Raw genomic sequence first — 124,101 nt, 5'->3', positions numbered from 1 at the left:
ACCGATCTTAGAGTAACTATCTAGGCTTAATCTCCTAGTTTGTTTATGAAAAGGTCATGTGAGAAAAGCCTACACTACAGCTTAGGTCAGCAAAATTTATGTTGCTCAGGGGTGTAGATATTCCACCCCCCCTCAGAGACATAAGTTATACTGAGAAGTGTTTATGTGCACAGCGCTATGTTGGTAAAAGAGCTTCTCCCACTGACAAAACTTACTCCACTCACAGAGGTCAGTTTTTATGCTCCCAGAACAACTCTTGCCTGTTGGTGTAGAGCATCTTCATCAAATATGGTGCAGCTGCACACCTGTGTCGCTAGAGCTGCACTGCTGAAGCCCTGTATGTATAGTCATAGCCTTGTCACGATATACCACATCTACCACTTCTCCCCATCCACAGAGCTTATTACACTATTAAAAAAGCTACTAAATTGATCTGACATGATTTGTTCTTGACAAATCCATGTTGACTGCTTCTTACACCCTCATTATTTTCTAGCTGTTTTCAAACTTATTGCATGATTATTTGCTCCATTATCTTTCTGGGTACTGAAGTGTATAATGAATGGTCTTGTAAATTCTCTGGGTTGACCTTATTCCCCTTTTTATAGATTGACACTGTATTTGGCCTCTTCCTGTTCTCTGGAAATCTCTCTCATCTTCCGTGATTTTTCAAAGACAATGCTGAAATGTTTGTGTTGGACATATTTTATTTAAGAATGAAGCCTGGCCAACAAGCCCCCATCTGGCCGCAGCATCATAACACCCCTTCATCCCTACACCCCCCCCAAACCTGAGCCTATCAATAACACCCCCTCTCATGAGCCTCTCACATCCTGTCTTCAGCCACAACACTACTACACAATCCACACACTGAAAATCTGTGTTCTGTGCCCATCATACTCCCTACCCCCCTGCTCTGAGCCACTCATATACCTCAACCTGAACTCCTGTATCCTCACAACCACAAGCCTGTGGTTTGCTCAGCACCCCAACCCTCCACCTGACCCCGACACTCTTCAGCATAGATCCCCCTCCCTGAGCCAGCAGCCCCTTCTCCACCTCCTCCTGCACCCAAATTCCTTCCCAGAGCTTGCACCACTCACCCCTTCCCACACCCAAATCCCTCATTCCTTCATTTCAAACCTAGGATTTCCCAACTCGTGAAGAAAATGCAGCATCATCCTTCATATTAAATGCATTTTGTTTCTGCTATTTTTTATGTTAAATTACATTTTTATTAAATTTGTGTGCTTATTTTTAATTTTAAATAAATTATATACCAAGGTTTTTGTGTTTATTTTTAATTTTAAATTACAAATTAAATTTTTTGTTAAAAGGGGGGTTTGGATGACGGTAAAGAAGAGGTGGGGAAGTGTGAGGGTTTCTCAAAAATCAAAAAGGGGCGTGATGCTGAAAAGTTTGGAACCACTGCTTTAGCTAGTATAATCTTGTTATATGCCTTTGCCTTTTTAATTTTGTCCCTATATGCTTGTCTTGTTCATTTATATTCATCTTTTGTAATTTGTCCTAGTTTCTACTTCATGTAGGACTCTTCTTTGAGTTACAGATCATTGATGATCTCCTGGTTAAGCCAGTGATCTCTTGCCATACTTCCTGTCTTTCCTATGCAGTAGGATAGTTTGCTCTTGTGCCTGTAATAATGTCTATTTGAAAAACTACCAACCCACAACCAAAATTCCTTATTGCTTGACTGAAAACAGTAACCCATCAAGAAATATCTCACTATTTGACTTCTGCATTTTTTCCACCTCTCTTCTCTGACTCCCAAAATCTTAAAATTAAAAATAGAAAATACAGTGAAGGTTGATATTTTAAAGGTCAACAATGAGAATTACTCCACTGCTGATCAAGCACTGCAAGAAAAAGGGATGGTCATATTGTGAATAGTTGCACAACTTGCTGAGTGGCATCCTATTTTGGTGTACCAAAAAGGTGAAACTTTGGAGATTTTCACAATTTGATCCTGGCTTAATTCCACTCCCTTTCTACCTCTTTCCAGGTACTGGTCTACACTAGATAGTTATTTTGAAAGAACGTCCCTATTTCAAAATAATAAGTGGAGTGTCCTCATTACCAAGCCCATTCAAAATAATGGGCTGGTTATGTCGTAATCCATACTCTTGCTTTCTTTGGGGAATAATACATAAATGTTTCATCATCAACAACTGCAATAGATATCTCTAGAATTAGCAAAAAGTGTCATGAAAAATTATTAGTAAAATTATGAGCACAAAATTTTACCCAGCTCCAAGATCATTGGTAAATAGACTGTATTGTATGAAATGAGGATAAAAATGCTTAATTCAGCAAAGTACTTAACCATATGCCTCACTTTAAAACATTCCCAGAAGGGAAGCAATAGAGAAAGAAGTCAAGTATCACAAGGAGCTTTTATGTATTCTCTAAAATAATTTTACATCATTTTAAAGAATTACATAAATTAACTAGTGTGATATAAATGGAGTTTTCTATGGACAAACTGAAGATAAGCTTTGCTCAGTTTTTGATATTTACTATCTTGCAAAATCTTCTCTATAAGTGTGTCTAAGAAAGAATATAGAGCCTAATAAAATGTAGATTAAGTTCAAACATTTTTGAGCAATTCACAGAACACACTTCAATGCAAGAGTTACACTAGATTAGACTCAGTGTGCATGGTGCTTCACAATCAAATAGAATGCCCCTCCCTTAAAGTGTTTAACATTCCTGCCTAAGCAAAATGTAGGTCCTTTCAGAGTGGGTTTTTTATCTACATGTTGATCAGAAGTAGGAACCTATACAGATAAATTAGACATAATGGCACGTGCACAGCAAGAACAGTTCACTTTTGATAAAATACAAATTAAAATAATTTGAGAGATTTTAAAAAATATTTATTTCATAAAATTATACAGAAGAAAGTTATTGCAACAGACTTACGAGTGTGTGAGCTGTAGTCACTCTCTCCTCCAAGTGTATAAATGTATTGGAAGGAACACATTTATATATGTTAAAGACTTTCCCTTTAATTTTCTCAGCTTTTATATATTAACATACCCAATATATAAACGTAAAATCTTACACCACTTGGAAAAATGATAAATTTTCTTTTACCAGAAAGCCATATATGCACAACATTAAAAAAAACACCACTAAATTTTAGAATAAAACATTTATAATACATTTATTTAAAACTTGGGCAAATACCAATATAAAAGAAAACAGTGTGTAAGAAATAAAAATAAAGTACAAAACATTTTCAATCTTCAACATCCATAATTTAAGAAGCGGCAAACTCTTTTTATTTTTATTTTTACATACAAATTTTCCTTTAGTTTGGAGTACCATAGTTAAAATGTTTAAAAACTAGCAAACTAATTATATCTAAAATGGGCTTTTTAAAAACAGTAGCATAATATAAAACATAGTAAATTATGTTTCCTCATAATAAAATTACACATCCTAAAAAAGATGCAGTTTATTTTTGCTTTCCTGCTTTGAACTGCTCATCACCCCAAGGAACACAGTTGGAAAACAGCACCCACAGGAAGTATCAGTTACTTTGCACGGCAGCTGGAACAACTAAATGTAATGCTCCAAGGACTCTGAAGCAATAAGGCATTTTACTATCCATCAAGTAAATTTATATGTACGTTTGTTAAGGGAAAACAACTTTGAGAAATCAGTGCAGAATAAACAAACACAAAACATTAACTCAAAGAAATAAAATACTTGCTTTTCTTAAGTGAGTACTAGTGCTATAATACGAATATTAGTTCTATCTTACAGGGTTTACACCAATCTGAACTAAAGAGCTATTTGCCACTGAAAGAAAACAGAAACAGATAGCATTTACATTTTTGCTTAAAATGTTGCTATTGTTACATTCAGAGTAAATCTTTTCTATACTTCAAACAAACCACAAATATTTAGGGTTTCCCTGCATAATCAATTACATCATATTTATGTAGTGCCTTCTTTATTCATCTTTGATACATGATTTCAATTTAGATGTGTAGTTTCAATAATCAGGATAAAATCTAATATTTTAAAATTATTCATTCAGATCACTCCCCAACTCAACTCCTCCAGGGTATGTCTACACTACCACCATAGTTCGAACTAGGGTGGTTAATGTAGGCAACCGAAGTTGCAAATGAAACCCAGGATTTGAATTTCCCGGGCTTCATTTGCATCTTGCCGGGTGCCGCCATTTTTAAATCCCCGCTAGTTCGGACTCCGTAACGGTAGGAAGCCTAATCCGAACTACCTACTCCGTGCTGCGTGTAGCCGCAGGCACGGAGTCCGAACTAGCGGGGATTTAAAAATGGCGGCGCCCGGCAAGATGCAAATGAAGCCCAGGAAATTCAAATCCCAGGTTTCATTTGCAACTTCGGTTGCCTACATTAACCACCCTAGTTCGAACTAGGGTGGTAGTGTAGACATACCCCCACTGGGTTCTCTGCCTCAGGGCAATCCAAATTAATTTGTCAAGTGATGGGAAAAAAGAACGGTTACTTACCTGTAACTGTTCTTCGAGATGTGTTGCTCATGTCCAGTCGAAGTAGGTGTGCACGCCGCGTGCACCACGTCTTCCGGAGCGTTTTCCCTAGCGGTACCTGTAGCGCCGACGGGGCGCCCCCTGGGGTGGCGCCGCCACGGCGGGGCATAAGTACCCCTGCCGGCGCTGCCCCACCTCAGTTCCTTCTTGCCGGACACTCCGACGAAGGGGAGGTAGGGTGGGAGTCGAATGGACATGAGCAACACATCTCAAAGAACAACAGTTACAGGTAAGTAACCATTCTTTTCTTCTTCGAGTGGTTGCTCATGTCCATTCAAAGTAGGTGACTACCAAGCTAACCCCACGGAGGAGGGGTCGGAGCAGTCATACCACCAGAGTCATGAAGAAAGGTGAACAATAAACAGATTTATTTGAACAATCCAACACTGACAAGGCACCAATCAAGAACAAAGACAACCCAATATATAAATTTACATCACAGATTCGAGGACTGCAGAGCCCACCCTTGCATCCTCCCTGGCCTGCTGAGGTAGTGCATAGTGTGTTAAAACGTGTGAAAGGAAGACCAGGTGGCTGCCCTGCAAATTTCTGTGATTGGTACCTGGGCACCAAAGGCTACCGAGGACGCCTGCGCCCTGGTAGAGTGTGCCTTCACCCTGGGTGGTGTTTCACCAGCCAGTTGATAACACTCTGCTATACATTGTACCACCCATCTTGATAACCTTTGCATAGAAATAGGTGAACCTTTCCCCTTATCTCCAAACGCAACGAACAATTGTTGGGATTTACGGAAGGGCTTGGTTTGGTGAATATAGAACGCCAGCGCTCGCTTGGCATCCAGGGAGTGTAGTACGCGCTCCTTAGGGGAGGCATGGGATTTAGGAAAGAACACCGGTAAATAAATCTCCTGGGACAGGTGAAAAGGTGAAACCACCTTCGGGAGGAAGGCCGGGTGAGGCCGTAGCCTTACGTTATCGTGCGAAAAAACAAGGTAGGGCGATTCTATAGTTAGCGCCCTTAGCTCTGATACCCTTCTACCAGACGTAATGGCTACTATGAAAGCAACCTTCAATGAAAGGTGCTTCAATGAACATGTAGCCAATGGCTCGAAAGGAGGGGACATAAGCCTGTGTAGGACCAGGTTGAGGTTCCAGACAGGGTGCGGAGCCCTCACCAAGGGGTACAATTTCTCCAAACCAGTAAGAAACCTTTTAACCACCTGGTTAGAAAAAAGAGAGGCTCCTGCCGTACCAACATGGAAGGCGGAGAGAGATGCCACATGGACTTTGATAGAAGAAAAGGACAGGCCACTAGATCGGAGATGAAAGAGATAGTCGAGAATAGTTGGAATAGGGGCCGAGGACGGGTGTACTCCTCTCCGGGACGCCCAAGACGAGAAGCGCCGCCACTTGGCAGCGTACGACCGTCTAGAAGAGGGCTTCCTGCTGCTAAGGAGCACCATCTTTACTTGTTGGGAACATTCCCTTTCTGGTTGGTTCAACCACGGATAAACCCGGCCATTAGGTGAAGAGACCAGAGATCCGGGTGAACCATTACCCCCCGTCCCAGGGTTGAGTTAGCAGGTCCCGAACTGGAGGGAGTGCTATAGGGTCTTGGGTCAGCATGTCCACCAGGATGGGGAACCAGAACTATCTGGGCCACCTGGGGGCTATGAGGATGATCGAGGACCGAAAAGTTCTCGCTCTGGTCAATACCCTGGAAATTAGGGGAAACGGGGAAAAAGCACAGAGAACGCCCTTTGGCCACGTGGTCGTTAGGGCGTCTCCCCTGGAGAATTTCCCCAGCCCCAGCAGGGAACAGTAGTTGCGTGCCGAGGCGAACAGGTCTACGAGGGGATAGCCCCACCTGTGGAAAACCTGCCTGAGGACAGAGTCCTTGAGTGACCACTCGTGGGCTCCAAAGGATCTGCTCAGTGTGCCTGCTAGCAGGTTTTTGCACCCGGGGAGGTACTCCGCCTGAGGCGTGATATTGTGCGTGACACACAGGTGCCAGAGATGCAGGGCCTCCTTGCAGAGGGGCGGCGAACGTGCCCCACCCTGCTTGTTGAGGTAGAAAACCGCTGCAGTGTTGTCCATAGGTACCAGGATCGAGCGGTGGGAGAGCCTTGGCAGAAAGGCTTCGCAGGCTCTCCTCACCGCCCGTAATTCCCGGATGTTGATGTGCAGGGTCTGTTCGGAAAGGGACCAGAGGCCCCGAGTTCTGTGGCACCCAAGGTGTGCTCCCCATCCCAGGTCGGACGCATCGGTGACCAGCGTCAGTGAGGGGGGATGGGCGTTGAAGGGAACCCCGTTGCGCACCACGGTTTCCTGGGTCCACCAGAGTAGGGAGTTCAGAATGTCCAGGGGCACTGTAATTATGGAGTCCCATAGACCCTTGGATTGGCAGAAGACCTTCGCCAACCACGCCTGCAGAGGTCTCATTCTCATCCTGGCATGGCGCACCGTGTATGTGCATGCTGCCATATGGCCCAGGAGCCTGGAGCAGACCCGAGGTGTCGTGATGGGGGACTGATTTAGCCCTGAGATCAACTCCACTATGGAGAGGAACCTGCTGTGGGGAAGGAACGCTCTTGCCACCTGTGCATCGTGGAGGGCTCCCACAAATTCTATCCTCTGCGAGGGGGTCAGGGATGACTTCTCGACATTTATCATTAGTCCTAACCTTAAGAAGAGAGCTCTTATGAGTGTTTCGTGAGCTTGTACCTGCTTGTACGAGCGACCTCGGATTAGCCAATCGTCGACGTACGGGAACACATGTACTCCTCGATTGCGCAGAAAGGCGGCAACCACAGCCATACATTTTGTAAATACCCCTGGTGCCGTACATAACCCAAAAGGGAGTACTGTAAACTGAAAATGGCAACGGCCCACCATAAACCGGAGGAACCTCCTGTGACTGGGCCTGATTGCCACATGGAAGTAGGCATCCTTTAGGTAGAGAGTCGCGTACCAGTCGCCCAGTTGTAGCACTGGGATGACCGAGGCCAAAGTCACCATTCTGAACTTGTGTTTTACAACCGCCTTGTTTAAGTATTGCAGGTCCAGGATAGGACGAACTTCCCCTTTTGGTTTCGGAACAACAAAGTAACGGGAGTAAAACCCTCTGCCCCGCAAATGCGGAGGCACCCCCTCTATTGCTCCTTTTTCGAGGATCACCGCCACTTCCTGAGACAGGATGTGTTCGTGAGGGGTGTCCCTTACTAAGGACGGAGTAGGGGGTTTTGAAGGCGGTGGGCCCAGGAATGGGATAGAATAGCCCGTATTTACAATGTTCAGGACCCAGACATCTGATGTTATCAGGGCCCATGCCTGGGCAAAACGGGATAGCCGAGCCCCAAACGGGGGGCCAGGGTGGCAGACTGGTACGGGGCTCTCGAACACTGTCAAAACTGGGGCTTGCTCTGATGGGGAGGGCCGTGGGGACCTGCCCGCTGAGGGATCTGACCTAGGGCGACGACGTCGGCCCCTAGCCCCTGAGGGTGTGCAGCCGCCCCGGAACCTCCACCGGAGGCCCAGAAGCGGCGCCTCCAGAAATCCCTATGGGGGACTTGGGGCTGCACTCTACCCTGCTGCCTCTAAGGCAGTTGTCGCCGCTGCGTGGCCGGCATATGTATGCCCAAGGACTTCAGAGTTGACCTAGTGTCCTTTAGGGTATGGAGCCTGGAATCGGTGTGCTCCGAGAACAGAGTCTTCCCTTCAAAGGGCAAATCCTGGATAGTGTGCTGCACATCCGAGGGAATCCCAGAGACGTGGAGCCACGCCCCGCGATGCATAACGACACCACAGTGCCGAGTCCACAGTGTCCAATGCCGCTTGGAGGGCAGTTCGTGTAATGACTTTACCCTCGGAAGCCATAGCCGCAAACTCTTGGCAGTCCTCCAATCGGTCTCTAAATTTTTCGACCGCCTGCCAGGTGTTAAAAGCATACCTGCTCAGCATCGCCTGCTGGTTAGCAATGCGGAGCTGTAGAGCACCTGTAGCGTAGACCTTACGGCCCAACAGGTCCAGCTTCTTAGGCTCCCTTGCCTTTGGGGAAGGCCCGGGCTGGGGAAGCCTTTCTTTCTGGGCCGCAGCCTGCACGACCAAGGATCCCGGGACGAAATAACGCCTCTCTACCCGCTTTTGGGTAGGGGTTAAGGTTGCTGGCATTTGCCACAGGGCATTAGTAATTTTGGAAACAGTTTTATTGAGCGGTAAGGCGAACCGCGTAGGGGCGTCCTCCGTGAGGATGGCCGCCATCGGATCGGTGTCCTCAATTATGGGCTCCACCGGAACACCCAGGTTGGAAGCCATGCGCCGCAGGAGATCCTGGTGTGCCCTGGCATCCATTGATGGCAGACCAGGTGCTGGGTCCGCTAGTGCCTCGCCGGGGGAGGACGACGACGACGACTCCTGAAGCAACACAGGAGCGGTCGTGGTCAACTGCAGGGCTAATTGGACGGCCTGAGCCTCCGGGGGGCCTGTCTCCGGTGCCGGTGGTTGCGGTGCCGCAGGATCATGTTGTGGCACCCGAAGGGGGGAGGAAGGCGCCCTGGACAGGGACACCAACGGATGGGAACGGTGCCCTGAAGCCTCCGACCCCATAGGTGGTGGCGGCTGACCCTGCCACTGATGATAGGCCAGGGGGTCCAAAAAGGCCACTGTGGGTGCAGGGGCCACATCTGCTGGTTGTGGTCCCTCCTGTGTCTGGATCTGGACCTGTGAGTCGAGAATGCTCCCGATGACCCTGACCGTACTGACACCGGGTCCGAATCCAAAGAGTAATCAGACTCTGGCCAAGGCGGAGCTGACGAGGAGTGTGGTGCAAACCTGGCCATCAACTCAGGTTTGCCCGCACGAGCACGGCGAGGATGTGCCGTCTGCGGCACCGGGGAACCCATGCCTGGTGCCGTTGGTAATTGCGGCACCGGGGGACCCAGACCCAGTGCGGCGAATTCTGCCGAGTGCGAAGCAGCCAGCTGTGGCACCGGGGTGCCGAGGCCCGGTGCCGGTTGCGTCGTCAATGGCTGCGGCACCAGGGTACCCAGGCCCGGTGCCGTTTGCGACGCCACTAGCTGCGGCACCGAGGTGCTCAGGCTCGGTGCCGGTTGCAACGCCAGTATTTGTGGCGCCGGCGTGCCTAGGCCCGGTGCCGAGTGCGTCGTGTGGAGATGCGGCACTGGGGTGCCCAGGCCTGGTGCCGGCTGCATTGCCAGTAGCTGTGGCACCGAGGCGCTAATGCTCGGTGTCGGTTGCGATGCCAGGAGTTGCGGCCATATCCGCGGCACCGGGGTGGTCCAGGCCCGGTGCCGTTTGAGACGCCGGCAGATACAGTGCCGGGGTGCCCAGGCCCGGCGCCGATTGCGTTGTCTGGAGTTGCGGTACCGGGGTGCTCAGGCCCGGTGCCGGTTGAGTGGCCAGCAGCTGTGGCACCGAGGTGCTCAGGCTCGGTGCCGGCTGAGTCGTGCCCGACTGAGGCGGCACAGGGGTACCCAGGCCCAGTGCCGGGGTAGACCACAAGGTCGATGCCGGTGCCAGCATGGAGACGGATGCCGACTCCTGGGAGTGACTGGATGCCACATGGCCATGGAGGTACGGCACCGGTACCGCCAAACAGGGCTCTGGCACAGCGGTAAGCAGTGATCTGCCATGACTTGAAGCTCCCTGAGACTGACGACTCGGCGTCGTGAAGAGTGCCGCAGTAGCAGTGGGAACTGACCCCACCGGGGGTGGTCCTGACGCATAAGCCACCTTAGCATGCCAACCTGGGTCATGCAGGGGCGACGACGGTGCCCTCCGAGTCTCCGACGAGGGCGACCTCGACCCGTCCGAGTCGACTGACGACGGCGGGGAGGTCGTGAGACTAATTAGGTCAAATGTGTCCGGCATGGATGGACGATGAGAGGGCAGGCGACCGGGACTAACCAGGCCCCCTCGGTGCCGACGGTGCACCGGAGCGGAAACACGCAACAGTGAACTGCCGCTGCGGTGTCCGGCAGAAACTGGTTTCTTTGATGGAGACCTGCCCCGGGACTTCTTCACCCTCTTAGATGGCAGAGAGTGAGACCGGTGCCGGGACCTCGACATAGATGCCCGAGGCCGGCGTGCTGTGCACCGCGGGCTGGTCCGGCGGCACCGGTTGAAGCGCCGTCTTCATAAGGAGAAGCTTCAAGCAGGAAACCCTTTCTTTTCTCGTACGGGGCTTGAAAGACTTGCAGATTTTGCAGGCAATCGCCAGATGAGCCTCACCCAGACACTTAAGGCAGCTGTCGTGTGGGTCGCCCGTGGGCATAAACTTCCCGCAGTCAGCGCACGCCTTGAAGCCTTGCGGACCTGGCATTCCTTACCCCCAAGGGGGAAGGAGCAAAACCAAAGAACCTAACTACCTAACTACACAAACTATTTACAATGTGAGAAACGGGAACCATTAACTATCTAAGCCTAAGCAGATAGAGAAAGAGACGCTCCAACGACCGTCACGGCGGTAAGAAGGAACTGAGGTGGGGCAGCGCCGGCAGGGGTACTTATGCCCCGCCATGGCGGCGCCACTCCAGGGCGCGCCCCGCCGGCGCTATGAGTACCGCTAGGGAAAACGCTCCGGAAGACGTGGTACACGCGGCGCACACACCTACTTCGAATGGACACGAGCAACCACTCGAAGAAGAACTGCAAGTGTATTTTCTGCAAATCCACCCAAGTCTTTAGACAGGTCCAACTGTACAAATACGGAGGAGAATAGTTATGACAGAGGAGACTACACATATGAGTGTAATGGTGGTGCCTACTTTGACTAGAAAAAAGTCACCGAAGTCATTCCATTTTAAACGGAACCCACATCTCCATAAACCATAGACTAGTCTAGTAACTTCCATTGTCTCCTAGTACATAAATACATTTAGCAAAACTATAGAACTTTCCCAACAATCATTGAAGCACTTCTTGCTTTTCATATAAAAAGGATATGATTCGTAATCCAGTGTTTGAGTAAGTACTCCAGTCAGAACAAATTCCGCGTTATGGACATCTAGAAATATTAAATATATATATAAGTTTAATATGCTTCAAAGGAGCCTTCCTCACTACATCACAAGGAGTAAGGGGGATCAACAGACTTGGAAATGAACACTGAAGCTCTGGAAGAAGGGTATTCTCTGTAGACTGTTTTACTGGGAACATATTTTCTTGACCAGTGTGACACAGCTCAAGTAAACTGACTTGACCTATTTGTTTGGCCACTTGCCTAAAATGGGCCCTAATCCTGCACAAAGTTCTGTTTGAGAAGGACCCCATAAACCACTGAAGTACCAGTGTTCTGTCCACGTAGAGTTCAGTGCAAGATCAACATTTTGGTTAGGAAGAAGTTGTGGGTTTCTCACCCTAAGTAGTAACATTGGTTCTTTGGAAGTACTCTAGGCGTTCCTGCACCCTCTACATCTTGATGGGAGATTTCACAGAGTAGTGTCTCTTCGGTCTGTGCAGGTGCTATTCAGTTTCATGCTCCACACCTGCATACATAGCATACAACTCCAAAGCAGAGGGGAAGGAAGGTGGATAGTGAAGCACCGATAGGGAAACACCTCTCAAAGAACCAGTTACTGCCCTGAATAACCATTTCTTTTTCTTCTTTGAGCAGAGACCCTGTCTGTGCTCCATTCCAAGTGACTTCTTAGCAGCTCCCCTTAAGGAGGAGAGGGCTTCAGTCAAGTCCATATTGAATAAAGTATAACAGAGCCAAACACAGCAGAGATGACATGTAACTGTGGATGAGGGGAACAACATGTGGTGGAGTTGACTGCCCCACATGTTGCCTCTGACCCCAATCAGCAGGTGGTCTACAAAGCTGGCAGTGGGAAGTGCTTGGTCTGCAGCAGCATGGATGGAGAAGTAGCCCCAGGAGGCAAGGGAGAAGGGAGGGAAGGAGTTCAACCTGCAGAGTCACCATGCTGCTTCCTCCCTCCCTGCGCTGCATGGAAGACTGTGAGTGCAGCCACTAGGGGGAGCTGTTGCATCTTTGCTCCTGGGCATTGTGATAATTGGGAGGGGGGGATCACATCACCCTGTTTGACCCCCCTCTCCCCAGTCACCTCTGAAACACAGCTCCAGAAGCAGAGTCAAGAGTTATTGCAGACTGCTCAGAAAGGCATGGCCAGAGGTCAAAGTCACACTGCTACATATTTCAGTAAAGGGAACCTTTTTCAAAAAGGCTGCTGAAATAGAAATAGACCATGCAAAATGAGCATGTATGTTAAGGACAGAGTACAGTGAATTGGGGGCAATGGCTGTGGGCCCCTGCGCTTCCCTCTGTATGTCGTGCAGGGCTCGGTCTCTGGCAATCATAAGGGTCAATCCCATGGGTGTTCTGGGGCTGGTGCACCCCTGGAAAGAAATGGCTGTCCATTGGGTGCTGAGCACCCACCCCCTATCAATGCCTGTCTATCACCCCAGACCTCCTGCTTGCTGGTGGGCCCCATTGATCAGCATCTCCTCCGCCCTTCCCATGCCTACTGCCTGCCCTGGATCAGCTGTTCTGCAATGTCAGGAGGCGCTGAGCGGGGGAGGAGCAAGGGAGCAGAATGTTCACGGGAGGGAGTGGAACTGGGATGGAAGAGATGGAGTGCAGGTGAGGCCTGGGTGGATCCACCCCCAGGCAGATTAGAAAAACAGGCTGATTTGCTCTGGGCCCTGCACTCCCCTAGGGATGGCCCTGTCCAAAGGTGCTTGGAAATTGTGAGACTGATAGTAACAACTAAAACAGCCAGACATCCATTTGAAAAGTCTTTGTTTAGAGGCTGCAGACCTTTCTGATCAGTCTGCAATCAACACAATTTGGGAGGATTTCTGAAAGATCTAGTCCCATCAAGACGAAGGTCAGGGATCTTCTGATTGGTAGAAATTTGGGGAGCAGCTATGTGATTTTATATTTGAAAAATACAGTGAAAGGGGGGTATGTCAGAAGGGCTTCTATTTTTACCAGCCTGGTGGCCTGATGGGATAGCTACCAAGAATGTCATATTCATCAATAAATGGAGGACTGTACATAAGTTATTTAAGAGCCAAGCTGAGGTCACAAATGGAAGAAGGGTTTTTGACTTGTGTTAAGAGATTCTGGACTCTCCTGAGGAATCTCATTGTAATTGGGTAAGCAAGCATGGAATGATCCTCTATTGGGAAGTCAAAGGCTGTGATGGCTGTTAAGTGAACCATAACAGAGCACAGCAACAAGCCCAAGTGTTTTTTTAAAGTTCTAGAATTTATTACAGTATATTTGACAGCAATGAGGTTGCTAGTGGAAAGGTCATGCCAGCAGTGAAATCTTGTCCATTTCTGCAAGCTGCAGCATGCTGACTGCTTCCTGCTGTGTAACCATTTTCTTTTTACTCCCTGTGAACAGGTTGTCTCCAAACATGCGAGCAATCAACTAGCCATGCTTTGAGGAAAAGGACTTAAGAGATTGGGGCAAAGCATCTGCTCACATTCTAAGGATACAAGATAAGGAAAGGTATGGAGAATGATTGATTGGGCCAGCTGTGTAAGATAAGGAAACCATCTCTCTGAGCCAGATCGGAACAATTAGAATGACTCTGCCTTTGTCCTTTTCATCTTGAGCAGAACTTTGGATATTACAGGAGCCAAAGGGAATACATACAACGGACCTAATGACCAGGGAAGGTGAAAGGATTGATAGCTCTGCCTGCCTCTGGAGAGGAACCGAGCACATTTCTTGTTTCATGGCATGGCAAACAGGTTTATCCGAATGGTGTCCCTTGCTAAAATATTTGGTGAAATGCAATGCAATCTATTTCTTACTCATGATCCTGAGGGTACGTCTACACTGCACACTAATTTTGGAATAAGCTATTCTGGAAGAAATACTCCAAAATAGTTTATTTCAAAATAGCACGTTTATACTACAGGTAAGCCTCAAAATTAGTCCAAGGCAGGCTCCCCTAACATGGACGTGCTATCTCAATTTAGAGCCCCAGGAGGCATTGGGAAGCAATTAATTTGAATGGCCCCAAGGAGGAGCTATTTAGAAAAAGCAGCAGTGGAGTATCCACATTACTGCTAATCCAAAATAGCTATTTCAGAATAAGTGTTATTCCTCATGCAATGAGGTTTACAGAAGTCGGAATAAGCCGTCCGTTATTTCAAATTTATTTTGAAATAACAGAATTGCTATGTAGATGCTCACATTGTTATTTTGGAATAACGGCTGTTCTTCTGAAATAACGCTGCAGAGTAGATGCACCCTGAGAGTATTTGCAGTCACAGTCTGAGTACCTGGAAAGAAAATTGCTATGATGGCTAAAACAGAACATGAATGACATGTTGTCCACTGTGACCTCTGTGTTTGACTCAATCAACGGTAGAAATTTGAGACAGGCATATTTGATGCCCTTAGCTCTAGGAAGTTGATGTGAATAGAGCCCTCCCGAGGTGTCCATCTGTCCTGGGCAGGTTGGGTGTCCAGATGTGCTCCTCAACCAAACGGGGATGCATTGATCATAACAACAATTATTGAGGTAAAAGGGACTCCTGTACAGACATTGTGAGTTTCCCTCAAGAAAGGTGAATGTGGAAAATAAAGTGGTTAGCCTGTGTCTACTTGGTGAATAAACAAGTCTTGAGCCACTCTTGAAGGCAATGTATTCTCACACAATGTATTTATGGTCGATAATGGAAGTGCCAGCTCCTATATGTCTCAATATCTGCAGACAGTTCTTGATTGGGGTCTGTGGTCTGATCAGGACGGTGACATGAATTTGTGCACTGGGAGACAGGTTCTTGCTACTATTGAATCAAAATATGCTGCTATGAATTCTAATGCTTGTACAGAGTAGAGATTTTTAAATTTTAATTGTAAGCCCAGCTTGAGGAAGAGATCCAAGGTCTTGCAAAAGCAGTAAGGCATCCAGGGCACTTTAAAGATTAACAAATTTGTTAAGGTGTAAGCTTTCGTGAGATATCATTCACCTCAAGGGAATAACCTTTGAGAAGCCAATCACCTCAGAAAAGAACTCAAGGATTCCATTGCTAGGGAGGTGTGCAGCTATTACTGACGTAACATCTCAAAAAACCCTTCGTCCAGATAAGACACCAAAAGGAAACCCTGTTTCAGAAGTAACCCAGACCAACAGTAAACACAAGAATCTTTTGTGAGACAAGTGAATCACTATATAGAAGTTTAGGGAGGGAGATAGGGGGAAGGAAGAGATGAAGAGATGTTCAATTAAAAGGAGTCCCATGCTCTAATAAATCTGTTTGTCTCTAAGGTGCCATAGGAGTTCTCATTTTTTTATATGGACATATATGTCCTGAAAGTTGAGGATTCAGGCTCAATCCCCTTGGTTTCAGAGATGGAATTATGCAGCAAGTGTCACTATTTTGAAATTTTATGCCTTTACAAACGTGTTGAGTAGCTTTACATCTAGAATGGGTTTCCAACTGTTGTTCTGTTTTGGAACCAGGAAGAATCGGCTTTGCATAAGAACAGGTTTTATAGCATCCAAGAACAGGAAAGAATCTTTCTTCTCTTAGAAGGGACTCACGAGACGTTTCCCTCAAGAGGGATGGGGATGAGGGATTGGCAGGAGGAAGACAAGGGACATGGATGAAGTACTCAGTAGAGATGTTTTTCAAAACCTTCTTACCATTGTTCTAGACTCCCAAGCTTGCTGAAAGTGGTAAAGGCAATCGCTGAAGAAAGGAACACAAATTAATCGTTGCAGTTGGTATGAATGGTGATGGTAGCTGAGAAGCTTGATCACCTGTCAAAAATCGGTGTTTCAAGGTGGAAGGGTGAGAGGTCAAAAGGTTGGGAAGAGGATAGGTCCATCAATGGCTATAGGCCAGGATGCTTGGGATAGTGCTCCTAGCCTCTGCTTACCAGAAGCTGGGAATGGGTGACAGCTTGATTATCTATTGTGTTCATTCCCTCTCAGACACCTGGCATTGGCCACTGTCAGAAGATAGGATACCAGGCTAGATGGACCTTCGATCTGACCCAGTATGGACGTTCTTTTGTAATTTTCTCTTCTGGAACCTCTGTCTTTTTTGTTAATGTTCATATGCTCTCTGGGAGTTTGAGAATTTGGCAGAGCGGGATCTTTGCACTGTGTGGGACTTAACTTAACTTTCTCTTGTGGGTAGGTGTATAAATCCAAAGAGAACACAAAAGAGCCCTAGAGTCATTTGACATGTGCAGAGATTTGTCTGTGTTGTCAGCGACAAAAGGGAGGTCTTTGACCATATTCTGGAAATCCTGACAGCTGCAGTCAGGAGGCCTCCTCTAAACTATCACTGTAGAAACTGAATAAGCATCACTGACAGAAATGTGCAGAAACGTTATGTGAAAAGCTGGACTTCTGCAATAATTGCTTAGAACTGCTCTCTGATAGAGGCTTAATAAAGGAATTCAGCTTAGTATAATTTATGTGGTTGTACTTCACCATAAATTGTTGGCAATTCTGAAATATGAAGTAGATGAACAAACAAGATTCTCTACTGCACAAGTTGAGATGCTTATGATCTCTATCGTACAGTATATATTTAGCGTGTTACTGCTTTCCATGTATGTTGACCACTAGGAAGTTAGGAGAGGGATAAAAAAAAATCTGAATCCACATAGGGAACATAGTATTTCTTGTCTGTTCTCTTGCACATGGGTGGAATTCTACCTGGGGTGTGCCAGATAACCAATGCAGAGTTCAAAAGGGCCTCCTTAACAGGCAAGGCGATGAAGGTAAGGTGATGCAGGCAGATAAAGTCATATGAAGAATATCAAGCAGCTTACGATATGATTCTTTATCTCTTGAAGAGGGATTCTCCAAGAATCCACAATTCCCTTGATAAGGTCCTGGAACTGCTCAAACCTGTCAGCTAGGAATGATGGAGGTTGCGTAACAGCTTCTTCTGGGAATTAGGAAAAAAATCTGGTTGGTGGAAAGACCTCTTCATCAGCCCTAGCTTCCTGTTCCTCAAAGGTTTATTCCTGAGGTTCGGGTCTTTCAGAGAGAAGGTGATGAAGGCTGCCTGGCTCTAAGAAAAGTACTTAAGGCCTTAGATTATTGCTGATAGTAGGTGCTGCGGGTGGGGCCAATGCCGTGAGCCAGAGCAATGTCTTGCCTCTGCTGGTAATGAATGATGCCATGGAGACCTCTGAGGGTGAAGAATCATTGGTTCACCTCAAGACAATGTGCACATTGTGGCTCTGGAGGCTTATCGTGGAAGACTGTGCGCTGTGGTACCATCTTGGTGATTAATTCCCTCATGGCCTCAAAAATGGCTGAGGTGCACAGCATCTCCTCAACAATCTGGATGAGGTATTCCAATGACAATGGACTCAATGGTCTGCTTTTTTAGGCCAAACTCGATGGTGCTGGCTCCCGAGATTTTGATGATGACGCCACTCTGTCGTCCCACAGGAAAAAAAACTGTTAATATATATAGAGAGATAAGAGCTATGGGGTCACAGTTGAGATAAGAATCAAATGACTGCTAAGGCTCTGTCCAAAGACTGCTTGCCTACAGAATGCTATATAACCACAGTGTGAAGCATGAGACTAAGTAACTTGCATGCACAGGCCTAATGGACATTTATGTGAAATCTCCAATTAAAAGCACAAACGGAGTAAGCACACCTAGAAAAAAGCACCCATAAGGATACTACTTGAAGAAATATTGTTGATTATTCTGCTATGGAGACAGAGACAAGGTCAAAATCACATTTCCATCTGAAAATGCTGTACTTATTATTTAAATTAAAATGATTTTAGTAGATACACAAAGGTCAGAAAATAAACCTAAAACTTAGAAAGATATGTAGTTTGTGTATTTATTACTTCCTGTCCTATGAATTCGTATGGTGACATCACTCATGCACAAATGAATGGAAAAAGACTAATATGCAGTCTTGTTGGTCCTGGAAGAACATACTACAACAGCAGAGCTGAAACTGAAAGGCAGCAGAAAATTTGCACATAGGTATGGCAGGAAGGATACGGTAAGGGCCTGATCTACATGTTTAGAGTAATGCATCTGCTCAAAGCACCATTCTGAACATCCGAAAGTGATCAAAAAAGCACTATATATGTCATTTTAAAACTAAGAACATACTTAAAAAAGGTGCTTCGCCACATTTGATTTTGTTAAAAATAAGTAGACAGTATTATTTTAATTTATCAGGTTTGTTCATTTATACAATGAAAAATAAATACAGTAAACATATTATGAATTAGAATTCTATTAGCAGTTTAAACGTACCTATGCCTCTGGCAAAATATTCTCGACATAAGTGAAGATCGTTTTCACAGGATATCAAGATTATCGCTGACAAATTCTAAGTAAAATAAAACTAAATATGAGTTCAAATAAGAGAACAGTATATTTTATACAGAATGTTTAGAAAGCCAAGTGATGCTGTACTCACTTTGTTTTGTTTGTGTTCCATAAGTTTTCGAAAAGAAGGTTGTTTGGATAATACTTTTCCTCCTGCACATTCCACAATTGCCTTCATAGTAGAAAGACTAGGACAAATTCCAGGAGTAATGTAAAAATATTTACCCTAAAAACAAACAATTATTAAAAAAAAATATTACATTTTATTTTCATATGTATATGTAAGAGGAAAGTGTAGACTAAACCTTTTGATCTTTCTGCATCTAAATGTGTATAGAGCTCACATCCAGTATATCACAAGGGTCATTTAATAGATTACGAAGGAGATCTTCAATTGGAGTAAATTGTCATAACTCCACTTAAAGCTATGACTTTACATTAGCTGAAGATCTGCTATTTACCTCAAATCTTTGTGACACTCACAAGAACAACCATAAAGTCTTCAAATGATTACTATTTTCTTAATGAACATTAAACAGTAATTAGGTAAGACTGCAAAAAGAATCAACCTTATTTCAAATGTGCAGTTGTCCAATGGCTTGAAAAAGACTTCTGCAAAGAAAAGGGGAGTCTCATTGTCTGATTAATAACTACTAAATAATATCTGTCTTCCAACAAAACTACAACTAGCGTTCTGGGCCTGCTTGAGACTCGTAATACAGGTGATTATATAACGTGTCTTTTTATCTGTTTTACTAGTTAAAGGGAAAATGTATTCTTGCCACCTGAACTGGTAAAAAGATTCTATTTTAACTTCTTTGATCTTCCAACCAACTTTACTTCTGAATTTCTGACTGAAGTATGCCAGGTGCAAAAGTTTTTATGCTTGATTCCCAATGAGTTATTTTGACATGCCTAAAGTTACAGATTAAAAAAAAAACCTAAGTAAATTGGTCTCTGTTAAAACACTTCCATGCCAAATCTAAAATTATTTTTATAGTGCACAATCCTGGGGCAAAAAGTCATTTTTTAAACGAGATATGTCTATGTCTCATTATGTATTGCTCTCAGGCCAAAGGTGAATAGTTGTCTTATTCAGTGTGAAAACAGAGCACAGAAGACCAAAGGAAATAATTTTTCTTTACATATAAGAGGAGGTTACTCACCTTTAGCAGTAACTGACATTCTTTGGGATAAGCGTCCCTTGGGGTGCTCCCCAGGAGGAAGTGCTTCCTGGTTGGTGTTGGCGTATGCCAGTGCCACAGACCAGATTTTTCATAGCAGTGGACAAGAAGGAACTGATGGTAAGAAGGAACTGAGGGGAAGGTAGCTGAGCATAAGTGGTTATGCCCAGTGATGCCTGTACACCTCCGACACCATACGTGTGGACCCCATGCACTGCTGTGAAGAATCCGGTCTGCGGCACGGGGACGCACCGACACCTCTAGGGACATCTCTCTCTTGAAGCAAACCAAAAGTGATGTAGATGTATTGTATTCCAATAGCAATATTATTTGACATAGGATTTTAGTAATTTCCAAGTTATTTCACTGTAAGTTTTGCATGAACTATTTAGAAATCTACACATACACATATTGTTAGAAGAATCATATTGTGCTCTTAAGAGGAGTCTGAAAGTGAAGAGATTGAGAAATTGAAATTAGGGATGTAAAATATCGGTTAATTGAATAGTCGAGTAACCTCATGAAATTTTATTGGTTAGTCGACTATTCTATAGTCCCCGGGGGCGGGACTAGCAGCCAGTGTATCAGAGGCAGCAGCGTGGGGTGTCAGGTGAGACCTGGTCCGTGAGGGGAGACATTTAAAAAACCAGCTCCCCTCATGGACCAGATGCCTGTCGACCTTTACTGCTGCTTCTGAGAAAGAGGCAGCAGCACGGGGTGGCAGCAGTCCCTGTTTAGGGGGAGTGTGAGCTCCCGGACCCGGTGCAAGCCAGAACTGAGCTGGGCTGCCTGCTCGCTTGGCTCTTAATACATTTGAAATGCAGAGCCACAGCAGGGGTAGGTCCTGGACCCCTTACAAGCTAGGAGTGAGAAATTTACTGGCAGGGAGAGTGGGAGAGGGAAATGCATGTAGTCTATAGCATTAACCTATAAGCTTTTGCTTATAGGTTAATGCCCTATACTATTACATCCCTAATTGAAATTAGCTTGCATGTTTTCTATTGAGAAGCCAAACTGCTTTAAAATATTCAGAAATTTCATTAAAACCTTGACTCTAAGTGTATATCTAGTCTACATGCCTCTGCTGACCGAGGCATGTCAATTAGACATACTGACAGAGTCAATGAAGCGAGGATTTAAATATCCCCGCTTTGTTAGAATAAAAATGGCCGCCACGTTGTGCCGGCTCAGCTGTTTGTCGGCACGAAGCGGCAGTCAAGACAGGGATCGGTCGGCAAGGAAAGCCTTTGTCAACTGATCCTTTATGCCTCATGCAACGAGGTTTACAGGATCAGTCGGCAAAGGCTTTCCTTGCCAACCGATCCCCATCTTAACTGCCGCTTTGTGCCAACAAACAGCTAAGCTGGCTCAACGCAGTGGCCATTTTTATTCTAACGAAGCGGGGGATATTTAAATCCCCGCTTCATTGACTATGTCAGTATGTCTAATGTACATGCTTCGGTCGGCAGAGGCATGTAGTCTAGATATACCCCAAGTGAAACTAAGCGAACAACCAAAATGTCACATTTCTATTAACATTGTGCTGAAAGCATATATGTAAGATTGTTTCTCATAAAAATGTGTGTATAAATTTCAGCTAATAGCAATAAAGCACTCTAAATCATTCTTTCATTTGGGTTTCATCACCCTAACTTTTTAGCCTTTTGCGTTTCTCTGCTTTCTTACATATGTGTATGCCTATAAGAAAAGCAGTCTTATTACATAAACGGTTGGGAAAAGCATTGATAATTGTCATAAACATACACTTGAAATTGATTAAATAAGTGACAAAGCATATTTTGTCTTTTATTGTAACAATTAGAGAAAAAACTTTATTTTTACACGTTATTAAAAAGTGCATACCTTAAAAAGTGGAGCCACTTGTGCTCGCTTTAGAGACTCCTCTAAACTAAAGCAGAAAAGCACCTCAGCTTCTGCATCTCGGAGCATGAAGTTCTGCTCATCTAGAAAAGAAAATACACCTATTACAAATGTGACAAAGGAAGAACAGATGTCAACATAACCCTTTACCCAGATTCAAACCTTATTTCAAACTATTATAAAAAACAAATGAAAAAAATTATTAAACTTCCTTTGATATGATATGAGTATAATCCCACTGTTTTTTATTTAAGTCAAGCTACTAAAAGTGTTGTTGGTTTATTCCCTTCAGTGCCTCTCACATTGGCCACTATCACTAAGTAGACCTTTGGATTGACCCAATATAGCCATTCTTACTTTTTTTTTTTAATGTGTTATATATAAATATATAAATACATTTAATAGGTTCCAATACAGTGACAGTCCTACATTTGTACAGCCATGACTTGAATGCACTTTTATCCACAAATGCATTGGACTCAAACTTTCATCTTTACTTCAGAAAAATTCCTGTCAAGAACACCTTGTAATTTACTTAAATTAAAAGGGGTGGATCAACATTAGTTATTTTTTCTTTGACTACATTACAGTCATGCTTACCAATATAATGCATAAAAATGTGCATTTTTGGTTTTGATCACTCCCCTCCCGCAAAATCCTTCCAAAATAAACGTGGACACCTAAAAAGCAGCACACATGGTTGACGCACTAGTTAAAATTCCTGTTGACTATCCCGAGAACAGAAATAAAGAAAAGAGATGGTGGCTTACAAAAACTTTAAGCAATCAATGTTAGTGCCTGCTGTGCTATTTGATAATTCAGAAAGTTTTTAAAAAAATGGAATAATGTTAAAAGTTAAGAAAAAAGGAACAACTTTTCTTTCCTTTGGGTGAAGTAATTGGTATTCAATCAAGTGGAGAGTTAGATGCAGAGGGCTTTAATTGAAAGAGAAAAAGGTAATAGAAAACCAAAGTGAATTTTGCTACTATTATAGTTTTACACTGATAGCAGAATCTTATTTAACTATAAAATATTTTAAAATATTTAAACATTTTGTCAGTTCTAAAATGCAGAAAAGACTGCTAAAGCTTAGCTGCCAACTTTATGGAGCAGCGACTGGCAACTTAGGCCAATGAATGGGGCCGCATGAATGGCCCTCAATCTCAGTGGGCTGCAAAATTGTTGTAAACAAGATAGTCTCCCAGGATCGGGTAGTTTTGCTAACTGAGCTTCCATACCTAGAATTTGAGGTGTGCTGATGGAAACATAGCAGTACTTTGATTGGATGCAGAGGGAGCACGTGGTTCTCACAGCCAATGCTGTGTGCAATCAGGATGCACCTCACATGGCACTTTAGTAATATCGTCAGGATAAAAACTATGCAGATGGAAATCAGCAGAATCTGACAACCCTGAATGTGGGCAATGGTAAACAAAATGTCTCATGGGTCACACGTTTCCCACCACTGATGTGAATTGTGTGAAGTTTTACCTACAATTTATTTAGACAATAACTGAGTACTTATATCACATCCCAAAATAGCGGTCTAGAAAAAGTCACCCGCCACCAAAGGTTTTGTTCAAATATAATTATCGTTTTGTCATTTTATCTATACTGAATGAGTGATTCTAGCATTCACTTACCAACAAATTTCTGGCATTTGAAACACTCTTCTAACCATTCTGGAGTTACTATGTGTTTGACTACTGAAATTGCTGTCAGGAACTTTACAGTCCGGGTCACTTTGCTGGCAATCAGATGTGTGCACTTCTGTGCAGATTCTGCTACTTCGCCCCCAAGTATGTACAGTTTCTGAAAATTAGAATAATAGAAATGTAGGGCTCAAAGGGATCTTCAGAAGTCATCTAGTCCAGTCCTCTGTGCTGAGGCAGGGCCAAGTAAAGCTAGATCATCCCTTACAGGTATTTATCTAACCCAGGGTTTCCCAACCTATGGGTCGCCATTACTTGGCGACCCTTTTGAAATGTGTCTCCCCAAGTGGCTCTGTCCCCTCTCCCCCCATTTTTGAATTGCCTTGGATCACCAAGTTTTCCTGAATTATCAAAATGGGTCCCCATCCGGAAAAGGCTGGGAACCACTTAACCTGTTCTTAAAAACCTCCAATGAGGGGGATTTCACAGCCACTCTCAGAAGACTATTCCAGGGCTTAACTATCCTTAGACTTTGAAAATGCTTCCTACTATCTAACTTATATCTCCTTTGCTGCAGATTAAGCCCATTAGTTCTTGTCCTAACTTCAGTGTAGATGCAGAACAACTGACCTCTTTGGAACATCTCTTAATATATTTGAAGAAAATTAGGACCACTCCCTCTTTTCCCAGCCAAGCCTTCTTTTCTTAAGACTAAACACACCAATTGCTTTTTAGTGATAGTCTGGTGTAGCTGAAACAAAAAACAGGACTATGTAGCACTTTAAAGACTAACAAGATGGTTTATTAGGTGATGAGCTTTCGTGGGCCAGACCCACTTCCTCAGATCAAATAGTGGAAGAAAATTGTCACAACCATATATACCAAAGGATACAATTAAAAAAATTAACACACATGAAAAGGACAAATCAAATTTCAGAACAGAAGGGGAATGGGGGGGGGGAGGTAAATGTCTGTGAGCTAATGATATTAGAGGTGATAATTGGGGAAGCTATCTTTGTAATGGGCTGGCCCACGAAAGCTCATCGCCTAATAAACCATATTGTTAGTCTTTAAAGTGCTACATAGTCCTGTTTTTTGTTTCAATTGCTTTTTAACTTTGTTCATGTCAGATGTTCTACTCTTTTTATCATTTCCACAGTTGGCCTCAATTAAAAAAGCAAATTCAGAACTGAATACTCATTTGAGATTCATCAAACATATTCCTATATCTATTAGAACTGATTGGAAATCTAAATTTCCATCAAACAGCAAATTACATATTTTAAAATTGAAATTTCTTGCGGAAGAAAATTTTTTAAAAACTGATTTGGAATATAAAAATATAACTAGCAAATAAAACTCAATTCACCAAATTAAACTTGATGTATTAGGGAAAATAATCGAATGTTGCTAAATGTTCCAACATACTTTGCCTAAGTGACAAATATGAAAGTCACCTTGATATACTGCTGGACTTGTGTAGGCTCAAATCCCGTGAAGAGCACCAATGGGGTCAATTCTGGCGAAAGCTTCTTAGTAGGTGGTGGTATGTCCTCAATTCTACAAAATAAAAACATATTGGACATCATGAAGACTGGGACCAACCAGTGATTATTTTAAAATCACTGAAGCACAATCTTGCAAACTTTTACTCATACAAGTAAAGATTTGCAGGATTGGTGGCTTTTTGATAAGAGGTTGCCAACATGAGAACAAGACGTATTTAAGTTGGTACAAGGCACAGAGGGTATGTCTACACTACAGCACTAATTCGAACTAACTTAATTCGAATTAGTTAATTTGAACTAAGCTAATTCGAACTAGTGCATCTAGAACTTAAAACTAGTTCGAATTAGCATTTTGCTAATTCGAATTAGCATGTCCACACTGAGTGGACCCTGAACCGGGGTTAAGGATGGCCAGAAGCAGTGCCGGCAGGGCATCAGATTAGGACTTAGAGCGTGGAGCTGCTGTCTCAGGCTAGCCGAGGGCTGTGCTTAAAGGGACCCAACACCCACCCCGGACAGACAGTTCTCAGGGGTTCCCCGCTCGCTTGTCTAATTCGATGAGGGACAACAAAGCATCCTGGCTTGGAGTGCCCTGAATGCCCACACTCGGCACATCACAGCACTCGGCCATCAGCCCGGCTGCACTTGCTGCAGGCTGCCATCCGGGGGGAGGGGTCAATCGTGGGGCTGTCAGGAGAGCTTCCACCCCGAGGAGCCCGCAGAGCCAGCCCATTCCTCCCTCACCTCCTTCCACTTACCCCTCTCTAGCCCCCCTACCTGATGTACAAAATAAAGGACACGTGTATTCAAAAATAGAAACTCTCTTTATTGAACAAAACTCAGGGAGACTGGGAAAAGGAGGTGGGAGAGGGGAAGAGAAAGGGTAGGAGAAGGGAGGGCAACTAAAATGATCAGGGGTTTGGAACAGGTCCCATATGAAGAGAGGCTAAAGAGACTGGGACTTCTCAGCTTAGAAAAGAAGAGACGGAGGGGGGATATGATAGAGGTCTATAAAAGCATGAGTGGTGTGGAGAGGGTGCATAATGAAAAGTTCTTCATTAGTTCCCATAATAGAAGGACTAGAGGACACCAAATGAAATGAATGGGTAGCAGGCTTCAAACTAACAACAGAAAGTTCTTCTTCACAAAGCAAATAATCAACCTGTGGAACTCCTTGCTGCAGGAGGCTACAACTAGAACAGAGTTTAAAGAGAAGTGAGATAAAGTCATGGGTCCATGGAGTGGTATTAGCCAGGGGGTAGAAATGGTGTCCCTGGCCTCTGTTTGTGGAAGGCTGGAGATGGATGGCACGAGACAAATGGCTTGGTCATTGTCTTTGGTCCATCCCCTCCAGGATACCTAGTGTTGGCCGCTGTCGGCAGACAGGCTACTGGGCTAGATGGACCTTTGGTCTGACCCAGTACAGCCATTCTAAGCTCAGGGCTCAGGGGTCTCAGTGGACCACCCTGATTTTCATGCAAACCTGCTCCTGGGTGACCAGGCTGGCAGCTATCCTGCCCTAGACGGCCACTTTTCTGTGCCTAGTGTGGAGGTCGTGGATGAGGTCCACGATGCCTGCACTAGACCAGGCGGGCGCCCGCCTCTTGCAGACCTGGGCAGGCTCCCGGGAGCCGCCAGCCTGGTCCTGGGAAGAGGCGCAGGGCTGGGTGGCAGTGGGTGGCTGGCTCGAGCCGTGCCAGGTGCAGGGTCTGCTGGCTGGGTGCTAGCAGGCTTGCACCTGGCACGGGCACTGTAGCCAGACCATGCCCCTTTAAGGGCTCCGGGGCCGGGAAGGGGGCAGAAGAGTTTCCCTGGTGGTGCCCAGAGTGGCCACCAGGGAAAGCTGGGGAGGGCTAGCCTCCCACTAGTTCGAATTAAGTGGCTACACAGCCCTTAATTCGAACTAGTTAATTCGAACTAGGCGTTAGTCCTCGTGGAATGAGGTTTACCTAGTTCGAATTAAGCACTCCACTAGTTCGAATTAAGTTCGAACTAGCAGTTCGCGTGTGTAGCGCCTATCAAAGTTAATTCGAACCAACGGCTGTTAGTTCGAATTAACTTTGTAGTGTAGACATACCCAGACTGAGCATGGTCTTGACAAAGTGGAGGTCAAACTTTCTCCAAAAAAACTTAAGCTGAAGTGCTTTTCCAAAATCCCTGGCTGCTTTATTTATTTATACTTTTAAAGTTAAAACATTTCGCCACTATAAATTAACATAAACTACACAATGAATGGGAGAATGATTTCCTAAAGAATAATCATCAATGTCCAAACAAGCATCCAGCATGATTTTAATCTTAAGAGTCAAGCATTTATATTACATGGGAACTTATTGTTTGTGCCATAAATGCTACTAAACCTTTAGAAGTCTCTGCTCAATTCCTGCAGTTTAAGTGAAGAAATCTCTCACAAAACGATGTAGACTCTGATTCATGAAAGGCTCATGAATTCACTTACTAGTTTATTTAAAAGAGGTCTTTGCAACTATTAAGTTTTATGTGAAGAGGAGGCTACTCACCTGTGCAGTAGCTGACATTCTTCGAGATGAATGTCCCTGTGGGTGTTCCATATCAGGTCAGTTAGCTACTGCCATGCCAAAGATCGGAGTCTTCAGAGCAGTGTCCCCGGGGACGCACACACTTGAGTCTCGAGCCGTGCGCTCCTACTGTGCAGGCTCTACTCACTCCGCTAGTTCCTTCTCTACCTCAAAGAAACACCAGTTGAAGAGGCCGAAGTAGAGGGGAGGAAGAGAAGGTAGTGGAGCACCCACGGGGACAGTCATCTCGGAGAACGTCTATTTCTGCACAGGTGAATAACCTCCTCCTCTTTGAGAACGATATCCCTGTGAGTGCTCCACATCAGGTGACTATAAAGCTGTATGATTCAAGGAAGCAGGGACTTTGGATCTGACATGAAGGCGGTGGAGAGGACTACCTAGGGACTTCTCTCTGAACTTAAATTTCCCAGAGTAAGTGCACAGTGTTTTGCGAATGTCTAGTCCAATGCCCACATAGCAGCTCGGGAAATATCCACTTTGGAACCCTTGTGTAGGAATGCTACTGAGGTAGACATGGCTCTAGTGGAATGTGCCTGGATATTTGTCGGAGGATTGGTATTGGACAGTATAAACAGAATCTGATACAGTCCAAAATTCAATTGGAAAGTTTCTGTGATTAGATGGTTTGACCTTTATTATAGTTTGTTATGGAAACGAACTGCCAAGGAGAAGACCTGAATGGCTTAGTGCGGTACAAATAGAAAGTGCTCTGTGTAAATCAAATGTGTGCATCTTTGATTCAAATGAGTTAGCATGGGACTTGGGAAAGAACTTGGGTAAGTTTATCAGCTGGTTGAGATGATCGTATTTTAGGTAGGAATTTGGGATGGGTGCATAATGTCACTTTATCCTTGTAAAAGGTTGTGTATGGAGGATCTGCCATAAATGCTGCAATTGTAACTACTTGTCTCGCTGACGTGATAGATATGAGGAATACTGTTTTCACAGGTAAGTACAGTAAAGAGCTGGTAGCCATGGGGTGGAAAGGAGGGTGTGTAAGTGCATTCAACACCAGACGCAGGTCCCAAGGCACTGATGATGGAACCACCTCTGGATAAAGTGTTTGTAAGTCTTTCAGGAATCTTTTGGTGACAGGATGTGAAAAAATTGAAAAGTTGTCTATCTTGAGGTGAAAGGTTATTATAGCAGCCAGGTAGACCTTGACAGAGCTTACAGAAAGCTCTGATTGTTTAAGGTGCAGCAAGTCACCAGGTCCTGATGAAATGCATCCCAGGATACTCAAGGAGCTGATAGAGGAGGTATCTGAGCCTTTAGCTATGATTTTTGAAAAATCATGGCAGACAGGGGAGATTCCAGAAGACTGGAAAGGGGCAAATATTGTGCCCATCTATAAAAAGGGGAATAAGAACAACCCAGGAAACTACAGACCGGTCAGTTTAACGTCTGTCCCAGGGAAGATAATGGAGCAGGTAATTAAGGAAATCATATGCAAACACTTGGAAGGTAATAAAGTGATAGGGAATAGCCAGCATGGGTTTGTGAAGAACAAGTCATGCCAAACTAATCTGATAGCTTTCTTTGATAGGATAACGAGCCTTGTGGATAAGGGAGAAGCGGTGGATGTCATATACCTAGACTTTAGTAAGGCATTTGATACGGTCTCGAATGATATTCTTATTGACAAACTAGGCAAATATAACTCAGATAGGGCCACGATAAGGTGGGTGCATAATTGGCTGGATAACCGTAGTCAGAGAGTTGTTGTTAACGGTGCTAAATCCTGCTGGAAAGGGATAACAAGTGGAGTTCCGCAAGGGTCTGTTTTGGGACCCGTACTGTTCAATATCTTCATCAATGATGTAGATATTGGGATAGAGAGTACGCTTATTAAGTTTGCAGATGATACCAAACTGGGTGAGGTTGCAACTTCTTTGGAGGATAGGGACATAATTCAAAATGACCTTAGCAAGTTAGAGAAATGGTCAGAGGTAAACAGGATGAGGTTTAATAAAGAGAAATGCAAAGTGCTCCACTTAGGAAGGAACAATCAGTTCCATACATACAAGATGGGAAGCAACTGTCTAGGAAGGAGCATGGCGGAAAGGGATCTAGGGGTCATAGTGGACCACAAGTTGAATATGAGTCAACAGTGTGATGCTGTTGCAAAAAAAGCAAATATGATTCTAGGTTGTATCAACAGGTGTGTTGTAAGCAAAACTCGTGAAGTCATTCTGCCGCTCTACTCTGCACTAGTTAGGCCTCAGCTGGAGTACTGTGTCCAGTTCTGGGCGCCACATTTCAAGAAAGATGTGGAGAAATTGGAAAAGGTACAGAGAAGAGCAACGAGAATGATTAAAGGTTTAGAGAACATGACCTATGAAGCCAGGCTTCATGAACTGGGCTTGTTTAGTTTGGAAAAAAGAAGATTAAGGGGGGACATGATAGCGGTTTTCAAATACCTAAAAGGGTGTCACAAGTAGGAAGGAGAAAATTTGTTCCTCTTGCTTACTGAGGACAGGACAAGGAGTAATGGGCTTAAAATGCAGCAAGGGAGGTTTAGATTGGACATTAGGAAAAAATTCCTAACTGTCAGGGTGGTCAAATATTGGAATAAATTGCCAAGGGAGGTGGTGGAAACTCCCTCTCTGGAGATATTTAAGAACAGGTTAGACAGACATCTGTCAGGGATGGTGTAGACGGAGCTTGGTCCTGCCTTGAGGGCGGGGGGCTGGACTCGATGACCTCTCGAGGTCCCTTCCAGTCCTATTATTCTATGATGATTCTAAGTACTCAAGGAGAGGGGTATAGAAGCTGTAGATGGGGCGACTTGATGGTCTGAGCACCATAAGGAAAATCTCTTCTGTTTTTGAGTGTATGTCTTGCAGATATCCTGAGCTCTGCTATGAAGTAATACCTATTGTACCTGTTGCGAACATTCTAGTTCTTGTGCAGAGAACCATAGAGGTACCATGCTTTTAGGTGAAGCATGTGCAGGTTGGAATGGATGGTTTGAACTCCCTGTTGGAAGAGGAGATCTGGGGTCTGCAGCAGGGGGATTGGAGGAGTGCGGAACATCCTGGTCAGGAAGGGAAACCAGGGTTGCCATGGCCATGATGGGGCTATGAATATTACTCATGCATTGTCCGTCCTCACTGTGTACAACCACGTTAAGGAGAGATATAGGAGTGAAGGCATACAGAAGGTGAGAGGACCAACTAAATAGGAAGGCATCACCCATGGATCCTTTCCCCATTCCCGCTATGGAACAGAAAAGGTAACATTTCTTGTTGGTTCGAGTAGAGAAAAAGTCTATGATGGGATGACCCCGCTGATGGAAGATCCACGAAAGAATGTCCTGGTTGATTTGCCACTTGTATTCAGTAGGAAGGGCTCTGCTGAGGATGTCGGATGTAGTATTTAGGTCACCTGGAATATGGAAGGCAGTGATTTTTATTCCGGGCTTTAGAGCACTGGTTCCAGATGGTCATGGATTCTGTGCATAAAGCGTATGATCGGGCTCCACCCTGGTGATTTATATAAAACATAGCCGCTACATTGCTGGTATACACTCTGACCTGATTGCTGGTAATAAACGGAAGGAATCGTTCACATGCGTACCTTACAGCTCGAAGCTCCAGGATGTTTATATGTGGGTTCCTTTCTGTGTTGGACCACAGTTCCTGAGCCATGTGATGTTGTTAAGTGTGCTCCCCATCCCATGAGGGAGGAATCTGTAGTTATGGTATAAGGAATGGGATGCTGAAATAGGTTCTCTGGAACTGTCCACCAGTGGAGTGACTGTTTTACTGTTGTGGGGAGGGACAGGGATTTGGATGGGGGATATACATTGGTTTTGTTCATGCACTTGAGCCAACCTTGCAGACATCGCATGTATAGGCATGTGTTGATTACTACAAAATTGCATGCAGCCATGTGGCCTAGTAGCTGGAGGCAGTCATGAGCCATAACTTTGGAGCTGGACTATAGTTTGTGTACCCACTCCACTAATTTGTGAAATTGCTCTGTGGGAAGCAAGGTAATGGCCTGCATGGAATCCAGGTGAGCTCCTATGAATTGTATTTTCTGTGTACAGAGCAAAGTGGATTTTATTTCATTTATTTGCAAGCCAAGAGTTTTGAAGACGAGCATGGAGATGGACATGCTATGATGAGACTCAAGCTCAGAGCAAGCTTTGAGGAGACAGTGGTCTAGATAAGGGAATATAATGACATTTTGTTTTCTTAAGCAGGCATTTACTACAGTGAGTACTTTCGAAAACACCCTTGGAGCAGAGGATAGTTTAAATGGTAAAACCTTGTATTGGCAGTGTTTTGAACCCAGAACAAATTGAAGAAAGGGTCTATGAGCTGGATGGGTAGATACGTGAAAGTATGCGTCTTGCAAGTCAAGGGAAGAAAACCAGTTGCCCTGTTCCAAGGCTGGGATAATGGTAGCAAGCATTACCATCTCGAACCTCTGTCTTTTTCTACAAATTTATTCAATGCTCGCCATCCACCTGACTTCTCTGTGAGGAAATAATTATAATAAAATCCTTTCCTGGTAAACTGTGGTAGAACTATCTTTATTGCTTCTAAATGTAGGGGATGTTGTACTTCCTGTTGGAGAAGTATCTCGTGAGAGTGGTCCCTGAAGAGGGATGGAATAGTGGGGTGAAAAAAGGGGGTATGTACTTAAAGGGAATAGTGCATCATGTTTGATTATCTGAAGTTATGTGTAACCAGTTCTGATAGAACTTACATGATAGAACAGAAGACGATGGTGTTGAAAGATGGTGGCATTGGAATAAGCGAGTGGCTCTTTCAACCCTCAAATTGTTGCTCAAATTTTCTTATTGGATTGTTGTAGTTGTTGCATGTTACTAGATAGTGGATACCATCATTGGGCTCTATTTCTGTTATGGTGGTGTTGTTGCTGATCCTGTCTGGGGTAATACTGGGTGTACTGCGGGTATCTTGGTCTAGGGTATGGTTGATACATAAACTGTCTTCTTCTAGGTGCCAAGATGTGGATGCTGAGGGACCTGAGGGTCGCCCTAGAGTCCTTCACTGAATGCAGCACGTCACTGGTGTTAGTTGTGAACTGTTTCTCGCTGTCAAATGGGAGATCTTCAACATGGATCTCCCTAGGAAAGGAGGCAAAATTAAACCAACAAGCTCGCCTCATGATGACAGCAATAGCTGTAGATTATAAGGCAGTATTGGCAATATCTAAGGCTGCCTGTAAGGCTGTCCTGGAAATCATATGCTCTTCTGAGACTACCACTTTATACTGTTCTTTCTTAGCTGCTGGTATGTCAGCAATAAAGTCATTGAGCTTTGAATAATTTCTGTGATCGTATTTACTTAACAGGGCTGCATAGTTAGCAACTCTGAACTGCAGTATAGAGGACATGTAAACTTTGCAACTGAATAAGTCCAGTCTTTTGCTATCATGGTCAGAAGTTGTGGATCTGAAGTAGTGTTGTTTATTTTTCTGGGGGGCAGCTTCCACCACAAGTGAACTGGGTACTGGATGGGTAAAAAGGAACTCATATTCTTTAGGTGGGATGTAGTATTTTTTGTCTGCTCTCTTGCATGTGGGTGTAGCCATGGCAGGTGTTTGCCATATGGTTTTGGCCGGTTCCATGATTGTAGGGTTGATAGGTAGGGCTATTTTAGAGGAAGTTACAGATTGTAAAATGTCAGTTTGTGCTGGTTCTCAACAACCTCCTGTAATGGGATGTTAGCTCTGCAGAGACCGACTTAAAAAGATCTTAGAAGTGTGAGAATTCAACAGGAGTAGTTGGTGGAGGGGGCATGATGGCTTCATCAGGTGAGGAAGAGTTATTTGTATCCAGAGACATGTCAGGAGATGGGTCACTGTGATCATCATCTATATCCTGCTGACACTGAAGAGATGGTGATTGTGGTGGGGGAAAATGTTGAGGTATGCTATAATATTTCTTAGGGTGCTGGGGTTTATGTCGGGAGTGCCATGAGTTTCAGTATTGCCAGTGAAGGTAAGGTATTGGGGGTGGCGTCCACGGGTCTCCATGCCAGGGTGGCATGTCTCTGCTCTGTGTATGGTGGATGGGTTCTGGCAAAGTAGATGGAAAGATCTGTGGCGGGAGGGGGGAGGGGGAATTGTGTGGAGAGAATACCACATGCACCTCCTTGTCGGAGTCACTTAAGAATCATTCTAGCAAGAGTGTCTGTTGCATGCCACAATGCTAGCAGAGTGGTCAGTGCCAAGGGTGAATTAAAAGTCAATGAGTTGATCAAATCTCTGTGGTGCATGTGTTGCTAAGCCGGTGTTGATGGTGCTGTAGTAGGTAGCACTGAAGCGATTTGTGGTGCCAGATGCATTCTCAGCACCGAGCGCACTGGTGAATGTTGTTGGTGCTGCTACAGTGCCGGGGGCCAGCATGGAAGTTGTGCTCAGCACTGGGATTACTTGTGATGCTGATGAGGCATACTCAGTGCCAGGTGGAGGCAGGCAACTTGAAGGCTGTGGCCTTGGTGCAAGTTTTCAAGGGACCCGCTCCTGTGGTGATGCCGGTGGTGCCGGAGACACCTAGTGCATCATAGGTACTAAAGCGCAGAGCTGCAGCTGTTCTCGGCACCGAGGTCATCAGCGAGTGCCTAGTGCCAGAGGTTCCTGAAGCAATGAAGAAACTTGCTTTTTTGTGCGTTTTTCTCTTTACGTGCCTAAGAGGTTTCCGAGTCTTGCCTTGGGTCAGAGGCAGGGCGTAGTGATTTCTCGAGCAGTATGAGCTTACACCATAAGTCTCTGTCGTGGCGAGCTCTTGTTTTTAATTTCATGCAACGGGGGCCTTCCCGAGGTAGCCAACACATTGTGTATGTCCTAAGACATCAGAATGGTGTCATTGTAAGAGATGCAATGCTTAAATCCTGGTGAGCCAGGCATAATGCTAAGCTAACAAACAGCCAACTGAGGAAAAACCGGAGGAAACAAAATCTTTTTTTTTAAAAGGAAAAAGAAACTATTAACTACTAACTATTAACTAACTAACTGGGGAAAACAACGTCCAACAAGAGGGTTACTTATCTAAATGCGGAACAAAGTGAGGAACACTGCTGAGCTCTGGCTCTGTCTGGAGGTGGTAGAGAAGGAACTGGGGGGAGAGGTGCCTCATGCATGCATGATGCCTGCACACTAGGAGCACACAACTCGTGACTTGCGCATGCATGGCCCCAGGGACACTACTCTGAAGACTCCTATGCTCGGTGTGGTGGAGCACCTACCTGATGTATAATATCCACGGGGACATCTCTTGAAGAATATGTTGTTTCCATTTCACTTTCTTTTGTCCATTCTCTTTTTCCCTCACAACTTTTTCTATGTTCTCTTTATTCCTTTGTCTTTTTTCAGCTTTGCTTTTTATTTTTTACTTCCATGTTTTCCTCCCTTTTTCTCATTTCCTCTCACTGTCTCTATTTTCTTACTTTTACCTGTTTGTGAAACCTCCCCCCTGCCAATTTCTCCACATTCCTGGGGATGATCTCCTTTTTTCCCCACTCCTCTACTGCATAGTTGGCAATGTGTAGAAATTTTTGCAAGATACAACCATCTCAATAAGGGCTAGTTCCAGGCTGACAGCTAATGGACAGTTAAGTCTTCTTTACTATATATTTTAGAAACGTGCATCTGTCTGTCTGACCGTTTGTAGGTCCATTTATTCAAGAACACCTCCTAAGCAGTAAGATTCGCCAAATTTGTTATGCAGCTTCCTCTTACCATAACTTAAAGCAAGGGTTTGGTTGTGCCAGGACAATGGGATGTGCCTAGAATTCATTTTTTTCTCATAAAATGGAAAGGAAATGGGTAGAAGGGAGTTATTCTACAGAATGACCACAGGGGAGCAACAAAAGGGGATAGGCGGTGAAAATTACAGCTATAACCCCATTGGCAAGGGGCAGAGGTGGAGAAAAGGACAGCTATCTACTATACATTTCAGATGTTTGTGTGCCTGTTTGTCTGTCAGTCTGTCTCGCAGCTGCGGGACATGCATCCCTGCTGCGGCTGTGCCTGCTGGAGTTGCAGTGGCTATGGAGAGGCACTTCTCACCTGGCCCCAAGCTGCTGCAGTAAGAGAGGGCTGGCGCAGTCCCCTCTTCCTGGGGCAGCCTGCATACTGAACTTCTCATCCCCAGAGCAATGATTTAAATGAAGAAAAATAAAACTTATTTGAGATAAGAACCCAAGCAACGCTGGATAAATATTCTAGTTTTTTATAACAAAGAAAACAGAAACCTGTGCAAAAGGAAGATAATGAGCTGTTGTCACTGGTAGCCAATTACTCTCACCTTGCTCGTTTTGAAGAAGACTGAAGACTTGATTCATTTTGCTTTGGTTTCAGGGGCAATCTCACACCCTGCAATTAGACCACCATACATTTGTGTCTGAAGTAAGCACAAACTTTCTGATTAGACATCCTAGTTTTTTTTGTTTTACAATAAAACCTTTAACTACTATATTTTAAAATGTAAAGTATGTGAAGACAATTAAATCGATGTGTACAGGTTGAACCTCTCTAATCTAGCGCCCCTGGAACCTGACTGGTGCTGAATCAGAGAATTTGCCAAACCATGGGAGGTCAATATTGTCTAGCAGCATTACCAACACTTCTTCTGCTTACTGGTCTCGACATTTAGAGGTAAATTAGAGCTAAATAACAGCACAGAACACTGAGAGCCAGGACTGGTGGCTGTAAACTAACTTTATGAGACTGCAGGAAACTTGGCTACACCTCTAATAAGTAGACATGCAACTGACTAAAAATCATGCCGAACTGTGGATGTTGCCGAACCAGAGAGTACTGGATTAGAGAGGTTCAACCTGTAGATGAAAAATACATAGTAACACAAGGCTACATTCTAGCTGGCAACCTAGAATGAAGGTTGCATACCTACTGCTGCATACTTAGTCAGTCAGTTCCTCCATAAATATTTTTGTAAGTACTAAACAGTACAGACACACAAGACTATATGTCTAAATGTCTTTAAAATTCCATTTGAAAACTGGAAGATGGCACCAGGCTTAAGGTTTTGTCCTTTTATACTGGGTTTGTGCTTTAAAAAAGAAATGTAAAATATTTTGACATCTAAAAAAATAGCTTATATGATCTTTAGTAATCAAGAGTACATGAATAAGGCCGAGATAAATAAACCAGAACATAAAAGATAAGGCAAACATTCTGTGTGCAATGTGAGATTTTCTCTAAATGCCATCTGTTGTACAATTGAACTATATTTTCATTGGTTCTAGAGATGTTAAAATGTATTTATTTTGATAAATATGACAATTTCAGCAGTTACATGTTTACACATGGGGGAGCAGGGAGGTGGCTACCTGAATGTATCAACTGCCACGGAGCCAGCTGCCCTTCCTTCTCTTGCACTGCTGCCTCTGTATTAGAGGCAGCAGCACCTGTGACTCCCCATGAGAGTCAGCTCCCGCCTGTCCATCCACTGCTGCCTCTTAAAAGCTGGCTCCCTGCGTGTACCGGCTCCTGCTTGCCCCTGCCCACGCTGCTGCTCCCAGGAGCTAGCACATGCGAGGAGCCTGCTTAAAAGCCAGCTCCCTGCTTGCGCAACTGCCTCTCATACAGAGGCAGCAGCACGGGTGGCGGGGGGAGGAGGCTGCGTTTACACAATCACATTCCTAGAACATATGAATGGCCATACTGGGTCAGACCAAAGGTCCATCTAGCCCAATATCCTGTCTTACGACAGTGGCCAATGCCAGATGTCCCAGAGGGAGTGAACAGAAACAGGCAATCATCAAGTGATCCCTCTCCTGTCATCCATTTCCAGCCCCTGACAAACAGAGGCTGGGGACACCCTTCCTACCCATTCTGGATAATTGGTTCCTAATTGGTTCAAACTCAAATTTGCATTAAATTAAGTCACACTTTGGAAAACTGTTATAAGAATGACCTGGAGATGGCTAGAGAAATCCTAGTCTAAAAACATTCTAGGTGATAAAACAGCTAATGTGTCACTGTTTTTACACACTGACAAAAATAAGGAAATTTAGAGTGGAAGTTGTCACTTCAACCTTCATTTCTGTATTTACCTTAGGTCTTAAAAATAAAATAAAATAATTTATACATATATTACAGTAAGGATTGCAATAAGTAGAAAATGTGAGGCAAATGTGAAATAGTCATTAGGGATGTAAGCGACTAAACGACTTGTCGCTTCCCCCTCCTTTCTGCCTCTATCAGAAAGAGGCAGCAAGGGGGAAGGTAGAAGTAGGGGTGCTGGGGGGAGCCAGCTTAAAAGCCATTTCTGCCAGCTCCATGGGAGGGGGCAGGAGCACAGCGGCGGCGTTCCACCTTTGAAATGTAGAAGAGTCCCAGCTGGGGCTCTTCTACATTTCAAAGCAGAAGCGCTACATGGAGCCTGGGGCCCGCAGGGAACTCCCTGCTGGCCCTGGGCTCCATGTGGCACCTCAATCTTTGAAATGCACAAGATCCCTACTGGGACTCTTCTACATTTCAAAGCAGAACCTTTAAGTCCCCCCACTGGCCCCAGGCTCCATGAATCATTTCAATCTTTTAAATGCTCAAGAGCCCCTGTTGAGCAGGCTGATGCTTCATTTCAATCGGAAGTGCCCTTATCAACTAATCACATAAGTCAATGGAAATTCCATCAACCATTCGAGTAGTTGATTAATCTAATTTTAACATTCCCTAATAGTCATTCTAAATTTCTTGCTTTTGTCAATTTAGACTATAGTCTTAGTATATTTTATGAATTTAACAATATTCTTAAATAAGATTACAAAAGCCTTTCACTTGGTACCAAATCTATGGTTTTGGGGAACTGACATCATGAATTCATAACAGTATTTGAAACCCTCTGAATATAACAACTGAATTTTATGCAGTATAAATATTATGCCTTAAGGATAGATTTTCAAAAATGGCTAACGATTGTGGCTGTCCAACCTGAAAAGTCTTAAAAGATGCCTCAGTTTCAAGAAAATGCTGAATACTGACCCTCTGAAAATCATACCCCTTTAAGAAGTCTCATCTGGTCACCCAAAACTGCTTGGATTTTGCAAACTGATTTTTTTTCTTTTTCTACTGACCCTGAAGCATGAAAATAAATTGATACAGAGAACATTATCAAATACAGCAATAAAGCTTTTTATTATTATTATTATTATGCCCATGCCGATGTTCATCTATTCACTCATACATGGATAGAACAAAGCCCTAGTGATAACTATTTGAAAACACAAGTGGAAGAATAAGTCAACATACCATTAGAAGCTCTGGTGATACCTTTAATGGTACTCTCCAAGCATCTACAAGAAGTGAGGGGGAAAAAACATATAGGATTGTGTGAATAATTTATTGTAAAAAAGAGATGACACAGTCCAACATGACTGAGTACAGTTATAACTTTTTCCAGTAGACTAATCTCTATAGTTTACAGGATATTATGAATAAAAATTCCTACTTACCCAGGAGGTTTAGAACTAGATGCTGAGTAGGAGAAAGTGGGTCTTGCAGATTGAACACTGTATATCGGCTATGCTGAATCTGCCGTAATGCTTCAAAATTGCCAAGCAATATATCACAAAGCCACTGTGCATTTACACACGGTATCCTCCATTCTTTGGCTTTCTCATACTTTAAACCAGCAGGCCTTATTGTGCAGAGGGAAAAAGAAAATATGTACATTAATAAAAATACACTTCTTTTGGTAAGTTCTAGAATACCAACATTCTCTTCTCAGCTTACCCTGTGGATTGTTTTATTGGTAATTGCAGCTAAGTGCTTTTCCAAAAGAGATATTTTTGCCATGCATGTGACTGCTTAGTGAGCGAGACTGTCTGCCCAGAACAGAAAGTCTAAAATGTCTCCAGTTGGAGACCTTTTAACCAATCAATATTAAGTAGCATTTTACTTATAAATGGCCTAATAACTGTATCCTCTCTTAAAAAGAAATAACTTTACACTTAATGGTTCAAAAATGAGCTTTCTAAACTCAGAGGTAAAAAATTGTAATTACTGAAATATAACAGGATTTAGTAATACAATTCATGAAACTACGCATCCATCCCTACTGCAGCTGTTCAGATCACTCCAAGAAAACATTAATTAAAAATTGAGTGCCTTTATCATGAAATAGCTATAAATGAGTAACATTTATACAAGTAGCAAGAAAGTAACTCTATAACCAAGAATAGTTTTGTAGCTGAACTGGCAATATGTTATTGAAGATGTGAACGCTGTTGAGATAAACCACTTACTCTTTACAGATGAGAACTGTGTTGCTGCGACACAGATAGCCTGTGTATTTGGCCCCTGCTAGGTAAGCCATTAGTTTGAGGTCATCTCTGTCACTATCAACAAATCCTGTCACTGAGATAATCTATTGTAGAAAAGAGTAAGAGTTACAGATGATGATGATCACAAATGAATAAATAAATAATAATTAAATAAATAAATAATAAACTATGCAGTATTTACACAGATGAACACTCAAATTATAAATAAATAGATTATTCGTCTCTAGCCTGGTGAACTTGTTAGTAGGTCTCAATTAAATGGAAGTCACAGTAACTGGTAGCCATGTGAGACTGTATCTGCAGACTATGCCCAATATTTAATCCCAAATAAATGTGTTAAGTCTTTAAAGTGTCACAGGACTCCTCTTTGTTTCACTGTAACGGGAACTTATTTGAGATGTGTGGTCCCTATCTGTATTCCATTCGTGGGTACACAGGCATACCATGCAACCAAGCCCAGAGATTTGAACAAGCAGTATCTGCTGGACTGCACCTGCACATTAGGTCTCCTCAGACTACTGAGTGAGGATATAAGAGGCAGTGAGGGTGGATCCCCCTGCCCCCCAGTTCCCCTTCTTATCGTGACTCTAACCAGATCCAACTCAGAGGAATAGAAAACAGGTAGCAGAATATAGATAGGGACCACACATCTGAAAATCTCCATTTCTTTTTTGAGTGCTGGTCTCTATGTATATTCCACACGAGTAAATGGCAAGCAGTACTCGGGCTGAACAAAGTGTGAGGAGCCTAAAAGCAAAGATACTTTCAATATTGCAGATCCCATTGCTGCATCTGCAACAGAGGCCTGGACTAATGCATGATGTTTAGCAAATGTGTATGAAGCTCAAGGTGGCTGCTGTGCCAATGTTCTGCACTGGGAATTCCTGCACAGATGCTATAGTGGTGGCTTGTGCTCTTCTGTGGTTGGCTGCTACGCTGACGGGTGGGTGGCAGTATGTGAGTGAACCTGTAGCATTCAACAATGTAGCCAGAAACCCACTTAGAAATTCTCTGAGATGATATGGACTGACCTCAGGATCTCTCTGCAATTGCAATAGAGTACCTTAGTAACGCTCTGATTGGTCTGGTTCTTTGCAGGTAAAAAGACAGAGTACATCAAGGGAATGAAATCCCTTCTCTTGGGTAAAGTGTGGGGTTTTAGAAAAAAGGTAAGTGAATACACCGCTTGATGTGAAATTCAGAGATGACTCTAGAGAGAAACTTAGGGTGGAGGCTCTGAAAGACCTCTAGGGTGATCTGCCATGATGGCTCCCAGATTGCTGACTATTCTGGCCAAAGTGAGGACGATTAGAAATGGCACTTTCGTGGCCAGGAGACACACGAAGCATGTCAACAAGAGTTCTAACAGTGGTCTGGTGAATTCCAATCGCACAAGTTTAAGATTCTATAGTGGTACAGATTTAGTAACTTGCAGGAAGTTCTCAATTATTCTAGTGATAGAAATGTAGCCGTGTTAGTCTGGTGTAGCTGAAACAAAAAACAGGACTGTGTAGCACTTTAAAGACTAACAAGAAGGTTTATTAGGTGATGAGCTTTCGTGGGCCAGACCCACTTCCTCAGATCAAATAGTGGAAGAAAACTGTCAACCATTCTGTTCTGAAATTTGATTTGTCCTTTTCATATGTGTTAATTTTTTGGATTGTATTCTTTGGTATATATGGTTGTGCCAATTTTCTTCCAATATTTGATCTGAGGAATTGGGTCTGGCCCACAAAAGCTCATCACCTAATAAACCATCTTGTTAGTCTTTAAAGTGCTACAGAGTCCTGTTTTTTGTTTCAATTATTCTAGTTCAGGAATTGTGTCATAGTCAGGTGGATAAAAATAGAGTGTCTATCTACTGGAGGGAAGAAGGCACTAAAGGCTACATAGTGGGCTTGTAACAAGTCAATCAAAAGGGCAGACTTCTTTAGAGACAGAACATAATCTAAAACAATCAGGATGCTTGAAATGACTGGGTAAGACTGATTTTGCTGTACAAAGGTCGAGAAATGCTTCATTTAGCTAAAGAGCAGGTTCTAGTTAAATCTTTTCTAATCTGACTAATTGTAGCCTGAACCCAGGGAAGAGCAAGAGCATTCTACTTCCGATACACACACGAACACAAGGCTTAGAGATGGAGCAAGACCAGCTACACTTTATTTCTGCCCCATCTAGTATCAGGAGTTCTAGGAAGGTGTAGATTTTACTAGAGTGCAGGCTGACTTTCACACAGGGTGCTAGGAGAATGATGCCTGCCTTGTTGCAAGTATCTGTCTCAAGATCTGTGGAGGCAGGGGAACGGGAGGAGAGGTGTACCTGAAACTTTCCTATTATTTTAGATCAAGTATCACCTTGAAAATCATAGAATAGTGGGACTGGGAGGGACGGGTCATCTGCACTCATGGCATGACTAAGGATAGCTACACCATTTCTGGCAGGTGTTTGTCTAACCAGCTCTTAAAAATCTCCAATAATGGAGATTCCACAAAATCCCCAGGCAATTTATTCCAATGGCCAACCACCCTGACTGTTAGGAAGTTTCTCCTAATGTCCAACCTAAATCTCCCTTGCTACAATTTAAGCCCATTGCTTCTGGTCCTACCCTCAAAGGTTACAATGAACAATTTTTCTCTCTCCTCCATGTAACAACCTTTTATACACTAGAAAACAGGTATCACATCCCATCTCAGACTTCTCTTTTCCAAACTAAGCAAACTCAGTACTTTCAATCTTGCCTCACTGGTCATGTTTTCGAGATCTTTAAACATTTTTGTGGCTCAACTCTGGACTTTCTCCAATTTGTCCACATCTTTCCTGAAATGTGGCACCCAGAACTGGACACAGTACTCTAGCTGAAGCCTAATCAAGCACAGAGTAGAGCAGAAGAATTACTACTTGTGTCTTGCTTCCAACACTCTTGTTAATACATCCCAAAATTATATTTGCTTTTTTTTGCAACTGTATTATACAGATGACTCATATTTAGCTTGTGATCCATTATAGCCCCCAGATCCCTTTCCCGGGGGCTCTTGTACTTTTTAAAATGTAAGTACCCTCATGGAGCCTGGAGTCAGCGGGACTTCCTGCTGGCCCCAGGCTGCACACGGAGTTCCATATTCTCCTTTGAAATGTACAAGAACCCCCCTCTTGTACATTTCAAAGGAGGAATGTGGAAATACCTATCGACTAGTCGACAGAATTTCCATCGACTACTCAACTAGTAAATTACTCATTTGTTAACATCCTTAATCCTAATTACTTCAGACCCTTTCTCCAGTTTGTCCAGATCATTTTGAAATTTCATCTTTTCCTCCAAAGCACTTGCAATCCCTCCCAGCTTGGTATCATCTGGACTGGGAGATGGGTTGGAAATGGGGGGGACTACGGCCTATAATGGCAAGGAGAAAGGAGGGTCAGGGCACAACAGGGAGGCAAGATCAAATCAGTATCTTAGATGCCTATATACAAATGCGAGAAGTATGGGTAATAAGCAAGAAGAACTGGAATTGCTAACCAATAAATACAACTATGATATCATTGGTATTACAGAAACCTGGTGGGATGGGACGCATGATTGGAATATTGGTATGGAAGGGTACGGCTTGCTCAGGAAGGACAGACAGGGAAAAAAGGGAGGAGGGGTTGCCTTGTATATTAAAAATGTACACACTTGGACTGAAGTGGAGATGAACGTAGGAGATAGCTGTGTAGAGAGTCTCTGGGTTAAGCTAAAAGGGGTAAAAAACGAGGGTGATATCATGCTAGGAGTCTACTACAGGCCACCTAGCCAGGTGGAAGAGGTGGATGAGGCCTTTTTTAAACAATTAACAAAACTATCCAAAGCCCAAGATTTGGTGGTGATGGGGGACTTCAACTATCCAGACATATGTTGGGAAACTAACACAGCGAGGCACAGGCTATCCAATAAGTTTCTGGACTGCATTGGAGACAACTTTCTGTTTCAGAAGGTTGAAAAAGCTACCAGAGGAGAAGCTGTTCTGGATTTGGTTTTAACAAATAGGGAGGAACTAGTTGAGAACTTGAAAGTGGAAGACAGTATAGGGGACAGTGATCACGAAATAATAGAGTTCATGATCTTAAGGAAAGGTAGAAGGGAGACCAGCACAATTGAGGTTATGGATTTCAGGAAGGCAGATTTTGATAAGCTCAGAGAACTTGTAGGTAAGGTCCCATGGAAAGCAAGACTGAAGGGAAAAACAACTGAGGAGAGTTGGAAGTATTTCAAAGGGACGTTGTTAAGGGCCCAAAAGCAAACAATTCCGCTGTGTAGGAAAGATAGAAAATATGGCAAAAGACCAGCTTGGCTTAACAAGGAGATCTTGCATGATCTCAAAATAAAAAAGGAGTCATATAAAAAATGGAAACTAGGACAACTAACAAAGGATGAATATAGGCAAGCAACACGGGAATGCAGGGGCAAGATTAGAAAGGCAAAGGCACAAAATGAGATCAAACTAGCTACAGGCATAAAGGGAAACAAGAAGACCTTTTATAAATACATTAAAAGCAAGAGGAAGACCAAGGACAGGGTAGGCCCACTGCTTAGCGAGGAGGGAGAAGCAGTAACAGGGAACTTGGAAATGGCGGAGATGCTCAATGACTTCTTTGTTTCGGTCTTCACCGAGAAGTCTGGAGGTGTGCCTAACGTAGTGAATACCAGCAGAGAGAGGGTAAGTTTAGAAGATAGGATACACAAAGAACAAGTTAAAAATCACTTAGGAAAGTTAGATGTCAGCAAGTCACCAGGTCCTGATGAAATGCATCCCAGGATACTCAAGGAGCTGATAGAGGAGGTATCTGAGCCTTTAGCTATGATCTTTGAAAAATCATGGCAGACAGGGGAGATTCCAGAAGACTGGAAAAGGGCAAATATTGTGCCCATCTATAAAAAGGGGAATAAGAACAACCCAGGAAATTATAGACCGGTCAGTTTAACGTCTGTCCCAGGGAAGATAATGGAGCAGGTAATTAAGGAAATCGTATGCAAACACTTGGAAAGTAATAAAGTGATAGGGAATAGCCAGCATGGGTTTGTGAAGAACAAGTCATGCCAAACTAATCTGATAGCTTTCTTTGATAAGATAACGAGCCTTGTGGATAAGGGAGAAGCGGTGGATGTCATATACCTAGACTTTAGTAAGGCATTTGATACGGTCTCGCATGATATTCTTATTGATAAACTAGGCAAATATAACTTAGATAGGGCCACGATAAGGTGGGTGCATAATTGGCTGGATAACCGTAGTCAGAGAGTTGTTGTTAACGGTTCTAAATCCTGCTGGAAAGGGATAACAAGTGGAGTTCCTCAAGGGTCTGTTTTGGGACCCGTACTATTCAATATCTTCATCAATGATGTAGATATTGGGATAGAGAGTACGCTTATTAAGTTTGCAGATGATACCAAACTGGGTGGGGTTGCGACTTCTTTGGAGGATAGGGACATAATTCAAAATGACCTTAGCAAGTTAGAGAAATGGTCAGAGGTAAACAGGATGAGGTTTAATAAAGAGAAATGCAAAGTGCTCCACTTAGGAAGGAACAATCAGTTCCATACATACAAGATGGGAAGCGACTGTCTAGGAAGGAGCATGGCGGAAAGGGATCTAGGGGTCATAGTGGACCACAAGTTGAATATGAGTCAACAGTGTGATGCTGTTGCAAAAAAAGCAAATATGATTCTAGGTTGTATCAACAGGTGTGTTGTAAGCAAAACTCGTGAAGTCATTCTGCCTCTCTATTCTGCACTAGTTAGGCCTCAGCTGGAGTACTGTGTCCAGTTCTGGGCGCCACATTTCAAGAAAGATGTGGAGAAATTGGAAAGGGTACAGAGAAAAGCGACAAGAATGATTAAAGGTCTAGAGAACATGACCTATGAAGCCAGGCTTCATGAACTGGGCTTGTTTAGTTTGGAAAAAAGAAGATTAAGGGGGGACATGATAGCGGTTTTCAAATATCTAAAAGGGTGTCACAAGGAGGAAGGAGAAAATTTGTTCCTCTTGGTTTCTGAGGACAGGACAAGGAGTAATGGGTTTAAAGTGCAGCAAGGGAGGTTTAGATTGGACATTAGGAAAAAATTCCTAACTGTCAGGGTGGTCAAATATTGGAATAAATTGCCAAGGGAGGTGGTGGAATCTCCCTCTCTGGAGATATTTAAGAACAGGTTAGATAGACATCTGTCAGGGATGGTGTAGACGGAGCTTGGTCCTGCCTTGAGGGCGGGGGGCTGGACTCGATGACCTCTCGAGGTCCCTTCCAGTCCTATTATTCTATGATTCTATGATCTGCAAACTTTATAAGTGTATCAGTGTATGGCCTCTGGTTCCCCTGAAGCAATATAGCATTCCGCCTAGAAGTGCCTGCTGAGCATCTGTGAATACCCGGGAGGTATGCTGCCTGGAGAGGAATGTTGTGCCTGATGCACCAGTTCCAAGCCTGGCAGCTTCCATGAAAGGAGTAGAGAATTTGCTTTCTTTATTTGTTCATGTAGACCATACCATGACATCACTTGGATATGGAAGGCAAATATGAGTGGGAGGAAAGCCGTTCAAGTGAAGTGGCCTGCCCACAGTTCCAGTTATGTTGATGTGTTGTTTGACCTCCTGTGGGGTCCACGTGCCCTGTGCAGTGTGACTGTACAAGTGAGTGCTCTACCCAGAAGGAACGCGTCTGTTACAATGGAGTAATTAGAAGAGGGAGTAGAGAAGGGGGCTCCCATTCTTACTTATTCTACATTCAACCACCAACATTTCTCTTACTTCTTACGCCTCCATGCTGCAACTGCGGCACTGCAACTGTTCTCTCTTTCCCGGGGCCCTGAAGCTAGACTAATTTACACTAGGGGTGTGTCTACACAGCAAAGTTATTTCGGAATAATGGCTGTTATTATGAAATTACTGTGTGAGCGTCTACACAGCAATTCTGTTATTTCAAAATAATTTTGAAATTACAGCTGACTAATTCCAACTTCTGTAAACCTTATTCCACGAAGAATAACACCTTTTCCAAAATAGCTATGTCTAAATAAGGCATGTGTAGATGCTCCACTTCTGCTATTTCGATATAGCCCTTCACCACGGCCATTCTTCCTGGGGCTCTAAATCAAGATAGCATGTCTACACTGGGGAAGCCTGCCTCGGACTAATTTTGAGGCTTCCCTGCTGTGCAGACGTGCTATTTCAAAATAAGCTCTTTCTGAATAACTATTCCGAAATAGCTTATTCCAAAATAACTGTGCAGTATAGACATACCCTAGGAGCACAGCAGAAACATGGCTGTATCAGAATTTGGGAAGCACAAAAGATAACTTCAAGCTATTTTTGCTCCCCGATATATTCCCAGTCCAACTGCAGGACCACAATAACTGAGACTTTGGACCTTTGAGATTAATTTCTATACTGCAATGAAGTCAACAGTACTGACTGACTATTGATTTCTTGCTGTCTAACCTCTATGAAATCCTCAAAGTTTTCTATACTGAGAAAGCACTAAAGATTAAAAAATGGACTCATGATTAAAGTTTATTTTAACACCCTAATTCATAGCTTGCTTTTGCCTTTACACACCCTGCTTCAGGCATCCATGCAAAGATTAAATTCTGCTCATTGAAACATTTTCCCAACTTCATTGCCCAGATAGCAGAAAGGTATATTAGGGTGATGCTGCCTCTTGTACTATGTGCCACTCTTACTTGAATTGAAAATCTTCTCATAAAAGTTATGAGAACTGAAACTACTGGCTTTGGCCCCAATCGTACAAACATACCCACTGACTTCATACACAAATGTTTGAAGGACCAGGACTTGTATGGGCAAAGTTCAATGTCTTGTGGCTAGTTTTGCCATTAGTGTTAATGAAAGTGGTGTAACTAAATCCTCATCCAATGCAAGTATCAAAATCCAAGCTCTTGAGTTTATGAACTGTTAGTTAGCAGTCTAAGAACAGGCTTCATTATTATTTTTGGTCCTTCAGATGGAGACGTCCCAATTCTGAGCATTAAAAACCAAAACATACAAAATGCTAGAGTTGCAAGAACATCAACACCTATGAAGTTAGAGAAAAGTTATCATAGTCTAGTGATGTAAGAAAAGGGAATCTGAGTTCCAATATCATTTTTTGCTGTCCAATCTTGGACAACTTGCTTAATCTTTATGCCTCAATTTTTTCAAGTGTTAGAGAGAGAACTACTAAAGGGTATTGCAAGGCTTACTAATGCATAAAACACTTTGAAAAAAAAAGGCAAGTATACACTGTAGAAATTGTAACTACCATTTGTAAGAACAAGAGTAGAGCTTTTCTTTACATGTATCTGAAGCCAAATCCACCATTGGGAAAAGGAGACCACAGTTTACGTCTACTGGGTATTTTCTAGATACACATTAGACATTTACATGCTGCCATAATACAACAAATATTCTATTCATGGTGCAATTTAGCTTTTAAAGAAATGCAAGTTGGGTTTTCTTACGTGCTGAGAGCATGGTTTTCCTCCTGGTGGGAATGCCACTGGAAAATGAAGGGCTCGATGGGGCGGTATCATCTTTTTCTTCTTCAAAATGGAATTCAGCCAATGTGCTGTGATGCACCGCTTCCTTTCTCTCACAGCCTACCAACACATGCATATACAGTTAGAAGTTGTTATTCTGGTTTTAACATACTAAAAATAGCATGCGAGGACATCCACTTAACCTAGTAAAAAAAAAAGTTTTGTTGTTTTGAGCTCCCAGAAGATATAATTATTTTCCCCAGCCCTTGGCTGCTCTCTTTTACCCTACACCTCCTTCAAACATACTATGAACACTAAACCTGTGTGTGTTCTGGAAGATATATTTTATGTCTCTTGTACTTTTAAACATGTATTACTATGGAGAAGCTGGTCAAGGAAAACAATTACTTATTGTAACTCTTTGAGATGTGATGCAGATGTGTATTCTCCTTACGTGTGTGCATGCCCGGAGCACTGGAGTCTGAGAATTTTGTCTAACAGTGTCAGTTGGGAAGCAAAACCTGTGCCTCATGGGTGTAACTCCCAGCCCTTCCTCCATTCACAGAGCAGCACTGCTGTGAGTAGGATTCCCTTTAAAGTGAGCACCTGCACAGGCGCACACCAAGAATTTCAGTCCCACCTGGCTCCTCAGCAGAGCTGCAAAGCTACCGCCCCAGCGGCTCCCAGGAGCGGGCCCCATGGCAGGTGGCTGCCCCACCTCAGGAGCTGCTGTGCAGTCACCACGTGGCCCATGTGGCAGCTGCTGGAGCTGGTGCATGGGCCGTGGTACTAAAAATAGCCACACGGTCCCGGCTCAAAACCCACCACACGGGGCTGCTGCCACATGGTCTCGCCCCTGGGAGCAGCTGGGGCCATGGCTGCGTGGTAGTTCCTGGGGCCACAACCAAGGTACTAAAAATAGCACTGCGGTCCCAGCTTGAGTCCTGGCACGCGGCTCTGCCCACCATGTTGCCCTGCTCCGGCACAAGGAGGTTGAGGAGGGCGGGGGCAGTCAGGGAAGGAGGAAGCACCAGGAGGGTGGCAGGGAGTAAGGGAAGATACAGGTACTGGGGGGACTGTGGGAGTGAAGCAGAAGGACAGACATGGGAAGTGGAGGGGAAGGGAGGGACGGGCAACAGAGGGCAGAGGAGAGAGGCAGGGCAGGTGGGTAGAGGGAGGTGTTAGGAGAGGGGATAGGGAGAGGCACTAGAGGAGGGGTGGGCACAGGGGGAGGAAGGGAAGGGCAGGTGAGGGATCAGAGACGATGGGGAAGGGGGCAGGTCCCAGGAGGACTGAGAGGAGCGAGAAGGGAAGAACAGGAGGGTGAGGGGCAGCAGCTGGCACCAGGGACGCAGATGGGGTGAGGGGAGGGTGGGAGACATGAGCAGAGGGAAAAAGGGAGAAGTTTATAACTTGGGTGCCACAGTGGCACACATCCAAACAAACACACATGACCTCAATATTGGTGCACAAGACAAACCTCACTCTGCACATAAACAGAAAATCTTAGAGGGAACACTGGCAATGACACTCCTCAGTTCCTTTGCACCGAAAATCAAGATTATAGACTACAATGCAGAGGGGATGGAGGATTTGTCATGGAATACACATCAGCATCATAACTTCAAGAGCCACAGTTATAGTAAATGATTGTTTACTATAGATAAATAGTAGATTCATACATGTATTCCATTCCACTTAAGTAACTCACAAACAGTACCTGCAATATGGGGGGCCCAGCATTTACTTAAAGAAGGCCTACAAGACTGCTCTATCCAAGTTTGCATCTATGGTAGATGCCACAGTAATGGCATAATGGTTGATAAATATATGCATAGAAAACCAAGTGGCAACCCTGCAAATGTTCAATCGAATCATAGAATCACAGAATCCTAGGGCTGGAAGAGACCTCAGGAGGTCATCGAGTCCAGCCCCCTGCCCAAAGCAGGACCAACCCAACTAAATCATCCCAGACAGGGCCTTGTCAATCTGGGACTCAAAAAACTCTAGGGATGGAGATTCCACCGCCTCCCTACATAGCCCATTCCAGTGCTTCACCACCCTCCTAGTGAAATAGTTTTTCCTAATATCAATCTATTTGTAATTTGAGACCACTGTTCCTTGTTCTGCCATCAGTTGCTACTGAGAACAGCCTTTTCCCATTAGGAAGTTGTAAGCTGCTATCAAATGCCCCCTCACTCTTCTCTTCTGCAGAGTGAATACGCCCAAATCCCTCAGCCCAAATACATCCAAATCATAGGTCATGTGCTCCAGTCCCCTAATCATTTTAGTTGCCCTCCACTGGACCCTCTCCAATGCGTCCACATCCTTTCTGTAGTGGGGGGGGGGGGGGGGGAGGGAGGGCCTCACCAGTGCTGAATAAAGGGGAATAATCACTTCTCTAGATCTGCTGGAAATGCTCTTACTAATACACCCTAATATGCCATTAGCCTTCTTGGCTACCAGGGCACATTGTTGGCTCATATCCAGCTTCTTATCCACTGTAATCCCCAGGTCCCTTTCTGCCAAACTGCTACTTAGCCAGTCAGTGTCCAACCTGTAACAATGCTTGGGACAATTCCATCTCAAGTGCAGGACTCTGCACTTGTCCAATACTGAAACATCACTTAAAACTACCTAGAATCTCATCTATGTGGTATAGCTGTTCTAGTTGCAGAGATTGAGAATTAGTCTCACTCCTCCTTTGGGAACCAGAATATTGCAGAAATAAAAATCCTTCATCCTGCAGCAGAAATGTCTCCCAACATTACTAGAGACTGAGGAGCAGTGGCTCATGTGAGAGGGGTCCCTGAATAGTGCTGGGGTAGGACAACGGGAAGAAGGGATGAAAAGGGAGTGGATGGTGCACCCCAATCTGATAATACTGAGGAAACAGATGTCAGTGGTAAACAAGCCCCAAACGGAGAAAACTAATCAGCCCATCCCCAATGGGGAAATGGGGACACAGAGGTCACAAGCAGATTGCTATCCTGGACAAACAAGTCAGGACATAAGGGAACTATTAATGATGTTGTGGACTCTTAAAATGGCCATCTCTGCACTGCTGGAGTAGACACCCCTTGAGTCTTTAAACGAATGCCAGGTTTCATCAATCTTAGCCCCCAAAAAATCACTTGACCATAAAAGGCAGGTCTCCCAATACTCTGCTGCACATGAGAAACAATACCCAAATTTTGCAGCCAAGATGCCTTTCTTATGGTTACCGCTGAGTCCATAAATCTGACTGACATATCTCACAAATCCTAAGTCACCTACAAGGATGTCTTGGCCACCAAATAGCCCTCAGCTATCAAATCTTGGAATTCCTCGCTGGAAGCTTTGGGTAACTGGTGTACAAATGCAATATTGCTATCTAATTAATAAAATCATATGTGGACCAGACACTGGCCTCAACTCTGCAGTGTGAGACAGGTGGGGCCTGCATTGCTGATGGGCCATGAGATTCTGCAACACAACTAAATCGTGCCAACGAGGCCATGGATGCTGTCACCCCAGCGAAGTCCTGGATAAATGGGGAGACCAGAACCTACAGGCAGAGTGAGGAGTCCAAAGCCAAAGGGCCATTGACCAGTATGTCTCTGGTGTGGAAACAGCTGGTGCCAGCACTGATGTCACTGATACCAGCCTCAACGGACAACCCAGGGCCAGAACCAGAGTCAACAGTATGGACTCTTGTAAATTTCTATACAGTACCAGGGAATGGTTTGAAAGATCTGCTCCATCCCATATGCTGGCGGTTGTACAGTGCCAATCCACACTCTTCTGGACAAAGAGTAAAATATGGAGCAGTCCTAGCTGGTCTCATGTGACCTTTTCCTCAGTGAACTTGAGGAGGGCAAACAGCTTCTCCGTCTCTTGGGAGAGACGTCAACCTCAAGGCATAGAGGGAGGGGTTTCACTCACCAAGCCAAAGGTTTACTTCCAAACCAACATGGGCCGTGGTACTGAAGCAAGCCTCATGGCCTGCTTGAGGAGGGGTTGCTTAAAGAGTAAGGTCTTTAGCCACGAGTCCCTTTAGTTAACAGTTTACAAACTGAACACCACTCCTTGCTGTGACTCTCATCCAAGCATAACAAGCACCTCTTGTGGTGATCATTTATGAGGACTGCCCCTCCCCGCCAATGATGGGATGTGTTTGAACCTTAGTGAGGGCACCATCCAAGGCAACTAACTATAACAACTTACTAACACTAAGTAGGGTGCTAACTATATAGAGAGAAAGCTCCCAGTAACTGAGAAAGGACTGTGTTGTGAAATCACAAACAGCTGTGATTCCAACCAAAGGCTGAGGGGTCAGTGCTGCTGCTCAGTGGGTACTGCTAGGCAAAATCCTCCAGTTCTGGAGAACTGGTTGCATGCACATCTATATAGAATATGTGGCTGCATCTACTCGGAGAACTCTGTCGTAAAGGTTTATGTTCCATTTGTCACTTAAAGAGTCAAACTATGAAAAATAGAGCATATCCTCACCAAGTTTACCATACTATTTCGGTAGAGAATGAATTTCTGAGAATGTACAAATAAATCTATTAGTTAACTTATGAGTTAAAAAAAATGTTAAAACCAGGTCCCTTAAAAATTTACCATTGGTATCAGTCTTTTTCTTGTCCCATGTGATTTTAATAACGGAACACAGACTCTTCAAACTTTCCACATAAGCAAAATTAATTGAAATATTATTCATGGGTTCTGTTTCTAAATAAAAACTATGGTAAGATGCAGTTATGGCTGAGAGTAATCAAAGAATATGAGCATCACAAGTTATAATTATCCCCAAACAGAATTATAAATCCAAGAAATTCAGAGTGGAGGTTATACTTAAAGAAAATCCAAAACATGCTAAAGATAACGAAATGTACAGCTGAAGCTCCCAACCATATCCTGTAGTGGCACCTCACAATAACCATATATAAACATTTTACTATTTTTGGTTCTAGATTAAAACTAATTTTAAAGGCAAGCTACACTTTATTCATGCTTTTTCTCCCCTCAATGTACCAGTACCAGTTGTTTAAGAATCATTTTTTAAAATTTCATAACTCTTATCTGCATTACTTAAAAAAATAATAGCAGGACCATTTCTTATAAATCCTGTTAAAAAGTGGATTGAGAGAAACAGTACCAAGCTACACTCTGATTTTCACTTGTAGCCACTGGAGAAAGTATTAGGATTGTGTGAATTTATTTTTTATTAAAAACAGAATGTAAAATGGATGTGCTTCAATGAAAGTTAGGCCCCTCTCTTCTGGTAAATGCCGATGAAGCCTACAAAGGTTTTACTGGCATAAAACTAGCTACAATTTATATAACTGAAAAATGTATGTATATTTCTGGATAATTTGGTTTGATTTTATGTACAAGTACAGTCTAATTGGAAGACTGTTTTATAGTAACAAAATTCCAACAATGAATATAAATTATACACTGTGGCTACGTCTACACTGGCCCCTTTTCCGGAAGGGGCATGTAAATTTCACTAGTCGTCGTAGGGAAATCCGCGGGGGATTTAAATATCCCCCGCGGCATTTAAATAAAAATGTCCGCCGCTTTTTTCCGGCTTTTAAAAAAGCCGGAAAAGAGCGTCTAGACTGGCCCCGATCCTCCGGAAAAAGTGCCCTTTTCCGGAGGCTCTTATTCCTACTTCAAAGTAAGAATAAGAGCCTCCGGAAAAGGGCACTTTTTCCGGAGGATCGGGGCCAGTCTAGACGCTCTTTTCCGGCTTTTTTAAAAGCCGGAAAAAAGCGGCGGACATTTTTATTTAAATGCCGCGGGGGATATTTAAATCCCCCGCGGATTTCCCTACGATGACTAGTGAAATTTACATGCCCCTTCCGGAAAAGGGGCCAGTGTAGACGTAGCCTGTATGGTTCACCTTTATCGCTTACTAGAAGATTTACCTGGCATTGCTCAGGTTCTTAACTTGATTAATTTTTGTTTTTCTTCATTTAAATCATTGCTTTGGGGTGGGACTAGGGATGAGGGGTTCAGTATGCTGGCTGCCTCGGGGAAAGAGGACTACCTCAATCAGCACAGCAGCATGGGACCAAATGAGAAGCACCTGTTCATGGCCACTACAGCTCTAGAGGGCACAGCCAGGGAAGCTGGCTCGGTCAGGTCCAGGTTCATTTGCCCCCTGCACTGCTCAGCCAGATGAGGAACGGAGCAGACTCTGCATTTTCCCCTCACTCCCTAACAAAGGGGAACAGCCAGCAATGTTCTCATATGAATGTGGTGTGGGGGACTACTAACAGGTACCTGGAGGGTGGGAGTCTTGGGGCTGGGGCAGTCTGGGGGAGGCACCCCTACCCAGCCCTTCACTAGCCACGTGATTCTGTCTCTACTTCTTTCTTCTGCGTAGTTTTATCCAGTCTCACACGAATTGGTGGGGGGAGGGGAAGCTCTAGCTCCCCCTGTACAACAAAACCTTTACCTTGCTTTAAATTATGGTAAGAGAAAGCTGCATATAGTGCCCATCTATAAAAAGAGAAATAAGATCAACCCAGGAAACCACAGACCAGTCAGTTTAACTTCTGTGCCAGGGAAGATAATGGGGCAAATAATTAAGGAATGCATCTGCAAACAACTGGAAGATGATAAGGCGATGGGTACCAGCCAGCATGGATTTGTAAAGAGAAAATCATGTCAAACCAATCTGATAGCTTTCTTTGACAGGATATCAAGCCTAGGATAAGGGAGAAGTGGTGGACATGTTATACCTAGACTTTAGTAAGGCATTTGACATGGTTTTGCATGACCTTCTTATCAATAAACTAGGGAAATGCAACCTAGATGGGGCTACTATAAGGTGGGTGCATAACTGGCTGAATAACCATTCTCAGAGAGTAGTTATTAACGGTTCACAATCATGCTAGAAGGGCATAACAAGTGGGGGTCTGTTTTGGTACCGGTTCTGTTCAATATCCGTGTCAATGATTTAGATGATGGCATAGAGAGTATGCTCATTAAGTGTATGGATGATACCAAGCTGAGAGGGGTTGCAAGTGCTTTGGAGGATAGGGTCAAAATTCAAAATGATCTGGACAAACTAGAGAAATGGTCTAAGGTAAGCAGGATAAAATTTAATAAGGATAAATTCAAAGTACTCCACTTTGGAAGGAACAATCAGTTTCACACATATAGAATGGGAAGTGACTGTCTAGGAAGGAGTACTGCAGAAAGTGTAACAGTGGACCGCAAAGTTAAATATAAGTCAACAATGTGACGCTGTTACAAAAAAAAAGCAAACAGGATTCTGGGATGCATTAACAGGAGTGTTGTGAACAAGACGCGAGAAGTGTACTCTACTCTGCGCTGATTAAGCCTCAATTGGAGTATCATGTCTAGTTCTGGGCACCACATTTTAAGAAAGATGTGGAGAAATTGGAGAAGAGCCAGAGAAGAGCAACAAAAATGACTGAAGGTCTAAAAACATGAGCTATGAAGGAAGACTGAAAGAATTGGGGCTTGTTTAGTTTCGAAAAGAGAAGACTGAGAGGGGACATAATAGCGATTTTCAAGTATCTAAACGGGTGTTACAAGGAGGAGGAGAAAAATGGTTCTCCTTGGTCTCTGAGGATAAGACAAGAAGCAATGGGCTTAAACTGCAGCAAGGGAGGTTTAGGTTGAACATTAGGAAAAATTTCCTGTCAGGGTGGATAAACACTGGAATAAATTGCCTACAGTGATTGTGGAATCTCCATCACTGGAGATATTTAAGAGCAGGTTAGATAGACACTTGTCAGGGATAATCTAGACCAGGAGTGGGCAAAAGGACCTCCGCGGGCTGGATTCGGACCGCCATCCGGGTGGATCCGGCCCATGGAAGCCCTGCTGCTCCTCTGTCCCCAGGCCAATTAGGGCCTAGGGGAAGGGGAATACGCAAAGTTTCCTCCATCCTGCCAGGAGCACGCAGCGCTTGGAAGCACCAGGTGCTCCTGACAAGACTGGAGGAGGCTTTGCATGCTCCCTTCCCCCCAGGACAATCAGGGTCTGGGGGCAGGGGAGCATGCAATGTTTCCTCCGCTCTGTCCCTGCCCTGCAAGCATTGCTCCGTGCTTAAAAGAGCCATACGCTCCTGACAGGGTGCGAGGAGGCTTTGTGCGCTCCCCCGCCCCCAGGCCAATCAGGACCTGGGGGCAGAGAAGCGTGCGAAGTTTCCTCCACCCTAGCTCCATGCGGCACTTAGAAGTGCCATGCGCTCCTGGCATGGTGGGAGACTTTGCACACTCCCCTGCCCCCAGACCCTGATTGGTCTAGGGGAAGGGGAGCGCGCAAAGCCTCCTCCCGCCCTGCAAGGAGCACGTGGCACTTTTAAGCACCGTGTAGGGATGGGACAGAGCAAAGGAAACTTTGTATACTCCCCTACCTCCAGGCCCTGATCGGTCTGGAAGCGGGGGAGTGTAGGAAGTCTCCTCCCAGCCAGGGGCATGGGAACCTATGGGGGGGCACCTATGGGGGGAGGAGGGGAGCAGGCAAAGGCGCTCCCCTACTCCCAGACCAATCATGGTCTGGAGGTGGGTAACTGGAAGTATCCTGGCCCCGCCCCTTCCACTCGAGGCCCCACCCCGCTCCTTCCAGAGTGACCCGGGGCCACTCCAGAAATTTTTGAAGTGGGCCCCCAATAAAAAATTATTGATCACCCTGATCTAGATAGTGCTTGGTCCTGCCATGGGGGCAGGGGACTGAACCTGAGGTCCCTTCTAGTTCTACGATTCTATGATTCCATACCAAATATGGTGGTCCTAGCTCTTACTGTTTAGGAATCCTTGAACAGACAGACAGACAGACAGACAGACTCACTCACTCACAAACTCTCTCAAATATATTGCAGATTTTTAGTTGTATGCACAAATCATGTATCTGCTGAAATACTGGACATTATAATTTTACTTATAAAATAACTTCCACTTAAAAGGAAAATGGTGAATTAATAGGATCAGATCATAAGTTTTCAGAAAAACAAGCCCACAGCAGGTTAAAACATAATGCAACCAAGTAAATATTTAATGAACAACTCTAAAAATCAACTTTCTGGTCTTAAATTGCAGGGTCTCATAATTTATTCCATTCTTTGTACTGTTACTCCACAACTGTGACTCTAATAACTGTGACAGTTTCACATATGCTATCAATTTCTTTCCCCCTTTGGAGCTATAAAGTTATTAATAAAATAAGAATCCTGCAGTCTTTGCTGAGATAAATTCCCATAAACAGTAATGGAAGCATTGTCTTCAGTGAAAACTGAAGAACTTGACCCATATTGTGTTATTTATTCTGCCCAATAAAACCTGCAAACACTTATACTCTTCAATGATATTTCACTGCATGACCGTATGTCAACTTATATTATCATTTTGCTTACCTGAGCATACATATTACTGACTTGACTTTCACACAGAAGATGTGTACATCTGCTTGTAAGCGTAGGGTCCACAGTGCCACCATGTGCTTGAATGATCTGGTAAACCATTAAAACCAATTTTTTAATTAAAATGTTTGTTAACCCAACGAGTTCACAGTTCCAAACAGAGTCCTTGGCTTACCAGACTTAATGTTAGGGAATATTTATGTATCTTAAGTGCTGGCCTCAGTTAAAAACCAGTATCATACTTGCAAGAAGCAAGTAAGTTTTGCAAACAAAGCCAAAATCGTTTATACACATCACATTTTAGAGAGCTTGCAGATAAGCACTTCCACTTCGTAAGGATTTGAAACTATTAGTATTTGAAAGAAGTGGAAGAAATGGACTATAGTTTGGACTTTTTCACTCAACTGTGATAGAGGAATTAGAAAAACAAGTATGTATATTTTATTATGCAAAATTCTACGTAGATGACCTTTGTACCTTTGACTACAACCTGTCCAGCAGAGGCGCCGCGAAATACATCAGCCTCCTCTCAGGATAGTTAGGTTATGCCAATACTTAATCAGCAGAAAAGGTGAAAATACGTCATTCTCCTATTTCATTCACTTCCATCAGATATTTGCTTCACAACCTACTTAGGCTCATTTAACTGCTGAAGTTATCATGTGTGCACAACTTTATTTTTTTAAACAGTGATATAAAACACAAAGAAATATATAATACAACTGTAAGATTGCAAAATTTAAAACAAAAATGGCAAGAGAATGCTAAATCATGCTGCAAAAGACAGCATTAACCGAGCCAGATTGTGTATGTAGCATTTTCTATTCCTCTTTTAACTCTAGTTTAATATTACTTGTGAATATATAACCCCTCGAATGTGAAACACAAAACTTGTAGTGTTTTAAAAATAACAGTAACTTGCAACTTTTGCTTTCTAATTATTTTACTTATCAATCATATTACACTAATTTGTTTCTTTTGAATAATGTGGAATCTTACCCGTTTCCAGGTTGCTAACAACTGTTTGTCAGACATCTGTTCTGGGTAATCAGCAATTGCAAAAACACAGCCCAACAGGAAATATTCTTCTGGAACTAGAATAGTTTGCAAATGAAAGAACAGAAAATTGTAAACTAAAGTAATTTGGAGGCTACCATTTCAGGCCACACTTGTTATATTAAAGTTTCCCAGTCTTAGCTATGGAATAAATGAAATTTGAATTTTCTTTTAAAAATAATTTAATGCTCAAAGGTTCTAGACTTGAATACCCCTGGATACTGAAGTCCTTCCTATCTATAATACAACTCAAGAAGTGGGTTTTTCTTTCCATCAATGTAAAATGAACACTAGGTCAACCAAGAATTATATGGCACTCATTTCACATAAGCCACCACCAGACAGATGGAGAAATCTTTTCAGCTAATACCAGCATGGGTGAGAGCTGAAATGGAAATCTAGAAGTGAATGATAAAGAATATCTATTTCTCTCATGACCCATCTAATTTCCCCAGCCTTTTAAATATTCTCCTCAAGCTTTTTTCTTTGAAAATTTCTCTACCTGCCTCTCAAAAAATAAAATTGTGTTTTGCTTTTATATTGACAGCACACATGGACTAACACTGTAGTAATAGCACAATATATACATTTAGGTGGTAGTGGCAAATTACACAAAATGGAAAAAAAAGATCTCCCCCTTCCATACAGTGTGCCTGGTTATGATACAATTATAGTGGTTTTTTTGTAACAATGTGATGGGGCACTCTGGCCCCTCACTCAGACCGGGGAGGATCTCGCCCCGTGGCCCAAACAAGCTCCGCCTCCCCAGCGCTGCTGCGCATGCTCCTCCTGTGTGCCAAGTGATTTAAACCCCGGCGGTGCTGGGCGGGGGGGGGGGGGGGGGGGGGGGAGCGGAGAGGCGTCAGCACCGACAAGGGAGACGCAGTGCCAGTGGGGAGGGCAGGAAGGTTCTGGCCCGGGCCATGACCGCAGACGCTGGAGCTGACCTAGGCTCCCGGTTCCTGGCCCCAGGAGGGGGCCAGGCCAGCTCCTCCAGTGACCCGGCAGCTAGAGGGCTTAAGACCGCCCATTTCACTGGGAGGGGCTCAGGATGGGGGATGGAGCCTGAGGCCCTCCCCCTGTGGGGAGAAGCAATCACCGGCATAGAGGGAGAGCCTGTGACAAGGCTGGACTGTGCAGGCTCCTGGACATGGGAGACCTGCGGCATACCAGCAGGGACTGGAGAGACGCCCAATGCACCCAGACCACAATGGGAGCAGAGCCAAGGACACGAGCATGGGCGAGAAGGCTGCACCCCGCCAGACTGCGAGTAGTATGTGGGGCGTCGGTAGGAAGTGGCCCAGGGCGGGGTTAGCCCAAGCGGTTGGCGGGTTTCGGTGTTCTCCCCAACCAACCGGGTAATGGCTGTTGTCCCTACTGTTAGGGCTCTAGGCCGGGACCTGGTGAAGTGGGCGGGCCCGGGTCCCCCTACCTCCCGATGGGCGAGGTGAAAGCGAGAAGCAACAACCCCGCAAACCTGCAGGGAAGTGGTACTCTGGTGAACTCCTTAGGGGAGAACTAGCCCAGGGTGTACTGAAGGGCCAGACTGTGTGGACCCTAAAAAGCTGACCCTGAACCCCCCTTGAGGGGAGGGAAAGGGGCAAGCAAGAACTCAGGGCCTACGGCCCATACCAAAGCACCCAGGGACGTGTGGCTACCTGAGGGGATACTGATCCCTAATCTCTCAGGTGCAGCCCCTCCCCAGGGCAAGAGTAAAAGTAGGAGGGGCCCAAGGGGCTGTCTTCCCCGAAGCTGGGGCTTGGCCCCAGGATGCTCTCCTGACAATCAAAAACCAACTGCAATCCAACAAACATTTCACATGATAGGCCACCATTTTCAGGAGTATAAATCAATCATTACTAACTCTCTATTGCTGGATCATGACCAAACAGCTGATGTTGTTGCAGCTGCGGCTGCTGTTGCTGCTGGTGATGTTGCAGTTGCTGGGCTGGCACCTGATGTTGTAGTGGCTGAGATGCTTGAGTCAAATGTTGTGGTGCTTGAGTCTGCATTTGCTGCTGTTGATGTTGTTGGTGTAATCGCTGCAAATGCTGCTGTTGCAACTGCTGTTGCTGAATTTGTTGCTGTTGATGCTGCAGCTGTTGCTGTTGCAGATTCTGTTGCTGTATTTGCTGCAACTGTTGTTGCTGCAACTGTTGTTGTTGTAACTGATGCAACTGCTGTTGCAAGGCATGCTGCTGTTGGAATTGCAGCTGTTGCTGAGGTCGGTGTAGCTGTTGTTGAGGGTGTAGCTGTTGCTGTGGAAACTGTAGCTGCTGTGCAAACTGGTGTTGCTGATGAACTTGCTGTTGCTGTTGTGAAAACTGATGGGACTGTTGCTGTGGGAAAGGCTGTTGGGGAATCTGTGGTTGTTGCTGTTGTTGCTGCTGCTGTTGCAATTGCATAAGTTGTTGAGGTTGAAGGTGTAAAAGAGGGTGGTGCTGTTGCTGCTGTGTTTGATGTGGTTGTTGTAATAAATGTGTCTCTGGAGTTAATTTCACTTGGCTAAAGAGCACAGCATTTGTATGTCCCTGTTGGCTATGATTTACTTGTTGTTCTAAACTTTTTGTAGGTGCTGAAAGGGATTGCAAGATCTAGAAAACAAAGATTAATGTTGTGACTTTTAAGATATATAAAAAAAATTAAATTTGAAAAATATTTAGCTCTTTAAAAATTAATAAAACATGCCTATATTTTACATACCTTTCAAAGTACACTATACCCTTCACTTGTGTGTGTTTTTACATCATCACTATAATAGCATTCAGAAATGGAAAGAGCTATTTTAAAGGATTAACTGCACTTTAAATGGCCAAACGACATTGTAAAGAAAGCATGAAAGTGGAAATAACTCCAAAAATCTGTGCAGAAAGTCCCAACTATGTAGGCTTTTTGGGGAAGGGAAACTCAGCACAAGCTACCTTTTTCCCCTCAAAAAACCTACAATGGCAGATGGTCAAATTCTTTGTGGGATCCCAAATGGATCATTCTGTAACATCACAAGCACTAGCAATTGCACTGTAATCAAAGATGTTGTGAAGTCATGAGAAACTATTCTCATACGTTCCCTAAAAGAAAAGTTTAAAAGTTACTAAAACTATGAGGGGATTTTTTTTTATTTAGCCTGTCTTCGCAAATAGCAACAGTTACATACTTCTGGGTCTTAATTTTCATTTTTACTTTTCAGTTCACAATTAAAAAAGATTGCTTAACATTTAACAAAAGCTCAGATACCATACAGATTTAATTTTGTTTTTAAAAGTGCCAGATAATAGAAAAAATGAAAACTGTCATTAATACCAAAATGTGAACTAAAACAATAGATACAGTACTTATCTAACATTAATAATCAGCTTCAAAAAGCTACAGAAATATACAGCAGTCTCTATGAACTACTAATCTATAAATGTCATAAAAGTCTTTGAAAACATGAAATCTTCATGAGGGGAATCTAAAAGTTATTCCAAAATAACCAAAACTAGTTTATTGGGACTACTTCACTACATAAAATCTGAATTTACAGTTAAAACAGTAAAATAAATTGTATTTCAAGATGGCAAATTGAGATGGTAAACTATCTCTTTCTCTGGCTTTCTTACTTAGTTCTTTAGCATCTGAAAAAAACCTGATATTGTGTGTGGGGAAAAAAAAAGGTGAGGAAGCCCACCACGGAAAGATTGTCAGACATCCTAAGCCCCTTCTGATTCCATCTTAAAAGGAGAGGATGGGGTAGGACAGTGGTCCTCCACCAGGGTACCTGCACTTGTGTTAGTATGCAGAGGTCTTTCAGGGGTAAATCAACACATAGGGTATGTCTACACTACCACCCTAGTTCGAACTAGGGTGGTAATGCAGGCAACCGGAGTTGCAAATGAAGCCCGGGATTTGAATTTCCCGGGCTTCATTTGCATGTTGCCAGGTGCCACCATTTTGAAATGTCCGCTAGTTCAGACTCCGTGCCCCGCGGCTACACGCGGCACAAACTAGGTAGTTCGGACTAGGCTTCCTATTCCGAACTACTGTTACTCCTCGTGGAACGTGGAATAGGAAGCCTAGTCTGAACTACCTAGTTCGTGCCCCACGGCTACATGCGGCACGGAGTCCGAACTAGCGAACATTTAAAAATGGCAGCGCCCGGCAACATACAAATGAAGCCTGGGAAATTCAAATCCCGGGCTTCATTTGCAACTCCGGTTGACTACATTACCACCCTAGTTCGAACTAGGGTGGTAGTGTAGACATACCCATATAGATCAGTGTTTCTCAACTTGGGAAGGGGGCTGTGCCCCCTGGATACTGAGGGGCAGATTTAAGGGAGTCACAAGTGCAGGGCTGGTGTTAGGGTGTAGCAAGCATGTAAACTGCCTGAAACCCCACACCATAGGGGTCTCACAAAGTTAATTTACATGCTTCAGCCCTATGCAGCAAAGTTCAGGATTCGGGGGTACAGTAGTCTGGAAAGATTGAAAACCACTGTTGTAAGATTTAGCTTACATAAAAAATTACAGTTGTCACTCAATCCCTTCCCATTTGTTTCTTCATTTCATATTATATCACGTCTTCCAAACTGCAAGCTCTACAGAACAGTGAAATCTGTACATTGATCCCCACCTCATCCAAGCAATTTAGGTTCCTGGTTGATTGAATTACTTCTGAACAGGGAATGTGGGCTCGTAGATCTGTTGGGGGTATGTCTGAACTGTTATGTCAACCTAGGGTTCAAACTCAAGCTCAAGCCTAAGCCCCCATGTGTCTACACACAAATTGTGCTAACCCAAGGATCAAACCCAAGGTACCAAGACCCCAGCAAGCTGGAGGGTTCAAGTGAGTCAAGCCAGGATCCAGGGTTCAAGCCATATCACTCTGGAGAGTCTGCAGCTCCACTGGAAGTCAGCAAAAACGATCCCACAAACCCATAGGATGACTTTTTTTATGCCCTGGATAGTAATGTTTGCTGGACAATCAAGTTTTCCGACACTGCACCATGAGCAAAGGGCTAGAATAGCCACATTTTGCCAGGGTGTTAGAAAGTCTGAGATATGGGTCATTGGATTCAGGCCTGTATAATGTACTGTAGCTTCTGAAGCCTTAGTTTTGGAACTAGAGTTACAAATGAACATAGACACTTAGGGCATGTCAATACTACAGAGAAAATCGATGCTCCAGAGATTGATCTTCTAGCGTTTGAATTAGCGGGTCTAAAGTAGAGTAAGGGAAGCTGGCAGGAGCATGTGCTCCCATTAGCCTCCTGCAGGGTGGATGCCCTGGCACCTCAGCTTGAGGCAAGACGAATCCAGCTACACATTTTCCATAGCTGTATAGAGTAACTCAGTGGTCCCCAAACTTTTGGGGCTGTCAGGCGCCCGGGGGCGGGGCCGCCCATGTGCCGCATGCCCAGGGCCGGCACCGTGCATGCGCCGCGCGCCCGGGGCAGGGCTGGCCCAGATCATTCAGCGGGCACACACAAATGCCCCGGCGTGCACCATGGTGCCCGCGGGCACCGTGTTGGGGACCATTGGTTGTAACTTAAACCAACCTTGGTCTAATATAGATCAGGTCCTAGACTGTAAGTTAACAAATCCAGGGTCTTCTAGAATTCTACTAACTCTGACTAAGTGGGTCTTTGCCCTTGAAAGCTTATGCTCCAATAAATCTATTAGTCTATAAGGTGCCAAGGACTTCTCGTTGTTTTTACTAACCCTGAGTTTACACTGAAGTGAAGTTTAGACATAAGCTTAGACATTTTGAAAGTTTTACCCATGGTCCAACTATGACACATACAAGTAAGTGCATTAGTACTATTATTTTCATACAATGCATTGTCTACTAGAATCAAATAAATTCACCAGCACCTTGCCTCTCCCCCTGCCCATCCTTTCAACATGCATTAACTGAAATCTAGTACAGGCAGTCCCCGACTTACGCGGATCCGACTTATGTTACGAACGGGGCTCGCCCCGGAGGACACGGACTGCGGGACCTCGTGGTCCTGCTGCCCGTGTATTCCGGGGCTTTCTCCGTGTCTCCCTGGTCTACAGACCAGGAAGGCGCGGAGTAAAGCCGCGGAGGGGCTCGGGCAGCAGGACAGCCCAGGCACGCCTGGGCTGCCCCGCTGCCCGAGCCCCCCCCCCCCCCCGCGGCTTTGAAAAGCCGCGGGGGAAGCCGGCAGCGGGACAGCCCAGACGCCCCACGGCTGTCCCGCTGCTGGCGTCCTCAGAGGCTTTGCTCCCCGTCTCCCTGGTCTGCTGATCTCCAGCAGACCAGGGAGACGGGGAGCAAAGCCGCGGAGGACCCAGGCAGCGGGACCACGGTGCGTCTCGGTCCGCCGCCTGCGTCTTCCTGGTCTGCTGGGATTGGGGGGGGGGGCGCAGCTAGTACGCACCCCCCCCCCCAGCAGACTAGGCTTTTCTCCGGACGCCTGTGGCAGAGCAGCTGGGGCGCTGCCAGTTGGTCCCGCAGCGCCGCTCTGGGCGGTACTGGACCAACCCGGCAGCACCCCAGCTGCTCTGCCCCAGGCATCCTGATTCAGCCGCTGCTGGTCAGTTTCAGCAGCGGCTGAATCAGGACGCCTGGGGCAGAGCAGATGGGGTGCTGCTGGGTTGGTCCAGTAGCACCGAGGAGCGAGGAGCGGCGCTACTGGAGCAACCCAGCAGCACCCCAGCTGCTCTGCCCCAGGCGTCCCCAAGTCAGCTGCTGCTGAAACTGACCAGCGCTGACTACAGGAAGCCCGAGGCAGAGTTGCTCTGCCCCGGGCTTCCTGGAATCAGCTGCTGATCAGTTTCAGCAGCAGCTGACTTGAGGACGCTTGGGGTTCTTAAGTTAATTCTGTATGTAAGTCGGAAATGGCGGTCAGTTTCAGCAGCGGCTGAATCTGGACGCCAGTTCCGACTTACATACAGATTCAACTTAAGAACAAACCTACAGTCCCTATCTTGTACGTAACCCGGGGACTGCCTGTAGTGTGTTTATTTCAATCTCTTCTAGAAGAAATAGATTAACCATAAGTATTTTACACCAAAATTATGTGGATTAAACAGAAGATAGAATTTATAAGTCAGGACTTTTGCAACTGTATCTTAATTACATTGCATAACATTCTGACATTATTCAGTAGTATCAAACACTGCAAATGCACAACAGGAATCAAATTGCAGCTGTTTGAGAGAATCATCATCTTTAAAATTTTCTGAGTATAGAACATGGCAACTTCTTGCACTGAATAAAAGTACTGAAAGAAATAAAGTTTGGTATAATAAACTGGGCAAACTTGATTGAACAATGTGAATCACTTTGTGCTCCAGCCAACACTGAAAGTAAATAATATGACTCTTTCTATTAAATGTTGCAGTTAAACATTGCTTTCTGTAATATCATTATATTGCATTTGTCCATACATTTTTAATTTTGTGAAGCTAAAATACTAATTAATACGTTTACTACTGGGGCAAAGTTTAATTTAGGTGTATATAACTGCTATATAAAAACCTGGGAACATTTTACCCTCTTCTCATATTTTGAGGCTTTTGAAAGGAAACAAAATTCTTGAAAAATTAGGACCCAATATTTTGTAAACTGAAAATCCAACACTTACGTGTGCTACATTTGATGGTCTATTAATTTGCTGAATATCAGCACTATTAGTAATATTTCTTAGTGTCCGTACTGCTGGACTCCACGTAGCCATCATTTCTGGTCGTTCAGAGCCTTGGTTACCTTGAACAGAAGCCATTATATTACCTCTGATTTCCGGAGGCAATATATTGCCAGGTACTGGTGGGACATTGGCACATAAATTAATTAACCCAGAGTCCTTGCCCTGAGGCAACCTACGCTTTGCTGCAGCTGTCTGTGGGACTTCAGCTGGTGTCCAGTTCAAATTCCTTTCTTGCTTTTCAGGAGAAGAATCTGAGGAATCATCAAACATCAATTCCCCTTTTGTTTTATCAGCGCTAACAGATTTTGGTGAAAAAGCCTGATCACCCAAAGGTGATCCTTCTCGAGATGATGCTGGGCTTGATAATTTTTCATCGGTACTAGCTTCATTTTGAGAATCTTGTTCTTCATTTTCTGCCTCTTCTTCTTCCTCCTCTTCTTCCTCTTCATATATTATTAGACGAGGATGATAGAATATCTCTTCTTTTTTAGCTTTATCAGATATTGAATCTAGTACCCAATCAGGCGTCACAATTTTAATGTTCTCTCGTTTACAAGCACATTCATATTTTTCCTAGGGATGAGACATAACAAAAAGTTATAAATAAAATGTATTGCATATCCCCTCTCACACATAATTAGACAAGATGGGTGCAATATTTGAAGTTTACAAGCCCAAAGTAACTGCCCACGTCTACACGCAGCAGTGAAACGGGCATTTGAAATAAAGCCCTAGTTTGAACTACCTGTTAAACCTCATTGTAGGAGGAATAACAGGTAGTTCAAACTAGGGCTTTACTTCGAATGCCCGTTTCACTGCTGCGTGAGTCACAGGCAGTTACTTCAGGCTTGTATATTTAAAAAAAAAAAAAAAAAAGCAGCGCCCGGCCAGGAAGATGCAAATCAAGTGCAGGATATTTAAATCCTGGGATACAATTCCGAATGCCTACATTTGCAGCCCTAGTTCGAATTAGGCTGCAAGTGTAGACATACCCATGGTTATTTATTTACTTATGGATGCACTTTAACAAATATCATGATGTTAGTTTGTTATGTCCCTAGTTTTAAAACAATTGTCAATATCTGTGGTAGTGACCATTTAAAAGAAAAGAAAATTCTTGCTGAGAAATGGTACTGATTAGTTCTCATCTTGAGTAAAGGGATCGAAACTATTTAGAAGGTATACCAATCTATTGGATAATAACACTCAGTAACCTCTCAACACAATGTGGCTTAGGCTACACTAAAATATGAGGTTGACCAAGCTATGTCAGTAAGGAGTTTGAAAAATCTAAACCCCGAGTAGCATAGTAACATAAAGGCATCCCTGATGTAGACAGAGCTAGGTCAATAGAAGATTGCGCCATCAACCTAGCTACCACCTCTCAGGGAGATGATCTACCCATGCTGATGGGAGAGCCCTTCCCTTTGACACAGGTAGCATCTACACTGAAGTGCTGCACTGACACAGCTCCAGCTGTGTCATTGTAGTGTTTCAAGTGCAGATCTGCCCTAAATCTCAACAGTCACTGGTGGCATATTTAGTCATTATATTTTGATATTCATTTGAAATAAAAGTAAATTAAAACATCAGATGGCCACACACAATAAAAGTGCGTAACAAATTACAATATAATTTCTTCAAACATTAAATACTAATTCCAGCTCAGATTTTAAAAACTAACATCAGTTTTAATTCTCAAAACTCAACAATATAGTAATAGAAAAAAATTAAACAGCTGCATTCCTGACTGATCATAACTTGACAAAAGACATTTTTCAAACTTGAAATATTTTGCCTCTGGATTGAGACAAACCATAAGAATTTTCAACTGTTTTTACAGTTATCAGTAACTGCAGATTCTGAGCAAAAGTGCCTTCTAAAGCGTTATAGGAGCACTGCAATAATATACAGCTCCTTAATTAGCTACTAATGTCAACTCTTAAAACACATTTCTCCTCTCTTGTAGTGAATAATTTTTTATGTTTAATATATAATGCATCTTAGAAAGATCAAATATAACTGAAATAAATGTCACTTGAACCTATTTCTCCATGAGAAATTTTTAAGTAAAACTGACACAATCAGACTGTACCTGTGGATATTTTAAAGCATTAACATTAGTATCACCATAAGAGAACATTGAAGAAAACAAAATCTGGCATGTCTGTGAGTTGAAAATAACAATTACTCAATGTTCACTTCATTATTAATGGAAGAGTCCAATACTTGAATCATAAATGTGTTCATGCAAATTAAACTGTGAACTTAAACAGTACATTTTATTAGGTACACTAAATCAACAATATATAACAAGGAGTGTTAGGCTTTAAAAGCAAATCCAGCACTGATAGAATTCCTGTGTTTGCACATGAGCATATGGACATCTAAGCATTTTCATATTACAGATATGTTTAAAAGGTACCTAAATGAAGTTTGGCATTCAACTAATGGGAGTTTGAAAACTAAGGCTAAAACAATATTTTGTGCTTCTTTCCTCCATTCTTCAGTGGTCTTGTATATTCAGACTATCTTACTAGGCATAGACTTCCTATTTCAATGCATTTTAATGCACTTGGCACATTGGGTTTATTATCCTGATTGAGACCTTTGGATTCTACCAAAATAAAGTAAAAATATCTATATTAAAATCCTAAACAATCTGAAAGCTTTTTTTTAAAAAATCAACTAGTTGTAAGGTTAATATGCTAACTATCCCAAAGAGCAGAAATAAGTGGACCACTCAAAACTGATTTCAAATGTTTTACTCATGAGGCTGCTGACTCCCATGCCAAATGATGCCTGTACCACTATACTGTTGACATCAGAGGCACAAAGGAAACTTAAGAGCATATGCTATTCTTCTCATATGGTGTGATGAAGCTTTTCATTTTACTATTTTAATATTTGGGGGGAGAGGGGAAGGGGAGAAGAAGACCTATAGGCGGGCTCCATGCTCCAGCACAGTGCTGTTGGAAGTTGTGACATCACCAACATAAGGAATGCTGGGACTTCACTGGGAATAGGAGTCAACAATCTATTTATATTATGGGACCTGGAAACAAAGGTAATTTTAAAAATCAGTTATGTGCTGCAGACTCTCTTAATCCTCCTATGTGGGACATTTAATACACAATCCTACATTAAGTTGTTGATTTTAAGAATATTCTATTTAAAACAAAGTGCATTTCATTTGCTGAGCCTCAGTATTTTAAGGAATAGTACAAAATGAATTTAAGACTCACATTAGAACTGTTGATAAGGTGGCACAATATAGCAAATGGCACTGCTATGAAAAAACAAACTAACAACCAATATTTTAAGAACACAGTGGGCTATAAAATAATCAAACTCACACTGCTAAGGGACCAAATGTGTAATAAAAGCCTTTGGACAAATCCATAATGAGGCTCTAGACTGCACCACACTTCCTACCATAGAATTAAGCAACAGACATCCTATTGTCTATGGCCAATAAAACTGTTCAAATCAGCAGGACAGTCACACTTGTTCAGATTTAATGCTGCTATTAGTTAGCCTGCTTTATTCTCTTGGGTATGTAGACTGTCAAGATTATACTTACCAGTCTTTCTAAAACAAAGATAGGCCACAATGGGGGCACTTTGACCTGATCCAGGGGAGACATAAGCAACAGCAGGCTAATTAAAGGAATTAAAGCATCTCTTTCCCTTTGTGATCACTCTCACATAAAACTCAAAGTGAAAGAAAGAAAGAAAGAAAGAAAGAAAGAAAGAAAGAAAGAAAGAAAGAAAGAAAGAAAGAAAGAAAGAAAGAAAGAAAGAAAGAAAGAAAGAAAGAAAGAAAGAAACCCTCACTGAACACAAAATACATGATTTTCATTCCAGCCCTCCCAGGATCTCCAAATGCAAATATATCTCCCAAGAGCAAATAATTCCAGGAGAAATTTATGTCATTCACATACTCAAGCATTTAATTTTGTACCACAACTTACAATGGTCACAAAATTACAACCGCAAAATGGATGCCACTTTTTGAAAAATCCCTCCCCGAATATTCATTCTATGGTTCTGATGTTGCTGAATTAGTAGTAAGGACTAAGACCTAAGATCCTTGAGTATTTGAAGGATCACCAAAAGGAGTACGAGGTTGAAAATAAAGGAGACACACACATGAATTTTTCAAAATGAAATTTACAAGACAGTTGAATAGCTTTCAAAGAGAAGTGGGGGAAACATCCTGTTTCTTAAAGCCGTGGTACGCAACCAGTTCTGAAGCAAACTAGTGAACTAGGCTCACTCATCCAGCCAAACAGCCACACTGTTCAAGTCAACTAGCCTCACTCAACTAGACAAATAGCCACATGTGGCTAGTGGCTAGTGCAGGGGACAGCAATCTTTCAGAAGTGGCATGCCAAGATTTAACTTATTCAAGGATCTGTGTGCTGGGGGGAGGAAAAGATGGGGGAGCAGGGACAGGCTAGGTACAGTGACCATATTTTCTGAATCAGCTACATCTAGGGAGAACAGTTTAATTTAAATTATGAAACAGATTAAGTATTTTAACTTTCTCATGTTAGTTTATTAAACATCATTTTAAATAAAATATTATGTCCGACATAAAAGGTTTTAATGTTTTCTTTATTTGTGGCAGGGGTGGGAAACCTTTTTTGGGTCAGGGGTCACTGACTCGCAGAAAAATCAGTTGGGGACCACGTAAGTGAGAAGCAAAACTCCTCCAAAAAACCCCAACCCTCACTGATGTGGCCCCCAACTGAGACACCTGATTCCTCTGGTGCTCCAGCCTTACAGAGTGCGGGGAAGGGACAGGAAGGACTGAGATTCTGGGTTTCCCATTAGACCAGATTTACTTTTCTGGGGTGCCAGAGTTATTGGATTTTATGAACAACTTTAGGCACCTGGGGTAAGGACAAAAATGAGGGGTTCAGTATGTGAGACAGGGCTGCCAGCGACTGGGATATGGATCAGGGTGCACGATCTGGGAGGGAGCTGGGGTACCAAAGAGTGAGAGGTTGAGGTGTCTGGGTGGGAAGTAGGTGCAGAAGGAGGCTGGGAGTAGGGTGTCTGGCCAGATGGAGGCAGCAGGATCAAAGGAGGCTGCAGTATCTGACCAGGAGGGAGGGTGCAGAAGCAATGGTGGATGTAGGAGCAGGGTGGGGTAGGTGACTGTCCAGGCTAGAGGAGAGGGTGCAGGAGCATGATGGGGCTAGGGTGTCTGGCCAGGAGGGAGAATGTCTGGCCAGGATGGAGGGCAAGGGAGGGAGTCAGAGCAAGCTGGGGGTGTGGGGAGTGAGTGAGGGGGATTGAGGGAATGAGCATGAGGTGGGACGCTTAGCTGGTTTTGCACCCCCTTGCAGCAACTACCACGACCACACAATCCCAAACCGGCCCCAGAGGTGCCACTGCTACAAGGGCCCGGGCCAGCCCCAGAGGCCGGAGGCACTACTGCCACGGCCACACGGTCCCAGGCTGGACCCAGAGACCCTGCAGTGTGACCATGCAGTCCCAGGCCAGCCCTGGATACCCTGCTGCTGTGGCCATGCGGTTTCAAGCTGGTCCCGGATGCGCCACTGCCATGGCCATGAAATCTTGGGCTGGACTTGGAGGCACCACTGAGGAGCCTCAGCCCCAGTACTGCCTTCTCCCACCACAGCCTAACCTGCTGCAGGGAAGACAGGGGGCTTTTCAGCAGTTGCGCGAAGGAAGCTGAACTCCTTCCCCACGTGCCACTGGAAATCAGCTCAAAGGCCACTTATACTGTAGGCTGCTAACCCCTGGGCTAACATGTTGGACACCACGGACTTAAATCACTTAAAGTACATTTTGCAATGCACTAATAAATGTGCTACTGTATCATCCTCAGCCTTATCAGATCTCTTTTTTCACCAGCAGAAGCCAGACTAACTGTATCTGGGGGATAGATCATTTTCAAGTGTACCAGATTCTTAGAAAATATGAATGGTCATACTAGTCAACCAAAGGTCCACTTAGCCCAATATACTGTCTTCCAACAGAGGTCAATGCGAGGTGTATCAGAGGAAATTAACAGAACAGTCAATCAGCAAGTGATCCATCTCCTGTTGCCCATTCCCAACTTCCGGCAAACTATCCCTGCCCTTCCCAGCTATTAACCACAGATCCAGAGCTCAGCAGAACTGTGCTGCCTGTTCCACAGCATATATGACAACTGACACAGAGACATCTTAGACTAGAGAAAACTGCATCGGACTAGGAGCCAGGATCACAAATACACAACTCACCTCTTCTACTCATTGGTGTTTACATGTCTCTGTACAATTTATGCCTGTACTCCTACCTTAGTACCAGCCCTCCCCAACAAAACTTATTTGTTAAATATTAAACTGGAGTTGTAGAAGGCCATTTCAGACAGAGCTCAGAACAGGACTTGGGTTTCTATACAGAGCAGACCCAAATCGCAAACTGTGGGTCATGACCAAAGTTCCCTGTAAGCTGCACTACTGCACAGCTGTTTTCTGAGCCTTGCTCAGAGGTTCAAAGCTCCCAGGCAGGCAGGGAGATCAGCTGACTGGCGGGGGGGGGGGGGTCTCGCTAAGCAACAGCTAAAGAGAGCTGCTGTGTGCTTGAAAGTGAAGAGCTCCCAGAGCAGATGAGGAAGGGAGATAAGGAGGGAATAAGTGGGCGGGGGGGGGGGGGGAGGAGAAGGAGTGAGTGACTGGCTGGGGGGGGGAATTAGAGGGGAGGGGAGTTTGGAGAATCCTGTCTGCGCGAGAAGAGAGAGAGGCAGATACCCTGCATTGTCCTCAAGCCTCCTGGGCTGGGAAGGGGGAGATAAGGGGCTGACTGCATGGAGTTGGTGGGGGAAAAAGGGGGTAGGTAAGTGCTGGCATTAGGGTAAGGTGGAGACAGAGGGAAGTTTGCTTGTGCTGTGTGGTGGGGGAGGGGTGGAGAGTTTGTTTGTATTGTGTGTCCTATCCTAACTCACAGCTAGACTGCTGGTTCCTGCAAGTTTGAAAAGCAGAATTTTATCCCAGCCTTCAGCTGGGCTGGAGGGAGCAGACTGCACAAGGATAGGTCAGGAAAGGGGGTTGGGTGGGTGCTGGCATCTGTGCAGTGAGGTGAAGGCAGGGGTAGTTTGTTTGGGGTGTCCTGACTCACTTCCTGCAGTCCGCTCTGTCGGGGGGGGGGAGGGGTGAGAGGGCGGGTAGCAGGCTGCATGGGGTGTGTGCGCGCCAGGACATTTGCATGATTACATTTCAAACAAAGTTTACATAGGGGTTAATGGCTTATGGTAAGAAAGAAAAAGATTCTTTTAACAGAATTTTTTTGGAGTGTTGCAGATAGCTAAAACTTTGATCTTAATGATTTTTTAAAATGTTGTGTTACTAATTAATATATGGTACATTGTATTGCATTAAGGCTAGATCTTTGCTATGTAGTAGAGTTCTGGTTCTTGCGAGTCAGAAGTAGGGATGTAAGCAACTAGTCAACTAGCTTCCCCCTCACTTACTGCCGCTGTATCAGAGGCAGCGGGGGGAGGGGAAGCAGGAGTTGGAGGGAGCCAGCTTAAAAGCTGGTTCCTCCCAGCGCGGTCTCCACAGTAAGGGGGGAGCAAGGGAGGCAGAGGCACAGCAGGGGAAACAGCACAAGTGGGGAATGAAGCAGTTCCCGCTCATGCCAGGTCCCGACTGCTGTGCCTTTGTCTTTTAAATGTAGTAAGAGCCCTGCAAGATTTACTGCAATTAAAAGGCAGAGGCGCAGTGGGAAACCCAGGGAGAGTGGGGACTGAAGCAGTCACTGCTCATGCCAGTTGCCCACTGTGCCTCTGTCTTTTAAATGTAGTAAAAGCCATTTAAAAAGGTAGAGGTGCAGCAGTCGGGACCTGGCGTGAGTGTGGACTGCTTGCAAGTCCATGTATGCCCTGGGTTCCCTATTGCACCTCTGCCTTTTAAATGCAGTAAGAGCTCTTGCAGGACTCTTACTACATTTAAAAGAAAGAGGAGCAGACATGATAACAAGCGCTCCCCTCTCCATTATCTACTAATCAAGTAGTCGATGGAAGGTCCATCGACTGCTCAATTAGCTAATTAACTGAAATTAAACATCCCTCATCAGAAGTAGCAAGTACTAGGTGTGATGCTAGTTGTTTTGTAGGATGAGACCTTATTTGCAAGCTCTTTGAAACACGCATCTGTCTACAAACCCTGAAGCCAGGTGTTAATTTTTTCTGGGGCTTCTATTCTTTGTGTTGGTGACACACATTAGGTGAAAGTTTCAATCCAGGAGAACTTTTATCTGTTTTTACAGCATGAATCCTAAACATTCTCCAGATAAACTGTATAAGCCTCACTGAATGCCTTTTACTCTCCTTTCCAATGCCAATAAATATTGTATTAGTCATGCTCTCCTTGCAAATACTAATTCTAGTTCACTCATAGATATGTTTACTATCTTAAAGCTGAGCTATTTGTGGATAATATGCATTTTGGTGTGTTTACTAGCTTGAGTTGTTAGAAAGTATGAGGATATATGTACTCCAAGGGCAGTGTTAATTTTTTTAAATTTGATTTCATATTAAATATTGTAAGCATTCCTCCTTGTTAACCATCCCTTGTTTTAATATATTTTGTTCCACACATATGGACCATTTAAAAATCAATCAATAAATTTATATATCTGTGTGTGTTTTGTTTGTATTGGTGGTGCACATCCACACAGTACATCAATACTGGTGTTGCACATCAGAAATTTCAACCCACCCAAAAGAAAAATCAGCTCACCAAAGGATAGAAAATATTACAGAGAACATTGGTCATGACCCCATTTAAATGGGATTGCCATCAGTGGCTTTAACTTGCTGGAGCCCAGGGCTGAACCCTGACCCTACCACCTGGCGTCAAAGCCCAAGAACTTCTATCCTAGGCACCAGAGTAGAAGTTACTGGCCCCTTACCTGGGGATGAAGCCTTCTCCCAACCCAGCTCCGACACACACTGGGCAGAGCGTGGGTGGACTCAGGCTTCAATCCCCTCTCCTGGTTCATGAAGTGATTTTTGTTGTCAGAAGGGGTCGCAGTGCAATGAAGTTTGCGAACCCTTGCTCTAAAGCAAACTCATGTGATATTTGTAAGCCTTATTTACATGTTCCCTACCTGTTAACATATCAAATAGAGACAAAGAAAAAGGTATCTTTACATGGAACATATAGGCATAGAAATGACTTTGTGTGTGTTTGTGCAGAGTACAGGGCAGAGTTTCAGGCATTATGTATTAAAGCACAATTTGATTAAAGTTTGGAGGGTTTTATTCAATATTTATTGTTGTGCCTGTCCTGGAGGGAAATGGAAATGCTACAGATTACTAGTACATGACAGATTACACTCTCTTCTGGTGCTTTCAGCAGTATATTAATTTAGGGTAGGAATTATATTGCCCAAAGAAACCATAAGGAACTTGAGTTCTTTAAGTACAGAATGAGAGATCTGTGAAGGTGAGCAGTAGCCAAAAGCCCAATTTAGATTTAGATGTGGCTAGGAATGAAGATCTGAGCTTATTCTCCAGTAGTTCACTGACACTTCCTTAGCAATAGAAACCCATAGAGAAGTCCCTAAAGCCAGAACTTCACGGCACGCAGAAACCATACAAGTACAACAGCCTGCCTAAGAATGACCAGGAGGTGCTGACCACACTGAGATCAATGGTACAGAGCCCAGTAGGACTTTCCCAAAACCAGCTAGAAGAATCAACATTCCTTGAGCTCCTCCCCAGAACTGAGATTTCAATGGAACTGAACAATAATCTCTGGTTTAGAAGTCTCAGAAGAAACAGATTAAAAGGGAGAGAACTCTAGATTTCAAAAGACAAGATCTAAATCTTCAGACAATTCATCCAAAGCTTTCCAAGAACACACCTAATTACAGGCAAGAAGAACTGGCCTGGCTCTGAGAAGGCCTCCAGAAATTTCTAGTCTCCATCTATATTCCACACATGGGTACCCATGCACACCATGTGCCTGAGTTTGGAGACGTTTAGTAAGCTGTGCCCATTGTTCAACACATTCTCCGTTGTTCTACCGATGCTCTAAACCAAGATGGGGTGCAGAATTGCACTTACCAGTTCCTTCTATCACAAATACAGTTTTGATCCTCAACAGAAGGGTGTGACGGGGTGTGCATACCCCGCACTGAACCAGGTGGGGTTAAAACCCAGTGGGTGGAGGACGTCCCACCCCTTCACTCACACTGGGCATGTTCCAAATGATGGGGCGGCATAAAAGGCAGAAGAGCAGCTTAGTCTGGGCTGGCCACTGAAGGAGAAGGACCTTCAATTGGAGCTTCAGGGCTACACCAGACAGTGGGAGACAGAGCCCCAGGAGACCACTGCCTCACAGCCCCAGAGCAACCCCAGGGAGAAGCAAGTTGCCGGGGAACTAGAAGACCCAGCCACTTCATGGGACACCCATCCCACCAACACAAGCAGGAAGTGACCCAGGGAGGTGCAAGAGCAGCTTCTCCCATGCCGGTAAACTCAGCATGTTTCAGCCGGATTCCCCTCCGAGGGAGTGGTGGACTGCTCTGTCACTAACAAGGCCCTGGGTCGGGACCCGGTGGAGTAGAGTGGGCCGGGTCCCCCTACCGGGTCCCCCTAACTTATGACTCTGGCTACCAAACCGTGCTTCCCTGAGTTAAAGGGCCATCCCACATTGACTTTGGCTACTACAACAGGCTGTCCTGAGTTAGAGGGCTACTTCTCATTGACTCTAGCCATTAGGATGTACTACCCTGGACCAAGGGTTGTAGCAAAAATGTATATTTTAGTATTGGTTATAAGCAGGGCTCGCTGAGCGGCGGTGAGCCCTGCTCACCAGCCGTGCGGTTCTGCACTCTGTGCATGCAGAGATCGCTCTGCGCTGGCTCTTCCGGGGTGTAATCTTCTCTCCATGAGCGAGTAGATTACACTATTTGTCGAGCCCTGGTTATAAGAGTATAAGTATGATGCATAATGATTTCCATGTATAATGTCTTGCTTATAAGTTCTGTATGCTTCTATTTCTCTGTGTGTGTGTGTCTCATGATTAGATAATGTTTACTGTAAGGCCTTGCTCCCTGTTAGCATTACAAATTAAGTTGTACCTCATGTCTGCATTACAAGCTAAGTTATGTCTTCTAATAACTATTATTCTTGTCTGAAACTGTACAAATGTATGGAGTGAGTGGAGCATGTGTGTAAGCGTGACAGCCATCACAAATACCCCAGTGATCAAGAAGAAGTGGAAACTTTGAAGATAACCAGGAAACAGTCATTGTGTCTGAGGCTGAATTGAATTAGCAGCATTGACAGAACCCTGGAGATAGGCAAGAGACCCCCAAGAGTGAGAGACAACAATTGGAAGCCTGATAATCACCATCAAAGGATAACTCTGGAAAACACAGATTAACACCTCTTAAGGATGGATGATTGCAGCAGGACACAGCAAAACCCACAGACTCCAATGGGAATTTTCATGTATAAGAAGGAGAGCTCTTGCCATGGGACTCCAGGTTCAGTCCTGCAAGCCAAGCCTCAGTGGAATAGTTATAGAGATGCAGCCATATTAGTCTGGTCTAGCTGAAACAAAAGACAGAACTATGCAGCATTTTAAAGACTAACAAAGATGGTCATCTTGTTAGTGTTTAAAGTGCTGCATAGTTCTGTCTTTTGTTTAAGCCTCAGAGGAGTCTCAGAAGAACGGTGACTCCTCTGTCAGTCAGCAAGACTGACTTGAGCCACTACAGACTGGTAACTATGGGGAGGGAGGGAGGGAGAGAGTGTGTATGTCTTTATAAAGCATATGCTAACTGCTTCTCTACTGTATTCTCAATAAATGCAATGTATTGCCTTTTCCCCTAACAAAGATCCCATGTGCTTCTTATAAGCATAACAGGGTTGGTATTCATACGCCGTAAAAGAGACTGACAACAATTCAAGAACTGATTAGGTGCTGTCCACGCCCCCATGTACCCTCCCTCCCCCCACAAGAGATGGGTGCGCATACACCACAACAAGGGGTCAGAGGGCAGACAGAATACGGACCACATATCTTGAAGGACTTCCAGTAACAAGTAAGTAACCTCCATTTCTTCTTTTAGTCAACCTTCCACATGTGGAATAGGGACCATAACAAGCAGTATTCAAACAGGAGGTGGATGCAAAGATGCCGAATTGATGGCTGACAGTAATACTACTGTCCCTACAACTGCATCTGGAGTATAAGACTGGACCAAAGTATAATGTCTTGTTGAGGTGTGTAAGGCACCCCATGTAGCTGCCCTGCATAGCTCTAGTAGAGGTACATTTTGCAGAGATGCAGCAGAGCTCTGGTAGAATGGGACCTGACTCCATTTGAAGGAGAGATGTCAGCTAGTTGATAAGGCCATGTCTACACTTCCACGTATGTTGGCAAAACTTTAATATCACTAAGAGGTGTGAAAAAATATTCCTGAGTAACATACGTTGTGCAGGCATAAGTGATCGTGTGCACAGAGCTATGCTGGCAGGAAACTCTCTTCCTCTAACAAACCACTGCTCATTTAGATGGTTTTATGATGTTTACAGGAGAGATTTCTCTCGTCAACACAGCACACCTACATGAGCGGTCTCCCAGCAGCACAGCTGTACTGGTCTATCTTGCTAGTGCAGACACAGCTTAACTTCACAACTGCACAGGCTCGGTGCTCTCAAACAGCCTTGTATCAATCTCTCTCAAGACCCTCCTCTGTGTGACAATGCTCAGGGCACGGTCTCAATAGGGTAAGCCTCCTTGATGTCAGTCCCTCCTGGGATCAACCTCAGAGCCTTTAGCACTATCTCACACTGCGAGCTCCCCTTTGAGAGCCCACCTAAATAGGATACCTGGGGACTCTTACACACCCACCAAGAGAACAATGTACTCCCAGCTTCCTCAGTGCTCAGTGACTCTTAGCCAATGTTGTAAAAACAAAAGGGTTCAGTAAATATCTGGAACGCAGAGAAAAACACAGAAAAAGTAGCAAGTTACAGCAAAGTCCATTCAGGTGAGTGCAGAGTCTGGAGGCCCTCTCTCTCCTGACCCATTCTAGAAAACCCTCTCTGTCACTGTACATGACCCACATGTCACCTCTTGTCTCGGCACATCCCTGGTTCCATCCCAGCCCTTATCTTGGCTCCCAGAACAAGTCTCATCATCTGGTTTTCCACCTTACTTCTTTTATTCCACACCTGGTGATACCAGCTGGCTTCCTACAGAGATGCTGTCTAGGGCCATTAGTTGCCAGGAACTAGATGCCCAGGCCATCAAAGTGACCAATGCCTACCGAGACGCTGTCAAAAGGAAACATCCTTCCCATCTGCCAGTTCACGTGGAGCATATGAGGGAAACTGCAGCACCCAAAGTATTCATTCAGAATGTTATAAAGAATTCCCAGTTCATCACATAACAAAGGATTATGCAACTAGAGAGTCAATCAGAGAGTCTCTGCACAGATATTGCTTGACACTCAATCTCTGTGCTCTGGTAACAAAAACTCTAAGTGCCTTTCTAATTGCTTTTGTTGTCTGTAGATAAAAGTAATTCTCTTCAGACATCTTGGGAGGTAGATAGGCTGTAGTAGAGTCCCCTCAGGAGCCTCCTGCTTGCTGCGCAGGGAAGGGAGAGGAGGGTGCTTATGTCAACATGCCTCCTCTCCAACTTTGTACTCTATCTCCACAGAGACAAGAGGGGGCACAACAGGACTTGGGATGGAGTTTGCTGGCTGCTTTTGGGAGTGGTGGAGGGCCAGGGCAGGAGTGAGCCTGCCTAAGCCCCATTGCACCACCACCCAAGAGCCACTTGAGGTAAGAAGGGTTCAGCTGGTGCCCACATCCTGAAACCGTACCCCGTTCATGAACCCTACCCCCTCCTGCACCTCAAGTCCCTGCCCTAGCCCCGAGCTCCCCTGCATCCAAACACTCTCCCAGAACCCCTCCGGCACCCCAACAGCCTGCCGCAAGCTCAGTTCAGAGACCCTCTCACACTCCAAATTCCTTAATCCAAGATCAAAGCCTGCACCCCAACCCTCTGCTCTAGCCTGGTGAAAGTGAGGGACGATGGAGTGAGCAGAGGGTGTGACCTCAGAGAAACGGCACAAAGAAGGCAGGGCAGGGTATTTTGGTGTGAGGTAGATCTTGGATTGCACTTAAATTCAAAAAGTGATCTCATGCTTAAAAAGGTTGGAGACCACTGGTCTATGTGACACTATACGTCTTTCATGTTGAGAGGGAATGACTGATAGTGTGACCATGCAGTATTTTAATTTTCAGGTGAATATATTTAGATGGTGTGGATCAAGAGTCAGACTCAATCCCCTCTTCTTTTTGAGGACTAACAAGTACGGGAATCAAGTATCAGAGGGGTAGCCGTGTTAGTCTGAATCTGCAAAAGCAAAGACTGTGAATGGCTTGCTAACTACAAAAGCAGCTTCTGCTCTCTTGGAATTCACACCTCCAGATCAGCTGCTAGAAGTGGGCCTCATCCTCCTTGATTGGATCCACCTGGTCATCTCCAGCCTGATCCTGGCCTGCATATTTATACCTGCCTCTGGAAATTTCCACTACATGCATCTGACGAAGTGGGTCTTTGCCCACGAAAGCTTATGCTCCTACACTTCAGTTAGTCTATAAGGTGCCACAGGACTCCTCGTCGCAAGTACGGGAATAGAATTGATTTCCACTGATACTGATACTGATACTGAATTGGAATTCTACAGCTCTCTGATGAAGGGAGTCCACTTCTTGACACAGAATTTCCTTGTGAGATTAGGCCTCAAAAATGAACTGGGAAAGAGGTTTGTGGGCAGGAATCAAGAAAAATTCAATCAGACAACCATAATGAATAATTTCTAGCAGCCATTTGTCTGTCTGCTGTTAAAGCTCTCCAGTTATGGGAAATTGGGTAAGGCAATATCCAAAATATATGGAGCAAGATTACATGGAATCAGAAAAATATAAGGAGCAAAATTACATGGAATCACTAAAGCGTGCCCACGAAAGCTCATGATACCATCTACATTTTTTGTTAGTCCCTAAGGTGCTGCACTTTCTAAGGTGTTGCAGGACCATTTGTTGTTTTTTAAAGTTTTTTCAGTTACAGACTAACATGGCTACCCCTCTGAGACTTTGTTCTGTGGAATAACTTTGTTTCTGAATAAAGATGGACCTTAGATGAGAGTGGAGCAAGGACAGGGAAGAGCAAACACATCTTCCAGAGAGATATTGGTCTTGGATCTGAAGTGAATCTTTTGCTGGAGCCACAGGATTCAATGCTTCTCTGGTCACAGCAGAGGACAGATCCATCTGCAGATGTGACGTTATCAGCACAGGGTTTGATCTGGACGTTGAAGCGAGCAGTTCTTCAGTTTGCATGTCAGAACTGTTACCAGAAATGAGGGACCTGTGCTACTTCATTCCACGTTCTCATGAGGAGGAAGTTTACTTGGACCCAAATTCTTTGGACCTGAGAGCAAGGACTCTCCTAACTTGGACGGAGTTGGAGAGGGATCGCTTTTCTTTGTGTCAACCATAGAAGATGATTTGTCTTAACAACTGTGAACGTGCCCCCATGTCTATCATCACAGATAAAAATGGTGACTCAGGTACTCAGAACTAATAAATTGAGGGCAGAGGGCCTGGAGTTAACCTAACCAGCTAGAAAGAGAAGTAACACCCCACGACTAACAAATACCATAGCTTTTTTTTAAAAAAGCACACTCTTCACAGGAAGATGGACAGATCTGCCATCAATTTGGCTGTCATCCAGAGAGGAAGAGAAGGACAATTAAGAGTATGGGATGTTAAAGAGTCCCAGCTTGAAAAGCTTTACAATTTCTTAATGGTTCTGTGGCCACATACCAGGTGACTGAAAAATAACAACAATTCCACTTCTCTGTGATTATTATTCTGCAATCATTTGATTTTGGTGTCATTTGAAATAGTGAAAGGAAGATATTTTAGAGAAAATGTTTTTCCTCTCCACTATTCAATGAGAGAGTATAGTATCTGTAAATAGCACATTAAATGTACATAGCACTTTACCAACAAATAGAGAAAAGTATAACAGACAAAGATATGGGGGAGGTATGGGAAGGGTGTTAATTAAAATGGTAATGGTGCATTAAATATATACAGAATTTTTAAAAAGCATGTAAGTGCATTGCCCATTCCCCCTCTCCCCTGCTGGCACCTCCTCTGGCCAATCAACATGCCCAGCCACCTCCGACCTCCACTCATGGAGGAGGTGGACCGGACGGAGCTGGGCTGCAGTTCCTGCCCTCCTGACTCTGGGGCAAGGGGAGGTCAGGGACAGACCGTGGTTTCCACCCACTCCATGGCATCTACTGGAGGGAGTGGGGCTGCACTGTTCCTCCCCAAGAGTAATCGGGGACGGGGTGTCCACAGCAGCGCAGCTGGTGACCAGCGGGGCTCCTTCCCCAGTCTAAAAATGCAGCTGGAGCCGGGGGGGGACGCAGCTGGAGCCAGGGGGGGGAGGGGGAGACGCGCAGATGGGGTTGGGGCAGGGAGGCCACTTACCCAGTCCAATAGCCGGCCAGATGGCAAGCCCCAGTCCCAGCTGGCCACTGTCTTGCTGGTGAAGCTGCCTCGAGGGGTCACTCTGCAATATAGCTATACCCTGAACTCGCTGTCCCAGTGATCGCTGCAGTATAGATCTCCTCCGACCATCCCCCATCCTTTCTGTGTTATGGAAAACAACTGAATACCAGGCATATCCCGTTTTTCTGGCACAACCAAACTCTGATTTTGCTTTAAGTTAGGATAAGAGGAAGCTGCATGCCAAATTTGGTGATCCAAACTTTTAGCGTTTAGGAATAGTTCTTGAACAAATGGACTCTCAGACAGACACACATTTCCAAAATATATAAATAGATTTTAATTTTATTTATTTTGGGGCTGGTGGGGAGAAATTATAAGATTCCTGCCAAAATCAATAGAAGTACTTTTTCCTTCCCTCACAAGAGGCCCAAAGATCTCCCAGATTAATTTTATAGCTGGGAAAAAAATAATCACACTTTTGATAAGATGGTAGTAAATTCAATCAATGCACTGTATACAAACACTACGTACATTACAAACATTTCTAACAAGTTTATTTCTCAATCAGAATTTTCTAAACCTGACAAACTTCTGCATAAATTTAAAGTATACATTTTAGACCTCGGTTCAGCAAGCCTTCATACACACGCTTTTTTTCAAATATTTTTAGACTATTCACATCCATAATGTCAAGTATTTGCTGAACTTCTTGAAGGCTCACAACTTAAGTTACCAAAGCACAAAACAAATGCCAAAGAAAATCTTCCTGCATCCACTGCTAACTAAAAATGTCTAAAGTAACTTTTTTGTGGTTTGTGTTTTTTGATTTTTTACAAAATATTTAATTATGGTTTGAGAACAAATACACGACGACTTTTTTTCCCCCAAAAAAGGTAATATTTATACTGGAAATTCCATAACTAGAACATTATTTATTGGATACTAGGAGAATGTACTGGTGTTGTCACCATTAGCAGGGCTTGACAATTAATGCGGTCTGCGCATGCGCAGCATGCTGAACTGCGCGGCTGGCGAGCGGGGCTTGTCGTGGTTTGGTGAGCCCTGACCATTAGGGATATTAAAATGCATGTAACCTTTAAATCAGCACCCCGTGTCCACCAGTTCCAGCCTGCTCCCTTCCCTTTGATGCTGCTGCCTCTGATACAGAGGCAGCAGCGTTGGGAGCTGGCAGTTCCCCAGGAGCTGGTGTACTCTAGGACTTGGCGGCTACCTGTGCATACTGGAAGCCTGCATGTAACTGTGTACACAATTACACTTTCACATCCCTAGTCCCCATGTACCATTTTTGGCAAATCCCCATGCCTCTGTTATTCAGTTTCCCCAACTGTATAAAAATAATACCTTTTACTTAATCTGAAGGTTAACTGGCGTTTGTGAAGTGCTCTGAATCCTGTATATAATGCTCAGTATTTTTAATCAAAATATGGTACAGTAAGTAATGGGACAAAATAACCCTTCATCTTCCTCCAAAAAGAAAATCCTTTGGGAATTTTGTTATTTAGGGTTTCCTTTTTTATTCTCCTCATACACTCCTAAAATGTCAACAAAATGGAAGGCACTGAAAATCATGTTTTCAATGATAGTCAAGTAAGAAGATCACAGTCAACATGTGGTTTTAAAGTATTTCTACTCTAGCACTGTAATTTTTCTTCACAAATGACATAACAACACAAGTGTGCTACTGACTAGTATACAGGAGTGATTAGGAAGGCAACTATAAAGCCAGTTAAATAACTGTTTGATGTCTAAAGTTTTTATGTAGCTACAATCAGATTAGAAATACATAAATTGAAGCTGCGAGACCTTTTGAATTAATCTAACTCAAAGCTGTAGGAAAAATAAATATGTAAGACAATTAGCTGCAATGCATTAACATGATCAGTTCTGCTTTTCAAATCCAGTAAGCAAAATGAGGTTTTAAAGAACTTCAGGAAAGATGAAAATTGTTAGATTATTCAGAAGCAAATGAGAACTATATCAAGAAAGATTGTACATGTAATAAACTCTTACCCCCTTTGGCTCAGGCACAATCAAATGAGTACACTTATTATTGAGGCTCAGCTGGCAATCTCCTCCATAAAAAGTAACCAAAGCCCATAGCACACTTCGGTCTTCAGATGAAATCTAATAAGAAATTAAAAATAAACCTTTTAGTGCTATGCAACAAAACTTATTTTGTTTCAAGAGCATTATTATCTCTCTATATTTATAAAAAAAAATCCTGCTGGACGACAGAATGTTCCTGCCAGGCAACATGACGTTATCATGTCATCAGCGTCAACAGGCTCTCTCAGTGAAGCAAAAGCGTCAGCGAGAGATAGGCGAGTTCAGTGAGCAGAGGGTGCAGCCCCCTACTAGCTTGTAAAATACTGTTTAGAAATTTAACTAATGTTCTACTTCCCACCATTGTTCAATAAAGAACTAGTATGACACTTACAAGAAACACTGAAGGACCATGCCTTAACCCATACAATAAAAAGTAACTTTAGCAGATGTTCTTCACTTATGCTAACCTGAAATTAAGATATTATTTTCTGAAGCGATCACGTAACAACTATAGAACTAAAATGCAAATATCAAGACTTGTTCACTCACATAAGATGACCTACTTATTTAGCTTTAACCACTACCTTGCAACTCAAAAAATCCCCCCTTCTTTTAACAAAAATAACTGTTTTATGGACTTTACTCGCATTGACATTCTCCAAGCTAGGGAATATCATTACTGAATAATAATAAAAAATCTTTTGGTTATCCATGCCAATGACTACCAAATTCCTAAGTGTTGCATGTAATTATAATGACCAAGACACCAGCAGCCTTAAAAAAATCCCAATATTCTTCAGACTTTAAAGGATGAAGATAAATTCATTTAACCTATTAACATCTGTTAGGGACAAAGGCACTAACAAAAAGTAAAACAAAATAAAAACCAGGAGACCACATTTACAACACATGAAAACAATCAAAAAATCTTGTTGACTAACACATTATGTACTATTCTGTCAAACAAGCCAAGTAAACCTGTACATTCATATGCAACAGAAAATAAACATTTTCCTTACAGCACCAGCAGTAATTTAAAACCACAGGCACCAGCCTGGAAAGACAAATGAACTCAGTGTGTGAACTGGTGCAATAGAAATGTTCACAGTATTAAGATTAAGCAAGTGATATATTTTTCCAGGACTGGAGCCTACCCTGTCTGAAATTTTAGCTCTGGTACCTCCAACAAAACAATAGGTATAATCATGATGATCAGTTATTTTGCAAAGTTTTCCCTGCTTAATGCATGGATAGCAAGCTAAACAAAAACACTAAAATAAGACATAAAAAAATTAAAAGTAAAAGGCACATAATTTCTGCATACTGCATTCTGTATACTAGAGTATCTCTGTACTGCTGAATGCCATCTAAATGCCATTTTCATTCGACACTTAGGATAAAAGGATTCTGTGGATCTCCACATATGATATCCAATTAAGTATTTAGTCTAATGCTGCTCAAATAGTGGTTCATTTCTTGTAAACCAAAGAAGAAAAGGCATGGTACATGCAGGAAGATAAGGAAAACAATAAACAGAACACCAAAATATACAAATGTATTGTAATTATTCTAAGCTGTATTTCTTTAAAATGGTTATATTCTCACCTGAGAGAGACAAGCAGTGACTCCAAAAAAGATCTCACATGATTCTGGAGAGAAACCATTCACCCTGGGAAACAGATGTCAAGGACATAAAACTGGAATGGAATATTCTTGGAGGGTTTTAGAAGAGAATTAATGATATTATGTATGGCACTTCTCATATATTTGAACATTTAAAAAGCCAAACCAAAAACAAACAAAAGCTAGTCCTTCAAAGTGACAGACTTTTTTTCATCAAGTTGCAAATTTCAGTGAAAATTCAAGTTTCAAGTCAAACTGATTCAGACTATTTCTAACTACAGTAGGGGCCCTAAATGGCACTAGTGATAGAAATGTAGCCGTGTTAGTCTGGGGTAGTTGAAGCAAAATGCAGGACAATGTAACACTACAAAGTGCTACATTGTCCTGCATTTTGCTTCAACTAAATGGCACTGTGATCTTGCTCCTCATGGACAGCTTATTCCGCACATTTTATTCCGCCAAAAGAAAAACCACACACACAAAAAGCAAAAGGCATGAAACCATCAACTTATTTTTCAGGCATGTATCTTGTCTTTAAAACCATTCTTTCTGAAGCACCTTGCACTGGCTACTGTAAGATGACAGGATACAGGGATAGATGAACCACTGACCCAATATGGCTGTTCTTGTGTAAATCTACCTTCCTAGATAGGTTGTGTTACCTATATTTTCAGGAAAAAGCATAAGGGTGTCTCCTACTACAAAGCATGATAAAATGCACCTAACAACAAAAAACCCAAACCTTTGGCTGTCCATTGCCATCTTTATTCTATATGATCTGTTTGTCTGGAGGGTGGGCCAGATTTGGGAACCTCGTTACTCTAAGAAAAGAAATTTCCAGGTAATCACGGAAAAGGAAGAGATAGCAGTGCGGGGCGGCATGCAGCTTCCCTGCATATTTTTCATTTAAAACTGAGACCAGTGGGCTGGGACTGAGCCAGGCAGCCGGTCCAAGTTTTAAATGAAGAGCATAAGGGGCATTGTTGCAGTTCACCGAGAGAGTTAACCAATAAGCAGTCACTTATTTTTAACTGGTTACCTGGGTAGCCGTTAATACCTTTAATACCGATCCGGTACTTTCAGATATCATAAGGACTCTAGGGCTATGTCTACACTATGGGCCTCATGCGGAAGAGCAAATGCAAATGGAACACTCATTTGCATATGTCACACTCATTTGCATTTCTTCTTCCTTTCCCTTTTGCGCAAGAGGTTTTTGTGCAAAAAAGCGCTGTGTAGACGGCACCCTTTTGCGCAAAACCCCCTTTTTGCATAAGCCATGCACCCGGGGGCAGGGACACCCATACGCTGCACGCCCAGGAGCCGGCACCGCCCATGCACCATGTGCCCGGGGGCAGGGCTGGCCCCGATCACTCTGCGGGCGCACAGAAATGGCTCGGCGGGCGCCATGGCGCCCGCAGGCACCACACTGGGGACCACTGAATTAGGGGATGTTAAAATATGTTTATTTTTGTAAACATATAACTGCTGAAATGTACAGAGGTTACATGTTTACAAGGGGGAGCCAGGCAGAAGGCAGTGCTCGTGGGAAGCTGGGTTCTAAGCATGGGTTCTGGGTTCTGCATGTAACCATGTATGTTAACCAATGAGCTAGGCTGATATGCACAGAGGTAGCTACTCAGAAAAGTTACTGCAGAGATGTGTATATCTCATTGAAACAAAAACAAGTTACAGCAAAATAACTTCACAAACTGAGGGCATTAAAAAAAAAGGGATAACTAGTTTAGAGTCCTTTGAAATGGCTGCTCCATAAGCCAATATACTGCAAATTCAAAGCATTCATTGAAAAAAAATTCTGAACCCTTTACACAAAAGATACAACCATCACAATATAAAGAGACATTCTGCTACTGAGAGGGCAGATCTACACTCTGACACCTAAAGTACACAATTCCAGCTATGTGACCACCAGAATATATAATGTTCATATATTTTTCATATGTATGGTACAACATGAACAATTCAACAGAAAGGATACGGCAGAAGAGCTCCACATTGAACAGACAGAGTCACCCAGGAAGGCTGCAAGACAAAATGAATGAAGTATATTTTTAGCAAAGTATCTGAAGCAATACACACAAATAATAGCGCGATTCCTGTCTATTCATTTTAAAACCAAATTTCAGTTCCACAACACCTTTCATTTTAGGATTACCACGTGTTTTATAAACAAAGTATTTAATTCTCACAACACCCCACCTGATATTACAAACTTTTAAACACAAACAATGAGTGGTCACAGAGCAAGTCAGCAGCAAAGACTGGAATAGAACCGAGATTTTCTGACATCTGGTGCTCTGCTTTAAACACCAGCTATTTGGACTCACTTAAAAAGATATGCAGAATTGAAGATACAGGCAGTCCCCGAGTTACGCGGATCCGACTTACGTTACCAGGGAGACGGGGAGCAAAGTAGCGGAGGACCCGGGCCGGACCGCGGCGCTGATCTGGAAGCGCCGCGGTCCGGCCCGGGTCCTCCGCCGCTTTGCTCCGCATCTCCATCTCCCTGGTCTGCTGGCGGGGGGGGGGGGAGGGGACGCAGCTAGTGCCTCCCCCAGCAGACCAGGGAGACGTGGAGCAAAGCCCGGGGCCTGTGGTAGAGCAGCTGGGGTGCTGCCGGTTGGTCCCGCAGCACCGCTCCTTGGCGCTACTGGACCAACCCGGCAGCACCCCAGCTGCTCTGCCCCAGGAGTCCTGATTCAGCCGCTGCTGATCAGTTTCAGCAGCGGCTGAATCAGGACGCCTGGGGCAGAGCAGCTGGGGTGCTGCTGGGTTGGTCCAGTAGCGCCGAGGAGCGGCCGCGCTACTAGACCAACCCAGCAGCACCCGAGCTGCTCTGCCCCAGGCGTCCCCAAGTCAGCCGCTGCTGAAACTGACCAGCGGCTGACTACATGAAGCCCGAGGCAGAGTTGCTCTGCCCCGGGCTTCCTGAAATCAGCTGCTGATCAGTTTCAGCAGCAGCTGACTTGGGGACGCCTGGGGTTCTTAAGATGAATCTGTATGTAAGTCGGAACTGGTGTCCAGATTCAGCCGCTGTTGAAACTGATCAGTTTCAGCAGCGGCTGAATCTGGACGCCAGTTCCGACTTACATACAGATTCAACTTAAGAACAAACCTACAGTCCCTATCTTGTACGTAACCCGGGAAATGCCTGTATTTACACCCAACATCCGGGGTAGGCAATAATTTTTGATGGGAGGTGCCACTCCAAGATTTTGGTAAGTGGTTCCACACTTTTCTATGGAAGGGATCCAGGGTCTGGGACAGAGGCTGGATGCAGAAGTGAGCCTAAGGTATGGAACTGGGGGATGTAGGAGTATGGCGTCTGGAACAGAGTATAGATGAAGGAGAGTGTTGTGATGTGGGGCAGAGACTTGTGGTGCAGGGTCCAGGAAGGGGTATGGGAGCAGGAGAATATTCTGGCCTAGGGGAAGGATGTAGAAGGGGGTGAAGGGTCAGGGAGGGACTAATGACCTGGGGAAAGAGTGAAGGAGTATACAGAGGGTTTGGATGGTGACCTGAATCAGGAGGGGGTAGTGAGCTGGGTCAGGGAGTTGCGGGGAGAGAGGGACTGGCGTGCCAGAATCAGGCTATGACCGGGAGGCGTTTACTTATGCAGCTCCCAGCCAGCAGATCTGCCAGGAAGGCTCCCTGCCTGCTGCAGGCCTAGATTGCTCGATATAGCTGGCTGCTCCTTGTGGCTCTCTGCTCCGGGCTCTGGGAGGAGTGAGAGGGGTAGGCTTCGCACATTGTCCCCACCCTTAGTAAATGTCTCAACTCCCAAAAAATTCTGACTTTCTCTCTCTCCCCCGCTCTCTCTTGCTTTTGTACCTAAGGCATCAAAAGAACCAGACTTTGGACTTAAGAAGGGTTCTAACATGAAAACTTGGTCACCTCTGTTGCTGGGAACATGTAGTAAGGATTTTATTTGATCTAAGCCTTGTTTGTTAAGTTTTAGTTACTAGAAAGCATTTTATCTTCATTTCCGTTTTAAGCATTTCTAACTTTCATTCCTTATACTTGTACTCACTTAAAATCTAACTCTTTACCTAAATCTTAACCCTAGCAAATTAAAGAAATGTGTTTTAACCTTTAATCAAAACTAATCCAGTGTTATATTTAAGCTGAACTGTCTGAGTATCTCCAGTTAGAAAACAAATTGTTAAATCTTGACCCCTTATGGGACAACAGACCTTCACCATCTGAATTGTCGTCCCGAAGAGAACTAGACAGTGAAGAACACACGTTTGGGGAAATTTTGGAGACTGGAAGTGGGTTGAGATCATTTTGCAAGTGGTAATGGGAGGCTAGTGGAAAACAGTGTGACTGGAGCATGGCTGGCAGGCTACAGCTATACGGAGACATTCGGGCTGCATCTAGACTGGCATGATTTTCTGCAAATGCTTTTAACAGAAAAGTTTTTCTGCTAAAAGCATTTGTGGAAAAGAGCATCTAGATTGGCACGGACGCTTCTGTGCAAAAGCACTTTTTGCGGAAAAGCGTCCGTGCCAATCTAGACGCGGTTTTGCATAAGAAAGCCCGATTGCCATTTTCGCCATCGGGGCTTTTTTGCGCAAAACGGTTCTCAGTTGTCAACACTGGCCCTCTTGCGCAAAAGCATTTGCACAAGAGGGCTTTTTCCCGAATGGGAGAGTCGTTGTATTTGTGGAAGAACACTGACAATCTTACATTAGATCGTCAGTGTTCTTGCGCTAATTCAAAGCGGCCAGTCTAGACAGTCTAGACGCAGCCAGGGTGTGGCCTGTATAATATTTGATTACAAGGGGGCACAGGTTGGGAGCTACAACAGCAAAGCATAGTGAGGCACCCAGCGTTGAAGGATAGGTAGGAATATTACCTCTCACTAGCTGAATTACACCCCAGAATGTGATAGGAAGAAATGATACTCCCCTTCCACTGATCTCACAAACGAAAAGCATTGTGTGAGAGCTTCATATTATAATCACTATTACCAAACTGAGGAGCCAAAACCATTCTAGAAAATGGACTTGTTATTGTTTAAATAGAAACCTGCTTCTACTGAAATTTCATTTTTGACTTCTACTGTTCCCTGTTTGTTTATTCTATTTATATTTCTACATGGGCATGTAAACCCATGTACTATAGTAGAACCTGAAAGTTACAAATACCTCAGTAATTTAGTTCATAACTATGAAACGTTTGTAACAGTGAACAAAACAGTATAGGGATGTTAAATTTGGATTATTCAGATAATCGAGTAATCAACGGAATTTCCATCGACTACTTGATTAGTCGATAAAGGGGGCGCTGGCTATCCTGCTGAGCCTCTGCCTTTGAAATGTACAAGAGATGCCCACGGTTCTTGTACATTTCAAAGGAAGGGGAGCAGCAGGGAACCCGCAGGAGTAGGGAGGAAACAGTCCCCATTCACTCCCACAGGTCCTGAATGCTGCACCTCTCCCTTTGAATGGTAAGAACTAGAACCACCGAATTTGGTATGCAGCTTCCTCTTATCCTAACTTAAAGCCAGGTCAGGTGTTTGGTTGTGCCAAGAAAACGGGAAGTGCTGGGAATAGGACTGTTTTCCATAAAATGGAAAGGAAGGGATAGACAGAAAAGGGATGGGTACAGAAAGGAGGACACAATACTGAGAGTGGCCACTGGGAGCAGAGAGCACAGAGGAGAGCTATATGCAGAGTAGCTGCTGGAAGCAGCCACACCACCAGGAGCTGGGGTGGGCAATAAAACTGCAAAGGTTCACCAGGGTTAGCCCCTGGTGAGCCACTGCTGCTATATTTATCTGTGCCTCCACAGATACAAGCGATCGCAGCTCCTCTTGGCCAAGAACGGCGATCCGTGGTCAATGGAAGCTGAGATTGGAGGAGCAGATAAATACAGTGGTGTGGGGGTGCACCGGGGCTAAAACTGGGAAGCCACTGGTGGCTGGGGGAGGAGGACTGGGAGGAGACAGAAGGCTCCAGCGAATGGGACTCCCCACCCTGAGCCCCTCCTCAACCCTCATTCTCACACACCCCATGCCCCCAGCCTCCTGTCCTGCCCCCCACATCTCCAAGGCTCCGTCCTTACTCCTGCACCCCCCAAACTGCCAGCCTCCTGCCCTGAAGGTCTCGGACAGCTCCAGGTAAGTCTTCTAGTCCTATATAACTGTCATTCAGAAAATAAATTGAGCACCAAGTTTAGAAGAAAGTTAACCCCTCCCCTCCCATTTTCTCCACACATCAGATGAACATGAATGGTACTTTACAAAATTACAATTAATTACCGTGGAAAACAATTACATTAAATTTTCTCTCATGTTATATAGTAGTTACTCACCTTTACCACAGGGAGATCAAAGACCTCACGAGATTCTCCAACCTCAGGGTTGTCTCCATCTTCTGCAATAATGTGTGAAGCCAGTGCATTATAAGAAACCTCCTTTGCTTTCCCAGCTTTCAGAAGCTGAATAACCTAAAAACCAAAGAGGAAGACAAATCAAAAGATCATCTTAAGATTTTTGGCTTGAGAAAAATATTAATTTAGCAATACTAATAACCCTTGGAGATGGAGAAGTAATATTTCACTAATTTCGCTTCTTGTTTTATTATAGAAAACACAATTGTGTTATAGGCAAGGCCACCTAATATTGCACTTACCTAATATTGTTTGCCCCCAACACTTTCCATTAAAAGCCCCTCTCTTCAGTTGCTTATAACTTTGCCGTGAATCATTTGGCTGAAATTTTACATGTTGAGTTTCTGCCTCATGCTGAAAATGATTTTGTAAAATTTTGTAAGAATGACCACACTAGGTAACACTAATGATGCATCTAACCCAGTATTCTGTCTTCTGACAGTAGTCAATGCCAAGCATTTCTAAGGGAAAGAACAAAACAGGCCCGGTCATCTAGTTGAAACATCTCAGTGGCACAGTGACATCCAAAGCATAGGGTTGCATCCTTGACTAATAGTCACTGAGGGACCGATCCTCCATGAACTTCTCTAAACTCGTTACACTTTTGGCCTTCATGACACCCTGTGGTAATGAACTCCACATGTAGATAAATTTTGTTAAGTAGTACTTCCTTATGTATAAAACTGCTGCCTATTAATCTCATTAAGTGACTCCTGGTTCTTGTTTTATGTGAATAATTAAATAACTGTTTCCTGTCCAGTTTCTCCACGCCAGCCATGATTTTAGAGACTTCTATCATATCTCCCTTAGGGTGTGTCTAGACTACATGCCTCCTTCGACGGAGGCATGTAGATTAGCCAGATCGGAAGAGGGAAATGAAGCCGCGATTAAAATAATCGCGGCTTCATTTAAATTTAAATGGCTGCCCCGATCTGCCGATCAGCTGTTTGTCGGCAGATCGGGGGAGTCTGGACGCGATGCCCCGACAAAGAAGCCTTTCTTCATCGACACAGGTAAGCCTCGTGAAACCAGGCTTACCTGTGTCGATGAAGAAAGGCTTCTTTGTCGGGGCATCGCGTCCAGACTCCCCCGATCTGCCGACAAACAGCTGATCGGCAGATCGGGGCAGCCATTTAAATTTAAATGAAGCCGCGATTATTTTAATCGCGGCTTCATTTCCCTCTTCCGATCTGGCTAATCTACATGCCTCCGTCGAAGGAGGCATGTAGTCTAGACACACCCCTAGTAATGCCCCTCTTTTCCAAGTTGAACAGTACCTGTCTTTCTAATCTCTCCTCATGTAGAAGCTGTTCCATACCCTTAATCATTTTTGTTTCTCTTATTAGTACCTTTTCCATTTCTAATATACCATTTTTGAGACAGGTGATCAGAACCCATGAAGGTGTGGGCATACCATGAATTTATACAGTGGTACTATAGCATTTTCTGTCTTATTATATATTCCTGTCTTAATGGTTCCTAACATTCTGTCACCTTTTCTATCTTGACACACTGAGTGCACGTTTTCAGAAAACAACCCACAATGACACTAGGATCTGTTTCTTGAGTGGTAACAGTTAATTTAGACCCCATTATTTTGTATGTATATTTGAGATGTTTTCCTATATGAAATACTTTGCATTTATCAGCACTGTGGGTGACATCTGTTTTCTGCAAAAGCGGCGAGGAGTCCTGTGGCACCTTATAGACTAACTGAAGTGTTGGAGCATAAGCTTTCGTGGGCAAAGACCCACTTCGTCAGATGCATGAGAAGTGGGTCTTTGCCCATGAAAGCTTATGCTCCAACACTTCAGTTAGTCTATAAGGTGCCACAGGACTCCTCGCCGCTTTTGCAGATTCAGACTAACACGGCTACCCCTCTGATATCTGTTTTCTGGTATCCAGGTGGCACAGAGAGGGAAGCTATCAAATTCAAATGTGGGAGAAACAAAAGCTGAACTAGGAGAGAAGGAAATGAACAGACTGGGACAAGGGGTCAGCTGAAACTGGGAGATAGAGGGGAAGGGAAGGTTGAAATTGGTTTGGCAAGAGACCAGGGAGAAGAGGTATTAAGGGAAATCTTGAAGGGGAACTGGGATGAACAGCTACTGTGCTGGTGGAAGCAGGAGGTTTACCAAGATTGGTAGAACCTTGTGCGCGTACAAATGCCTGCCTGCAGATGCAGATATCCGTGGATAGAAACTGGCATCTGCTGATCTACTCCCAGAAGATGCTGCAGCCAAATGAGAAAGGAAGCTGCTGCTGCTGCTTCCAGGATCCAGTACCCCGGGCTGGCAGCTCCTCCAAGCCATGCAGGTGTACCACCCAGTTGCATCCGTCAGAGGGTCGTACAGCCCCACCTGGAGTGGCAGTACCACACTAATCTCTTTTGGCTGCATCTCCTGAGAGTAGAGGGCTGCAGATCAGCGAATACTGATTTCTATACGTGGATAGCCACATCTGCAAGTAGACATTTGTATCCTCTAGGGACGTAAAATTATGATGAACTCACTAATTGAATAGTCAATGCAATTTACATCAACTATTCGATTAGTCGATAAGGGTGCCTCTGCTACACTTCAAAGGCGAAAGTGCTGCAGGGAGCATGGGACCAGTGGGAGACTCAAGCAATCCTCCAGTGGCCTTGTGCTCCCTGCAGTGCTTCAAAGTGGCAATGCTGTGTGGAGCCCGGGGTCAGCTGTGGACTCCACGCAGCACTGTCACTTTGAAACACTGCGTGCACGTGCAGCCCAGTCCCCAGCTGGCCCCAGGCTGCACACAACATTTCAAATCATCAGCGCTGCATGGAGCCCGGGGTCTGGCCCCGGGCTCTATGAGGCGCTGCTGCTTTAAAGCATCCTCTCCTCCCGTCCCCACTTACTGCCTCTTTCTGATAGCGCGGGGGGGAGGGGGAAGGAAGCGACTAGTCGACTAGCATTTGCTTATTGGATAGTCAATTAGTCATTCACATCCCTAGTATCCACACAGGGCTGTAGAGACTAAACAAGGAGCTGAGAGCAGACAGAATAAGACCAGTGTGTATGGGGAGACAGATTTGACAAAGAGCTAAAATGTGAAGGGAGACCTAGGACTGGCTGGGCAAAGAAACTAGGACAAGAAGAGAGAGGCAGATCAGATGATGAGCTGAAAGAGGGGAACACGGACTGAGTGCAGGAACAGTAAGGGTGTGTCTAGACTGGCAAGAAACTTGCCAGCTGTGCACACTGGCCGCTTGAATTTGCACAAGAGCACTGACGTTCTTATGTAAAAATTCAGTGCTTCTTGTGCAAATACTTTGATGTTCCCACTCAGGGATAAGCCCTCTTGCACAAGAATACTTGCGCAAGAGGGCCAGTGTAGACAGGCACCTTAATTTTTTGCGCAAGACACCCGATGGCTAAAATGGCCATCGGAGCTTTCTTGCGCAAAAGCGCATCTATACTGGGCACGGATGCTTTTGCGCAAAAGCATCCGTGCCAATCTAGACGCTCTTTTGCAGAAATACTTTTAACGGAAAAACTTTTCCGTTAAAAGTATTTCCACAAAATCATGCCAGTGTAGGCGTCAAAGACTGTGGTGAAATCCTGAAAAGAGGAGATTGGGACTGAAAAGACAAGGAGAATGGGATAAGGATTTAAGGGGGGGAAAAGAGACAAGACTGAAATAAGGACAGGGTAGAAGAGTTCATGCTTGGCAGGAATGGCCAGAAGAGTCTGTGCCTAGTAGGGTAATTAGCTTCCACAGCCTAGACTAGAACCCAAGACTGCTGAAGCTAACCACTCCTCTGTAGTCAGCAAATATCTATGAAACCCACTGGCAAAGGTGTTAATACACACAGGGGATGTTAAACTGCTCCTGCTATTAGTTAGGGATGTAAGCAACTAACTGACTAGTCCCTCCCTCCGCCCCCGCCCCGCTCCGCTCTGCTCCACTCCGCTCCAGGCCTTGCTGTCTCTATTAGAAAGAGGCAGCAAGGTGAGAGAGATGGGGTGCTGGGAGGAGCCTGCTTAAAAGCCAGTTCCCCACAGCTCCAGCTTCGTGGGAAGGGGAAGGGGCAGAGCGGTGGCATTCCATCTTTAAAATGTACAAGAGCCCCAGTAGGGGCTATGGTGCATTTCAAAGACTGAAACGCAGCATGTAGCCTGGGGCCAGCTTCAAAAGCTGAATTGCCGCATGGAGCCTGGGGCCAGCAGAAGACTTCCCACTGGCTCCAGGCTCCATGCCGCATTTCAAAGGCAGAACACCGCCTGGCACTTTGAAATGATAGCAAGAGCCACCCAGCTGTTGCTAATTTTAAAACAGACGCACCCTTAACTAATTGAATAGTCAATGGAAATTCTATCGACTATTCAATTATTAATTAATCTAATTTTAACATCTCTACTATTAGTTATTCCACAACAGAGGTCTGTGCCAACAACAGCAGAGATCTGTACAATGGATGTAAAGGTTCCAACCCTACTGATGACCACTGTGGGTGTCAAAATTAGGGGTGTAAAATTCCATTTAATTAGTTAACCATTGAAACATTATGCTTAACCCATTAACTGATTAAATGGGGTGAGGGGGACAGCTTGCCTGTCTCAGCTGGCCTGGAGTGGGCCCCCACTGGTTAACCATAACAGATAAGCCTCACCCATTAAGGCTTATCTGTTATCCTGATGCCACATGTTGGAATTTCTATTTTTCAGTTTGTTTTAAAAATCCAGAGTTACACATAAAAAGGTATGTTAAAATACCATTAAGATTGCAAAGTGAAGCACAAACATTAGAAAAAGCCAAAATTAAGATTCCATTTGTGAAATGGGGATAATACCACCTCTCACTTCACAGCAGTGTTGAAAAGATTTAAGTAGTATCGGTTTGTGAAGCACTTTAATACAATAGTGAGGGGCGCCATAGAAATACCCTTAAGAAAAATAATAATTCTGACTCCACAGCAGAGTCTGAATAGTGTGCAATATATAAGGTAAGGGGCCCCACACAATGAACAATAAGAATAAAGCAAAATACTGAACTGCTGCTCATTAAATAAGCAGCATCCATATTTGGAAGGAATGAGGTTGGAGTCTTATGGGGAAAATAATATGTGATCATATAATTAAACACTTTTCATAATGAATATGCACAGGGGGCTGAATTAAAGTTGCACAGGTCATATTAATTCTGGCATTTCCTATCTTTTGAGTGCTTTTACTTTACTAAATAATAAAAACACTTCTTTGTGTTTAATAGTATTATATCGCTTCTCAGCCTTTTGGCTAAGATTAAATATAAAACCAGAACAAATCTAAGTAAATGGTCTCTGAAAACTCAGTCACTTTTTATTTGGTCATTAAATGAAAGTGACCTTACAACCTGACAAATCACACTCCCTCACCCTCCATCCTCCACAAGATTCCCTGCAGTTAGCACTTCTAGTGCTGGGTTGGGGATTTTTTTTCAAATCCTGGATTGTTAGGGATTTCTTAGAATGTCTGATTGGGGCCTTGTGTGCTACTTACTGACAGTCAAAACTTTGTGAAGAAGTTAGACTGCGAGAATGTTCTAATTTCCTTTAAAAGGTACAGAAAATGATTTTAATCACCCGCAGCAATTGATTAATACTTTCAGAGAGGAACGCTTCACATGTATCATATGTAACTATAACAAACCCTAAAGAGTCCCCCCCTCCCAATATATTTTTCACACACAGAAGTGCCGAGTGATTGTGCAAAGACTTGACTACACGCCCGGTTCCCTACATTTTTAAGTGCGGTCATTATAAATCCAGGGACACAATGGCAACGTGCATGTTCCGCACCCTCAGGCGCCGGGCGAGTGACCTTTCAGTGCAGTCAGTGCCTGTGGCACGGGGCTGGGCGAACAGGGATGAGGCGACCGGGGGCTCAGTGCCCATGGCCCGGAATGGGGCAGGGCAGGAAAGGGGGCTCCGCGCTGCTCCCTGAAGCCGGGCAGGGAAAGGAGGGAGCAGCCAGTGCCCGCGGTTCGGCCCTAGCGAGCGGGCCGTGCCCGAGGCTGGCGCTGGGCACAGGGCCGGGAGGCGGAGCGAGGGGTCCCCCCGTGGGTCTGTAGCGGGATGGGCAGGGGAGGCTGGACCCGAGGAGGCGGCGAGGGGCTGCGGAGGGCTGGCTGGACCCGAGGGCCCTGCCGCGGGGGCCGCCGCTGTCCGGGGAAGTCGCTCTCCCACTCGCCGTCCCGCCCGGCGGCTCCGCGCAGGCTGCTCTGGGGCCTGCGCACCGGGGCGGCCGGTTCCACGGCGCGGGGGGTGCGGAGGGAAACACAGAGACTGCAGCCCATTCGCCCGCAACCCCCTCAGAGAGTGCGCGAGACACCCCGCGCGCACACACACACACACTTATGCGCGGCGCGAGCTTTAAAGCGGCGCGAGCTTCCACAGCTGTCACCGGCGCAAGGAAGCAGTGGAAGAGCCCACAGTGCCCAGCGGCGGGCGGAGGGGGGGGGGGTTGACCCGGTACCTTGGGGTCGATGTCTCCCACTGCGAAGAACTTGACATCTTTGAACATCTCCTCGGGCACTTTCAGTTCCTCCCCGCCCGCCGACATGGTCCCGTCCGTGCGGAGCCGCGGCTCGCGCTCCCTGGGGCCAGCCCGGCGCTCCCTTCCCCTCCCCCCGCCGAACAACCGAACCGCGGGAGCAAGGCGCGCGCTGCGGAAGGCACCATTCCCCGCCGGGACCCGGGGGGAGACTGAGCCAAACGGCCCGATCAGCGCCCCCGGCTGCCAGTGCCGTGGCTTCTGCTGGCGGCGCCTCCGGGCACGGGCTCGCACCGAACTAGGCCCGAGCGCCTGCGTTCAACCACGCTGCGCAGCCTGCCGCTCCCCCTGTCGCCGCGATCAATGGACTCTCCCCCAGGAAAGGGGCGGGGGTGCCTGGTCCCGCCCATGTACGAACAAGCAGGAGACGGGATCCTGAGCTCTCGTGGGCGCAGCCCACTTCTTCAGATGGCCGGAGTGGGATGGGCGCACCCAAAACAAATGGGGGGGGGCAGGAAACAAGGAGCAGAGAGTACACAATCCGCAACCCAGCTTGGAACATGACCCCTCGCTCTCGGGGGGGGGCATTCCCGCTCACAAGCCCCCCCCCCCCCACCTGAAACCAATGATTTCCGGTCACCATGCTGCACAACCACATCATAAGCCTCCAGGAACTCAGGCCTGCAACCAGCCCAGTGTCTATACCAGCGAATTCGTCCCTGGACCCAACCACATCAGCCACCAAATCAGAGCGTCATTCAACTGCACCACCAGTAATTTGCTCTATGCCATCAAATGCCAGCAATGCCCCATTGGACAAACTGGACAGTCCCTACGGGAAAGACTCAATTGACCCCAATCAGATATAGGGAAAGGGAACATACAGAAACCTGTTGGAGAACACTTCAATCTACCTAATCACTCTTTAAGAGATCTCCAGGTGGCCATCTTGTCACAGACCAATTCTACAAGCTAAATACACAGAGAGTTGTTGGAATTACAATTCATCCACAAATTCAATTCCTCTACTGATTACCTTCTCAATCGAGATACTGGATGGCTGGGACATTGTCAACCAAAAACATTCCAGTGTTTCTCAACCAGTGATACAAGTACCCTTAGGGGTACTTGAGAGAAGTCGGGGGGGAAGGGGGTACGTCAACACAACTGAAACCTGGAGAAAACTGAATTTTTGTTTTAAGTTTTACAGCGCTCTATTATTTTTGGACTTTTTACACTCCAAAATTTCATCACCCACCTGGCTACAATTAAATTGTTTAAACAAATGTGTTGCAATAGTAGAAAAAAAATTGTGTCCCCCAAAACTAGGTACTGGGGGTACTTACAATTTTGTTTTAAAAAAAAGGGGGGTACTTAAATTTTTTTAAAAGGGGTAATTTATTAAAAAAAAAAAAAAAAAAAAGGTTGAGAAACACTAACATTCAATGAAGGTGCCAACAGCTCTTTGTGTAGATTCTTATGTTAGTACCCTTCCTATCTAATTGCGGTCCTTTGATCCTTATCTGCTGCTTTTTATCCAATCTTCGGGTGCTTATAGATTACCAGTTCTGCCTACTTGAGTTTCCCTTTGATATTTTCATACCCTCTGCTCCTTGTTTCCTGCCCCCTTCCTTTTTTTCTTCCTTTCCCTCTCCCTTCTCTCCTATTTATTTTAGGTCTGCACATCCTAAACTCAAAACTCCAGTCATCTGAAGAAGTGGGCTGTGCCCACAAAAGCTCAAGATACCATCTACATGTTTTGTTAGTCTATAAAGTGCTACCCACACCATTTGTTGTTTTTTAAGTTTATCCTGTACTTGTACAGACTAACTTGTCTATCCCCTGAAGCTTCCAGATAAGAAGGAAGGGAGCCTCTCCTGGCTCAGGCCCTGCCTGTGTCCCTAGGTCTTCCCTCCTCTCTGTCCCAAGCCTCCCTCAGACCCCTCCCATACCTTTGGCACCTCCAGAAAGGAGCCTCCGAGCCTTCCCCCCTCCCCACACAGGCAGCCTGGGAGCTGCTCCAGCACAGCCACATGCTGCATGCAGTGGGGGAGGGGAGATGTTTGGCTGTGTCCCACAGTGACCCAGGCAGGCATGGGGGAATAAAGGGGACAGCTGTCCTAGGGCCTGGTGATTCAAAAGTACCATGCGCTCCCGGCAGTGCTTGGGGATGAGGGTGCAGTGATCTGGGGGGCGTAGCACAGCTGTACAGGCAGTGCTGCTTTGGCACTGCCCTTTATGTAAGCCCAGAGCTTCCCACACGCACGCTTTACCCCCAAATCACCAATTAGGGTTGCCAGGTGTACAGTTTTGAACCGGACAGTCTGGTATTTGAGGGTTCTGTCTGGGAAAAAAATTAAGAAAATACCAGACATATAAAATGTCCATTATTTTCTAATTAGGTAAGTTTTGTTATTAGAAGTATCAGTACTTAGTTGCAAACTGCCTGGCTGGTAGACACGCTCATGCTGCATGAGTATGTCTACCAGACAGGCAGTACACAACTATGCGAAGGGGGAGGGAGGCGGGGCATGAGGAATCCCCGGGGCCAGACACGCTTGTGCTTCGCCGGGCGTGCACAGGACGGGTAGCACCGCGGGATCTGCATCTGCCTGAGTCAGTTCTGCTCCCTGCTGGCTGATTCTCTCCCCCCACTCCACACCTTCGGCCAGCCCCACTCCCCCCGACCCCCTCCTGGACAGCCCCGCTTCCCGTCGGCTGGTCCCCCCCCACCCAATCTCCCCCGGCCAGCCCCACTCCCTCTGACCAGCCCTGCTTCCCGCCAGCCGGTTCCCCCCCCCCCCGCCCCGATCTCCCCTGGCCAGCCTCATTGCCCCCGACCCCGCTCCACCAGCCCTGTTTCCCACCAGCTGATTCCCCCCCATTCTCCTAGCCAGCCCCCCTCCCCCACCGCCATCTGAGATCAAATGTGTCTGGAATTTTTTTTGAATCCACCTGGAAACCCTAGCCCCAATTCAAAAGCACAGTGGCTGCCTTGGCCTGATACAATGGTACTGCTGTAAGTGTGCACTTTGGCCATGGGAGAGAGTTCTCCCAGGCCATAGGGATGTGTGTGCGAAGGGTGCAAAAGCACTCCCCCCCCCCTCCCCCCCCCCCTCATGGTCCCTTAGTAAGCATGCTCTGGACAGCCAGGGGAAGGCAGGAGCAGCGAACGTGCTGACTAAGCTTCCCAGCCAGGGGAAGGCTGGAGCTGATTTCCCTGCTTACTTAGGGGACCATAGGGGATGCATTCACATCCTTGTGGCCCACATTTACAAAAAAAAGCCCTCCCCCGACACACAGAAATTCCTGCATATGGCCTGTCTCCCATCCACACAATGAAACCAGCTCAGTGAGAACCAACTCTCAATGACATAGCACTGTACACACAAGCACTTATGCTGGCAAAATGTATGTTACTCGAGCATATTTTATTCATACTCCTAAGAAAGAAAAGTGTTGCCAACATAAATCTACATGTCTACTCAGGCTTTTCCAATCCCCAGTGCTATTTCAGAGCAAGCCCATGCATTGCCCTTCTCCCAGCTCTGTGCATTTCATGTTACAAACATGAGATTGGAATTGCTCTATTCAATTTTAAAATACCAGTGCACACAAAGATTCAAGTCCTATATTTTATATTTGACTTCTTCATTACTGAAGGCAGCATCCTCTGTCCAGGGGAACCTAATTAATATTCAGTGGCTAATCATGGCCTGCTGTGATAGTCTAGGTACTAGAGACAATGTCCTAATGAGTATTAAAATGTGTATAGTTGTACATATGTCAAGCAATCCAATAATAAACACCTCAGGGGACAGGGTTTTCTCCTGGGTTCTTTTCCCAGGTCTACTGATCTGCTGTTAATCTCTCTGTTCCTAATGCCCCAATTCAGTAAAGCATTTCAGCACTTTCTTAACTGTATGAGGCTACATCTAGACTGCACTGGTAAATTAGAAAAAGATACGCAATTTGCGGTACGTTACTTTCGAAAGAGGCTTTTCTGAAATGTGATGCGTCTACAAGGTACCAAATTTTGGAAAATAGTGCTCTTTCGACACATCCCTTATTTTCATAGTACGAGGTTTACTGGGATGGTGCAAGAGCACATCCGCTTTTTCCAAAAAATTTCTGAAAAAGCGGATTCGTTCCTTGGACGCAGCGTTGCTTTTCCGGGATACCTACAGTATCCAGAAAATCAATGCTGTCTAGACATAGCCTTAGATGTCAATGGGATTTTAAACTTATAAGTGCTTTGCTGAACTGGGACCTCAGTTTCTGCAGTTGTAAAATGTGAATAATAATTTCTACCTCACAGGGGCATTATGGCAGTTAAGTATTTAAGGCCAGATTCTGCTACCCTGACATTTGATATTACAGAACTTCACTCAGAGTAATTTTATTGAAAAAGCTTTTTGTGAATTAAGGTTCTGCTCAATGAGAGTTAGTGGTGGCTGAATCTGGCTGCTAATGATTGTCAGGTGCTTTGAGAATCTTAGATGAAAAGTTGGCTATAATGCTGGTATTATTCTCAATCACTACATTTTGTTAGGTTATTGAATATGTGAACCAAAATAGCAGACTATATAGGAGATATGAAATGCATGCTAATTTAAAACAAAACAGTAGATTTATTGCAGATCGTGACTGATTTATTAAACATATACTGGATACAACATACAAGACATGAAATATGCACAAGACATAATATATAGCATACAACATAATGGTAACATACAAGGAAGTAAGAGATTTCAAATGACAGTAATAGGGAGAATTTTTCAAATTGTTATTTAAATATTGAAGGCCCAATTCTGCCCTCCATCACATTGAGAAATATCTTACTCTGAGGGTAGCCCCATTGAATAAGAATAATATTCTCTGAATAAGCTACTACTCAATTTAATTGAGGCAGAGTTGGTTTCTAAATAATTACTGTTTTATATGCTTATTTGATGTTATTTCCCCAAATTGTTTAATTGCTATTTGCATGCAGGACTGCCCCCAAATAATGTATATTTATGATTTAACTTCCTGAAACATCTTCTTAAAATTCACATATTTGTGATATTTTAACTGCTTCAAAATTAGCAATCACATGTGGCTTATTTGCTATTATGATGAAAGTCCTTTAAATATCATTTAAAACAAATCTTATTAGAGAATAAGTATTTTAGTTGTGTTGCTGTTTGTAGATTTTGGCTTCTCTATTAGAATTGCTCTAACCAAAACCATTACAAATCTTCTTGTGGCTAAGTTTAAACATTTATTTGATCTTATATCAACACAGTTTACTGTTCTCTCTTCTTAAGCTTTCTCTACAATGTTGACTTATGAGTAGGGCCCTACCAAATTCACAGTCATGAAAAACATGTCATGAACCATAAAATCTGGTCTCCCCTCATGAAATCTAGTCCTTTGTGTGCTTTTAACCAATACTAGTCAGATTTCAGAGGGGAGACCAGAATTTCTCAAATTAGGCCATATCATGCCTTCCTTATTTCTGTGCTGCTGCTGGCAGCAGCTCTGCTTTTAGAGCTGGGCTCCTGACCATCAACTGCTATTCTCCAGCTGTCCAGCTCTGAAGGCAACACCAGTGATAGCAGCAGTGCAGAAGTACTAGTAGCAGTATTGCAACCCCTACTACAATATTCTTGCAACCCTCCCTCCCCCACAACTCCTTTTTGGGTTAGGACCCCTACAATTACAACACTCATCAAATCTGAGATTTAAATAGCTGAAATAATGAAAATTATTATTTTTAAAATCCTACAGCCATGAAATTGACCAAAATGGACCATGAATCTGTGAGGACCTACTTATGAGTTTCTGTGCTCTGCCACATGTGCTTCTACCTTCCTGATGGGTCCCTCATCATCTTCAGTGAATCCTCATTCTTCCCTCTTCTCCAAATGTTTGTATCCCTCAAGTTTCTATCATCAATTCCATAATTTTAACCTGCATACTCTTCTCTTGGTGACCTCCCTTACTTCCAGGACTTCATCTGTAGTCTCTGAAATCTGAGTGCCCAATTTGTCTCTTTATCCATAACACCTCCCCTATTGTGCAATCTTATATCTCCAAACACCCTGTAAGTGAAACATTCAATACATCACCCCGCAACCACACTGAAATTCTTATCTTTCTTCTTGGTTCCCCTCTTCTATCTATCTTCTGTCACTACTAACAGTTCCCCTTGTTCTTCACATCTTGCAGGCTCACCATTTTGCTGTCATAATTGACTTTTCTTTGCCCTCTTCCTTCATAGCCACTCTCTAAACCCTACCACTTATTCCTTGTACTGTCATCAAAATCTATCCTCACTAGTCACACTGCCCCACACCCTGATTTGCTGAAACTTCTCCTCTCACTTTATAACTGCTAAATTCAAAAAATTCTCCCTCTGCTCTCCCTACATCACATACTTCATTCCTTGTATCTGTTTGCTGACTTTCCCTCTTATCAGATATAATTGAAATCCTTGTCTCTTTCAATCTTGTTCCCTGCTTTCATTCCTTCCAACTCTTGCCTTTGCTCACTATTCTTCTCCCGATCAATTCACTTTACTACGCCCACTATGTATTTTTCACTCCTGTTTTTATACTTCCTATATCCTGTCTCTCAGAGTTGATCCAGTCTACCACTACATCCATCAAGATCCCTCTATCTCCTTCAAATCCCTCCCAAAAACCTACTTGTCACAGGAATCCTTCCTCCCAACGTCTCTTCAGCACTCTCTCATCCAGGGCCAGCCTTAAGGAAAATGCCACCCTGGGTGAACTTGTGTTTTGATGCTCCTGACCCTTGGGGGCATAGCACCACTGATTTCCCCTGACACCTATGGGCTCCCAAACCCGTGCTCCGCCCTCCTGTTCACTCTTTACTACTAACCTTGCATTGTGCCCCTTTTACTCCCAACCCTTGTACAGTGCCCCCTTCACCCCAACCCCTGCACTTTCCTCCCACCTGTGCCCTCAACCCCAGTCCTGCACTTTCAGCTAGTCCTGCCACACTGCTCAATACATTCCCCCCTTTGTCCAGCAACACCCATGCCCAGTTGCCCCTCTCCCTGTGGCTATGGCTCCAAGAATTACAAACAACCTCTGTTCCTGTACTATTCATATCTCTGAGGTTCTACTGTATTTATTCAGCTAGGCAAATCAGGAGCATAAGAGATCCACCTGATATTTAAAATCCCATCAACCTGACAGCCTCTTTAAAATATCAGTTGTTAACTATGCAAGGTCAGAGCACTGCACATGTTTAAATCATTGAGACCTAACACTTAATGCCCATTAATAAGGTGTCAGTTTTAATCAAACTGTTTTTCCCAGCCAATTATGATAAAGATCTCAGGATGAAGTTTAATTCCATTTGGGTATAGATATTTAATGCAATGTGAATAAAAGGGGGGAAAGTCCATAAAACTGCGCAACAGGAAGAAATGCATTTTACAATAGTTAGGTGCATTTAAAGAACAATGTCTTAGAGCATTAAAGTTTTTCGCAATATATAATTTACAGTTTCTCTATTGATGGAATGGTACAATGGAAAAAGATAAACTACTAGATAGCTAGAATGAGAAAAACTTTAAAACCTCCATCAAGTTTTAAAAACAAAACATAAATAAAGCTTTTGTCCTTAAGAGTACATCTACACTTGCTCCCTAGTTCGAGCTAGGGATGCAAATGTAGCTGACCGAAATTGCTAATGAAGCGGGGATTTAAATAGCCCGTGCTTCATTAGCATAATCTCGCCCGCATGCTAGTCCGCTCACCAGCTGATTTGAACCAGGAAGTGCGCTTCGGGACGCGTTTTTTGAGGAGTAACGTTAGTTCGAACCAAGGGGTTTGATTCGAACTAACGCATCCCGGAGCACACTTCCTGGTTCAAATCAGATGGCGAGCAGAATAGCGCGTGGGTGAGATTATGCTAATGAAGCGCGGGATATTTAAATCCCCGCTTCATTAGCAATTTCGGTCAGCTACATTTGCATTCCTAGCTCGAACTAGGAAGTAGGTGTAGACTTACCCTTAAATATTAAGTCCTAAAATTAGAAGACTAAAACTAAAGTGCTTGATCCTGGTAATCACTGGCATGAAAAAGGAGCAGGAGCAGGCCCAAAGATTATACCAATCAAATACCACATATTTTTCCTCCCTGTTTTTGCAACATCAGTGGTTGCTTCCATTTTTCCCAATTTTAATAAATCCTGTCTGAATGCTATCAAATTTAAAACAAAAGAGGGGGATGGGGGAGAGATGGTAGCAAACAGTAATACATTTTTTACAAAAGGGAAATTATTTCCAATTTTTTCCATTTGTTTGAATTTGTCCTTTCCCAATCAGCAGAGGTACCTTTCTTTCCCCCACAGTATATGAGTATCAACCTCCTACTGAAGTCAATGAGAATTCTTTGTACCCAGAGGAACAGAATAGTGCTATGGGATAGGGAACATTAGTGCCAGTCTTAATGTAGGAGGAGTTCTCTTTCAGTTCAAGAGTCCTCCGGGCATTTTAAAAGAGTTTTTAATAGCATCCGAGGGTTTTTTTTTAAATTTCATTTATTAGTCTGTCTGGCCTGTGAGACTTATGGGGAACTAATTTACAGAGTTGTATAAATCCATTTCCGAGATGACAGTCACAGAAGTCTCCAGCGTGTGTGTGTGTGTGTGTTCAGGAAGCTCTTTAAGCCTTGTTCATTAATTTTACATGCATATAGAGATTTATAAACATTTGAAATAAATGGAAATTTCTGTGGAATTTTTAGGGGATTCTTAGCCTGATATTTTTTTTTTTTTTTTTTTTTTAACACACCAGTGAAATTTGAGTAATGCAACTGAAGCCAATTAGGAAACAGATCTAACAGTCCTGCACTGCTGTAAAATTGCTGTGAGGAAGAGCTGAGCTCTCTGACATAGCTGAGACACAGTCTGTTTCCCATCCCTCCACCCTCCCAAATTACTTTTTATTAGAGAAAATAAATGTTATTTTCACACACATCCCATCCATACAGTTATTAAGGACTTTATTTTGCTTTAAGCTTATTTTGTAGCTGATTTTTCTGCCAGAGATTTGAAGTCAGAGAAGCCAAATGACAAATCTAGTTAAATCTTATATCCTAATATTTATTCTAGCTTCCAGCTTCAAATATAGGGCTTAATTCTGTAAATTTTTACACATAATGTGCAAAATTCATACCCTGACTGAGGCTCAATATTATTTTACTCTATGAGTGACCCTCCTCACTTCAGTCTGACTGCTTATGAATTAAGGTGTTACTCAATATCAGTCAGGCTATCAATCTGCCCACATATAAATATCTTATCTTTACCCATATAAATAGTCTTGTTGGCTTCAAGGAGATCACTCTCTCATATGAGTAAAGATTACTCACATGTCTGGATGTTTTTCTGAAAGATCTGTTCCTAAGTAATATTTTGGAGAAGTTCTAGCCTTTGTTACACAGGAGGTCAGACTAGATGCATATATTGCATATATTTAATTAATCATCTTCTAAAAAGTTATTTCCCAGTTTATGACAAAAAATAACATCAATTTCTGCATCTATAGCCTAGTTTATGATCAATGAGAATAAAAAACTAGTCAGAAAAATGCGCCCTTAATAACATCTCCTTGAAAATGCTGTCAACTGTCTTCAATTGGTTTTTTCCCCTCTTATTCTTGTTTCTCATGGGACGTTAGCTACCAATTCCCTGAGTTTGCTAAAGTCTGCCTTCTTGGAATCCATTGTGTTTCATTTGCTATTCTCCCTCCTACCATTCCTTAGAATCATGAACTCTACCATTTCATGATCACTTTTACCCAAGTTGCCTTCCACTTTCAGAGTTCCTTCCTATTTGTTAAAATCAAATCTTGAATAGCCTCCTCCCAGTAGCTTTCTCCACCTTCTGAAATTAAAAGAAAAACTGTCTCCAATACATTTCAAAAACTTGTGGATAATCTGTGCCCTGCTGTGCCATTTTCCAAAAACATGTCTGGATAGTTAAAGTTCCCCATCACCACCAAGTCCTGTGCTTTGGATGATTTTGTTAGTTGTTTAAAAGAGCCTCATCCTCTTCTTCTTCCCATTAGGTGATCTGTAGTAGAACCCTATCATGGCATCACTCGTGTTTTTACCCCTTTATGGTTTTTCATATTGTTGAATTCTATATGTCTTTCTTTCTTTTTCTCTTCCACAGCTAAGAAAGTGAGTTGCTCTAATTCCCTAATAAATTTGTTAGTCTTTAAAGTGCCACCAGACTCTTTGTTTTTGCTGAAACGGACTAACACAGCTGCCCTCTGAAACCTAATAATATAGAGTTACCCATGCAATAATATACACTATATTATATTTGCATCTATACACAGGGGCTACGTCTACATTGGCCCCTTTTCCGGAAGGGGCATGCTAATTTTTTAGATCGTAATAGGGAAATCCGCGGGGGATTTAAATATCCCCCGCGGCATTTAAATAAAAATGTCCGCCGCTTTTTTCCGGCTTTTAGAAAAGCCGGAAAAGAGCGTCTGCACTGGCCCCGATCCGGCCCGATCCTCCAGAAAAAAGCCCTTTTTTCCAGAGGATCGGGGCCAGTGTAGACGTTCTTTTCCGGCTTTTCTAAAAGCCGGAAAAAAGCGGCGGACATTTTTATTTAAATGCCGCGGGGGATATTTAAATCCCCCGCGGATTTCCCTATTACGACCTGTGAAATTAACATGCCCCTTTCGGAAAAGGGGCCAGTGTAGACGAGCCCAGGCAGTCTCCGGGTTACGTACAAGATAGGGACTGTAGGTTTGTTCTTAAGTTGAATCTGTATGTAAGTCGGAATTGGCGTCCAGATTCAGCCGCTGTTGAAACTGACCAGTGGCTGACTACAGGAAGCCTGAGGCAGAGTTGCTCTGCCCCGGGCTTCCTGGAATCAGCCGCTGATCAGTTTCAACAGGCTGAATCTGGACGCCAGTTCCGACTTACATACAGATTCAACTTAAGAACCCCAGGCGTCCCCAAGTCAGCTGCTGCTGAAACTGATCAGCGGCTGATTCCAGGAAGCCCGGGGCAGAGCAACTCTGCCTCGGGTTTCCTGTAGTCAGCGCTGGTCAGTTTCAGCAGCGGCTGACTTGGGGACGCCTGGGGCAGAGCAGCTGGGGTGCTGCCGGGTTGGTCCAGTAGCGCCCAGAGCGGCGCTGCGGGACCAACCGGCAGCGCCCCAGCTGCTCTACCACAGGCATCCGGAGAAAAGCCTGGTCTGCTGAGGGGGGGGGGGGCGTACTAGCTGCGCCCCCTCCCCCAGCAGACCAGGGAGACGCGGGTGGCGGACCGAGACGTACCGCGGTCCCGCCGCCCAGGTCCTCCACGGCTTTGCTCCGCGTCTCCCTGGTCTGCTGGAGACCAGCAGACCAGGGAGACGGGGAGCAAAGCCTCTGAGGACGCCGGCAGCAGGACAGCCGCGGCACGTCTGGGCTGTCCCGCTGCCCGCGTGCTCCAGGGAGACCGCGGAGCAAACCCCGTTCGTAACTGCGGATCCAGTGTAAGTCGGATCCGCGTAACTCGGGGACTGCCTGTATATCTATATATACTCATATATACTGAATATTATAGGCAAATAAGCAAACAAGTTTTATTAAAGTTACAATTAAATTTAGGGTTACCCAAGCAAATAGAAATTCTATGAAAACCTACGTGCAAGTTGCAAATATAGTTATACCAGGGGTGGGCAGGAGGCTGTCAATGAGCCAAATCTGGCCCACCAAGCCACCGGATCTGGCCCATGGCTGCCTCACTGAAACCCTTAGGTAACAAGCAGCTCACTCTTTAAAATGCCAGCTGCTCTCCGGTCTGGATGGCTGGGGAAGATGCTGCTCCCACTCCCCAAGCAAAATCTCTCAGCTCTCATTGGCCAATTTCCTGCCAATAGGAGCTGAGAAATTTTGCTGGGGGCAGGGGCAGGGGCAGTGTGGGAAGCTTCTCTTCCTCCCTTCCCTCCCCCATGCCTGGAGCGGAGCCATGTGCAGTAGCTAGCAGCCTGCAGCAGACAGTCTGCCTCAGGTTTCTGCAGGGCTGCTGGTCGGGTGCCACCTAGGTAAGCACCTCCCAGAGCCTGCCTCTGACACTGCCCTCCCCTCTGACTACTTGTCCCAGGCCACCACCCAAATCCTGTGTACCCCTTTTCCCATGTCACAACACCCAGACCTGCACCCCTTCCTACACCTCTTCCCCAGGCCAGAATCCTCTCCTGCACCCATATCGCCTCCCAAGCCCTTGCCCCAGATTATAACTCTCTTCTTCACCCACACTCCTTCTCAGACCCTTCACTCCCTCTTGCACCCCAGTCTCCCACCCTAAGCTCTCTTCTGCACCCAACGCCCCAAACTGCATACCCTCTCCATAGAAGTGCAGCCTTTGACCACTTGCCAAAATCTTAGAGTGGGCCCCCATTAGAAATTATTGCCCACCCCTGAATTATATGCAGATCCTTAATGATATTTGTAAGGCCCAATGGCTACCTTGCCAATAGATCAGTAGAGAGATCAGGGCTGCCGACATAATCTCCTGGAAGGGGTGTGGCATTGGACAGAAGGGGCAACCTCCTCTACCCAGCATTTCAGCACTACCTGGACTGCATGGCCTAGGGCTCTGGCAACGATTTAAATGGACCAGGGCTCTGGCTACTGCAGCAGTAGCAACAGTGATGGCTGAGAGCCCTGGACCCTTTTTAAATCACTGGGACAGTTGCCCCTTCTGCACACACCACCTGTTGGCAGCCCTAAGAGCGATTGTTCCTCCTGGAATTTCCTATAGGAAGTTCAATTTTCCTAATTTCAATGCTCTCTTTTTATAACGTGATTCTGACTATATCTTATTAGCATTTATACACATTGTGCACCTTGTGGTTAGGGCATATATTAGAAAAATGTAACCATCTGGTATCTTGTAAACAAAAAATTACTTTTACTGTTTTTTGTTGTTGTTGTTGTTGTTTTGTTTGGAATATCATCCATTGGCACATCTTTTCCCACAATCTTGTGGCACAGGGTCATTCTTTGGTCACTTAGGGTATGTCTACACTACAAAGTTAATTCGAACTAACAGACGTTTGTTCGAATTAACTTTGATAGGCGCTACACAGGCAAACCACTAGTTCGAACTTAATTCAAACTAGGGGAGCACTTAATTCGAACTAGGTAAACCTCATTCTACGAGGACTAACACCTAGTTCGAATTAATTAGTTCGAATTAAGGGCTGTGTAGCCACTTAATTCGAACTAGTGGGAGGCTAGCCCTTCCCAGCTTTCCCTGGTGGCCACTCTGGGCCACTCATGCTTTTAAAGACCTCTATTATATCCCCCCCCAGTCTCCTCTTTTCTAAGCTGAAAAGTCCCAGTCTCTTTAGCCTCTCTTCATATGGGACCTGTTCCAAACCCCTGATCATTGTAGTTGCCCTCCCTTCTCCCACCCTCTCTCTTCCCCTCTCCCACCTCCTTTTCCCAGTCTCCCCGAGTTTTGTTCAATAAAGAGAGTTTCTATTTTTGAACACATGTATCCTTTATTTTGTACATCAGGAAGGGGGGCTAGAGAGGGGTAAGTGGAAGGAGGTGAGGGAGGAATGGGGTACGAGCCCCCGATGGGGAGGACTGGGGTGGCTCTGTGGGCTCCTTGGGGTGGAAGCTCTCCTGCAGCTCCCCGATTGACCCCCCCCCGGGGTATGTCTACACTACAAAGTTAGTTCGAACTAACAGACGTTAGTTCGAACTAACTTTAATAGGCGCTACACTAGCGCTCCGCTAGTTGGAATTTAATTCGAACTAACGGAGCGCTTAGTTCAAACTAGGAAAACCTCATTTTACGAGGATTAAACCTAGTTCGAACTAGCTAGTTCGAATTAAGGGGTGTGTAGCCCCTTAATTCGAACTAGTGGGAGGCTAGCCCTCCCCAGCTTTCCCTGGTGGCCACTCTGGCCAACACCAGGGAAACTCGTCTGCCCCCCTCCCGGCCCCGGCCCCCTTAAAGGGGCACGGGCTGGCTACGGTGCCCGTGCCAGGTGCAAGCCTGCCAGCACCCAGCCAGCAGACCCTGCACCTGGCACGGATTGAGCCACCCACCCGATGCCCCCCAGCCCTCCCCCTCTTCCCGGGACCAGGCTGGTGGCTCCTGGGAGCTTGCTCGGGACCGCAAGAGGCGGGCACCCGCCTGGACTAGTGCGGACATCGTGGACCTCGTCCATGACCTCCGCACTAGGCACAGGAAAGTGGCCGGCTAGGGCAGGAGAGCTGCCAGCCTGCCACCCAGGAGCAGGTGTGCATGAAAATCACGGTGGTCCACTAAGACCCCCCGACCCTGAGCCCTGAGCTTACAATGGCCGTCCTGGGTCAGACCAAGGGTCCATCTAGCCCAGTAGCCTGTCTGCCGACAGCGGCCAATCCTAGGGACCCTGGAGGGGATGGACCGAAGACAGTGACCAAGCCATTTGTCTCGTGCCATCCCTCTCCAGCCTTCCACAAACCTTGGGCAGGGACACCACTCCTACCCCCTGGCTAATAGCACTCCATGGACCCATGCCTTCCCCCCACAAGCCCCCTGTACGCAGAGGCAGGGCACATCTCCACTCTGCCCCCACCCCCACACTATTTACAGCACAGGGGCATGGGTGCAGTCCTGGGCCAGCTCACACTCCCGGGGATAGCAGGACATGCCAAACATGGCCTGTGTGCGAGCACATCAGCTCCAATGGTGCGGAGACCTGCCGTCCTCACCTTGAAGAGGGGGGCTGGGCTTCACCCACTGTGTCCCCAGGGAGTAGTGACCACTTCTCTTGTTTTTCCACAGCTGCAGCAGCTGCGAGTGCAGGGCACACCACCCTGTCCAGGACATCCTCCCGCACTTGGGCCAGCAGGGTGGCCTGGAACCAGAAGGAGTACCAGCGGCAGCACCTGGGGTTCCTGCAAAGGCAGGTCTGCATCCTGGAGCACTGTGTGCATGAAGACCTGCAGCTGCGGCGGGAGAGCTGGCGGGAGCTGCTTGCCCAGGGCCGTGCCATCTGCCACCATCTGCAGACCCTGGTGCAGATATTGGTGCCTCCTGCTGCTCCAACCCCTGCTGCTGCCCCAGCTACCGCTCCTCCTCCCACTCCTGCTCCCCCTCTTACCTCTTCCTCCCCCCCCTTCCCACCTACTCCACCCTCTATACCCACTCCCCCCCGGGGATGCCAAGGTCCCCGCATCCGCAGTGTTGGGAGACAGGTGGACCTGCAAGACCCCCAACCCTAAGCTTCGCCTTCCCCTTCCTCCCCTCGCCTCCCCTTTCCAGCTCCCTCCTCCCAGGTTTACCCCTCCCCTCTCCCACCCTCTCGCCTCCCCTCTCCCGCCCTCATTCTCCCCCAACCCCAGTTATGTTCAATAAACAGAGTTTGTTCTTGGCAACACAAGTGTGTTTATTTTATATCAGGAAGGAGGGGTAGGGAGGAGAAAGTGGAAGGATGTGAGGGTGGAATAAGGTACAAGGCTCCAGTGCGGCACGTAAGGGTGACTTCACTCCTCCTCTGTCTGGAAGCTCTCCCACAGGGCATCCCGGGTCCCGACAGCCCCACGATGGGCCTCCTGGCTGGCAGCCCTGCCAGGCTGCGCATACAATGCCGCCAAGTGGTCAGCATCTGCCATCCAGGCTGGCAGGAAAGCCTCCCCCTTCCTCTAGCACAAATTGTACAGCACACAACACGCCTCCACCACATGTGCAATATTCCTCTCGGAGAGGTCCAGGCGGGTGAGGAGGCATCTAAATTGGGCCTTCAGCCGGCCGAAAGCACCCTCCACCACAATGCAGGCCCTTCTGAGCCTGGCATTAAAGGCCTGTTGGGAGGGATTGAGGTATCCATGTAGGGCTTCATGAGCCAGGGCTGTAGTGGGTAGGCCGTATCCCCCACCAGGCACACAGGCATGTCCACGTCCCCGATCCTGATGTGGCTGTCAGGGAAGAAAGTCCCGGCATGCAGCCTCGGACACACGGAGGAGTTGCGGTACACCCGCGCATCGTGTGCTTTGCCAGACCAGTCCACGTTAATGTCCAGGAAGCAGCCCCGGTGGTCAGACCCGTTGATTGCCCCCCCCCCACAATTGAGGAAGCCCAGGGCGCCAAAGCCCTCAATGGCCGTGTCCACATCAGTGAGGCAGATGGCTCTGCGGAGCAGCACTCTATTGATGACCTTGACCACCTGCAGAGGGAAACGTAAAACCAAGAATCACTGGGGTGCCAAGGTGGCTGAGAGTGTACCTTCCCCACCACTGCCCCGTGCCCCCACTCCCCAGGAGCAACCCCCCCGCAATCCTGGCCACCACGGGCAGTCCGTAGTGTGGCTGGGACAGAACAAACCCTCCTGGCGAGGGTACTTGCACCACCTCCTCCCCTTTTCCCTGGGGCATCCCATCCCCTCCCCTCCCTGCTCCTTCTCCCCCCGCACCAGGCACAGTGTCTGGAGATTGCCATACCTGCATGAGCACTGCTCCGATGGTGGATCTCCCTACGCCTAACTGGTTCCCCACAGATCGGTAGCTATCCCGCATGGAGAGCTTCCATAGGGAGATGGCCACACACTTCTGGAGGGGAATGGCGGGCCTCATGTGTGTGTCCCGTTGCTGCAGAGCAGGGGCGAGCCACTCACAGAGCTTGTGGAAGGTGTCTTTCTTCATCCTGAAGTTATGGGTCCATTGTTGGTCTCCCCAGTGCTCCAGGACGATGTGGTCCCACCAGTCACTGCTGGTGTCCAGGCGCCAGATGCGGCAGGGCACGTTAGCATCTGGGCACTGCTGCCGCTCCTCCTCATCCCCCAGAAGGGTCTGGAAGAGGGCCTGGGGGTTGGGCTGCAGCAGATGCTGCAAGGCAGATTCCAGAAATGGCTGCCAGGCTTGCAGCAAGACATCCAAAATGAGCACCAGAGTGCCCAGGGAGAGCTCTGGCTTCATGGTGCCGAGTGCTGTGGTGTCCCGAGCAGACAGAGACAAAAATGCTTTGCTGTTCCTCAGTGAGGTAGGCAAGCAAGCGGAAAAGCTGAGAACCGGCTGTCCAGGGGGGTCCCTTTAAGTACAAACCTCAGATTGTGTGGCTGCTGCCTGAGGCTAAGTAACTACTGACCTGATGCCCTGCTGGAACCGGTTTCAGCTGGCCTTAAATGCAATTCAGCGTCCAATCAGTGTGGATGCACTATTTTGAAATAGCAAAACACTATTTCAAAATGCATTTTGTGTGTAGACGCGTTATTTCGAAATATCTTATCTCAAATTCACTATTTCAAAATAAGATATTTCGAAATAACGCTGTTGTGTAGACATACCCTAACACAATTTTGGAGGCTATCGCTGGTTGGAGTACAGGCAGACCCTGGGTTACGTCAATCCAACTTAAGTTGGACCCCTAGTTATGAACAGGGGGGAGGGGTGCAGCTAGTGCGGGGTGCCTCCCCCACTGTCGCTGCCTCTGGCGGTGCAGGGGGCGTTTCCCCCCAGCAGACCAGGGAGATGCGGAGCTAGTGCCCCCCCCCCCCCAGCAGACCAGGGAGACGCGGAGCGGCTTTTCTCGCCGCGGAGGATGCGGGTGACGGGACCGCCAAGACGCGCCGCGGTCCCGCCGCCCGCGTCGTCCGCGGCAAGAAAAGCCGCTCCGCGTCTCCCTGGTCTGCTGGGCTGCTGGGGGAGGGCGCAGCTAGTGCACCCCCCCCCCCCACAGCAGACCAGGCTTTTCTCGACAACGCCTGGGGCAGAGCAGCTGGGGGACTGCCGGGTTGGTCCCACAGCGCCGAGGTGCGGCGCTACTGGACCAACCCAGCAGCACCCCAGCTGCTCTGCCCCGGGCTTCCTGGAATCAGCCGATGATCAGTTTCAGCAGCGGCTGACTTGGGGACACCTGGGGTAGAGCAGCTGGGGTGCTGCCGGGTTGGTCCCTGCAGCGCCAAGGTTCGGCGCTACCAGACCAACCCAGCAGCGCTCCAGCTGCTCTGCCCCAGGCGTGTCTGATTCAGCCACTGCTGTTCAGTTTCAACAGCGGCTGAATCTGGATGCCTGGGACAGAGCAGCTGGGACGCTGCCGGGTTGGTCCCTGCAGCGCCGCACCTCGGCGCTGCGGGGACCAGCCTGGCAGCACCCTAGCTGCTCTACCCGAGGTGTCCCCAAGTCAGCTGCTGCTGAAACTGATCAGCGGCTGATTCCACGAAGCCCGGGGCAAAGCAGCTCTGCCTCGGGCCTCCTGTAGTCAGCCGCTGGTCAGTTTCAGCAGCGGCTGAATCGGGGACACCTGGGGTACAATATGTACCAGTTCCGACTTACATACAAATTCACCTTAAGAATAAACCTACAATCCCTATCTTGTATGTAACCCGGGGACTGCCTGTATCTTGAATAAATTGCGTTGTTTTTCTTGTACATCCTGCAGTGCAATGTCCTGGGGCTGAGCTACGTGCTTGAATAAATCCTGAAATTGCTTCAGGTCATCAGCAGATGAGGATGATGAGGTAAAGACAGCTTTGTCTGGAGAAGACAACGACTGGGGAACCAGGGAAAAGCTGTCTGACTTTGACTGAGTAGGTCATCATCTTCATCCGCTGGCTCAGCTTGGGTTGTTAGAGTAAGTGGGCATGGAGGACGAGATGGTGAGGAGTGTGCAGTGGTGGCCGGAGAATGCGTTACTGTATGTGCTGGTGTTGATACCGTGTCTCGTGTGAACGGTGATGGTGTGAGGAACAGGCACCGTATTGGTTTCAGGGTACTCAAGGGCCACTGCAGTTGGAACTGCTGAGGTGAGTAAGACCAAGGGTGATTAAACCATGGGTATTGCGGCAAGTGGTGTAATCGTCAGTGTCGCGTGGAACGCCATGAAGTCACTGAGCCCATTGGTGATGAGTGCTGCAAGGAGAACCTGCTCTCCTGTCCAGTGCCATGGCTAGTGCCGATGGTGTAGTTGAGTAAGAAATATGTTCCAAGGGTTGTTGGTGTAGACTAGGTTGGCAGATTCTGAGACAATGTGGAGATGAAGGTGCTCTTGGCATCAGTAGAGACGGTGCACGTGGCTGCGGCACTCAGTGCCGTCTATCTGGTGTTTTATGAACCAGGGGGTTACCTGATGAAATTAATAGGAAAGATAAATTCATGGAGGGTAGGTGTATTAGTGGCTATTAGCTAAGATGGTCAGGGCTGAAATCCAATGCTTCTGAATAAACTGGGACTGGATAGGAATGGGTGGATCACTCAAAATTGTCCTGTTTTGTTCATTCACTCTGAAACATCTAGCACCAGCCGCTGTTGAAAGACAGGACGCTGTGCAAGGGGGACCATTGGTATGATGCAGTATGGTCATTTTTATGTTCTTATAATTGTTTTTCATAGAACAAATATAAAAATACTTGTGAATGTCAGAGAACCAGGACTACTTTTAAAATAATAATATATAGCTGGGGGAAATGTTTTCAAAAACATCAAATATTCCAAGTAAGCAGAATTGGCCTTAGTTTTGGATGGGCCTATAAAATAGTTCTTGATGTGGGGTTCCTTCTCCCAAGTTAAATAAACAGTATCACACTAAACTATGAACAACTTTTTTTATGGCGTTTAGATACAACTACAGAGTTGATTTTTAGATTAGGACTTAAATACCTTATGTAAAATGCCCTGGGAAGTCATAATGAATTTTGTCCCTGTTTCGAGTACAGAGGGAGAAAGGAGTACAATTAAGTGTTGTAGGAGTTCTCCCAGTGCTGTGGCTGAAAACTGAGATGCAATACACTTAAATTAACTTGTCATAATTAATATTTGAGACCATGAAATTATATTTGAGACTTCCCCCCTACTCAGCCAAGACTGATTTTGCTTCCTTTTGCTTACACTACTACTGATACAATTATGGATTTCTGTATATTCTTTGAGATTCTGTGTGATAATACTTGCAGAGGGAGATGACTAATTTTTCATGCAATCCTCTTTTCAGATATGTTAACACCTTTTGCATTCAGAGAGTCTGTGGATGAACAAATTAATATTCACACAACAATGCAGAGTGCAAAACTGCTTTTAAGTTTGGCTTCCACTTATACAAAATATGAAAATATGAAAATTTTCAAGCAACAAAACAGATGGATAGAGAAAAGAACAAACTCCATTCCATTTGTGTATGTGATCCAGACGGTATTAACATCTCTGCTCTCTGTTAAAGTCTGTGTATGCCAATTTAGGGAAACTCAGTTAAAGATGGTGGAGTTGCAGAATGTGGGGTGGATGGGAATTGGGACGACCCGCATAACTCATTCACAGTTTTGCTTCTTGTGAGTCATGTGAACATACTGAACTTATACTGATAACGCCTTTATATCACTTAAGGTCCCTCACATCATTTTTTCTTCCTGCCACAGCTTTCCTTATCATCCAGGCCATCCTCTTTGTTCTGCCATCAGTAGAGGAATGGGCAACAGCCACCTCACTCACAGAGCTGGTGCTACAACTACAGTCAAAGAGATCTGACAAATATATTCTGGTCTTGTATGCACAGATGTATGCATACAGTAACTCCATCATCTTCAATGTAGTTTCTCTGGATTTTATATATTCTAACGCCAGTAGAGACCAGTCTGACCTCCTACTAGTATAATTGTTCCTCTGAAATAGCCACAATTACAGGTTCCCTAGCCCTCCTCCATCACCTCCCTATGAAATGTTCATGGTGCAGTGACACTTACAGGGTGCCTAAAATACTTTCTTAGCTTTCTTTCTTTTTTCTTCCCCTGCAGTATGTCCGGAAATTAAAATATGACACACTATCAGTGATGCCTATACATACAAGGATTAATACACACACACACACACACACACACACACACACACACACACACACACTCACACACCCCTATTTGCCCGCCTTCGGAGTATTATACGCACTGCTCGACAGAATGTCAAAGCTGCTCATATTTGTCACCCCTTAAGGGCTGAAACCTACAGAGGATATCTGAACTGACACTACTATACTACACAAACAAGAACATTACACATTACTCCAGTTTATTTATAGTGGGCAGAACAGTGTTTCCATTGTGGGGAATTCTCTTCTCCCTCAAAGTTTTTAAACCAAGAATATCTGATATTCAGCAGCATTATTACAAAATATTTACAGTAGTAAATGGCATTGTATCTGGTTAAAAGATATCACAAGCAAAATCAATAAATATAACTTGATTTAGGAACTTTATTTTAGCTTAGTTAATTATATTGATGTCTAAAATGAACTGCCTTTTTTGTTATGTTGTAAGCAGAACAAATTAGGCTCAAACATATTGGGCACTTAGCCACTAATTATCTGCTCTCTCTCAATGTGAAAATTAGAATTATTGATTTGGTATCCCAAGTAAGTCTGTTTAATGAGCTCAAGTTCTTAGTATTAACCAAGAGAGATAGTTCCAGGAAGCAGTTCTCACTTCCAAGATTTCAATTATTTTACATTCTCAGGCTACGTCTAAATTGGCATGATTTTCCGTTAAAAGTTTTTTCGTTAAAAGCATTTGCGGAAAAGAGCGTCTAGATTGGCACAGACGCTTTTCCGCAAAAGCACTTTTTGCGGAAAAGCGTCCATGCCAATCTAGATGCGGTTTTGCACAAGAAAGCCCCGATTGCCATTTTCGCCATCGGGGCTTTTTTGTGCAAAACAGTTTTCAGCTGTCTACACTGGCCCCTTTGCGCAAAAGCATTTCCGGAAAAGGGCTTTTGCCTGAACGGGAACGTCAAAGCATTTGCGCAAGAAGCACTGATTTCGGACAGTAGAACGTCAGTGTATTTGCGCAATAGCACGCGGCCAGTGTAGACAGTCTAGATGCAGCCTCAGAGTGTGTGTGTACAACAGATGTATTGAAAAAATATAAGGGCCTGATACTCCGTTCCTCCATCTCTGCAGTCAAGAAAGAAACAGAGGGATGTAGGGCGAAGTTGGCTTTAAATCATCTTTTTGCGCTCTGGTGTCTTCAGAATGGAATTCAAAGTATTGAAATTAATATATAAAACCCTCAGTGGTTTGGAACCAGGTTGAGATCAGCAGAGGCCCTTGGGTGGGAGATCACCCATACAAGCAAGAAGGAGTTATAGCCAAGGCGACTTTTTTGAGGGCACCTCAGTTTTAGAATTTTCTCCCCCTTCTGGTCTGTCAAAGTCTGGATGGATTTCTTTGCCTGGCTTAGGAGTGCGTTGCAAAGCTTATCTTTTCCCCTTCTTTGTTAAGGCTGCTGAAGAGGGTGTGAGCTGAGCTGTACATATTTATGGGCAGTCTTTGGTTTCTGCATGTGGTAATTTTTAAAAGTAGGGACAGAGCTATAGATCTATTTGAAAAATGTAAAAAAAAAAAAAAATTATTATTCTAGGTCTGTTTGAAACCTTTCCCCATCCCCTGAATAACTTAGAGATGCCTCAGGGCCCCATATTTGTCTAGTTTCCTATTGGATTTTCAAGAGTTCTGAATGGAAGAAATTGTAACATTTGGCAGAATGTGCCCCTGCTGTAATAATTTTCCTTCTAGGTGTCAAACGTATTTGCAATTTGCCTCATGGCTCATGTAGATGATTATGGCATGAAGGATAGAATACCTCTGCTTTAACCATATCCTTTAACTTTTTTTACCATTTCCACTCATCTTGCTATAGCCTTATCTTCAATTAAACTGCTTTTCATAGGCCCCAAGCTGCTATGTGCTACAAGACCCGTCTGACCCTCTTATATCCAAAATATCAGTGAATTTAATCAAATTATTATACTTCTCAACCTCAACAGTTATCTCATGATGCACATAACAGATAATGAGATTTGCAATTTATTACACACTCTAGTGCTTATCAATGTTTAATGATTAAGCTAAACCACTTTGCTGCTCACAGTTGTAATTACATTTTTTTTCCTCTGCAGCTGCAGGGCTGTCAATAGATTTAACTCATTCTAAATTTATGATGAAGTATATTTCTCAGTGCTTCTTGTCCACGTACTTAGAGAAGTGGATGTATTTCTACTCTTTCTTGCAAAAGGGAAGGAAAATTTCCATGTCCACATTTTTCTTAAAATATAAGGGTTTGTCACCCAAATAGCGTGATAATTTTTCCAACTTTTGTCCCTGATTCAGTAAAGCACGAAAGCATGTTTTAAACTTTAAACATCTATGTAATTCCTGCTGACTTCATTGACACTTAAGCTTGTGTTTAACTTTAAGCATGTGCTTCAGTGTTGTTCTGAATAAAGATGCTTTCTTGAATCTGGGTCTGAGAAAAATGGATACATTTGATTTATTTCTATTTGTAACATATCTGCATCTGTCCTAATAGCTCTACGCATGATTTATACTGTGCAGTACAAACAAAGGTCACAAAATTAAATAACAACAATCCCAACTTGAATCAATATCTGGGTAAATAAGTCAGATTAATCACAGAATACAAAAAAAAAAATCAACCTTTCCTGGAAAAGTCCCAGGCTTTACAAGTGTGCCTGACACAAAATGGTTAAACCCATTGTAGATATCCAACCTAGTCCCTACAAGTCTGATTGGGTAAAGGATGTAAGCAATGCAGTATTTCCACAAAAAGCCTACAATTATGAAACAAAACAAAAAATAATTCAAATAGAGCAAATTCAGATCTTCAGATCAGTCTAGAAGATTTAGATACCTAGATGATCTGATAAAAACTGACATACAAAAACTCGGTATTAAATAGTATTCATTTATTAATATGTAGTATATTATTGAATTTATGGAAGACATATCCAAATCCCTAGTCTTTTTGAAAATCTCAACCTCATTATTATATTAATATTCATAAAGAACACATATCCTGAATTTCTTAAAAAACAGGACATACTAACGGTTAAGACTGGTTCACATACACAACCAAAGCATTAATAACTAAACTTGACCTACATAAACCCTTCAATTTTGTATGAACCAATAATTGTTTGTGAGAAACATCTTACAACATCTTTTTGTGGTTCTCCACAGACCATTATACTCTTTTGTAATAATGCTGCCATTAATCCATTTTTATAATACAGTGTTTGTGGGGCATGCCACCAGAGGGCACTAAGGATCGTCTGGGAGCAGAGGTAAATGTATTTATGGCTCTCCAGTTTCAGTTTTAATTTTAAAAAAATAAGGCCCTCACTGTTATGATTGCAAAGAAATCTTTCAAAACAGCGAAGCAAGTATAACTGATATAAGAGATATCTATATCTGCTTGAGTCAGCAAAGCTCCTGAAACAATACTGTCTCATTCATTCCAGCAGATTCTAATGGAGGGTGCATCTACACTGCGCCATAGGTTGAAATAAGATATGCAATTTAAGCTATGCAAATTGTGTATCTTATTTTGATGTTATTTGAAATAGCTTATTTCGA

General features: G+C 44.7%; 1 protein-coding gene across 2 annotated transcripts; it reads right to left on the bottom strand.

Moving 5' to 3' along the window:
- Positions 1-3,493: 3,493 nt before the first annotated feature.
- Positions 3,494-100,093, bottom strand: PAXIP1 (PAX interacting protein 1). Of its 2 annotated transcripts, XM_075922770.1 has the most exons (21): positions 99,697-100,093; positions 93,140-93,274; positions 88,800-88,843; positions 86,783-86,846; positions 85,142-85,255; positions 66,470-67,105; positions 60,743-61,472; positions 58,822-58,916; positions 57,817-57,912; positions 48,417-48,554; positions 39,890-40,011; positions 39,098-39,282; positions 38,895-38,938; positions 35,929-35,996; positions 25,033-25,135; positions 23,567-23,735; positions 21,906-22,006; positions 18,950-19,084; positions 18,784-18,859; positions 11,486-11,545; positions 3,494-3,650 (listed from the first exon to the last, which is right to left on the bottom strand). In XM_075922770.1, exons 1-21 carry the CDS (start codon positions 99,781-99,783, stop codon positions 3,634-3,636), a joined length of 3,219 nt encoding a protein of 1,072 aa, XP_075778885.1. In that variant the 5' UTR covers positions 99,784-100,093; the 3' UTR covers positions 3,494-3,633. The 2 variants fall into 2 exon arrangements, 1 of the variants encoding a protein (XP_075778885.1); XR_012902118.1 differs by lacking the exon at positions 3,494-3,650 and having other exon boundaries at positions 11,530-11,545; positions 18,784-18,874.
- Between the last annotated feature and the right edge of the window lie 24,008 nt (positions 100,094-124,101).

This window comes from Pelodiscus sinensis, chromosome 2, assembly GCF_049634645.1.
Source record: "Pelodiscus sinensis isolate JC-2024 chromosome 2, ASM4963464v1, whole genome shotgun sequence".
In the NCBI taxonomy this organism is placed as follows: domain Eukaryota; kingdom Metazoa; phylum Chordata; order Testudines; family Trionychidae; genus Pelodiscus; species Pelodiscus sinensis.
Note: the sequence above shows the minus strand (reverse complement) of the source record. Positions and strands in the feature narration are given on the sequence as shown.

Coding starts and splice junctions, on each gene's coding strand:
- PAXIP1 (XM_075922770.1), bottom strand. CDS start 99,783: ATGTCGGCGGGCGGGGAGGAACTGAAAGTGCCCGAGGAGATGTTCAAA. Junction 48,555..57,816: donor TCAGTAATATGTATGCTCAG/GTAAGCAAAATG, acceptor ATGTGTTGGTAG/GCTGTGAGAGAAAGGAAGCG. Junction 25,136..35,928: donor TCTTCTTCAAAACGAGCAAG/GTGAGAGTAATT, acceptor TTTATTTTGTAG/AATTGAGGACATACCACCAC.